The sequence below is a fragment of the Medicago truncatula genome, chromosome 8 (genome assembly GCF_003473485.1).
Source record: "Medicago truncatula cultivar Jemalong A17 chromosome 8, MtrunA17r5.0-ANR, whole genome shotgun sequence".
In the NCBI taxonomy this organism is placed as follows: domain Eukaryota; kingdom Viridiplantae; phylum Streptophyta; class Magnoliopsida; order Fabales; family Fabaceae; genus Medicago; species Medicago truncatula.
In genome coordinates, this window is record NC_053049.1 from 3003176 (window position 1) to 3147354 (window position 144179).

The window sequence follows — 144179 nt, forward strand, 5'->3', positions numbered from 1 at the left end:
TTATTTGTTATTTTATATTATTTAGTAGCAACAAGGTTGGGTCTAACGAAAGGTATAAGACTTCCACAACTTATAAAATAAATATTTGAATATCAACCAGGAGTACCCTAAATTTATTGTCAAATACGCATAAAATGTGATTATAGACGGTGGAGGGATCCTATATGAAAAATAAAATAAGTGAATTTGTCTTAGATATTTATACATCCATATCTATACTTATAAAATATGATTATTGTAAGAAGACATTAACAAACTAAGAAATTGTAAGCAAACTGTGACACTCTTCATTTTGGCTTATTTTACGTCCTCATGTTTGCTCAAGCTTCTTGTTCTTCCTTGTCATCTCCACCTTCTTCTACTTTTGCATCTTCATATTTTATATCCACTTTCTTTTAAAGTGCCATACATTTTCCCTAATCTTGAAAATCTGTTGGGTAAAAATACTTTTTTTTTTTATTTGGCCTAAATAATCTTGAAACCATTAATATGGCTCTTCACGGTTCCTTTAATTAGCGATGTTGATAAAATGCTTGGTCCGTCATTATAAGTTTGTTTTATAAGATATCAATATATTGTGAGAAACCATCACAACATCTTCATTGCCTACCACCTCTATCATAATCTTATAATTGTTAGTATTTTATTAGGTATAAACATATACATATATTATTACATTTCTCTTATTATTTATGTATATATTCTTGTATGAAAGAAAAATATAAAAGTTTCAGTTGGAGAAGTGGTAAAGCAAATTTTCTCTTTTTTTAAGAGGAGTGTTAATTATATGTGAAGAGTGAAAAGCAAAGAATTAATGATATAACTTTTCATATTATACCATAGTTTCGATCTTTCACTTTTTTACTCAACTGTATGGTTTGATTTGGCTTGTAATTTTTTTTAACAGCCGAACTAAACCAAACCAAACCGTAATATAAGAAAAACATTAATTAAATCTATGCCACCTAGACCAATACTAATATAAATTCAATGAAACTTTTTCTCTTGTTAAGTTTCTTCTTTGCATTTTATTTCAAAAATGTATTTATGTGCTACTTGAACTTTTAGAGAAAGAAATTTTGATTTTGATGAAATTTAAAACATTGTCGGAAACATTGCTGAAAATATGTTATGTTTTAGATTTTTAACTCGATTTTAATGTTGAAAACAAAAAATTGCATTGTCTAAAAAAAATGCACCAACCAATCCAACCCAAACCGGATCCAACTCAAACCACATTTCTTTTTTATCTTGCAGTTCATATGATTGTTAAGCTCAATATAGAGAAGTGGAGAATTGAAAGTTCGAATCATCATCGTAACATATAAAAATTCGGCTACCAACTTACTTGTACTTACGGGATACACAAATTTATATCATATTAAAAAAAAATTAACCCACAATCTAAAAAAATTATGAAAATAAAATTAAGAGAACTTTTTAACAATCAATTTTAAGTTGGATTTTTTTTTTAGGAAGCTAAATTAGCCCACTTAAATTGACACTAGAGAGAATCGAACACACGACCTTAATTTTTAGTTGGATATTTTACTATCCTTGACATCATAACTTCTCATAAATTTTAATTTAAAAGCATATACGATATAACATTTAGGGTCTGTTTGGATTAGCTTATTTTAGAGCTTATATAAAATAGCTTATGCAAATACATCAGTTTTTATGTATTATTATTTATAAGTTTTTAAGGTAGTTTATGAAAAAAAATTGTTATGAAGATACAATTTTCGTTAGATAGATCTAATAAAAGCTTATTTATTTTATTTATACAAGCTATTTTTCATAAGCTCAATCCAAATGGGAATTTAGATAACATGGACATTTTAAAACAAAAAGAAGAAAATTCAATGAAAATACAATAGAATATATACACACAACGAAACACAATAAAAAAGAAAATAAACAAACATGTTAATGCTCAACTTTTTACTAGTTAAAATAATAATACTCTCTTCATCTCTTATTATTGGAAACTCTAACAAAATTTCCTGAGTATTAAGAAAGTTGTTGAAACAATAAATTATAAATCAATGAAACAAAAATAAAACAAAAAAACTTTGATAAAAAAAACATGTTATGCTAAAAATAAAAACACACACACACATACAAAGAGATGAAAGTTGTTTGAGGTTTATTGAAGTTGAAGACGATTCATGGTTTTCTTTCGCTTGAGGGAAGAATGGTTTGTGGGGTTGTGATAGTACAGAAAAAGTGGGAAGATAAATGAGAAATGGTTGTGTGAAGGATATGGTTATGGGGATTCCTCTTTTTTACTCTCTAATACAAACCACATCAGTTTATTTTATTTTATAATTCCATGTACACTGACAAGGAACCTAGAGTTTATATAGGAAGGACCTTCCAATAATCTAAGTGTCTACATACTAAGTTATATTCCTCTAAAGTTCGTTGTTTGCTCGGAATTTCAATAATTTAGTATTGTTTGAGGTCGAAACATGAATACTCAATCGAAATTTAAAGCTGAAATCAATTTGAACAAGAAAGAACTTCAGAAGACTTGTATTAATTTAATTTCAATCATAAGTTTCCCTATGTACAATTATACATTGCGCATACATGTAACCAATTGATATGCTTATGTTACAGAATCTCAGGGTCATGTTTTCTTCTTGCCATAAAGATTGGAATGGCAATATATAGCCTCAGAGAACAACTTGAATCTTAGCCAAAATACAATTAGTTGTTGGCCTTGTCATAGCTTCTTGGAAAAGGAATAACATCCCTAACATTGCTTAGTCCAGTTGTAAAAAGGACCATAAGGTCAAACCTTAGAGTGAACCCAGATCGTTTAACCGTTCCATTTCGGCAAAGATCTAAGTACCATTCATACTTCTCTCGCGGCAAACCCAACTCAGTAATTCTGCCATACAGTACATAAAAAAAAAATCAGATTTATTCGTATTTTACCATGGAAACAAATTGATACATATAACAAGAAATACAGTTTTAATCATGAGTTTGCTTTTAAAGGTTCATCAATTATTTGGTTATAGAAATCAGAGGGTTTCAAGTGCCATAAGAAGACAATAATGAACTAATGGATAGTAAACAAGCAGTACCTCGAGTTTATCACGGTAAGCCGCTCCTCGTTTTGGCTGCCAGAAATTATAGTTCCAACCTGAAAAGATTATAAGAAATATTAATCGATTCTCACACATACCCCTGCAATGGAAGTCACTTTTGGCCATACCTTTGGGACAACAAAATCAAACGCAGCTACAGTTTTATCATCATTAACACGAACATAGAACGGTTTAGCTTCTTTTGGATAACTGTGAATTATAACTGGTTTTTTGTAGATGGCATCAACTAGATAGCTGCAACGACACAGACATAACAATAAGTAATAAAAGTGGTGAAGGCAATACTTCTACTGTGTTGAAAATCAACAAATCCAGAACATGAGGATAATATCGACATACCTTAGGTGATCGGAAGTGAGTTTAAGACCTGAATCAAACTTCGTTTTAGATTTCTCATCTTCAGCCTATGAGGAGAACCAGTAACGCAAACAAACAAACATATTTGTTATCTTTGAGATAAAAAGTAAATCAGGTGGCAAAAATCAAAACGGATATATTCAACAACATTTGGTGATAAATATACATACCTTTATAAAAACATCTAAAGCTTCATCATAGGAAATCATTTCAGGGGAACCTGATATAATCTGCCGAAGACGATCAATGCAGGTATGGTCAATTCTTTTGGCAACAAACTTCATATCTTCAGAGCAATTTTCCAAAACCCGCTCACAGAGGTACTTGAACAAATCATTAGCACAGTTCATGGAGTCCTGTAAGTATCGCAATGTACATACAACATGTAGTTAACTGATAGAAAAACCATCCAAACCGAATAGAAGAAAGAATTCGTCACAAAACTGAAACAAATGTTACAAGTCTTGACTAAATAGAGATAGTTGTTATGTGATGATAGTTTGAGTAACTTATGTAAAGTAACTTTGCAAAAGAAGTGATACCTTTAATTCAGCAAAAGCCATTTCAGCCTCAACCATCCACATTTCTGCAGCATGTTTAGCAGAATCTGTTTTATCTGCATGAAATCTAGGTCCAAACGAATACACATTTCCAAGAGCACATGCATAACTCTCCAGATGTAAGCGACCAGAGACAGTCAAATAAGTTTGGGAAGAGAAAAAATCTTTGGAGGTGTCTAATTTTTCATCCTTTAATGAAGTTCCTAATTTTTTCTTTTCTCTCACTTCCAATTGTGACGCCAGTTCATTAGTTTTCTTCAGATCTTGAATTGCTGCAGCTAGCGCTTCCCTATTGCTTTCGCTTCTTTTTAAAGTTTCAACTAGTTTGCTTTTCTCTTTGGCAGCTTCCTTCACAATTTCAAGGCTAACACCTTCAGTCTCATAAATGGTACTCAGCTTCTCCTTGACAGCTTTCTGATTCACGGTAGTTGTAACCTGGAACATGTTGCCAAATCCTTCGCAGTCGGTGGTTGTTATAGTGGGTACTTGCACGTCGAAAAATGCATGTTCCTTGAAAAATGAGTGGGTTGCAAAAGATAGAGCACTGCGAACTCGCATGACAGTTGCCACCTAATATATGAGCCAAGCATCACTTAATAAAAATAATAACATATCAAGGCTAAAATTTTCTAATTTCATCACAAAAAACCTGTCAAAAAAATCGATGACAAACATGCTATTGGATCATGGGGAAGCCGTATTATTGAGAAATATGATAGGAAAATAAATAGGACCTATTTCAACCCTTACTCTAGAATTTAAAGCAGTGGTATGCAAGGAACCTGTATCAACTTGTATGTTTATACATGAGGAACAAGCTGCTATGTTACTGCATTTACTCCAAACTTTACCGATTATCAGAATCATTTTTAGGCATTGAAATTTTTAGATGACATATTCAAATCCTCTAGAATGCTAAAAATATGGGGGTAAGGTTTAAGGTCAAGAAGAACAGAAACACGAAAAAGTGGTGTATCAGAAAATCTAATGTGTAATGTAAACTATGAAAATATTCAGGTTCTGGCTACAGCAAAAGATAATAAGATATAGCGAATGAGAAAATATCAAATTGATATATAATTTCACCGTAGTTGTTCGAGGCCGAAAATGGGAGAAATCTCTTAACGCATCCAGTGGAACTCGTTTCTTTGATAATGGATACTTGCCAATATCTACTGTCCCAATGTGAAGAACTTTGTCAGCCTTTAACTGAATAGCGTGTTTCCCCTCAGTTGCTGGTCGTTCTAGCAGACCTTCAACTAAGATACAGGTTCCAGTAGGCAAAAGAAGGCTAGGTGTAGTTATTGAAGAATCCACCACAACCTACAAAATATCATATTACATTTAAAAAAAATAATCATAAACTAAAAAATTTCTTCAAGAAATATCATATCACACATTTAAATTCATGGTTGCAATATATCACATCATTTATAAATTCTAGTCATTTTAAGAAAACAAATGATAATTTAACAAAGTTAATAATCATTACAGGTTTTTCTAATCTGATATATGATATGTCTAATCTAATATATCTCTTCATCTTATAAATATTCAAATTTACAAAAACTAAAATATAAAATTACTTGATGGCCAAGATACTAATTTTTTAAGAATGTTTGGCAAAGATTATGAAAGCAACCCATGACATGGTAATAAACAATTTTCAGCTTATTTCCATAAGCTTGTCAAAATAACTTATGGACCTATCTAGATTGACTTATTTGAGAGTTTGTCTTCTATCATAAACATTTGCAAGACTGTTTGGTAGAGCTTATGAAAAAGAGTTAAGACATGTTCATAACTAGTTTCTAGCTTATTTCTATAAGCTCTCCAGAATATATTTTGAAAACAACTTATAACTTATACGAAAACAACAATTTAACATAAGCAAAGTAAAGAAAACACGAACCTGAAGCGTGGCAACAGATGAACCATCAGTGAGAAGTAGATAAACGGTGGAAGATTTGGGAGGTAAAGTTCTAGGAATAGGAGAATCACGCAATTTCTTGCGAGACACGTAACTGCTTCCACCCAAAACTTCCATTATATTACGAATCAAAGGAATCCTAGACTGAAGAATCTCTACACATGACACGTCTTTCGCCGGTGTTATATCATCGTCGGCCGTCAATGCCGGCGGAGGTGGTGAAGATTTCTCGACTTCCTTTGATGACTTCACCCATCCGCCCACCACCACTCTTTGTCCTATAAACTCCGAACCGCCGTCGGTTCGGTCTAGAAAAAGTGTTTTTAATTGAACCCGGTTGGAGTATTTAAAAGGAGTTAAAAGACTCAAGTGTTGAGAATTGGGTTCAACTGAACCGGGTTCTTGGGTTTGAGTTTTGGTTTGGTTTTCTTTTGCCATGTTTTGAACCGAATATTATAATTAAAAGTGAGAGAGAGAAAAAAGTACTTTTGTGTTTGTGTTTGTTTTTGTGTTGGAAGAGAATTGAAGAGGAACATGTTTGTGTCCGTGTAATATATACAACAGTGGAAGAAGAGAAGAGAAAGATGCTTTGCTTGGAATGAGAAAATGAAGATTGGAGGAGAAGGTAAGGGATTGTTTGGGAGTTTCTTCTGGATTTTGATTTTTTTTTTTTGGATTAATAAAGAGAAGAGAAATAATGATAATTAAGAGGTATTATGTTGGGTTTGGTATTCTTTTGTTTTAGGTAATTATTACTTGCTTCTATTGTATTTGTGTTGGTTCATGTTGCACCAAAATGGGTCACCTACTAAGAAACCCAACCTTGTTGCTCTTATCAATTATCTTATGATGTTATAAGAATATGATGAAGGTAATGGATAAATTAATATTAATGAACTCCACGTTGGATAATCTTTTTAATTATCCAACAATGTTGATAGAAACCACTTTAATTGGCTTTTGGAATTTAGTGATTTGATGAAGTATCTTTACATTACAAAGCTTTCATAATTCAAATAAATTATGAAACTATTTTTTATTCAGATGTTTAGATTGCAGCTTAAGATTTTCCACAAAGGGTTCCTTTTTTTTTGTTGTTACAAAAAATAAACTTTATTTAAATTTTGGAATAACTAGAGAACAATCAAATTGACTATGAATTGGAATATTCAAAAGTTAAAAGTATATTAAGTCAAACTCTTAATTCTAACAACCAAACTAAATTCTTTCACATATGATAAATGATCAAAAATAAGGAAAGATCCTCCGTCTTTAATTAATCAAGTTGAATCACATCTTTTTTTTTTCTTCTTATAACTTGAATCACATCATTTGATAGCTATTAATTTGTATCTATCATCAGTGTATATATTCTATTTTTAAAAATATTTATGGGCAGGATTTACACATTTTAAATGTCAAAAATTGTGAAATTTAGAGTTTAAACTCCAATCCTCGCATAGTATTGCATTTGTAGCTATCAACGAAGCTACAATTACACTAAATCAGTGTATATATTCTATTAATGAATTATTTTGATTCTTTTGAATCATGTATTATTATTAAATAAAATTCTGAAAATTAATTTTAAATAAACCACTCCATCTGAAATTAAATATATCAAATATTCTTTTACAGATTTGAATATGGGTGTTAACTTTGGAAAAAATTAAACCGTCAGTATATTTTAATATGCCGCCATAATTTAAAACAAAAGTAACAAGTAACAAAAAAGTGCAAGATGAAGAATATAGAATAACAGAACTTTTGTATTATTCAAGTGTCCTTTACAATGTAAGATGAATCCCATCTATATGACACGAAATTTGTAAGTTAAAAGTAATGAATAATACCGAAGAGTGCTTAAATAAGATGTTACAAGTCTATTACTTAAAGTAAAAAAAGATTGTATTCCATTACTCAGTTTACACAAAAAAGAACAAGTGAATAATCACATTAACATTGGAGTTAAACTCACTAGCAATTAGTAAGACCATCCCCTGAATGATAAATTGATAATTCTAGATCACAATGATTAAAGGAATGTGGAAAATTAAGGAAAAACTATCTATTATCTACATAGTCCAGTAGTATTAGACTTAGTTTAGTTTTGTAACCTTAAGATATAAAGTTCAAAATCTCTCAAAGACGTTGTAAAATAGTCATTAGTGTCAGTTTTTCTATTTACATCCCATATTTTTTAGGTTACACCCAAATTTTCTTAAAAGTTTTTTATAATATCAAAATTGCCCTTTTATATAAATTTTCTTAAAACCCTAATTTTATTCATTGTCACTGAGTTTCACCCTCTTTCACCCCACAAGCGATCATGAGCAAACAATTTGATGTTCAATATCAATCTCCATGAAAATTAAAGAGTGAATCAAAATATTTTTCATCCATACTCAATTGGATATAAGTAATTGAATTTCTTCTTCTATTTGCAAGTTTCAATTTTTTTCCTTCAACTGCACTGATGCACTGTACGATTACGGTTTTAATTTACATTGATAAGGTTAACTTAAATTCAGTTTAAGTAGGTTCATGTAAACTTAGTTTACATGAACCTACTTAAACTGAGTTTACATGAACCTACTTAAATTAAGTTTACATGAACCTACTTAAACTGAATTTACATGAACCTACTTAAACTAAGTTTACATGAACCTACTTAAACTAAGTTTACATGAACCTACTTAAACTGAGTTTACAGAACAAGGAAAACACAATCGATTGAAGAACAAGACTTGCTAACCTGATTTGCTTCGAATTTTCTTTGAAATCATGAATGGACGTGAGAAAGTATGGTTTTGAAAATCTTCGCAGAACACAATCGATTGATTGGAGAATTATGGTTTTCGAAGAGGGGTTTTGGGGTGTAACCAAGAAAGAAGGAATATGCTTTTTGAAAATCAAATTTTATGAAAGGGTAATCTTGTCATTTTGGGGTGCAACCATGATTAACTACGGTGCAAGTAGAAAAACTCTTTAATTAATAAAAAATTTCCAATTTCCCTATTATTTTTTTTAAAATCTCTATTATTTAATGGAGAATGCTAACCAGTGCCCTAAGAACATTGGTTAGGCATCCAAAACAAATAAGTTTATATGAAAAAGTTGTGTAATAATTACTTGATCAAAAGTAACATCTTACATTTTCAAGACAAAATTTCTATTTCTGAATTTCTTAACCATTGCCCTGAGGGCACTGGTTAGCAAGACCCTTTTATTTATTTATAATAATCTTGAAAAAAAAAAAAAAAATCTAACACACTTCCAAACAAATAGTATTGCGGGTCTATTGGAATCAATGGCAAATAGCAAGAATTGGAATCACCAAAAATTGCAATCAGGAGGCTCACACACTCAAAAATTGCAATCAATGTCATGTGGAAATCAGCCACGTGAATTAAGCTTGACAGGTGTTTGATTGATTCTTGTTTTGTAGTTTCATACCCATTAATGGATCGAACACGCCATCGTCCGTCTCAACGTCGCCGTTCCATCTCCCGCCGCTGAAGTTTCCGTCGTCGAGGAAAAGATTGAAATCGACGTTGTGGTTGAAGAAGTTCCCAGTATCACGAGAATTGCGGCGATTACCATTGAAGTTTCAGGTGACAAAGTTACCATTGTTTAGGGTTTCATTTTTCCCAATTTGAATTTTGCAATTTCATAGCAATGTTGTTTCAATTTCTATTTAATTTTGTTATTATGGTGTTGTTGTAGTGAAGTAAATTGAGTTATTAGTTATGGTTTTTGCTACTATAAACCTAAATTAATTTATGATTTCTGCTTTTGATTGTTCTCTCTCGATTGTTCAGGAAGATGAATGATGGTGTAGATTCTGTTGGTGCAGATGATGAGGAATTTTGTTGTAGCTGAAACATACAAATGGATGATTTTTTGGGAGATGAATTATGTTGAGGAAGCATAAAAATATTCAGCACTTGATTATGTTTAGGAAGATGACTTTTTTTAATGGCTTTTTTCCCTTTGATCAGAAGCGACGCCATGGGAACCTTCTTCCCTAGAGCTTAGGCTTTCTTTATTTTTCTGTCTGTTTCTTTTTTCTCTTTGAAATTGTGTTGTGGAAGATTCGTTATGATTGAGAAAATGTTTTATGGGTTTTGAAATTGATTATTTGTGATTTTTGGAGAAGAATAAGTTGTAGAAAAAAATTATAAGTTTTAATTTATTTTTCTGGGTATGTTTGAAAATTTGTATGAATTTATGAAGATGAGGATAAGAAGAGGAAAATGAAAATGGAAGAAGATGAAAAAGGGTGAAAAATCTGGGTTTATTTGATGGAAGTATATGAAGATTATGATGAACATCATGAACAATGGAGGGTAGAAGATGAAGAAAAGGAAAAAAAATTATGTGTTGATGGTTCACTGTAACATACGATATACCTATATGATCTAGCTGTCCTCTTTTTGAAAAAAAATATCAAATGGATGAAATTAAAAAATTAATAAGGTCGACGGTGGACCACCAATGGTGTTGGTCTACCTAATATATTTGGGGTTAAAGTTAACTGACTTGGATCAAATTGACTAACGGAGCATATTTAAAGGACTAAAAAGGAAAAATTTAGAGTTATGAGACCAAAATGAAAACAACAAATAAGTTGAGGGACCAAAGGTTCAATTAAGAGGGGAGGGTAGTGTAATTCAAGCATCTTTGAGATGAAGGGAGTGTAATTTACTCTTTATTTATCTCCCAAAATGTAGTATATTACTTTCTTTTTGACAGATTGTAATGTATTTTACTTAAAATTCTTATCAAAAGGAATAACTTCAAAAATTTACTAATCAATCTTTTATTACATACAATTCAACAAGATCCAAGTAATTCATCCATCTCTCAAGCCAAATCCAACTTCAATTCTGTCATACAGTATAGAACCAGAAAAAAGTTTATTCCATATTTTACCAAGGAAATGTGCACCATTATTTAACAGTATTATGATAGAAATTGATACCATAAAGAACTAAAATTTATCTAAATAGATAAAAAAGAAACTGAAATACTGAAATGTGGGGTCCAATAAAACACTTTCATCACACAGGTATGTACTAATCCATCCACTCAATTCATAATCGTAGCAGTCACTTTTGGCAACACCTTTTGGGAAAACAAGATGAATTGCAGCTACATTTCCATCAATATTCATAACTGGCTTCTTGCAGATGTCATCAGCTATACATAGTTACCATGACACAAACAGAACAGTAAGTAACTAAAAGTGGTGAAGCCAAGAATTTTGCTCTAGTTAACAATAAGCATATTTAGCCAAAGAGAATCATATGCAAAGTAACAACTTATGGATCAAAAACAAAAAAGTCTTGTTATATTTTGCATATTCTAGAATAAATGCAATAACAAATTAAGACCAAAGACATTTAGAGTATGAAACAAAACAAACAGTAAAAAGGTAGTTTATGAGGTTACAAAGAAATCAATCTACAAATAATGAAATTCATCTACTTTTGAAAATCCAGAAAATGAAATAACATAAACCAAATAAAGTTATCATTGGTTCTAACAAGATGTAATGTGGGTACCTTCATCACCATTTTAAGATTATGTTTGGGATGTGAGCAATTTTTGCCCATGTTGCACTTGTTTGTGTCTCACATTCTTCAATTAAATCAGGACAATCAGCAATTTGTAGGGTCTGTAATTTGGCAAGGCGAGGCATTCCTTCGGGCAGCGAAGCCAAACATTCACAGTCCAAAAGATTGATACGATGAAGTGATGAGAGGTTGCAAATCCAATCTGGCAATGCCTCTAGATCCTTACAATCCAAAAATGTAATACTTTCCAAGAAAGGAAGACGGTTGGTGCCGTTCCTAAACCAAATTCCAATTTCTTGAAATTTTTTATTTAGAACCTTACGAAAACCAAGATGCTTGAGAGAAGTCAGAATTTGCAACCAATCCTCTGGGAGTTTTTTCACATTCAGATCATATCCACCAATGTGCAAGTATTTTAGCATAGAAAGAGGAGGGAATTCAATCGGACACATTGAACCTACCATGTTTAATGTCGTCTCCAATGCCTCCACTTTAGAAAATTCTAAACTCAATTCCTCAAGTTTTGGAAAAGTAGGCATTTGAGTCAACTCATCACATCCACAAATATATAACTCAGAAAGACGAGGAAAGGATAGATGATATAACTGTGAAGAGTTATTATCATCATCGACACCATCTCTCATTTTCCTCCATCCTGTCAGCTTTCCACATCCGACAAACTTGAGTTTCTTCAAAGATGGGAAAAATGATTCAGATGAAAGAGGCTCTTCATAATATATGACTTCCAATTCTTTAAGATGAAATACACTAAGTGACTTAAGAAACAGGAGACATTCCATTGGTGGGAGATACTGCAAACCTGGACAATAATTGAGAGAGATTTGAACAATATTTGAGAGTGAAGACCAATTTGAAACAATGACACTCTTATACTGTCCTCTCAGACCCAATTTTCCAAATCTAGATGTTCTCTTCTTCTGTTCAGATGTTTTAAATATTCTATATCAAAATATCTCAAACTAATTAATTTTGAGATATCTATTGTAGAAAATTCAACTTTACATCTGTGCAATAATAGTGTTTGTAAACAAACAAGATTGCTTATGGATGTCGAAAGACTTCCGACTACTTCACACTCTTGTAAGTTAAGATATCTCAAATGGTTCAACTTTTCAATTGAATCACACAAATTACTTAGAGAACAACGCATAAGCTTCAAGACGCGTAAGTATTTGAATTTTGAAATGACTAATAATTCCTTTTCATTCAACTTTTCTGAAAAATCAGTCAACAAAATCAAAGTTCGCATCTTGTTTGAACTCAATGACTCCAAGAAACCAATAGCATCCCTTTTCAACATTATATGCATGGGACTTCCTACCAGTCTTTTTGTCTCACTGTCCAAGTAACAACAATCATTACCGGCTACTTTCATTGAAAGGTCATGCATTTTGAAACTACGTATATCTCCATGATAAATTTCAGCATCTTGGAAAAAAGACTTCATCAATAAAATCGTCACAAATTGGTTACCGATGTCTTCCATGCGCTGCTTTTCATCAGAACATTCGAGATAACCTTGTGCCATCCATAGTTGAATCAACTCATCCTTCTCTATTTTCCAATCTTTAGTATATAAAGAGCAGTAGGCAAAACATTGCCGTAGTTGAGGAGACAAGTTTTGGTAACTCAGTTTCAACACCGGCATGATGCTTTCTTCGTCTTCACATAATTTCCAAAAGTCACCTTGTAAAACATCAATCCATTCTCTTTCTTCATTTTTGCCCTGCAATAGGCCTCCTAGTGTTCTGATTGCAAGTGGAACACCACTGCACTTTTCTGCAATCTTCTTGCCAATTGTTTCAAGAGTTTGGTTTACTGCTTTCGTCTCATCCCCATATGTAATAATGTTCGTCAACAAACTCCAAGATTTTTCTAGAGTCAAACCATTCAAATTATAGGAGACGCTTACACCCATTCTTTCTGCAACAATTTTAGAACGAGTTGTCACTACAACCTTACTGCCTTTAGCACCATACATCAAATAAGTCCTCAATTGAGCCCATTTTCCAAAACTCTCGTTCCAAATGTCATCTAGGACTAACAAGTATTTTTTACCAGTTAGATTTTCTCGAAGCATGTTTTGCAAGTTTTCTAATGATAATGTATCATTAATTGGTTCCTTTGTTAATGACTCCAACATGTTCTTCACAATAGTTTTGACATCAAAGTTATCAGAGACACAAACCCACATACACTTTTCAAAATAATTTGTTACTTCACCATCATTGTATACCAATTGAGAAAGAGCTGTCTTTCCCAAACCACCAATCCCAACAATAGCAACCACAGAGACACGTTGATTTTCATGTGATTGCCTCAACATGCTTACAATGTCATTTTTATCATCATCTCTTCCAATGATATCTGACTCTAACACAAAAGAACTTTTTTCTCTCCTAACACTATTAGTTTGCTGAACCACCACAACATTCGGGTTTAGATTCAACACAGACATATCTTTCACCACATCATTAAACTTCTTTTGTATCTTTTCAACCTCATAAGCCATTTTACGGCTAAAAGCAATTCTATTCGGAGATAAAGAATGAAGCACCTGTGTTACTTTGTTCTTACGAGCTTCATCCCGTTTTTGTCTCATGTCTTCGATAGCAAATTCATCTAGCAAGTCATCAGCAGGATGAAGTACATCATCTTTGAGTCTTCTTATCCAGATTTGTACAGCATGACTTTTCTCTTGTTTGTCTTCAGCATCAAGGAGCACAGCTTTGATGGATTCAACTGTGTTTTTAAGCCTTTCCAGTTCATCCATCACACCATAAATCCGTCCAAATTCACGAAAGGCCGCTGAAGCCAACCTGACAAAAGAAAATTTCCAGCATATATATCAACTAACTGTAATTATAACATATATTGTGAATGAAACAATTCAAGGGAAAAAATAGAGAAAAGGTTGGAAAATGAAGTAAGTAACCTGTTAACGAGGCTTGCAGCAACAGCATAAGGAATTTGTTCAGCCATCCTTCAAAAAGAAAATACTACAAATTAAACAAATTGAAGATTGAAAAAAGTTTGAGAGTGGCAATGAATAACAGGAAGGGAGGAATAATGAAAATAATGATAATATTTGATGGCTATTTTTTTTCTTCTTACAGTAATATTAGTATGAAGTTTCTTTCTACCACCTTTTAGCTTATGATCTTTCTTTAAAGTCCAAGTGGACCAACCCATTGTTGACAAGGACTAATAATGTTTTTTTTTTAAGGGAACGGCTAATAATGTTTTGTTATTCTCAACAAAAAAAAGTAAAAATGTATATTAGGTTATTAGTAACAAAAAAATAAAAAAGATAGGAGATTTTGGGATGCTAGATAATTATTACTATTTTACCGAGTAAATAAGCAATTTTACTCCTGAAATTGTAAGTTTTGTCTATTACCCTCTGAAATTAACAAAACTTCAATTACCCCCATGAAATTGCATAACGTTAATCAATTTACCCCTCCGTCAAATTTTTCTGTTAGTGACATTTTTGTCCTGCATTGTCAATCGCTGTTAGGACCATGAAGATCGGAGAAAAAGTCATTTTAACTGTTAAGCCACAATTTAAGTAGTCTAGAAATTAACTAAACAAGTTTTGCAAAACAAGCATCACTACTCTTTGAGAACGGAACATAACTAGAAATCCTCGTATTCTGTTATAGATGGATTTGGTGACAAGGGCAGGCCAGCTCACCATGATGAAGCTTCAGTTCCACCTAACGCAACATTGCAGATCACTCTCAGGTTAGTTTCTTGGTACAAAGCAACTTTTCATAAGCAGCTTCTCAAGGAAGGAGAAGGAGCTGATGTACCGTCCAAATGAGGGAGCTCTTGTGAAATGTAAATCATCATTCATCATTGATTGATTGCTAATATATTATGATATGATGGCTCTTTTTTTTAATGGATTTAGTGCATCGGTTCTGATGTGTTATCTCCTCATTTTGCATTTTTGTAGTAAAACTAATTGGTAAGCTGCAAGATGGCACTGTATTTTTGAACAAGGGATATAATGATGGTGATGATGATGAAGCGGATCTGTTTGAATTTAAAACAGACGAGGGTAATTTTAATTTTCCCAATGTTTCACCCTCTCACCATCATTTGTTTTTAAATCAAATAAAGTGAATGCTTTTTGTATTGAGCAGAGCAAGTGATTGATGGGCTTGATAAAGCTGTACTGACCATGAAGAAAGGTGAGGTAGCTTTGTTGACTATTACGCCTGAATATGCTTTTGGTTCATCAGAGTCTCAGCAGGAATTGGCAGTGGTTCCTCCTAATTCAACCGTGTATTATGAGGTTGAGCTAGTATCGTTCGTAAAGGTAAATAAATAACTTGATGATAATTAGCAATTGTGCATTGTGACATATTTCATTGCTGTTTTTTAAAATTCTATTATTGAAAAGGAACACTAGCAGCCGGTGTTTAACAAAGCAGAGATCTGCCTTTTAGTTTTATTCTACTTACTTCAATTGCCAAGTCTGGTATTTTTTTCTTGTCATTTTTGTACCGTTTTTCATTTCTTTGTTCATTATTTATAATCAGTATCTATTGTCAAACCTAAATTGAATTTCTTGACATAAATATGATTGTTGTTTGGTTGCCATCATCCTGGTCTAGCAAGAATGTCCAAATTGCTAGGCTGGACGCCGTGACCGGGGTTTGAACTCCGGCCCCAAAAAAAAAAAAAAAAGGCAAATGCTTAACTGTGTTTACGGGGCTCTTATGGTTAAGGTTCCTTAGAAATAATGTAGCATTGGTTAGCAGTGTTACACTTTACACTTTTCAATAAATAAATAAAAGTGTTTTTTCCTTGAGTTCTGTCTCTCAAATAATTATTGGTTGGATACCATTGCAACTTTCTTTATGCATTTATACCTTGGTTCATTGTTTGCTTTAGGCTAAGGAGGTATCGGACATGAACACTGAAGAGAAGATAGAAGCTGCTCGTGAGAAGCGACAAGAAGGCCTAGCATTAGTTTATGCTGCTGAATATGCAAGAGCTTCTAAAAGATTTCAGAAGGTAACCAGGTTACATTAATATATTTCACCATCTACAATGTGATAGGGCACTTAAGCCTATGGTCCATTGGTGAGCTAAGCATTAGGACAAATCTGCATAAGCCCAACATCTAGGAGTGCATGAGGGGAAGGAAGGTAGGGCTAGTGAGATAATAAGTTAGTTAGCGACTCCGACACGGACATCTGACACAGCACCGACACTGACACGTTGACACCACTAATGTAAAAAAAACATAGGACACCGACACTACTACTTGTATACTAATTTATTTATGAAAGATCTAAATTGAGAATCACGCATGTATCTTACTTGAGCAATTTATTTCATTAAAAAAAGGTCTATAACAAGATACAATAGTATTTGGCCTTTATTTATCCATCTACTATCGAAAAATTTAAAAACGTTGTATTCAACTTTATAGCCCTTCGTTGATCAACATTTTCCGCACGTCTTTAACTCTTGAATATTGTTAGAGTTGGTTACTAGAGTTTCTCTAGTTAGGAGCATAGTGCTCTCTTTAGGAGTCTTTGACTCTGGTTTATCTATTTCATTCTGTTATTCCACCCTTGTAGAGCCTCTACACTCATATTTATCATTTGATAGTAATATACAAAATTACCTTGTTCATTCTGCGGGTTCTATCAGGTATCTTTTCTGAAACTGAAACCGTAATGCAGGCTCTGAAGTTTATAAAGTATGAAACTTCCTTTCCCGATGAGGATAGGGAAATTGTTAGCTTGAGGTTTTCTTGTAATCTGGGCAATGCATGCTGCTTGATGGAATTGAAAGATTATGAACGGGCAAATAAATATTTTAAGGTATGGCTGCTGTCTCCCATCTTATAGAAAATCACATCTCTTGTTTAATAGAAGTAATAATCAGTAACTTGTTTTACACAACGAACAAGCAGGATCTCAACTTAAAGCGCATAGACACTAAAACGTTGGCTGCGAACCGGAAACTTTCATGCAGGAGGAAACCGTCCAAGAATTGTCCTGGCATTTGCATATGATGTCAAGTTGAAGTCAAAAAAATGGATGGTTTATTTAAAGGGTCTCGTTAACGAGTGCCCTCGGGTCACTCTTAAGCATCCCATATTTAGTAATTATTCTTTTAAAAAGTTAACTATTACAATTTCCAATGCATTCATTCAATGCACACCGTTTCATTAAAAACTTACTATTTAAAGTGCTTAAAGAGTGTCCGGGGGCACTCTTAACATTTCATTATTTAAATTGTCTCCGCATCTAATCTTGTACATTTATTGAGCATGGAGAAATTCGGGCCAAAGATGGTACATATGATGTGAATTGTGTGTTGATGTTTGTTTTTTTCTTGACGCAAATGTGTTGATGTTTCTAGAGTAACTTGGACTTGTGAGTTTATAGTATTTTCTAAAGGACTTGTAATATTCTATCAAGTGTTTAATTTCTATGTATTGACGATGTAAATCACTTATTTACATAGGCTGACTCGTGGAACACCAATAATGGGTGTCCCAATAATGTTGTTAGAAATATTTATAAGAAGAAAAAAAAATATTGACGATGAAAAAAAATCAATTTTCAATTTGGTCACCTCGTTTATAAAATTTAGACATTACTTCACACACTCTTCCATTATCAAATTTTGAAAAGAAGGGCATCAAAAGTTAACAATTATGAAAATATGGGGACCAAAATTGCATTTAAGCCAAAAATATCTTACATGTAAGATGTAACCCAAGAGGAATGCATGATTTTACAGTAGGGTAAAATGATACTCTTCTTGTTTTGCATTCTAAAGAAGCTCACGAAAAATACGATATCTAGCATTTGTAGAAAATGACTAATTAAATCAGAAATGCAATATATTTGAACAAAACATTAGTAAAAGACTAAGGGGCAGGAACAGAATAAATATAAGGATTGGACAACTAATATTTAATTCTCATTCAAATTCGAAAGGGTTTTTTATACCTATTCTTACGATTTATTTTCATATATTGGGCTATAGCCTTTAATGCAGAACAAGTTCTTAAACTTGTTACAAAGTTTAATTCAAAGCTAAAGTACTTAAATCTTGCTTTAAGGAACGTAGTATCTTATTGGTTTAATTGATCCTTTAGTCCTCTAACTTATCGGGCTCGCTAAACAGAGGGAGAGGATGATAAAGACGGATCTCAAGAATTCTGCGCCATGTGCCATCAATTAGCAGCTCTTTCACCTATAAAGTAGGCATAGTTAGGGCATAGTTAGCCCAACAGATTGAGTTAGAATAAAAGGAAATACTTCTGAAGGGCTTTCCTTCAACCATTTCAACTTTGTTATCAACAATTCCACCAATTGAAGGATTTCATTTTCGGTGAGAGACATAAAAATCATGGGTCCATGCCTTTGTAATCTATGAGCCAGATCCTCCCTGACAACATAAAAAACATGTAGCAAATTATTACTATTGAATTATTCCTTCAACAAGTAGCTACATAATGATCATAAAAAATATTGCATAGCGAAAGGGATAGTTATGAAGAAAAGAACTACAAAACTAGCAAACCTGCTTCTTGATCGGGAAATAAGACGTGATCCTCTAGATGAGAAAACAAAAGTTTCCACATCATCCCCAAAAGAATCAGTAGAAAATAACTCACGCATTTCTGAATGATCGGCAACCCTCTGCTTCTTCTTCTTAACGGTAGATGTTGTTGATGGGATCAAACGTACACAAAAATTATCATCTCCTATATACAAGAGTTGCACTTGTGGTATAGATGCTATCACTTGGGAAAACCTTTTTGTATCACCAGAGATACCCAATCTCATCTTAAGTTCTCCGACGGGGATTCCATTAGGGTACGAACTCAATACCTCCCTAACCGGCCTATACTGTACCCTTTGACCTTCACAAGAAAACGAGGAAGGTATATGGATCTCTGCATTTTGTGAAGATGTGGGCTCCTCAGCAGCTAAGAAGGGATTTTTAGGACGCACCTTCCAGTTTCTATACCACTCTGGAGGATATTCAAGAGGCACCCGCGCCTTAACATACCACTCAGGAGGATAACAGAAATATTTTCCAGTAAGATATTTCCCCTTGAGCACTGAAGACCACCGCCATACTATAAATGCTCTTCTGCTGACACAATCTTCAGCCTTTCCTGGACATGCAAGCAAGAGGTTCTCGTTCCTCCTATGATAGTTCCTCCTATGATAGTTTCGAACCAATATGCAGGAGAAGTTTATGTCTTTATCACCAGATATCAAAAAGAGGTGCATGGGCGAGGAGGGATTTTGAGAAAACCAATCCACAAAGCATTTGCTCTTGTTCTTTCCACCTGTAACAGAGTAGTTAAAGGTCATTATTATTTTAAAAGATAAAGTAGATAAGATTGAATGATACATTTCAGCAAGTCGTCGTATGGACAAGATTCTAAAACTGATTTGTTAGCTGCACATCCATCTCAAACCATAAGAACCAAGCTCCATAACAAACAAGGACACTACATTCAAAATACAAAAGAGTCGTCTATCTAATTGTGATAACTAAAGAGCAATGTTCAACATTTCAAAAATTGATTCTTGATATGGGTGTATTAGAATGGAGTTTTAAAAAACTTTTTTGGACAAAATAATCTTGCGGTATTTAATCAGGACTTTTATATAATATAAAAAATCTTATGGTATTCAATTTGGATTTTCAAGATTTTTTAAAGAGAGTTTCACAAAACTCAATTGTATTCGAGACTTTTTACAACTTAAAATAGAATCCGTCGGTATTAGAAAGAAAGAAAGAAAAAAAACACAGATTTTGAGGAATTACTTTACTAAATAGATTTTGTATAAGACTTTTTAGTACCGTTAATATTTAATTAAATAGTAAACAATTGTATTTACATTGTAAATATATTCTAGCTTACTTTAGGATAAAATATTACGTAGAATATTCCTTTTGTAATCTCCTATATAATAGACCCGTAGTGTTATTCAGACATAGTTTTTAGCATATGTCTCTCTTTTTTCTCTTATTCAACAAGTACAATCTATAAACACTACACCCAGCAAACAATCCCACCTAAACTCATGGGACTTTTAAACTCTATCATTCCCTGCTTGTAGACCTCTTCAAGTGAGTATTTCTATCTCTCTCTTCCTTTTTATACTCAAAGTTTATCCATCATTATAACTCCTATCCTATGTATTGCAAAAAATGTGATCAGCAACTGCTCTTTTACAACTCTTGACTCTGCTCTCAATTTCTTAATCTCGCTATCAGCAAACTTTGTTAGGTGCTCTCATTATTTTTACCCTTGGTATTGTAATCATATAGAGATAATGATCAATGATAACAAAAACTGAAAAACAAAAAGTATAAGGAGATCACATAAAAAATATAAAAATAAAAAAATAAAAAAAAAGAAGTAAAATCCTATTGCAATAATAATCTTGATAAGTTTTCTCTTAATTTTTTTTGATGAAGTTTCTTTTGATGTAATTGGGTTATGCCATAATAATCTTTTTACGCCTGTAAAATCGAAACAAAAATGTTTTGAAAGCTCGGCGGAATCATTAAACTCGGGAAATTTCTCCAAAGTCTTTTAAAATCTATTGGACTTTTTTCCTAATAAAACAGTCCTATAAAATCCAAAACCAATACACCCCTTAATTTCTGGTAAAGAAAGAAAAACAATAGAACTGAAAATGAAGATGGTAATAGTTTTAGATATAAGGTAAGAAAAAAGAACCTGGAATGTGGTGGAGAACAATGCCAGATTGGAAAAATGCTTCTTGTTTGATCTGTGAAAGTTGAGAAACATCGCCATAAGCGTCAATATGAATTGGGCCCTTAATCCCGTTGGCTCTAAGAACTCCCATAATTGAAGGTGCTACATTCAAAAAGCTAATGCCGGAGGGGACGCCACAGCTATCAAAGTCCCACCATACTGCAACCCTAAATTTAAAGTTATCCCAATGAGGTTGCAGAGGATGACTAAGATCCTGTTGCAGTTCTGATGACTTGGGCTCTTCAAAATGACTAGCACTATGGTCTATTTCGGACTTAGCATTGCTTTTCCAAAATGTCCACCAACTACTAATCCAACTACAGAAAGTTGAAGTAAATGGGCTACGACAAACTTCATCAACCTCCTTTCTAGTTGGAATCTCATGGTTGTTTTCCAATATGGTGCAATCATTAGAAGTAGACGGATTCTGTGAAGGGATTATTTTTTCAAGAATTTCAGGATTTCCATCATCAGACTTAACAACGTCATTGTCAGATTTTTTGGAAATATTGTTGTCATCTGGAAGAAGTTGAATCTGCGGCAATGGTGCACGGGCCACATCCAACTCTAAAGATTTTTTCTGCAACTCATTTGGAGGCTGATGCACAATACTGTCCATGAACAAAGGAGTTGATGATTTACCATCAGCGTATTCCCCGAGAGGTTTTCCTTGTGAAGGGATAGATTGGAATGATTTTAAATCATCACCCTCACTGTTAACACACGATGAGGATATTTTGGGAACCCCGTCTGCACTTCTATCCATATTTTTACCGTCATTGGGCAACTTTTGAGTTGCGGCACCATCGTTCTGGTTATTCTTAACAGCAGATGTCGTTGATGGGACCAAACAAACCCAAAAATTATTTCCTCCTAAATACTGGAGTTGTACATATGACATAGATATTAGGAAGTTGGAAAACTTTTTATTTCCATAGAAACGTTTAACCAAAGGCATATCACAGTTTGTCAACTCTGCACGAAGATCTCCTATGGAGATCCCATTTGGATGCGAACACAATATTTTCATAACCTGGCTAGAAAATGATTTTGAAGCTTGACTTAACTTTTTGTCCAAGGTAGGTTTGTATATCTCCTCCTCCGAATTTTGTGAAGATGTGTGCAACTCAACAACTGAGAAGGGGTTTTCAAGAGGCACATTTGAGTTTTCATACCATGAATAAGTGGGACCATCAGGAGGATAGTTGAAATGTTTTCCTGTAAGGTCATCCCCCTTGAGCATGGAAGACCACTCCCACATTATAGTTGCTGCATGGCAGAGAGCAGCAACATGAGCCCTTCCGGGACATGCAAGCAAGATATTGTAGTTGCACATTCTTAACCGGTGCAATATGCCACTGCTAGAAAAGTCTCTATTACCAAATATCAAAAACAGGTGTAGTGGTGGAGGATTTGTGGAAACCCAATCATTGAGATCCATAAGAAAATGCTTATAGGTATTATTCTTTGTATCTGCAACAATATAGTTGTTATTTATTATTTGAAAGAGTTGTGTTATCTATATGACAACTAAAATTTTACAAAGAAAATGAAGTATTAACACAAAAATCAAAACGAGAGAGAGAGAGAGAGGAACGAACCCTTATATCTTTTGTCAAGGTCAAAAGGGTAATCATCGGAAAAGGAGTGTAGAGTAATGTTGGTTGAATTAAAAGCCTCTTTGTCGACATCACCATAAGCGTGAATATGAATTGCACCCATAATTCCGTTAGCTCTAACGGCTGCCGTAATTGAAGGTGCTACCTTGGAAAAGCTAAACCCAGAGGGCACGGGACAGCTGTCAAGGTGCCACCATACTGAAACCTCGGGAGGAGAAGAAGATGATGAGAACCCACGCCCTTTAAACCTAATAAAAACCTTGCGAGAAAGACGAGAAGGTAGAAAAAGAGGAAACATTGTTAGTCTTGTTCGGATTGGGCGGCGGTTTCAGATTCGATGACAGCTTGTCGGATTCAAGCGGCCATGGGCAAAGGGGAGATGAAATTGCAGTGAGGGGGAAGAAGGCGTTTGCGTTTCTGTTTGTTGACTATTCCGCCACAATATGCTTTTGGTTCCTCCTAATTCAACCTTGTGTAAAGGTAAATAAATAACTTATTCAATGTTGATTATTAAAATTATATTATTTTGTTTCTGTTTATCTTTTTTTTCAGCTTTTTTTATTTACATGGTTTTTCGTGTTTAAAAAAAAAAATCTGTTTTAAACTTTTAATCCCTTTATTTAAAAAAATCGGCCTTTAAATTTGTCCTTGAATTTAAAAAAATTGGCCAAATTTGTCCCTGAGTTTTTCAAAATAGCTATTTAGTCCCTTAATTTACAAAATGTCAATCAAATTAGTCCCTCTGTTAAGTTGGTATGTTAATAGATGTGACATGTAATGTTAACCTCTTACAAGGTTTACCACGTCAGATGTCACGCAAGCAGGGACCAAATTGATTGATTTACAGAAAATTGCCAATGACTAAATTGATTGATTTTCAGAAAATTATCAAGGACCAAATTGATTGATTTTCAGAAAATTGCAAAATTCCCAACGACTCTTTCTCATTAACGGCTATTTCTTCCCAAAATATATAAATTTGGAACCTTGATGTTATAATTTGTCACCTAGAGTTCAAAATCCCCAAAATTTCTTCCATGAATTGATGCCAAAGTTCTTCCCCAATTCAAAAAACTTAAAATCTTAATTTTTTTGATTCAATTCGAAATTCAAAAATCAGTGGAAGATGTTGATAGTGTTAGAGAAGAGGCTTGGAGAAGCCAAAGGATAGTGTTAGAGAAGAGGCTTGGAGGGCAAGGTTGATGGATAAAGTTGATTGTATAGGAAGTGAGCTTAGGTTGATTAAAATATTGATAGGAGTAATTTGTTTGATTAAGTCGTTTAAAATGTTATTTTATTGTGTCAAGTGTGTGTAATGTTGTAATGTTATAATGAAAAGAAGTTGTCAATGAATGAATTCAACCCTTCTGTCAAAAAAATTCAATCAAATTGGTTCTTCTATTGTATGTCTATCCATCACATTCATCCCCAAATTAGTGAAATTACCATCAAATCAGTTCTTGAATTTTCACAACATAAATCAATGTGATCCTTGGTGCATACATCTACTGAACAAAGTAAAAAGTAAAAGACGGACCCTCTATATGTATTTTTATATAGTTGTTAGCAAAAAATCAGCTCAAAATTCAATTTCTAAGTTGACGTTTTGATGTTTTAGTTTCTTGAGTTTTTGGTGCATTAAAAATTCATATTTAATCCATCCGTTTTCGAAAAATTCTAATTTTTTTTGTGGGAAGTATTTTTTTTAATGTCCTTAATATGTGTGCAAAAAGTAATAAAAAATTCAACTTCTATAACTTTTCCAGAGGTAGAAAAATATTGCGGTTTTACAGGTTTCGGTAAAAAATTCAAAATATATTGAGGCTTAATCGAAATACTATGTAAATTTGCAGATCTCTATATGTACTTTTTATAGAGATGTATGTAAAAAAATAAGAGAGAAAGTAATATAAGATAGGCACAAAGTCACTGTGACTTCTAAGGGTGTGTTTGGTTAAAAAAAAGCTATAAGCTAGCTGATAACTGAAAATTTAGCTGATTAAAATTAAGTGTTTGGTAAAATTAGTTGTGGAAGTGACTATAAATATAAAAAGACATAAAAGACATGATTGTTTAATTTTTTTAATATCATATATATAATTTTTATTACTTAACGCATTTATTTTTAAATATTTAAATATATTTCAAATTATTTTCATCTCCAAAATAATAAATGTATTTATGAATTCAATCGAATTTTTTTAATTAACAATTTTTATTTTATTTTTATAAATTTTATTTAACTAAACTTGCTTCACTATTATAAATTTTATATAAAATTATATATTATATAAATTATGAGCAAAGTAAAAAAAAAAACAAAAAGTGGACAATAAAAATTTAAAAAGCCATACATGGTAAACATGATTAGTTTAAGGTCATACATGGTAAAAATAAGTTATAAGCTAGCTGATGGCTGATGACTGATAACTGATAGCTTTAGCTGAAAAGCTTGCTTATTAAAAATAATGTGTTTGGTAAAATTAGCTGTTGAAGTGGCTGATAAGTATAAAATAACATAAAAGGACATTTTTTTAATATATATATATATAGACACACATTTTTTTGTAATGTATTTATTTTTTAATATTTTTAATTATAGTTAAATATGTTTTTGGTCCCTATAAATATTCAAACTTTTGGTCTTAGTCTCCATAAAAAAATTCTTCGAGTGTATTTTTAATATTTTTAATTATAGTTAAATATGTATTTTTAATTCTCCATACACTTTTGGTCTTGGGGTTTGCTAGAACACACCCACTAGTTTTTATGTGGGAGTGTTTTAGCAAAACTACACCTTAAGGTGTATTTAACCACTTTTTAGTTATTCACTTGCTAAAATGCCTATAAGATTTGCTAGAACACACCCACTTGCTTTTTCTAGAAGGTGTGTTATAGCAACATACACCTTAAGGTGTATTTATTAACTTTTTAGTTATAACTTGCTAAAACACTCCCACATAAAAATTAGTGGGTGTGTTCTAGCAAATCCCTTATATATATATATGGGAGCCCCTAATATGGACCTCTTTCTTTAAGGTTCATTCATGGTCCTTGCTAAATGACATGTAATAGTGAGTAGACACTTACTTTTCGGGTGCAAAATCACTTGTTAATTTTCTAACCCCCATTTCATACTGTACACCCTACTCCTGGTATATGAATATTTTGTTGTAACTTTTGGGTTTTATTTTATTTCAAAAGTTAATGTAATTAACTATTTTTATTTAAGCACATTTACTTGTTTCCTGAGTCAAAGGCAGTTATATTTTTATTCCAACGTGCACAATTGAATAGCTATTATTAAGGCTTTATTTTGCATAACAAAGAATTCTTTTTACTTTCTTAGAAAAAGTCTTTTTACGGAAACAAATAGGTGTGAAGCTTTTTCTTAAATAGCCTTTCATCAGTAGCAAGAAAAAAAATCATCTCCCAAAACCATAAACAAAAAATAGTTTTCTCTCCTCTCAAAAATATTGACTTTTTTAGGGTTACATCTCCTCTGCTATCTTTGAGATAGATTCAAGTTGTACTAAAAAAACAATTAAACCTAAAACTAACGCCCTGATTGGCTGCCTATTCCTTCAGGCTATCTGAAACATGGTGGTCGGATGCATTTCATCCTACATCCTCCTCAAAAGATCCCAGAAGTATTCCACAAAGTCACCATCATACAGCCCCTCCTCCGTCATGCCGTAGACGATGTGTATGATAGCCAGTGTGCTAGGATGATCTCTCGCATGATCCTCCTAAATAACGATCTCCTTATTAGACGGCCGAGAAGGTGGTACCTGAACAACCTCTGCTGGTGGGATCACCTACGGATGAGACACTCTGTAGGACCATGTAATGTACCTCGGTATGTGCTGCCACAAATCCGCTACCACCGGACCCTGCATAATCAATGGTATGACGTGAATCACGAAGTTTTGAAATGACTACATTATCTGGACTAAGCGAAGGGGAGGCACATATGACGTAATTCGGGGAATGTCCTAGACATGACCATGCTGTCACTTTCACCTAGGCCAACAAGTGTCGGTACTTCATCCCTTTATAGTTAATTGTCGTTGTTATATTTAACGAGCAACAATTAACTGTCGTTGGAGATAAACTTTGTTGTTATATTGAACGGACATCAGTTAACTTGGGGGTGTTCAAAACGAACCAATTCAATAGAAAAACCGTAAACCGAACAAATCCAAAGCAAAACCTCAAAAAACCGCATTTCGTTCGAATGTATTTGAATCATATTTTTACTCAAGCGCATGGTTTGGTTTGCGTTTCTTATTTATAAACCAAACCAAACCGCAACATAAAAAAAACACTAATTAAATATATATAACATAGATAAATACTCATAGAAACTCAATGAAAACTTTTATAAAATAACATTTCTTTTGACAAAACTTTAGGCTCAAAACCGAACCAAACTGCACCGCGAACACTCTAAGTTAATTATCGTCGGAGATTTTGATAATTTCCTGGCGAGCAATATTTGAAGTTAAAAAAACAAGAGAAATGATATTTGTACAACCACTTTTTAACAACTTTTGGAACAATATGTTTTTAATCTCTCTATTCTCCTTTCTCTCTCTATTCTTTTTATCCAATAAGAAGTGAGGAAAAATGGTTGTCAATAAAGTTGTCTAAAATGGGTTTGTACATATGTCACTTCTAAAAAACAATTTGCAAGTTACTTTTGAGCGATGTCCTAATAAAGTCCCGTATTAGTCATTTTAGTAGTGTTTTATCCCCTCTAATATAGGTCATTTCCGGTTTTACCCCCTTTAAAATATTTATTTTGGATTTCGACCTTGTAATTTAAAGATTTTTGGTTTTGGACCTTGATAAATCTTGAACGTACAAAATCGAAGATATGGTAAGGGGTAAACAGAAATTTGCTCAAATTAAGAGAGGTTAAACCAAAATTTGCTCAAATTACGAGGAATGAAATTTTTCATTAAGATTCCAAAACCAAAAAATCTTAAAATTACAGATGGAATAAAAAAAATAAAAATTACATGAGGTAACCGGAAATGACTATGTTACCGGAAATGACTATTTTACGGGGTAAAAAAGAAACCTATATTTTAAGAATTCCCCTCTTTCTCTCCTTCTTCAACTCCTCTTTCTCTCGGCTCTTTTTAGTAAGAAGAAAAAGAGGAAATTGTGAAATCAAGGGATTTGAAACCTATAGTCAAATACTTGGGTTTTCTCATATTCTTCTTCTTCTTCAATATCAAGTAAGTTCTTTAAATTTGAACTGGGTATTAGGGTTTAAATGAATATGAGTATTAAATGAATGACATGTCACTTATTTGGAATGTAGATAAATTTCAAACCTCCTAATGATTTATGAATATTTAGGGTTTCATCATATCAATAATCTTGATTCCCTGTATAAAGTGTAGAATTGGTTTTAGTGATATACAATATTAGACCCTTGGCTGGCTTTTAAATGCACTCAGAATGGATAATTGCAGCCCTTAAAATTAGTTTATAATCAAAGAAGTTGTCGAATTTAGACTGTTTTCGAATTTTGGTAATTGCAGGAAATTTGTTGTGCAATGCAGAGCATTCTTGTTCTGATCCGTATGTGAGGCGTAAGTGATCTACACATTTATTATTTTCATATCATATCACTTGAATACATATTGATTCATTGTGTTAGTGAAGACTCTTAGAAATGGTGATTGAGCCTAACACAACCCCACAAAACATCTTGTGAGGTGAGGATTGCCCCCCACTTATAAACACATTGTTGGGCCATCATCTATCCGATGTGAGACTCTTAACACACCCCCTCACGACCAGCACTATTGGGCTTGGTTCGTGGACATAAATGGTGGGTGTCCCGATAGCGGAAACCTGATAGCAGGTGGTCCAATGCAGAGCATTCTTGTTCTGATCCGTACGTGAGGCGTAAGCGATATACACATTTATTATTTTCATATCATATCACTTGAATACATTTGATTCATTGTATTAGTGAAGACTCTTAGAAATGGTGGTTGGGCCTAACACAACCCCACAAAACAGCTTGTGAGGTGAGGATTGCCCCCCACTTATAAACACATTGTCAGGCCACCTATCCCATGTGAGACTCTTAACACACCCACTCACGACCAGCACTATTGGGCTTGGTTCGTGGACATAAATGGTGGGTGTCCCGATAGCGAAAACCTGATAGCAGGTGGTCCAATGGATTTTGGAGAGGCTCTGATATCATCTTATAAATGGTGGTTGAGCCTAACACAACCCCACAAAACTGGCTTGTGAGGTGAGGATTGCCCCCCACTTATAAATACATTGCCAGGCCATCACCTATCCGATGTGGGACTCTTAACAAAGACTACAATGTAGTTAGTCATGAATTAGACTGTTTTGGGTTTTAGTAAGAAATTTACTGAGATGTAATTTTATCCGAATAGTAAGGAAGAAGAAGAAGAAAGGAAATCAAAGTTTTTAATTTAAAGTTTTGCTAAGTCGTGTTTTTGAATTTCATCCCTCTGTAAGTTTTTGTTTTTGGATTAGTCCCTATAACCTTGCCATGGACATCTGGAATAACACATAAGCCTCACTTGCCACGTCACACATCGCCATGTCAGCTGTCGTCAGACACAAAAGCGTTTGTGTAACAGATGCTGACGGCAGGGACCGAAAGCAAAATGTTTATAACTTACAGGGTCTGTTTTAGAACAAAAAAAGATACAGGGACGAAAACCAAAAACACGCGAACTTACAGGGACGATTTACATATTTAAGCCTATTTTAAATTGATTTAAATCATTCCATTTATTGAATTTCTAGGGACCCACATCACACAATGGGATTTGATTCAATACAAGAAGAAAGCTGCTGCTCCTACTGCTGATGAATATGATGGTAATACTATTCTCAAATACAATTAATTAGATGAAGGTTTTTATTTTCTTGTGCCATTCAATTTATTGAATTGATTGATATTGTTACCATTCATTTGGCCAGCTAGATATATCATTCCACTCAGCAAATACAAGAAGAAAGTTAAATATACTAATCCGGAGGATATTTGTAAGGATGGAGGTTTGGTAAAGAAGATACTCAAGCCCGGGGATGACAAATATCAACATGTTGATGATTATGATTATGTTTTAGGTATAAATACATTCATGATCGTATTTCATTTTTTATTTTCTCATTTTCTGGATCTTAATTGGTGTTATTGCTCTGCAGTTAAGTACGAAGCACTTCTTGATGATGGAACTCTTGTTAGAAAATCTGATGATGATGGAGTTCAAACTCAACAATGAACAGAGCAAGTGATTGATGTGCTTAATATAGCTGTAATGACCATGAAGAAGGGTGAGGTAGCTTTGTTGACTATTGCGCCACAATATGCTTTTGGTTCATCAGAGTCTCGGCAGGAATTGGCAGTGGTTCCTCCTAATTCAACCTTGTATTATCAGGTTGAGCTAGTATCGTTTGTAAAGGTTACTAAATAACTTGGTGATAATTTGCCATTTTGCATTGAGATATATTCCGATGTTGCTTATTAAAATTCCATTATTGAAAAGGAACACTAGCAGTTGTTGTTTAACAAAGCAGGGAACTGCCTTTTATGTTTTATACTACTTCTTCCTGCTATTTCCATGTTTCGTACTTTTGTTTTCATTCTTCTACCATTTTAAATTTCTATGTTCATAATTTATTATCAGTATCGATTGTCAAACCTAAATTGAATTTCTTGACATAAATATGATTGTTGTTGGTTGCCATCTTCCTGGTTTAGCAAGGAAGTGTTGTTATAGTTAATTTGCAAAGCTGTTTTTCTTGGCACAATAAAGAAGCAAATGCTTAACTGTGTTTTCAGGGCTCTTGTGGTTAAAGGGTTCCTTAGAAATAATGTAGCATTGGTTAGCAGTGTTAAACTTTACACTTTTCAATAAATAAATAGAAGTGTTTTTAGGACAACGGTTAGCAGGATTTAAGTAAAGAACGATGTATTTTTTTTCCTTGACTTCTGTCTCTCAAATAATTATTGGTTGGATACCATTGCAACTTTCTTTATGCATTTATACCTTGGTTCATTGTTTGCTTTAGGCTAAGGAGGTATCGGACATGAACACTGAAGAGAAGATAGAAGCTGCTCTTGAGAAGCGACAAGAAGGCATAGCATTAGTTTATGCTGCTGAATATGCAAGAGCTTCCAAGAGATTTCAGAAGGTAACCAGGTAACATTAATATATTTCACCATCATCCACTACAATGTGATAGGGCACTTAAGCCTATGGTCCACGTGGTGAGCTAAGCATTAGGACAAATCTGCATAAGCCCAACATCTAGGAGTGCATGAGGGGAAGGAAGGTGGGGCTAGTGAGATGATAAGTTAGTTAGCAACTCCGACACGAACATCTGACACAACACCGACACTGACACTGACACGTTAACACCGCTAATGTAAAAAACATAGGACACCGACACTGCTACCTGTATACTAATTTATTTATGAAAGATCTAAATTGAGAATCAAATATGTATCTAACTTGAGCAATTTATTTCATTAAAAAAAGGTCTATAACAAGTTACAATAGTATTTGGCCTTTATTTATCCATCTAATATCGAAAAATTTAAACACGTTGTAATCAACTTTATAGCCCTTCGTTGATCAACATTTTCCGCACGTCTTTAACTCTTGAATATACTATGTGTGTAAGCATAGAAAAAAATCAGACATTTGTTTGAGTTGTCTGACATGCCTCATGGAGTATAAGTTTTATATAGGTGTTGGGCACCAGTCCAAGGAGTGTCAAAATAAAGGAGAAAAACATTTATTTAGTACACTTGTCGGACACTGCGACATGCGTAATCCTAGAGGTGTCCGTGCTTCATAGGTTAGTGACTTGTGCACCAATCTCATGTGAGTACGGAGATAAAAGAGAGGGGATGGGTAGTGGAGAAGGCATTCTGAAGTATTATTGGAGTTGGTTACTAGAGTTTCTCTCTAGTTAGGAGCATAGTGCTCTCTTTAGGAGTCTTTGACTCTGGTTTATCTCTTTCATTCTGTTATTCCACCCTTGTAGAGCCTCTACACTCATATTTATCATTTGATAGTAATATACAAAATTACCTTGTTCATTCTGCAGGTTCTATCAGGTATCTTTTCTGAAACTGAAACCGTAATACAGGCTCTGAAGTTTATAAAGTATGATACTTCCTTTCCCGATGAGGATAAGGAAATTGTTGGGTTGAGGTCTTCTTGTAATCTGAGCAATGCATCGTGCTTGATAAAATTGAAAGATTATGAACAGGCAAATAAATATTTTAAGGCATGGCTGCTGTCTCCCATCTTATAGAAAATCACATCTTTTGTTTAATAATAATAATAATAATCAGTAACTTTGTTTTACACGACGAACAAGCAGGATCTCAACTTAAAGCGCATAGACACTAAAACGTTGGCTGCGAACCGGAAACTTGCATGCAGGAGGAAACTCTCCAAGAATTGTCCTGGCATTTGCATATGATGTCAAGTTGAAGTCAAAAAATGGATGGTTTATTTAGATTGTCTCCATATCTAATCTTGTACATTTATTGAGCATGCAGAAATTCGGGCCAAAGATGGTACATATGCTGTGAATTGTGTGTTGATGTTTCTAGAGTAACTTAGACTTGTGAGTTTATAGTATTTTCTAATTGACATGTAATATTCAAGTGTTCAATTTAATTTCTAGATATTACTCTTGAAAACTTATGTATCGACAATGTAAAAAACTTACATAAATTTATGCTCGTTTAATTAGATATTACTCTCTTCTTCCCTAATCGTGATAAACTTACGAGGAGGGTAGTGCGATCAAATATAATGTATGTATGCGCACAAGTTGGCAGGGAGTGTTGATAGTCTTTGATTTCCCTTACAATTAGCAATAGAATCATATTATAATTATGAATATTGATCCTTAAAACTCAGGTATTTGGGTTCTAAAATGTTAATAAGTTAGCATTATAAATTTGCTGAGAGGGTTTCTCTCAATCGATAATTCTTTGATTTAGTTAGTTAGACTACGCAATGTATCTAGGCCATTATTTATTTACATGATATTGATCTCAACACAACATCCTGCATTCAAATGTTTGGAAACAAATGTAAGAAAATGCGACATGTGTTAGAGCCATGAGTGCAAGCACAGAACATAAAAGGTGTTTCTCGAGATCCCTAATTATCAAGCGTGACTTGATTGATATTCCGCTGTTTGGATTGAGCATAAACACTCGTGAGACTGTTTTCGAAAACTTATGAAAATAACTTATGACATGTTCATAAAATGTTTTCAGCTTATTTTTATAAGCCATTGAAGATAATATATATTTATAAGCTAAATTAAAACTTAGCTCTAGAATCCAATAATGAATGGATTAACATTCTGGTTCTCAATAATGAAGGATTGAACAATTTAAGGGAAAAAATAGAGAAAAGGTTGGAAAATGAAGTAAGTAACCTGTTAACGAGGCTTGCAGCAACAGCATAAGGAATTTGTTCAGCCATCCTTCAAAAAGAAAATACTACAAATTAAACAAATTGAAGATTGAAAAAAGTTTGAGAGTGGCAATGAATAACAGGAAGGGAGGAATAGTGAGCAAATCAGAAGCCTTAAGTCGTCCCTTTATCTGCACGTTGCTGCACTCTCGTCCATATATATGACCATATAATACCAAGTAACAAATAATAATAATAATAATAAAATATTGTTTTATACAGGTAAGAAAAATGTTGTTTTAATAAGAGAGCATCCCTAATTGAGTATGATGATTTTTCAACAATAAAATATTATTTTAGTGTGAAACATGTGATTTTGAATTCAAAAAGTTTATTCAAAATTGTATATTTAAGAAACTTCCAAAATATCTCTCGAAAAAAAAAAAAACTTCCAAAATAAGTTAATTCTTCCTGATCTTTCTTTATATACATAGTTTTCTAAAAAGACGGAGGCATCATTTTCCATTTTCCTAGTGATTTCCTTTAAGATTTATCATAATATATCTCATTGTCTCTAAAATAATTGTAATTAATAAGATACTACTAATATCCTCTTACTCATTGTATTTTAACACAACTAGTTGATTTTCCATGATCTTTCAAAAAAGGCTGAGGCATCATTTTCCATTTTCCACGGTGTTGATTTTCCTAGTGACTGACTTCCTTTAAGATTTATCATCTGCAATATCTCATTGTCTCTAAAATAATTGTAACTACAAGATATTAATAAGATAATATATTACTTATCTTTTTCTACTAATATCCTCTTACCTTACTCGTTCTATTTTAACACAACTAGTTATTCCACTAACTATTAATAAAAATATTTTTTAATGAACTTTATTTTATAATCACAATCAACATAACTAATCAATTTTTTAAGAACAACACACAACTCAAATATAAAACTTTTTATGAGATGGAAGCAGTAAATTAATGAGAAACTATATGTTTCAAATGTGACAAAATTTAAATTTTCCTTGGATCATTTTTAGGGGTAACAATAAACCCAATCAACTCGAACGCAGTATAAAACTCGACAGTTAATTCTTTGAAATTGCTACATAAACTAAAATGAGTGATTATATGTTGCCAACCGCGATACAGAACATGCACTGTCCACTATTCGAGTTTTTGTTTCTTTTTCTAGTGATTTACTTTGAAGTCTAATTAACTAAGAACAACCTCATGGATTTACCACAATAAATGAGTGATTATATGTTGCCAACATGATATAATTTTAATTTTCCTTTGATCCTTTCACGTATTTCTTTAACTTGTAATCTAAAGAACATCCACTGGGATTAAATAATATGCAAGAAACCACTGGACTTCAATTCTCAGATTTGTACTTATTGGTTAAAGGGTTTATTTGCATTTACTTACTTATGATGCGAGCATTTACTGGTTGAGAATATTTCAAAGGTTATATGTATTCCTTAGTCTGTTTAACAATTCAAAGATGCAAAGGAAACTAATCCTCTTATTTGAAACTGTAAAATGTACACTCTTCTTTCAGTAATGAGATACAAAAAAAAAAAGTGGCTGTTTTTCCATTTGTGATCAACAAAATACATGGCAAAGTAGTTATATTGAATTGTTTTTGAACAATTTGAATCACACAAGAATAAACCAATACAATTTTAAAATGTAAGGCCATAGATAACAATGTTCAACAACTTATAAACTGTGAAGCTGAAGATTCTTCAAGGACATAAGGGAAATGTTAAGATAAGACGGAGTACTCTGATATTGTTGAACGACACTTTTTATGTGGATACCAGAGAAGTAATAGATTCAGGGTGATTAATAGATGATTACAACTTTGACATGAGCCGCAGTATAAGAAGCATGAGTAAGGCATAGAAGAAAGAATTATTTCTAAAGGCGTAATTAGGAGAGAAGAACTTGATATGAGAAATTATCCGACGAACAATGGAATTCATAAAATCTCAGTGGATGTAGAGTATCTGAGAAGTGAAGGACTTGAATGCCCGGAACGAGCCGGATTTTGATGTTTGAGTTGTTAAGTGAACTAATTAAGGAATAAGTAAATTATTTTGGAGCTGTCAAGGAAACCCCCTTAATGTGAGCATTGAATGGACAATGTAAATCATATAATCTGTGTCAGATTAGTCGTATCTTCCGAATCTTAAGTGCCAGATTTATGAATAAGGAAGTGAAGATGCCATGCAGCCTAAAAGTTAAGAAGAATGAATGATCATAGCAGTAGAAAGATCTTTTATGGATCAAAATATGTTTCAGATGTATTCTTATTGGCAAAGAGTTGCAGAGAAGTTAAGTAAACATGAGTTGTTCCCTAAGAAAATTGAACATGACCCCTACTGTATCTATCATGAGTTAATATGAGTTACGTTGTTGGATTAATAAGCACTAGTTTAGCGGTGGATGGAAAAGCGATCCCAGTAATAGTCGGATATGAGACATAATTTTTCGATCGAAATGGAAAATAAAGATTGAATGCATGAATATAATGGACGAATGGATGAATGATGTCAACCTCTCTCACAAGACAAGAATGTTTAATGTATGAATATAATGGGTTCTGTCATATGGAAGGTTACCGCTAGTGTGGAAAAGTTAAGAACAAAGTAAAGTATTAAGAAGCTAAATATTTTCCATTTGATGATTTTTCTTACGCAATTGTCCTAAAAAACCAAGAGAATGATTTTGTTGACGAGAATGAATTTTGGGAGTCGAATCTATCTCATAAGAGGTTGTGAGTGTAATTGCCACTATGACAAGAATGGAAATAAGTTTCAAATTGTCAAGTATATTTTAATATGTGAAAGATGTGAATGTGGGAATCGTTCAAATAACACATTGCGAGAACAAACAATATATGCATAAAACCACATTGCGATTGAACTACCTAATTACTTATATGCATAAAACCAACCATGATTCATGATTCACTACCTAATATTTTTAATTTATTCATAAACTCAATTCCCACACCTTTAATTTCATTTTTGTTTCGATTTCATAAATTAAACTTTGCATACATTTTATGTTTGGATTTGCTATCCATATAAGTAATTAACAAAGAGGAATGAAGATTGAAGATCGAGAACGAATTCCCACACCTTTAATTTATTCACGACTGGATCTAGTGGAAAGAAAACAAAGCTTTTCTAATGGAGTTTTAGTAAATCTGTTAAAAAAAAATCCAGTGTGTTTGGTTAAAATAGCTAGCCACGGAACTCATTTGGAGAACTATTAATAGCCTTTGATTGATAAAAATAGAGGGCTTAGATTTGGTGTCAACGAATCCGTTGACACCTGATGTCAACGGATCCTGACTCATATATATATATATATATGTTTAAGGAAAGGTACAATATTTGGAACTAGTCCGCTAATGATAAAAGTCAGTGCTCAAAGCAGCAAGAAGTGTAAAGTAACTTCTCAGTCCATGACATGTACACTTCGATGGGTGACTTAGGAAATTGAATAAGATGTAGTAATGAGATTAAGAAAATTATACAGTATGATTGGACCAATGCACCTAACTAAAATAAGTTGATAAATCAGAGTAGCGCAGCGGGAAAATTAATCCGTAAAGAAGTGACAGAATACACAACAATTTAAGACTTTGAAATGAGTTATTCATGGGAAATTTTAAGAGACGAACTAAGAATTTTCCAAACCACAAAATTCAGAGATATTAAAAGTTCAAGTAGTCGAAGATAACGTAGTAAGAGTATGCCAGGCATGTTTCCACCGTGTTAAAATTAAAGAAGTTGGAATCGTCTCTAGTATGGTAACTTGGTTAAATGGTTCGGAAATTCCAGAGTATTAATCGGAAGTATCAGTTTAGTCAAAAGGGGTTGTGTATGACGCGACAAGTAGGAATAATGTTCCAGAGGATTTTACATTAGACTCGAAGTACCATTCCACAAATATCAAGTATAGTAACAAGTGTGAAAACTTTGTTTGCTACAACGAAGAGATAATGTAGCTTATGAGGTACGTCTCATAGTAACAAGTGCAAAAACTCTGTTTGCTACAACGAAGAGATAATGTAGCTTATGAGGTACGTCTCATAGTAACAATTGCAAAAACTCTGTTTGCTACACGAAGAGATAATGCAGCCTATGAGGTACGACTCATAGTAACAAGTGCGAAAATTCCATTTGCTACAACGAAGAGATAATGTAGCCTATGAGGTACGACTCATAGTAACAAGTGTGAAAACACCGCTTGCTACAACGAAGAGATAATGTAGCCTATAAGGTACGGCTCATAGTAACAAAAGGAAAAAAGGAAAAAAAAACAGTGTTTATACAACAAAGAGATAATGCGGTTTATATGTCATAGTGAAATGTATAATTAATGACATATAGTGAAATGTATAATTAATGACATGAATTTTAAGTCAAGGATTATGATTATGATTATGATTATGATTATGAGTATGTGTATGAATAAGAATATGACATTATGATAAAATCATGATAGTATTCTAGGTAGCGATCCTAGTTATCCCCGATCGCTCAGTTGTGTATGATAAAGACTGTATAAACCTAAAATGGGTTGAGTTTAGAAAAGGTGGCGATCCTAGGTTCCCTGAGATTGCCTACAACCTAGGATAGATGGAACTCATCGAGACATCATGTCTCACCCCAATCACTTTTATTTATTTCAGTTATTCAGGTTACTAGACGACATAATGGTTCGTGATGAAGAAGCAGAAGTCGCTGCACCATTTAAAGTTCACTGCAGTGGTATTATTTCAAAGGTATAAGACGAAAATTTCTATATCTTATTTAGAGGAAATATTTATTATTGAAATTTTAATGTACTCAGTGCCAAATGCTAGATATATTAGGTAATTTCTAGTAAGGGGTGTTTCATTATAACTAACAACAATAAAATTTGAACAAAATTCCAATGCATAAACTATTTGGAGATACAGCACAGATACTATCACAAAAACTATTGAGATACAACACCAACAAATTGCCATAAGTGCATGTGTGTTACAACAACTTACTAGCATGTGTGTTCAAAATTCCAATCCTTTTTTCCCGATTCCATTACAACAGCTTACTAGCATCTCCATAAACTAGTTGAAGAGACACTTTTATTTGAGGCAAACATTGGAGTGCAAAGACATCACATGACGACTTTGACATCCCAACTATGTTTGCGTGCCAAAACTACCAAATATAATTTGAAGCATCCTAAAAAAACTTAAAATAAAAGAAAATTATGAAACAAGTATTTGGGGGGACTGCGGAAAACCCCAATATAACAATCAAAATATTATACAACAGCTGCCTGGAAAACCTCGTGCGATAAAACCATGATGAAGGTAAAATGAGTGCAGCACAAAACAAGAAAAGCAACAAATCCTATGACGATCCTAACAAAATCTAAACTCAGATAGGCCGACCTTATTCCTAATAGAGATATCTCTGATACTAGAAGGAATAGAATTCTACCATTGCATCTCCTCAATCTGAAAAGCAGGTTCTGTTATTCAGCTCAGCCAAACCCATGTATCAGTCCATCCACACACAGAACTAAGACTAGCAGTCACTTTTCCGCCACACTATTGCGGTTACATTTCCATCATAACTAGCTTCTTGTAGTTGGCATCAGCTAGATAATTTCCACATGACACAAACAGAACAGTAAGTAACTAAATGTGGCAAAGCCAAAATTTTTGTTCAAGTTAACAGTTAGCATAACCAAAGAGGATTGTTACAGGTGATGTAAATTTGTTTAACAACAAACTTTGAAATACAAAGCAATTTTTCAAAATCCATTCACAGAGGTACTTCAATATGTCATTACAACTTAAAAGTTTGACAAGAAGATTGTAAGCTACAACTTATGGATAAAAAATAAAAAGCCTTATTTTTGGCCAAGAGCCTTATTCTATTTTACATGTTATAGAATATAATAAAATCAGTGAGTTTTAATTTATTTTATTAGTCAAGAAAATAAAAGCAATAACACACAAAGGCTCAATAAGTTTATAGTACGAACAAAATCAGAGAGTCATAATGCATTTTTTGTGTTTAGAAAGAAAATCATTCTTGAAACTAGCCATTTACAGATAATGGAATCCATTTACTTTTGAAAATCCAAAAAATCAAACAACAGAAATCAAATAAAATTGATGGTAGTTTAAGAGGATGGCACGTGCATACCTTTAATAATTAGTCTAAGATTATGTTTGGGATGTGAGAAATTTTGGACCATGTTGCACTTGTTTGTGTCACACATTCTTCAACTAAGAGGGGACATCCAAAGATTTCCAGGGTATGTAATTTGGAAAGACGGGGCATTCCTTCGGGCAGCGAAGCCAAATTACGACATCTCTGAATGCTGATATGCTGAAGTGAGGAGAGATTGCAAATCCAATCTGGCAATACCTTTAGATCTGAACAATTGCAAAATTCAAAATTTTGAATGGAAGACAGAAAGTTGTGGTCTTCCTTAAAAAAAGGAAGGATTTTCAGATCCAAGTCTTCTCCGCCAAGGCGCAAGTATTTTAGCTTGGAAAGAGGAGGGAATTCGATCGCAAGTTCTGAACCTACCATGTTTAATGTTGCTTCTAATGTCTCCACACTAGTGCTTACTAAATGCAGTGTCTTATCAAGGTTTGGAAAAGTAGGAATGCAAGTCAACATTGGACAACTGAAGATGCTTAATAGAGAAAGATGAGAAGAAAAGGGAGGGAAGGAAAGATGATGAAATTGTGAAGAGTTTTCAACATTATTGACATCATCCCTCAACCTCCACCATCCCCTCAGCTTGAAACAGTCCGTGATAATGAGCTTCTTCAAAGATGGGAAGAATGACTCAGGCAAAATAGGCTCTTCAAAATATATGTACTCCAAATCATCAAGACAAAATAAATTAAGTCGTTTAAGAAACGGGAGACGTTCCATTGGTGGAAGATACTTCAAAGTATAAAACTTTTTGATAGAAATCTCTACAAGATTTGTGAGTGAAGAATGCCAATCAGAAAAAACTAGCCTCTTGTAAAGCCCCCCCACCCCACACAATTTTCCAAATCTACATACTGTGTTCTTCTTCTCATAGGACATTACGATATCAAGATCAAGTTGTCTCAAATTGATTAAATTGTAGACATCTTTTATAGAAATTGGAACATTCTTCTGCCCCACCAGTTTTAGTGTTTGTAAGCAAACCATATTAGTTATGGATTTAAAAACACTTCCCACTCCTCTGCAGTACCATAAGTCAAGATATCTTAAATGCTTCAATTTTACAATTGAATCACACAACTTACATAAAGAACAATGTGATAGCTTCAAGACGCGTAAATATTTGAATTTTGAAATAATAGACATGTCTTCCTCATTCCTAAACGTCTTAAGGTTGGGCATCAAAATCAAAGTACGCAGCCTGCTTGCATCCACCGACTCTAACAAACCAATATCATCCATTTTCATCATTATATGCATGGGACTTTCTACAAGATTTTTTGTCTCACTATCCAGGTAACAACAATCATTACCGGCTACTTCCATTGCAAGATCATGTATTAAATCATGCATTTTGAAACTGTGTATATCACCACAACTATCAGTTTCGACATCTTGCAAAAATGACTTCATCAAGAAAATATTTACGAATTGGTTACCAATATCTTCCATCAGCTTTTTTTTAGCCGAACATTCAAGATAACCTTGTGCCATCCACAAATGAATTAACTCATGCTTATGTATTTTCCAATCCTTAGGATATATAGCACAGTATGCAAAACATTGTCTAAGTTGGGGTGACAAGTTATGGTAACTCAGTTTCAACACTGGCATGATGCTTTCTTCTTCTTCACATAACTTCCAAAAGTCATCTTGTAAAACACCAACCCATTCAGTTTCATCACTTTTACCTTGTAAAAGGCCTCCTAGTGTTCTGATTGCTAGTGGAACACCACTGCACTTTACAGCTATCTTCTTACCAATAGTTTCAAGAGTTTGGTTCAAAACTCCTTTTGTCTCATCCCCGTATGTAACGATGTTCTTCAACAAACTCCAAGATTTCTCTGGAGTCAAACCATTCAAAGTATAGGGGACACTTACACCCATTGTTTGTGCTACAACTTTACTACGAGTTGTCACTACAACCTTACTACCTTGAGCACCACACATCAAATAAGTCTTCAATTGAGCCCATTTTTCAAAACTGTCGTTCCAAATATCATCTAGAACTAACAGGTATCTCATAGCAGTTAAGGTGTCACGTAGCATGCTTTGTAAGTTTTCCAATGATAACTTATCATCAATTTTCTTATTGGTTAATGACTCCAACATTTTCTTCAGAATAGTTTTGACATCAAAGTTATCAGAGACACATACCCACATCCTCTTTTCAAAAGACTTTGTTACTTGAGCATCATTGTATACCAATTGAGCAAGAGCTGTCTTTCCCAAACCACCAATACCAACAATAGCAACCAAGGAGACATTCTGATTTTCATGTGATTGCCTCAACAAGCTTATGATCTTCTTTTTATCATCTTCTCTTCCAATGATCTCTGATTCTAACACAAAAGAACTTGTTTCCCTCCTTACAATGTCACTTTGCTCAACCACCACAACATTTGAGTTTAGATTCAACCCAGGCATATCTTTCACCACGTCATTAAATTTGGTTTGTAATTTTTCAATCTCATGAGCCATTTTACGGCTAAAAGCAATTCTATTTGGAGATAAGCGATGAAGTACCTGTTTCACTTTGTAGCAGATGATGGTATACGTTTTTGGGTTTGAAGTCTAGTTATGAATTTACACACTGCTCCAACTCCCAACACAATTCATGTGATACTTTCATTATAGTATAAAAACAACATTCAATAGTACTTTATAAAAACTAGTACATACATAGGTCGCACCGTCACGTGACCTTGCATTATACCAAGTAAAATATGCTCAAAAGCAAGGTGTAGCATAATGTTTAAGTTTAATTGCAATTTTGGTCATCTATTTTTACCATTTTGTAGATTTGGTTCTACTAGTTTAAAAATCTAACAATTTTGATCATTTCGTCATATTTTTTAACTAACTAAAAAATTGGTCATGTGATGTATTTTAAATGACGTTTATATGATATGATGATGGGAAAATATCAACATCAACGAAATTGTAAAAAATTCTCTTCAAATAAGTGACATAGAATTTATACCCAATACAAACATTCCCCGTGAACGCACCCACCACTAAATTATACAAGTAATACTAAACAAAGAATTTACTACAACTTGAGCAAGGTAACAACATCATAGCATCCTTCAAATAAGTGACATAGTATTTTAAGTCTTGAAACCACCTCAAACATTGTCACTTCAGTTATTCTTCCATGACTTTATTAGAAAATTCATCACTATTTTACATTTCCTCAACAATTACCATCCTTCAACAATTCTGTTAAGACACAACATTTCAATCCATACACAACACTAGCAGTCACTTTTGTCCAGGACAACCAGATCAATTGCAGCAACATTTTCATCAGGATTCATGCAAAAGCAGAATTCGCTAGGCTTCTTGTAGATGCTATCAACTGCATAGTTACCATGGCATGAACAGACAGTAAGTAACCAAAAGTACACCAAGCAACATGCAAACTTTGACAGTGTTTTTAAGAGAATATTGGTGCCTTAAATTTAAGAATACCTTTTTAAGATTATGTTTGGAATGTGAGCAATTTTGGGCCACGTTGCACTTGTTTGTGTCTCACATTCTTCAAGTAAAAGAGGACAATCAATGACTTCTAGGGTCTGTAATTTGGCAAGATGGGGCATTCTTCCGGGCAGCGAAGCCAAATTTTCACAGTACTCGATGGTGATATGCTGAAGTGACGAGAGGTTGCAAATCCAGTCTGGCAATGCCTTTAGATACGAACAATTGCAAAATTTAATATTTCGCAAGGAAGGAAGATAGTTGAGATCGTCCTGAAATGAAATTTGGATTTCCTGAAATGTTTGACTTGGAAGATGACCAAAAACTAGATGCTTCAGAGAAGTCAGATTTTGCATCCAATTCTTTGGGAATTTTTTCACATCGAGATCAACATCCACAAGTTTCAACTCTTTTATCAATGAAAGAGGAAGGACTTCAATCGAAGAATTTGAATCTACCATGTTTAAAGTTGCTTCCAGTGCCTTCACACTACTAGAATGAGTTAAACTCAATGTTTTGTCAAGTTTTGGAAATGTAGGTATGTGACTCAACCTCGGACAAAAATTGATTTGTAAATGAGAAAGACGGGAAGAAAACGGAGGGAAGAAGAGATAATTTGATGGTGAAGAGGAATCATCATCATTGACATCATCCCTCATCCTCACCCATCCCCTCAACTTTTTACATGAAATAAATGTGAGGTTCTCCAATGAAGGGAAGAATGTGTCAGGAAGAAGAGGCTCTTCATAATATAGGTACTCCAATTCAGGCAGGTAATGTATATAAAGTGACTTAAGGAACGGGAGACGTTCCATTGGTGGGAGATGCTCAAAATCATGACAAATATAGAGAGAGATTTCAACAATATATGTGAGTGAAGAAAACCAATTTGAAAAAACGACACCCTTGTGCCGCTCCTTCATTCCTAATTTTCCAAATCCAAATGTTATTTTCTTCTCTTTGGAGGCAGTTAAATTTTGAATAATTAGTTGTCTCAAATTGATTAAATTTGAGACATCTTTTGTAGAAAATTCAACGTCTTCACACCCTTCCAATATTAGTGTTTGTAGGCAAACGATATTACTTGCAGATTTCAAAAGACTTCTCCCTCCTTCGCAGTACCATAAATTAAGATATCTTAAATGCCTCAATTTTCCAATTGAATCACAGAACGACTTACTTAAAGAACAAGACAACTTCAAGACGCGTAAGTATTTGAATTTTGAAATAAAAGACAATTCCTTTTCATTCCAAGTCTCCCAATTATTGGAAAACAAAATCAAAGTTCGCATCCTGATTGCATCCACCGACTTTAACAAACCAATATCATCACTTTTCAACATTACACGCATTGGACTACCTACAATTGTTTTTTTCTCACTATCCACATAACAACAATCATTGCCAGCAACGTGCATTGCAAGATCGTGTATTAAATCGTGCATTTTGAAACTAGAAATGTCGCCACAATCATCAATTTCAGCATCTTGGAAAAATGACTTCATCAAGAAAATATTTACAAATTGTTACCAATATCTTCCATAAACTTTCCACCTGAAAATTCAAAGTAACCTTGTGCCACCCACAGTTGAATCAACTCATGCTTCTCTATTCTCCAATCCTTGGGATATAAAGAGCAGTAAGCAAAACATTGTCTTAGTTGAGGTGACAAGTTTAGGTAACTCAGTTTCAACACTGGCATGATGCTTTCTTCGTCTTCACATAATTTCCACAGGCCACATTGTAAGACATCAGTCCATTCCTTTGCTTCAGTTTTACCCTGTAATAGGCCTCCTAGTGTTCTGATTGCTAGTGGAACACCAATGCACTTCTCTTCTATCTTTTTACCAATTGATTCCAGAGTTTGGTTCACACTTCTGGTTTCATCCCCATATGAAATGATGTTCTTCAACAAACTCCAAGAACTCTCTGGATTCAAACCATTCAAAGTATAAGGGACACTTACACCCATTGTTTGTGCTACAATTTTATTACGAGTTGTCACTATAACCTTACTGTCTTGAGCACCACACATCAAATGAGTCCTCAATTGAGTCCATTTTACGTAACTCTCGTTCCAAATGTCATCTAGGACTAATAAGTATTTTTTACCACTTAAATGGTTGTGAAGCATATTTTGCAAGTTTTCCAATGATAACTTATCATCAATTTTGATATTGGTCAATGACTCCGAAATTTTCGTAACAACTGTTTTGACATCAAAGTTATCAGAGACACAAACCCACATCGTCATTTCGAAAAGATTTTGCACTTCTCCATCATTGTATACCAATTGAGCAAGAGCTGTCTTCCCCAAACCACCAATTCCAACTATTGCAACCAGGGAGATGTTTTCATTTTGAGTTTTGACACTACCTTTTTTTTTGTCATTTGATATGTGTAAGACAAAAAAAAGAATGATTCTGTATCCCTGACACTTCCCTTTTAGTAATAAAGAGATAGCATGACAATTTTTATGGAAGCAATATTAGAAAAAGAGTTGAAAACAAATTCACCTGTTAATGAGACTTGCAGCAACAGCATATGGAATTTGCTCAGCCATTCTTCAAAAATAGTAGTACTAGCAAAGAAGAATCAGATCGATCAAGTTGAAATTCGAAAAGTTGTTGAGTTTGAGTATGGCAATGAACTCTATGAAAGCAATTTTTTCATTTAATTATAATGATATTATGTTTGTTATCATGTACGCATCAAACACATGATAGGATTAATGTTTATCATGTCCTTATCATATCCTATATCTATCCAGCTTTATATCAAATTCTGTCTCTATCCTGACCATCAAACGGACTCTTAAAGTGTTCGAATTTTTAATCATTTGTCGATAGCTTTCTTAATTATGCAAAGGGTCTTGCTAACCATTGCCCTCATGGCAACAGTTAAGGAAGCCAAAAGTAGCATGTTTGTATTGGTTTCAACAACATTTATTTTGACTTTTAAAAAGTCAAATTTATAATTTTTCACCATTTTCCAATATAATATTTCTATTTTTATCCCCTCATCCAACGCCCTAGACAATGGTTAGCATTCTCCTTTTGCAAAAAAAAACCAAAAATATGAATTGTATAAGTAAATTAATGGTGTCCTTCAAAAAAATCTAAATTAATGGTGAAAAGTCTAAATTTACACAAATCTTAAAGGATAAAAAATTAGTTACTAATAGTAGTAAAAAAAAATTGAATAAGCTAAACTAAACCACCCAAATTAGCACCAGAGAGAATCGAACCAACCAAATTGACACCAGAGAGAATCGAACCTGAGACCTTGAGGATGAGCAAACTAAAAGGTGAAAACATTTTTTTTTTTACCAAAAAAGTGAAAACATTTTTAATAGTACTTATTGATTTTAGGGTAGGTAAATATAATTTATGATAGAAGGTGGAGGTGGCTCCAAGCAGGAATCGTGACCGCCATGAGCCTATGATGATGAGTTTAACTTATGTATGAGAAATTCTTCTGCTCTTCTCCTATAAGAAATATTTCTTTTTATTTTTCTTCTTCTATAAGAAATAATTCTTTTTATTTTTCAAATAGCCTAATAAAAATCTCACAATTGAAAAGTTGAGAATTGGAGGTTGGAATTCCCAACATAACATATCAAATGTCTTACCGTCTTTGATCGTTTAAACTGTACTTACAAGACGGAATAAATATGTATTTAATCTATTTTAATATAATCAAAATTATTAATATAATTGGAGGGAGACTTTTATTTTATAAAATTTATTAGGCTCAGCCTAACACAATTTCATTTTAAATCATCCTCTTTTTAAATATAATTTTATTCAGGCATAAAACTCGAGGATTTACAAAAATAAATTAATAAATGAGTAGCTATATGTTGCTAAAGTGCATACATTAATCTTTTTTTTTACATATTTCTTCTACCTGCAATCGAAAATCCTAGTAACAAAAACTTTACTAAATAAATAAAACTCGACAGAAATAATCCAACTCCTATTAGGAAAGCACCTGGCTGGGTAATAAATTATAAGAGGAATTCAGTCCTCAGGGATTCCTCAGCCCTGATGCTGCCCCCATTACAATTGCCAGAACAAGGCCAAGACCAGCCCCAACAGATGCACCCACAGCAGCAGAATTCAATGAAATTGCCTTAGCTTTACCATTTTTACTCGCATTAGTTGATATTCCTTGTTCTCTGGCCAACTCCATCATCAGTCTATCTCTGGCTAGTTCCTGTCAATAAAAGTGTATAAAATTTATTAGTTTGCATTATTATAGCAAATACACTTGAAATTGTGCAATGAAGAACATGAACAAATATTGAGCATATTGATATAGTAACAAAGTTTCACTTGAAAAAAAATCTAGAATAAAATAAACAACTGAGCTTCAAACTCAATAGCTTTACAGGTATTAAGAGAGACACATTGGATGAGATAAAGCCACACAATGTTTACACACGGAGGCAGTGTTCAACTTACAAGATGGTTTTGTAAGATTGTGTTAGGAAGATAGTATCCCTATTTACTAACTGATAAAAAAGTGTAGCATTACTAGTATATCTCACAAGGTAGGAAGATAGTATCCCTATTTTCTAAGCAGAGAGGCAATTATTACTGAGAATGCTACTAACACTCACGGTAACTCAATTTTCGCTGAAATTCATGTAGGTCTCACTAAACTAATGATTCCTATTTTCAAAGTGGTGCAACCAAGATGAATTTCACCCTATCATAGAGTCAGTATTGGACCAAGATTGTTGAATTTCGCCCTATCATAGTGAGAGTTGGACGGAGAGTGTTGAACAGTGTTGCTAGCACTTCTCGTTACACTAATTAAAATTCCCTACTGATGCTACCATTTTGGAATCAATCAAATTAAGGAAAATACGATGTATGCAAAACCATAAAAATAAGTTTTTGTTCCACCTGAAACGAAGACTCCTCATGACTGCGAAGTGCACGATGGATTTTCTCACATAGTGCGGTGACACCTTCAACTTGAAGAACAATCTCCCTTTTCAGGAAAGGCCTCCTAACAAAATTGATAGGAGCGAATAAAAGGTTTTGAGGACCCACCCTTTTACTGGATTCTGCATTAGTTGCAGCATCCCACGACAAAGAAGCCCCAGCAAAACCAGGCATAACATATGGGCAGGCGTTTATAATTTCAACCGAGCTAGGAGAGACTTGGTAAGCTTTCAAAGCAGCATCAATCGCTGACTTTTGATGGTGCGCACTAACTGCAAATTTGTTTGTTATTGCAAGAACCCAAGGAATTCCAAGACATTTAGCTTCATCCAAGAAAAGTGACAGAACTGGCTTCTGTTGAGTACCATTTGAATCATTATATCGAGGTATACTATGGGATAGGTTATGAACAAGAACAATCAAATCAGTTTTTCTATTTAGATCTCGAATTCCAGCCCACAGTTCATCCTTGAAGCGAGAGGTTTCTGAACTTAGCTCCTGAAAAACAATTAAATGAAAAGGCAAATGAACATCACTATATATTTTAAATAATTCAATTTGTACTATTTATTTTCAACCTAGCACCCTACTAACAGAAAGTTACTCTTCCCCTAAGCCAAGATTTCAAGCCAAGCATAAACACATGAAATATTTGCTTAACTTTTGTATTTGATACCATCTGATAATAAGAATATGTTCCTTCGGCGTTGAATTAATAAGTATCGAGATGCAGCACAAATAAGAGCGCTAATAACTGAGTTTTGGCATCATATCAACTCTTTTGACGAAAATGGTAAACAATATTAAAAAAAAAAAAAGTAACATAAATAATGGATGATAATCACTATTTTTACAGAAAATATAATGTATCTAAAGAGATTTATAACACCATAACCCTCCTGTAAAAAAATGTATTAGGAGTGTTTTGAGGTTTAAGCGCCCATAAATATAGGGAGTAGGGACCAGAGCATGGTAATACTAGAAATACAAAGTGAAATGTAGAGAATGGATCAATCATGGCCAAACATCAACAACATAAAATAACATTAGTAGATGTCTCCTACTGGTTGGGGTCAGACGGTGAGCTACATAGATTATATAACACAATTCTGTCCTACTGTGAATTGTGTCTTCAGGTACTAGCAAATTTTTAGTTGAAAACAGTACTAGATTCTACAGGTTAATACTAGGTTTCGCTAAAGGAAAATGAAACTTGAGAATAAGAATATCCTCTACTTTCTTCCATGAATACTAATAAATTGTAGGTTAATACTAGGTTTCGCTAAAGGTTAATACTAGTCAATTTCCCCCCTGAAATTGTAGGTTTCGTCAATTACCCCCCTGAAATTAACAAAACTTCAATTACCCCCCTGAAATTGCATAACGTTAATCAATTTACCCCCTCCGTCAAATTTTTCTGTTTACTGTTTACGGTTATGATCAAATACCCCCTGAAATTTTGCACTTATGTGCAAAATGCCCCCTAAACTTGAAAATTTATATTTTTTTTATCCTTGACTCAAAAGATATTAAAGGCAAACAAATTAACAATTATTGATCATACAAATATGTATGGAATGTATGTTTATGCATCTATTGGTCATATAAATCTTTATGGAAGGTATGTTACTCTCATGTGTTTTAAATATATACATATATAGAAGACTTTTTTTTACACAAGTTGGTAATTATGTTAGAGTATGCAGTCATAAAGTACAGAAGTCTTTGATAATTGTGTGTCCATATGTTAATATCTGCAGAAGGAAGAAGAAACAAGGCTTGTTGATAAATATGAAATATGAATGAAAATGCTGCACATGACAAAACCATGATTTCTTTGGCATATATTCATTCATTTTCTTGTGAATAGAATTTTTATGACAATAGGTATAATATAATACTTGAAGAACTAAATGTATGATTTTTTGTAAGAAAAAAAATCTAAATTTTTAAGTTTAAGGGGCATTTTGCAGATAAGTGCAAAATTTCAGGGGGGGTATTTGATCATAACCGTAAACAGTTAACAGAAAAATTTGACGGAGGGGTAAATTGATTAACGTTATGCAATTTCAGGGGGGTAATTGAAGTTTTGTTAATTTTGGGGGGTAATTGACGAAACTTACAATTTCAGGAGGGAAATTGACTATTTACTCAATAAAATTTTGAAAATAACCAAATATTTAAAGCACAGGCCACTTTGCAGGGAAAAGCAAACAAAAAAAGGATGAAAAAAAAAAAAACCTGCATATTTATTCCGACAGAGTCACAATAGCACAAACCATCGGCAATAACTTCATTCATGTCAATATCTGAAACTGCATCATCATAAGCTGCAGTACTTGGTTTACTTTTATTCAAAATTGCCTTTAAAAGAGTAGTTTTACCAGATCCCTGCACATAAGCCAACTCATGAAAGTCAGAAGATGAATAGTAAAAGAAATAACACACTTTGACTCCAGAGAAAAATTTGTATATACCTCCAGCCCAACTAATCGTACTCTACGAGTTCTCAAATGAACCTCTGTGGAAACAGTTGTAAAATCACTGGTGCAAAATATTAGTAAGTTATTTAAACTTGCAGGACGGACGGACTTATCATTGTCAACTGGGGCTGAACTACCAGCAGTCATTGAATCAACAGAAGTAAACACAGGCATCAAAGAGTCTAACACAGTTTGATGTTTTGGAGGCGTTTTTTGCGGAGCACCTACTAATACTCTCATCTTCTGTAACTCAGGCTGAATTTCTTGATTCGAAGAATAGTTTGGTGCAGAAGGAAAGGATTCAACTGTAGTTGAACACCTAAAGAAGATATAAATACACATCACATACCTCATAGATTCGAACGAATCTATTTTATAAGCAATATATATAAAATGAGAAACACAAAAAACCCATTTGAATGTACTCCTTTGTCTATCTGACAGATCTATTTGTGACAAGTGAAACACATTAATATTTTCTACTCCTTGGGCCTGCCCCCCACTTCTTCCCCACAAATCTCAACATAATTAATTAAAAAGGCAACCTAGTGATACACAGTGCTTGTGATGGCATGGTCGAGGGAAGGGTTGGATCATTTTGGGTCTATTGTAGACAACTTTACTTTGCATTTGCAAGAGACTGATCCCACAACTTGAACCCATAACCTTTGAGAAAGAGTTGGATAAACAACTTAATTAAGTGCTTACTTGATATCAATTCTTATATAAGAGCTCATATGCTGTTTCTACAATTAGAGAGAAAATGGGAGTAAACTCTTTAAAAAAAATCTCAATTAACTGTATATAGCACTGCAATAAATTTTGCCTTTCCCAATAAAAAATTTACACCTTGAGGGCTGATATTAACTGACCCAATTAATTAATTAATTAAAAGGAAACTACATCTATAAATGATTTTTATTGGGTAATGACAATACCAGTCACCATTCACTTGAGCATGAACAAGTGTACAGAGATGCAACCCAAAACCAGTAATATCAACTTTCAGAGGTTCTCCATTTTTCGCTCCAGGCACACCATTCCATCCTAGAGGAACAATAGAAGTTGCAGTACGAATAGTAGGAGATTCTACTATATGCCCAAGCTCAACAGTGTCTGCAGCTGCAAGCCCGAGCCATTGCTGTAGATGAGAAGCCTGTTGCCATTGCTCAATCCCTAAGAAAGACGATGCATCATCGTTCATACATAAGTCAAAGATTCTGCAACAAAAAAAGAGGAAAAGCAAAGGGATTATTTCTATTCAGAACATAATCAAGTAGTGATGTTGAGAGATGCCATCATGCTTCAATAACCAATAATTATCCCACTGAGCCTGGATTCAAGGAGCTCGGCAACACAAATTAGTTTGGATATGATCTGGTCTAGGGAAAATGTAATTCAGTATGCTTATTTAAGTGTGTAATTATTTTTGAAACTATAAACACAACAAGAAAGACAATTACCTCTGAAACCGAGATCGATATGATTTCATTGAATGTGATTGAAATCTTTCCCTCAATTCAGCAAATACTGATTTGACCTGAAAATGTCTTTGCCAGAAGAAAGCAAGCAAAATGAGAGAACTTACACGGTTGCACTCAAAATATGACAAGGTTGGGTAGTAAATTCTAAGACCAAAATGGAGAGTGGAACTTTCTCAAGTATTGATAAGCAATGAAAACAGATTCATACCGATGTCAACTTCGAGTACTCTGCACCTGATAATGACTCTACAGAGGAATTCCCCAACAAATAAAGCTGTCTTGCACAAAACAGGTTGTGATTAGGTGTGCATGAAAAGGATTAAACACTACGATAAATCACATGAGAAAAAACCCAAATAATACTGACACAAGGTAATTATAACATGCAAAGCAAATCACAAACAAACTGTGAGAAAATTTAAATAAATAAATAAAATAAAATAAACTTTTGACATCTTTGGTGACAACAACAGAAACTATTACGAATCAGATGTCGATAATATCTACCTGTCCAAATGGTACATATGATGGTAAATAAGGTACTTTGTGCCATTTTCCTTCATCACCATTTATGGCATTGGTCTTTGCATTTGTTTTCCCATTTGTTGACACTTCCAATGAATGTTTATTGGTTTCAGGAAAAGGCTTGAGCGATATGCCATCAGAACTCTCTTGTATTTCAAGTGACCGTGGTTGAACCGCTTCCTCCTCAATCAAGGAATTAGCAAGAGAATCAGGCAATGAGTTTGTTTCAACAGAATTTATTTGTCTTTCTTGGTGTTTACTAAACTGTCTTCGCAATCCTTCTAAAGGGACTAGTCTTGAGAGTCTCCAGAAGGATCTCTGCACGGGACCTACTCCCAAAACCAACTGTTCTCCATCATTGCCTTTTCGCTTTGCTACCCCTTCCTCCTGTTCTCTTGATAATAAGCTGTTACTTTCATTTTCAGAAGGCACTGGGACAGACTGAGCATTATAATGGCTAAAATATGCTGGAGATAAAATACGAGGAACCAAATCCTCTGGGATGCAATAACTCTTGAAATAATGCTGCCAACCTTTTCTATTAATGTAGCTGGAAAAAAAAAAAAATTAACTAGTAAATATCCAGGTTTTTCATGTTTTAAAAAAGTATCAGCAGCTAACTACAAGGAAAACCTACTCCTTCAAAGCAGCATTTCCAACAGGAGGTTGAGAAAATGTAATACATTTGACTGAGACATTCCCATTTTCCTTTGATGAAGATGAAGCAGCAATTACTCTCAAAATGGCAAGAGTGGCTAATGCAGCTACCTGTGTAGAATATTTGGAACTTTATAATATGCAAATTGTTCAAATACATTAAAAGCAATGTTTTGAAACCCAGATGGATGAATCAAACTCACAGCTCCTCCAAGTGAATGACCACACAAAACAAGTTTGCGTTTCTTCTTTTGAGCAAGTCTGTACAATTCTAATGCAGGTATTCCTTTAGCACGGGCCATGAAACCCTGACAAATAATGAGGGAAATTATTTGAGCCAGAAGACACAAAATTTACATAAATGGCATGGATATATTACAAAGTATCCAGTACAAAAAACATCAAAAGCCTCTTATGAATACGTGATATTAGCTATACGGATCAAATAGCACCATAACATCACGTCATATTGTAAGTCATGCCTAATAACACTAGTTGAATTTTAATCCTACTTCATGATTTTCCCTAGTTTTGCTAGATCTTCCTCTACCTCTAATTATAAGACTACCCAATATCAAATAAACTCCCTGTAAATATTGAATTTCGCAGGTCTTCACCACATATGACGAGATCATCTAAGACAATACTTTCAACAAAAAGTGCTGCCCCAACTTTCTCTCTTAAGCATTCCTTTGTAGATCTCAACTTGTGTGTCTACTCACCCATCACAATATTTTCATGTTTGCAACATTTGAGTTTATTTTCTTGCTGGTCTTTATCACACTGCAAGACCAATAGCCAAACGGTGACATTTTCCTTTAAGCTTGAATAATTCTTCTATATCACATGTAACACCTGAACAAGTCCTCCATTTAATCCACCCAACTTAAATAAATTAGATTCGGGGAAATGAGAGAAAATGTAAGTTTCTGATTGTTAGATTATCGCATTCTGTAAGTTTCTGATTGTTAGATTATCGCATTCTGAATCTCTGAACATAGAGATTCAAATTTATGATACACACATGGGAAGTGGAGTCTCACATTGGATAATAACATGGTGTGAATATCAGTGGTAGGCATCCCTCACCAAGGCGTTTTTGTGGAGTTAAATTACCTAGCCCAAATTCTATGATGGTATCAGAACATATCCTAGATTTGTTAGGCCACTTCTGTCGAGGTCCATATGTTCACTCTTGGGCATGAGGAGCATGTCCATGATCCATCACAAAACTTAGTGAAACTATTGGGTCCCAAAAACAATTTTTTTAACTATAGAGCTTATTTGAAATTTTCCAAACAGTATAAGACTCTAGGAATTAATACAATCAGAAAAATATAAGATGGAACACAATTTTATTTACCCTATGGGCAGCAGGTTTATATTTACTCTTCATTTGTTTAGACCTGGATTCTAGAGGATTCCACATATATTCTTTTCCACTTTGGTTTTCACCCTTGTCAGATTCAGTTGCTACATGTCCGTCGGATTCCTCAGCAGCATCCTCGTGAAAGATTGCACCTTGAAGTATATTCGCATCAGCAATCACATCCCTTTCAGTAAAATTAAAAGGTAAAGATTCCAGAAGTTGTAATGATTTTAAATGATAACACAAAGATATATATGAAAAACTAACTTGTATTGCTTTGTTCCTATAAAGGAAGCAAATAAAGTATCCCCTGTCTCTGCCAATAAATACCTGTGACAACATAATTAATCAAATAAGTATGACAGTTCAAAACATTCAAACCCTACACTGTATAATCTTGACAGAGTTTTAAGAAACAACAAAGGCAAAAAACTGGAATGAACAATTCTACTTTGACAGAAAACCTAAAAAATCTAACTGGTTAAAGATTAAAATTCCAATTGTTTAATAATTTCTTAGCAATGTGAGCTGCTGAGGAACTCACATGCTAGATTGTCAAAGAAACAAAACAAACAGAATCCAGTGTTATCAGTCCCTAATCACGGATAGTGCAATGGAGCGCCAATCATTTAAAGACTAACGGGATAGCCCTCTGGAATTAAAGATCAGTGCTTTTCTGGCATTTCAGCATGCACTCATGGGGCAGTGAATTAGTTCTGTGATAGGGGATGCTGTTATGATCAGCCTTCATTCTCCACCGCTATTGTGTGCTGCTGATACTAAAGGCGGAACTTCCAACACATCCCCTCATGCTTCAGCTCTGTCCAATGGGCTTGAAGCGTGAACAATGCAGGAAGCCCAACAATAGATCTACGATAGGCTCTGATACCATGTTGAAATTTGGGGCCTAACTCATCGTTACAAAACCGGCTTGTAAGGTGAGGATTGCCTCCTCTTTATAAACTCTTCTCAAGAGTCCTATCTATCCGATGTATCCACCCCCTCAAAGCCAACACAATGAAGGTGTTGGAGGCTGCAATGAAGGCAAACCAAAGGCCGCAATTTAGGCGACTAGGGGCGGACCGCAATAAAGGCGGAATTTACAACAAAAACGTTCAAGAAATAAGGAGTCAACTTTAAAATGCGGATCAAAGGCTATAGATGTCAAAAGATGCAGTGCTGCTTGTGTAACTAATACAAGATAAGAACGGTTGAATTGGATGAAGAATGAATGACAAACCTATGAGGAACATGATCTGATGAAGGTTGCACCCGCTCCAAAGCAACAATTTGTCCTCCAAAATCGGCCTTAAATCTATTTACAGCTCGAATCATCTCAGTAGCAGGCCTCTGTAATATAAGGAAGTCATAAATAAATGCAAGTTTATGTTGATTGAAGTCAACGTATATTCAAGCAAATGATGTAGACATAAAAACTCAAAGTCACTATGTTTTTGTAAGTGAAGTCGACATCTATGTTGATTGAAGTCAATATATATTCAAGCAAGTGCTTGTATGAATCTTGAAGGACATATAATATTGAGGTAATTCCCAATTCATTGTTTACCAACATATTTTCTAATGATAGCTGCATATTTTCTTCCCTAGACTCTACCATGGCAGGTGCTTTGAAGCACCAGGTTGCCCTTTTTTTTAATTGCATTCACTTGAATAACTTGGAATGAATTTTCTATATTAAATAATAAAACTTAAAGTGTGAGTGTGTGTGTGTGTGTGTGGCTCCGTCTAATACTCGAGAGACTTTGCAGCAAATGACAATCACTTATCACTACCAAACTCACAGGAAAAGTACTCCATATGCAGAATTTCCATGAACTCCAAAAGGCCACATTTATAGTTCTCCCATCTTTTTATTGGTGTGCCAGCGCTACACATATTTTCTTTTTGGACGTGTTAAGCACCAACACACCAATGAAAAAAATGAGCGTGCATTAGTGTCCTCCTTCTCTCCCAAATATAAAAAAATACAACGTCATTTCCATATCAAAGCCCTGTTGCTAACTCCAACCTCATTCTCACAAAAACTGAAAATCTTCTAGTATCACATGATTCCACTATGAAAACTAAACCTTTCCCATATAAAATTTAAACACTCCACCATTTCCTCAACTTGCTCTCCCATATTAAAAGAAAGGGTGTAAACAATCATTTTTGTCCTTGAATGGGTGAGATGCTTCCACTATAGCCCCTAAATGTATCAAAATTGCAAACACATCCTCAAATGTCTTTTGTTAGTTTTATTGACTAAATTGACCCACGAAAAGAACACATTTGAGAACTAAAATAACTAACAAAAGACACATTAAATGACCAAAATGACTAACTAAAATGACACTTGGAGATGTCTAAACAATTTCAATACAATCAGAGACTATAATGACAGCGTCTAACACATTTAGGAACCAAAACAGTTGGTTACCTGAAAAGAAAATATGATTTCCCTTACGCCACTCCTCTGCAAGTTACAACCACAATACAACTCTCCAAACATCAATTATCAGAAAAGTTGGTTTAATCCAAAAAAACTAATTCACAAACTTCTACTAAAAAAGGCCAAATCACCACTTTGGTCAATAGAAGTGTAACTCGCTGTCACATTGGTCCTTGAATGTATCAAATCAAAATTACAAACACATCCACAAGTGTCTCTTTCATTAGTCATTTCAGTTCTCGAATATGTTTTTAGGTAGTCGTTTTGTCCTCGAATGTGTTTTTCGTTTGTCAATTTAGTCCATAAAATTTCTAACAGAAGAGGCCCTAGGGAAGTATTTACAATTTTAATACATTTGGGAACTATAGTAACAATGTCTCACACATTCAGGGAAAAAATGGTAGTCAATTTCATATCAAAGCCTGTGGCTATCTCCAACCTCATTGTCAGTAAAAGCTACTATACTTTATAGCTTTTGCAAAATTAAGGTGCCTCAAAGTTATTCTGCCAAACTCACCGTGAACCCAAACATCCGAACATGCACAAAAACTAGACCTTTCCCATATAAAATTCAAACACTCCGCCATTTCCTCAACTCACTCTCCCGTAATATAAGTATACGTGATTTCCCTTACGCCACTCCTCTTCAAGTTGCAACCACAATACAACTCTCCATATATCAATTATTAGAAAAATCGTTTTAATCCAAATAACTAATTCTATGACATATTGACACAGACACTCTAACACTTCCATGTAATTTTAGAAAATGGAAAAATTGAATGTAATTGCATGTGGCTGTGTCGTGTCGAACACTGGGACATGTCAGACACAAGACATGCCTTGGATTAGACATGTTGATGCTACAGAGACTAAGAACTCGTTTGGCAAGTCACATTTTTTAGCTCATAGCTTATGAGCTCATACGACTAAAAAAGACCCATTTTACAACCGTCGTTTTCTCACTAGCTGAAAGCTTATTTTCACTAGTTTATAGCTTATTTTCACTAGCTTATAGCGTAATTTCATAAACTAATTCATGTAGCTTATATAACTCATCATTTTTTTTCCTATCAATTTTACCCCATGTAATATTAATTTAAAAAAGTTAAATATTAATTAAATATTTTTTTGTTATTTCATATTTATTTATAAGTTAGTTTAATCGTTGATTTAACCACTGCAAATTCAATCACTTAACTTCTCTACTATCAACTAAAAACAACTTATCACTTATTCGCTGTTTTTTTGGCAAACAAAGGCTAATTCACAAACTTCTACTTAAAAATTGAAACAGAATACGTAAACTAAAAATTCTACTGCATGAATTGAATATAAACAAAAACAACGAAATTGAAGTGAAATTGAAAAGAAAAGAAACCTTGTAAACGCATTCAGAGAGAACCATGCAACAAAGAAGATCCTGCAAATCGGAGAGAGAATCAGTCTTAAGAGCGAGACAGAGATCATTGAGCTGTTTACGACGCCGTTGGTACTCTTCCTTGATCCGTTTCTTCTGCTCACGGTGGTTAGTCCATGGCCATCTCATCCGCCATTGGAGTGGGACCCACGATACCTTCATCAACCGAGCTCCTTGTTCTCTCATCCATGGCTCCACTCGGCTCTGGATAAACTCCATCGCCGAGAGATTTGGATTTACTTAATTTGAGTTATTGTTTTGGATTCAGAAATTGAAATGAAAAGTTCAAAGCAATGTAATGAGAAGAAAATGAATTGTGTAGGATTACGGTTAGATTTGGTTTTGAAGAAACGGTTGAGTTGTTTTCGAAGTGATGAAGAAGAATTCTGGAGTATTCTTTTTTTATTTTTTATGAAAAAATCTCAAGTATTATTAAAAATTTCAATTTTTAGTTTTTTAATTGATCATTAAAATATTATTTATTTTTTTTTCCAGTGGATAGAGCTCACACAATTAAATGTGGAGGAGTGGAGTGTCCGAAGTTCGAACTCCAATCTCTGCATAAATTATGCAATGTCTGCCAACTAAGTTAAGCTCACGGGACAGATCATTAAAATATTTTGTTGTATTTCTAAAATGAAATTTTGATTCTGAAAAAATCAACAATTCATGTATTTGATGCGGATACGTGGTGGATAAAGGAGGGAATATCCAATTGCTATTCTATTATCATTTTTTTGGAATGTTCCTTGTGCTATTTTTATTATTTTATTTGATTTTATTTGATAAGGATGGAAATGGATTACATGACCAAATGAGACACATGAACCCCACAATGCATGGATAAACTAAGAAGAAAGATTCATATACATTTCTTTGAACATTTTCAATGTTATAACCTTATTGCATAGATAGATTTCATCAAAAAAAAAACTTTATTGTATAGATGTTTATTTTTTTTTTTAGAATGCAAGTGAGCAATAAGCTGCACCGTTAGACCTTTTTGGATGGCAAAACCAATTCTCGTAAACACAACATTCATGGACCTAGGAGACATAACATTGCTATGCATAACCCTTTGACTCTATGTAGAAGGTTAACAACCTCTGATGCTAGGAAGCCGAAAGTTTCAAAAGCAAATGGTATAAAAGCATGTTGATTGTCAGAACACGCTTCCTCATGTTTTGCCACTTTGCTTGATGCAACTTTTAGAGGCTTCCTGTCCTACCGTAAAAGCCCCGACCCTAAACCCACAAGTGGTGAAACCCCACACAAGGCCACACATGCATGTTTTCCTCCAATCCATCCGTACACCATAACATCCGAAAAATAGAGAATATCTCATAAGTTAAGGAGATATGTCAATTTGTATCTGCAATTGGAGTCATCATTGTAACATCCCGGATTATTTTTTTTTAAAACGATTTACAAAATAATTCCAAATTTCCTATGTTAATGTAATTCAAATAACTAATTTATTAATAGTAAAAATGGAGAAAAATGCATCAGCTTCGAAAGAACAAAAGTGAAACTTGTTTAAAGTTTCTAGCAGAAGATAACATGTCTCCACATTTCTAAACATACTAAATAGTTCAAAGCAACAATTAAAGAACCAAAAAGAAAATCCTTATTTCAAAATAGATGACGAAAACCCAAAGTGATTTTCCCCATTAGCGAACAAGCATCAACCATAAATCTTACACATCTTCTTGTGTACCTAAAATGTTGGTGTAAGGGGTCAGCTTCCAACCACAACAAAACAAAACTAAACAAGAACTAAAAATCAGAAAATAATCATATACTATCCTTCTGCCAAAAATTATATTGGATAGGATCAGTTGCCAAATTTTCATAAAACATTAGAGGATAAAAGGAATAACATATCAGTTACAAGATAATTTTACCTTACATTATTTATATGGCCTTAAGCAAGAACATATATCAAAAGGTAGCAAACCCACTTATTTTAAATCCCCAAAGTCATGCATCAGAATTGTCATAATAAGACATTACTCACCACACTAAACTCTTACCTTGCTTCTATATCTCTATGCACAGTGGTGTACATAAACATATATCTATATAGGTATATAATGATTAAGTCTTCATTTTCTTTCTTTTTGTTTTGCATGTGCACTTGAACAGAAAAGAAATGACTCAATCTTCCTAAGCAAATTTTAATAAACCTTTATGAAACACATGTATATGCATGCTCCTAAAACTAAATGATCCGGATATAACCCGCCACACAAGCACCACACAAATGCATATGTCATGCATGATCATGAAAATGAATGCAATATGATATTAATCCGCCACCGAGGCACCACACAGAATATAATTGCAACCCGCCACTAAGGCACCACCAAGAATTATAAGTTTAATTACCCGCCACTAAGGCACACCAAAAATGCATATGTCATGAGAATCAAATAGATGCAATCCCCGCCACTTAGGCAACCACACAGAAAGTAATACTACATCATGCACGTGACAAAAGAAAACTCTCATAAAACTCTTGTTGTTCTTATTATTTCAGTTCCATACACTCTCAAATTTATGTTCAACAGTCAGAAACATACTCCCACACTTAGAAGAATCTAACTTCCACCTGAGTTTATCTATTAAGTCTTTCCACACTTATAAATTCATGAATAATTGATAACCTCGTTTATTGTCCATATCACTAACTCTTTTTTTTTTTTTTTTTCATAACAGTACATGAATTAAGGGACTATATAGTTTCCGTGCTCTAAATAATAACCGGTAAACATACTAAATTCACTACACACTAATTGATTCAGAACAATAGGTTTTGAGCAATTAATATGGTGTGTCAACCAACTAGCAGGTGTTTGTTTTCTAATTTCATGTTGCTGTTACGGTTCCACAAGAAGTCAAGTGTCACAAAAGAAAATTAGCCAGTTAAGTCTTCAATATGCCTCAATTTTATTTTATTTTTACAATTACCATATACTGTATATTAAATTAATCTTCTACTACTTTTTTTTTTTTTTTTTTCAAGTAGCCTAGTGGCTAGAGCTCACACAATTTAATTGTGGAGTGTCCGGGGTTCGAACCCCGACCTGCATATAATATGCAATATCCCTACCAACTGAGCTATGCACACGGGGATTAATCTTCTACTACTTTAATTAATTCAATCACTAAGTTTCATTATTTCTAAAAGTTAATATATTTTTTTTCCTTTTTCTTTAAGCATATAAATACTTGACAGACTTTTGATCCAATGCCTAGTTTTGAGTTGTATGGGGAAGTGCCCTTACCTTAAGTGCTCTCCTTCTTAGTGCTTAAAAAATCTACCCAATTGCCGGAACAAGACTTCAAGAATTATCCTCCACCGAAGAGTACTAATGGGAGAACAAAAGATGACTTTATTTAGAATGAAATTAAAAGAATTGAAGAACAGACAGTGGAATGAGCCTTACCTCGAGACTGGAATATAATGGGTTTATATACTAGATGAGAGAGTTCAATTGAGAAAACGGTAGCTTGTAGTTTCAATTGTTGACGGGGAAATGATTTCCGATTTGTGAGTTAAGAAAATTTGGCTGAGTATTCTACGTGGGGTGCATCTCTGTACTGGAAATTGGAAATATAAAGTGCTGGTAGTTGAGAGGAATTAGGAACATGTGACAAAAAGTTGAGACTTGAGAGGAATGGGAAGTTGTTTGACCAAGTACATACGCAGAGGAGTTACAAGATTTAACCCTAGACCAAGTCTAGCACACGTACAACCCCTCCACTTCCCTAGTTCCTATTATCATTACTAGAACGTCCCGACCCGTGCGCCGTCCGGCGAGCTGAAATCTTTTGATACTCAGTAAAATATAATATTTTGAAATGAAACTTAAAGAACAATTATCAGAGTCACAAAATTTATCCTTTGGTGAAATATCATATTGCCTACCAAGTATGTTACAACAAAATACATAATAGGGGTATTACACATTTTGAAATACTTCATCATACGCGACATTAGACGGGGTGCACAGGAAACTTTAGCACTAATTAAATTCAAAATAAAATATTTTATACTAAAATTTGTGTTATGAAATTTAAGATAAGATTGGTTATATTATATACTTGAAATATCAAACACATCACATCAAAATAAGATAATTTTTAAGCTTCATGATGCTTCTAAAATAAATTTAAAAATATGTAGCAAAAGATGTGTAAATAATAGGAACGATAATAATAATTGTGCTCTATTGATATTGGTGTTAAAAGTTGAAAATACCTATTGCATATAAATTGGAAGGGAGAAAGAATGATCCAAAAGCACAACAGAGAAAATCAAATACATGTACTTGTTATTTACATTAGAAGTTATGATACAAACTGGAGAACTGGAAACTCAAATATATTCTTCAAGCAGATCAAAACATTTTTTTTCGGTCCTATAAATGTGAACTTTATAGTAACCTTTGCAGAAAATAACACTGAAATTACTCCTGCAACAAAACAATAATTTTTCATTACAATTTCTATGTTCATAGCCCTGAAAAATGTGACTAATCAAAACCAAAAGTTAGTATTCTGTCCAAAAAAAAAAAGTAGTTAATATATATGAAAAAGGCAAAATCATAAAAAGTTTACCTATATACAAAGAGATATTAGCTCTATTGCATGCATTCTTATGAGATGCAAAACTCTTAAAATTTGTATAAGAATGGAAAGAAATAAATGTGGTACACAAAATGTCTCATAACATCAACTACAAAAGTGATGAGAAGAAAGGTAAGTAAGAGAGAAAACTTATCGATTCCTTTATCAGTTTCTAAACCTCATAACTTGAACACAAATGCTTTCAGTTTTAATATAAATGTGCATAAGAACATTTTGGATTCCATCAATTGTGGCTCATTCATGACAACTAATTGAGAATTGAGTTCACCCCATTTTGGCCTTTTGTTTATTAGCAGCATTCATTTTAGCACAGTATTCAAATAAGTCACCATCACAACACCTTCTGACAACTTTAGACACAAAACCATCTTCATCCCTGCCAATAACATATAAAACTCCCCATTCCAATTTACTCGGACCCTGCCAACATTCATTTCATATATGTCAGTGATTCAATTAGACCATAATTGGACTAATTAACAAACTATACAACAATGTGATCACTTGAGAACTGAACAGAAATTCACCAGCCAAATGGATCAAATGCATTTCGGTTTCCTTCATCAAGCAAGCAAGCATCAACAGGGCCCTGTAATCATTCAAAATCCATTTGTTGGCTAGTCTGCAACTGTAAAACATACACTACATTAGCTAAATAGTTTCAATCTCATTACATTACCAATTTATTAATTAGCCTTTGTTCTTTAAGTTATTGCTATGTCAATTCAACATAAAATACAACAAAAGAAAGAAAGGTCTTCTCTTAATATAAAAAACTAAAACATCCCTAGAAATTCAGTGTGAGAATATTTACCTTGAGATGAACCACTATGCTGCCAATACACATCCTTTTAATCCAACTTTGAACCTGCACACAGAAATAAAAACAACCCTAATTATAAATTTCAAAAACATGAATTGATTCAAGGTTGTGTTTGTAACAAAAAGAAGTCGTAGAAAAGAAAATTAAGAGAGAACATAAGAGATTCATAAAAGGGAATGGCAGAAGAAATTGTTCATGGCGCGTTATGCATAAACGATTTCAGTTGCAGATGAATTTTATTTCCTTCTCGAGAATGATTTGAGATCGAATTTGAAGAAAAATTTGAGAGGATTGGATATTGAAGATGATCTCTGCAGAAAAGAGGAAATCCCAAATTGGAAAACCCCATTACAGTGCAAAAGAGAAAACTTGAAAATCTTCTCAAAATAAAGGGCATGAGAGAGATAAAGAAATGGAGCATAAGAAGATCCTTTCAAAGAAGAAGAAGAATGCATAAGTTCATTGAAAGAGATGTTACCCGAATATTAGGACTGAGTATTTAGAGAAGATGGAAGATAAGACATCGGCATCAGTTGATTTTTTTGGTGGAAAATTGAAAAGATTTGTGGAAAAGTGAGTAAGTTAACTTCTTAACCTTGAAAATGAACAAATGTGAATTGGGTGGAGCTGCTGAAGTGCCTTGTGCTCAGTAATGTTATTAGTGGAGCCATGAAGTAAATGCAATTAACGATGGTTGAGATTCAAATTCAAAATTGGTACATCACACTTCTATGTATGCTTGAAAGAAAATTAAAAATTGAAATTAGCTTGCTGAGTAGGAAAAGCACTCATGAAAATTAAATGTTTGGGAATGGAGGGAAAATATTAGGTTAAAATTAAGATGAATAATTACTTGACCAGACAAGCTTTAGTAAGAAAGATTTTTATTTACATTCATTTGTTTGATCTCCATATGGCTTTCTTTCATCCCCAACTTCCCTTACGTGACATCATTATCACATAGAATCCTACACAATTCTTAATGTAACCGGTTCTCCTAACTAATGCTAAATAATTTATCTATTAGACATGGTAAATAAAATAAATTGTATTCAATAATTAAAATAACTTACTAAATCAAAGGCATCAACATAAATTAGTAGAAGGTTATCCTATTAATTCACACCAAAATCAATGCAGATAACAAAATAAATAATTAGAATAGATTAAACTAGTTGCTCTAATTTATTTAAAATATATAAAATAAAATAGAGGGTGTTACAGTCATGAGGACTATTGTCCAATTTACGGTTTCAGGGTGGGAATTATTTTCTCGATAGCGATTGTCTCCACTGTTCGCATGAACTTGCATCCTTAAACATTTTACTAAAACAATTTTATATATGTGTATTAAGACATTTTATGTTATATCTATTTATCTTTTCAGCCCATGTGTATAACTTTCTTTTAGTTTTGGTATATAAATTTTTTTGTTTTTTTTTTTTGGTTACATATAAATTTTTTGTTTGTTTTGTAATTAGATTTTAAAATATTTTATTACTGATTTGACTAATAAAAGAAATTGATTATTTTTTGTTGCGAGTATTTTCCAACATGGTGTCTAAATGAATATTGGAGGTCGATCTAGCTTTGACGAAGACTACAACACATTTTGAATCCATATTAAAAAAATTTCACTTAGAGGAAATAGAATTCTGCTTTTCCATCTACACTTTTTGCTCGTGTCCTATAACCATCCCAAAAATGTCTTTATATTACTTAACTAATGCAGCGTGGCTTAAGTCACGCACCTGTAAAAACGGTTTTTCACGCATATGTGAGTGAACTCACGCATACGTAACTCACGCTGGTTTTCGTTTGCAGAATAAGCTTTCTGCTTGAATTCTACATGTATCTGTGCAATCAAAAGCAGGAGCAGCAAGCAATATTTGCGTTATATATTATGTCATTGCAATCAGCTAATTATGTCATTGCTTCAACACGTAGCAAGGAGCATAATATCTTTATGTCTTCTACAATTTGGCACGTGGCAAGATTCCAAGAGCATGATTATTAACTATCTATGCATGTGAATGTGATTCTTGAATATAAGCAAATTGTTGGAATGATAATAATAGTTTAATGTATCCAGGTTGTGTATGTATAACTATGCATGTGATTCATCTTTCACGTTTGAAAATTGGAAACTAGCGTGAGTTAATTCACGCTACAAGTGTAAAAAATGGTTTTTACACGTGTGTGACTTAAGTCACGTTGCGTTAGTTAAGTAATGCATAATTTTATACTTGCGTTAGTTAACTAACGTAAGGGTATTTTTGAGATGGTTGTAGAGCGCGAGCAAAAAGTGCAGGGGAAAGAGCAGAATTCATAGAAAGAACAAGCTTAGTACGAGTCCAAATCCAAATTGCATTGAACGATCTTAATTTATTATGAAAAGAATCATTTAACAAGACACGATTTGAGTTTCAGAATTGCATGCATTACAATGTTGTGTACTTAAAGCATCCACAATAGAGAATTCCATTTTAAGTATTTAAATGGATCTCGCGTGTACACATCACTCATTTATAATTTTTAATAGTACGTAATAAGCATTTAATCTCTCCAACCCAACACTTCACATAAATTTCCGAAACAAAATTCACTATCATTTATCATAACTCTATATCATTACATTTTATTTTTTTAATATTAAAAGTATGTGTGACCCGCAAGCAAATGGGAGGCTTATTTGAGACCCCAAGTTTAATAGGTACTAAAAAAATTTCCTAATGGTACTTAATAGATACCAAATCTTATAGAGTAAGATCTTATCGGTGAATGATCGATCTTACTATATTTGTTATGTTATTTTAAATTGTCTTTTTATAAACGGATTGGTACATTAACATGACGTTTTAGGACACACATGTCACAAGTTTTCATGGACTAAGATCACTTTCATGCTCAATACTAAAACAAAACATCAAAATAAAAAATATATCAAGGATATATACTAGAGGAATCAAAATTAAACAACAATATATTAGTCAAAGTGATAAGAAATTTTAAGTCTTTAAGCAAGTGGTTTGGAGTTTAATATCTCACTCTTGAAAATTCTATTGAAAGGTGCAAACTCATTTATATATCTAATATGTTTTTCGATGAACATTAGTCACAACTAACTGCTAAACAAAAGTAGAAACATCATATTTGAAGAAAATTAGGTTGAAAGGAAAAAACTCATTTGTATATATCTAACATGTTTTTTGACGAAGACTGGTCACGACTAATTGTTAAACAAAAGTAGAAACGTCGCATCTTTATCGTTGTAAAAAAAACTTAGCAAAAATCACATTATAGAGACTATTTTAATTTAAACTTTATGTAACCAAAATTAGGTATCATTATCATTATAATACCTAATTTTAGGAAAGTTATATAGAAGCACTTTAAACCTCGTCACTTTTGTGTAACTCCATTTTAACTTTGATTTCATCCTAATCAGTCCTTAAACTCCAATTATATCATGATAATGGACAAAAGTTAATTAGATATAGAACCATAACTGAAAATATCGTGCACAACCTTTTATTGCTTTTACCAAACAATTGCTACCTATTGAAAAAACATTGACAATATCTAATTCACTTATTCTCTGTCTAAGAAAATTCTTCCTTGGTAGCCATGCTCCCTTCTAATTATCTATACTCCTTTAGCAATAGTTTCCTTATTTTGTTTTTAAAATGTTTCAAATTGTTGAAATTTTAACTTGTTATCATTAATAGCAAATTTCTTCCATGATCCTTTTGCAATTTCTTCAACATTTTAAGTGCAACCTGCCCCAAATCAATTGTCCAATACTATAGCAAATAGATATTGTGTTACTCTTGACATTTTGAATGTAGAATATCATTATGATTTATGACCATTTCATTAGTATCTGAGTACTTTATTCTCATCAAAGGATTGAATTGATAAAAGGTGTTTAAGAAAATGAGATGCGAAATTTGTAACAATTGTTTAATATACTTGAAGACTAAGGTTTCCAGTTTCCACTGGTTTGACAAATTCTAGCCTTAGAGCAACACAAAGAAACAGTTCCTGTCACATGTAATCAGCACATTATATTAAGGACTCTTGCAATTTAACGAAATTTATATAAACACTATTATAACATTTTAATATCACATTTCCACCCCTAGCGCAAGAAGTGAAACAAACAATGAAAAGCAAACATATGTATCTTAACAAACATTCACCTGGCTTTGTAGGTCATTTTTCTCCCATGTGGTCGAGGGACTTGTTTAACCGCTCACCCTAGAAGCCAGCCACCCTAAATTTACTTACCTAGTAGCGCAAGAAGTGAAACAAACAATGAAAAGCAAACATATGTATCTTAACAAACATTCACCTGGCTTTGTAGGTCATTTTTCTCCCATGTGGTCGAGGGACTTGTTTAACCGCTCACCCTAGAAGCCAGCCACCCTAAATTTACTTACCTAGTAGCGCAAGAAGTGAAACAAACAATGAAAAGCAAACATATGTATCTTAACAAAGTATAAAATATTTATATGCAACAAAAATAAAATCATATACAGCATTTAGTTTAATTACCAAGTATTTTTAACAATAAAAAGCAGTTTGTATTAAAAGCAGTTTGTATTAGATGAAAACTAGACAGAAAATTCTCAGTCCTTTGCTTCAATAATTCTAAGTAAAAGTTCCTTCATAGGTCACTTTAGGCAACTTTTGTTACCTTCACCAACATCTTGAAATCCATCTTTGATCAAGGATCCCACTTGAGCACCTTTAATGTATTCTGAAACAAAAAATAATTCTTAAACAATTAACTTTAAAACCATAGTAAATGAACAAACACAAATTTAAAGCAATTATAATTTTTTGAAAAATAGTTTTGCATTTATAGCACTTGCCATTTATACTCGAGGAGAAGACAACTAGGATTAGCTAGAGAAGGCAACTCTGCTGCTGAAGAGTCAGGGCTACTGCTAGCTTCCTGCTTACAACTTTTAGATTTGGCGGAAGTTGATGACTTGCTTGCTTTTAGCAGCTTCATAGGGGAAACTGATTTCTTCTTATTGGGGGCGGCTTGAGATTTCTTCTTACTAGGGGCCACCTCAGATTTCACCTTACTTGGGGCAGCTTCAGATTTCTTCTTTCTAGGCGCAGCTTCAGATTTCTTCTTACTAGGGGCCGTCCCAGATTTCACCTTACTCGGGGAAACTTCAGATTTCTTCTTTCTAGGCGCAGCTTGAGATTTCTTCTTACTAGGGGCCGCCTCAGATTTCACCTTACTTGGGAAAGCTTCAGATTTCTTCTTTCTAGGCGCAGCTTCAGATTTCTTCTTACTAGGGGCCGCCTCAGATTTCACCTTACTCGGGGCAGATTGAGATTTCTTCTTACTAGGTGCGGCTTCAGATTTCATCTTACTAGGAGCAGCTTTAGATTTCTTCTTACTATGAGCAGCTTGAATTAATAATAGAGGAGAAGACAACTCTGTTCCATAAGAGTGACCAATAATACCCATTGTAATTTGTAAATTAGAGTTACTGGCCTTAGGAGTAGCTTGTTTCTTAGGGACAGCTGGTTTCTTAGGGGCAGCTTGTTCCTTCATACTAGGAGTAGGAGCACCTTGAGAAGTTAATTTAAAAGAAGACAACAATGTTGCAGAAGAGTGATCAAAATTATCAATTTGATTTGCAAATTAGAATTACGCATTATGGATTCTTGGATTTTAGAGTTACCGGAATCAAATGACCAAGAAGGCTTAGATGAGGTTGTCGTATGACTATTGTTAGAGCCATTGCCTGCTGCCTTTTTACCACTTACAGTTTTTCTGGCAGCCGGTGGCTTGGATGTGCGTACCAACCTCTTAGGGGCATCTGCTTTCTTCTTAAAAGAGATAGATTGAGAAAATAATGAACTACCCATGATAGGAGCACCTGGAGAAGATAATTAAAAAGAAGACAGCAATGTTTCATAAGACTGATAGAAATTATCAAATTTGATTTGCAAATTAAAACTGCACATTATAGATTCTTGGATCTTAGAATTACCGGAATCTAATAACAGCGAAGGCTTAGAGGAGCTCGTCGCATGGCTTCTTTTAGAGCCACTACCCACTACCTTCTTACCAGTTGCAGTTTTGGCGGCAGCTGGTTGCTTGGACGCATGTATGGAATCTGATTTCTTCTTGAAAGAAACAGATTGAGAAAATAATGAACTGCTCATAAGAGTACCTGAAGAAGACAATTTAAAAGAACACAACAATGTTTCAGAACAGTAATCAAAATTATCAAATTTGATTTGAAAAGTAGAACTACCTATTATTGATTCTCGGATTTTAAAGCTACCTGAATCTAACGACAGAGAAGGCTTAGAGGAGCTTGTCCTAGGGATATTTTTAGAGCCACTACCTGCCGCCTTCTTACCACTTACAGTTTTGGTTGAAGCTGGTGGCTTGGATGCATGCATGGTATCTGCTTTCTTCTTAAAAGAGATGGATTGAGAAAATAACGAACTGCCCATAAGAGCACCTGGCGAAGATAAGTTAGAAGAAGACAACAATATTTCAGAAGAGTGATCAAAATTATCAAATTTGATTTGCAAACTAGAACTACACATTATAGAAACTTGGATTTCAGGGTTTCCGGAATCTAATGACTGAGAAGGCTTAGAGGAGCTCGTCGCATGACTAATTTTGGAGCCACTACCCGCTGCCTTCTTACCACTTACAGTTTTGGTGGCAGCTGGTGGCTTCGTTGCATCTGTAAACCTCATAGAGGCATCTGCTTTCTTCTTACAAGAGACAGATTGTGTTGCAGCTGATTTATTCTTACAAAGTGTAGCTCTAGAATATAATTGAGAAGCCGAAAACTTTATACCAAAGGACTGACCAACATTATCCATTTCAATTTGCAAATTAGAACTACCCATAGTAGATCCTTGGATTTTGGAGTTAACAGGCTCTGATAACCGAGAAGGCCGAGAGAAGACCTTCAAATGACTATTTGTAGCTTCTGATTGTGTGGCAGACCAAGGACTACTTTCAAATGTACTCTCCCTTGAACCTAGATTAGATTCTGGAAGAAAAGTAAAAGGTTCCTCAATTCCACGAGATATACCAACATTATCAAAGCGTGCCTGTAATAAAACATAATTATCACATCAGTTAAAATAATCTTCTGGGGAAAAAAATGTTAATGTAGTGACTAGAGCATGGAGTTTGAACTCTAAATTATAGCTACCTTCTTAGCACTTTTAAGATTTGTGGAAGTTGGTTCTGTTCTTGCAGTTGATTTCCTCTTATTGAGGGTAGATGTATCAACTTTTTCCAAGCATGCCTGTAATATAACATAATTATCACATGGGTAAATCTTCTGGAGAAAAAATGTCAATGTAGTCAGTAGAGCATGGAGGTTGAACTGGAAATTATAGCTACCTTCTTCGCACTTTCAAAATTAGCGGAAGTTGGTGGTGTTGGGGAAGTTAGTTTCCTCTTATTAGGAGTAGCTTGATAAAATAATGGAGAAGATAATTGTATTCCCGTAGAGTGATATCGATTATCGATTTTATTTTGCAAACTAGAACTACCCATAGAAGATGATCCTTGATATTTAGAGTTTCCTTGCTCTAATGACTGAGAAGGCTGAGAAGAGGCCTTCAAATGACTATTTGTAGCATCTGATTGTGTATCGTACCAAGTACTACTTTCAAATGTACTACTTTTCAAACCTATGCCAGATTCACGAAACAAGGAAAAAGGTACCTCAGTTCTACTTGGTATATTGATATTATCTGAGTGTGCCTGTAATAAATTGGATTTATCACATTAGTATAATTTTCAGAAAAACTATCAATGTAGTACGAAGAGCAATGAATGACCATAATAATTGATTATAAACTTATAAAAACTTAAAAATTTACCTGATTTATGGAAGATGAATTGCAAAAGTTAGCTGCCTTTGTATCCCTTTCGAAAATAGTGGAAGTTGGTGGCTTGCTATTTGTATCTTCTGATTGTGCACCATACACAGTGCTACTTTCAAATGTACTACTTGAACCTATGCCAGATTCACGAAACGGGGTAAAAGGTGACTCGGTTCTACTTGAGATATTGATATTATCCAAGTGTGCCTGTAATAAGGTGAACTTATTACATTAGTATAATCTTCCAAAAACTATTAATGTAGTCGTAAGTGCAATGAATGACCATTAACCATTGATTATAAATGTATCAAAACATAAAAGTACCTGATTCATGAAAGCTGAATTAAAAACGTTGGCAACCTTTGTAGCACTTTCGAAAATAGTGGAAGTTGATGGCTTGTGTGGATTGCTATTTGTAGCTTCTGATTGAGCACCATACACTTTACTACTTTCAGATGTACTCCTTCTCGAACCTATGTCAGATTCACGGAACGGTGTAAAAGGTGCCTCATTTCTACTTAGTATATTGATATTATCCAAGTGTGCCTGTAATAAAGTGTACTTACCACGTTAGTTTAATCTTCCGGAAAAAAAAAAAAATCAATGTAGCCATAAGTGAAATGAATGACCATTAGGCATTGATTCTAAACAAATCAAAATCTAAAAATTCACCTGATTCATGGAAGATGAATTGAAAAAGCTTTCTGCCTTTGTAGCACTTTCAAAGTTAGTAGAATTTGGTGGCTTGCGTGGATTGCTATTTGTAGCTTCTGATTGTGCACCGTACACTTTACTACTTTCAAATGTACTCCTTCTCGAGCCTATGCCAGATTCACGAAACAGTGTAAAAGGTGCCTCGGTTCTACTTCGTATATTGATATTATCTAAGTGTGTCTGTAATGAAGTGTACTTATCACGTTAGTTTAATCTGCAGAAAACAATCAAAGTAGTCATCAGAGAAATCGATGACCGTAACCTTCGATTATAAAGGTTTCAAAACATAAAAATTTACCTGATTCATGGAAAATGACTTGCAATCGCTAGCTGCCTTCGTAGCACTTTCAAAATTAGTGGACATTGGTGGCTTGCATGGTTTGCTCTTTGTAGCAGGTTCACGAAACAAGCTAAAAGGTGCCTCAGTCCTACTTGTTATATCGTAATTATCCAAGTTTTCCTGTAATGAAGTGTACTTATCACATTACATCATTAATTAAATTATGTGATACCAAAATGGTAACCAACACTGGGCAGACATTCAGACACATCCTACAATAGGATTCCGAGCAAAATGAAATCATTTAAGAAATTAGAAAATATGATATCAATATGCTTCAGTAATCAGTAAATGACAAATAACATTTTATACAAACCACAACTTCAGGAATGGTTTGATTTGTCTTCCCCCTGTTACTTTTACTCACATCTTCACCAACTATCATTAAATCATTAGAGTCGTCATCATCGTCAATGTCAATCGCATCGTACAGAACCTACAAAAGTAGGTTACAATTAATATATGCAAGAAAAATAATAGACAGACTATGTGACACATTCATACGACATAATATAGAAAATAAAAGAGCACTAAATTATATTAACCAAAACAACAGTTCTTATGCATTTTAACACTAAACAAAAATAGAAAACTATGGTAAGATCGTCTTTCCTCCGTTTTATTTTTAGCTAATTATACAAGCGATAATTCCAATACTCTTTTTTTTGCAAGGGTTCCAAGACCACTTAACACTTAGTGGTCAAACAAGAGGTATAAGAAATGCACTAAAAATGCAGTGGTGATAACAAAACCCTATATACATCCATATAGAAGTTCATATGAAGAATGACCAAGATTTTACATTTCAAATTATGTGATACCAAAGAGTAACAATTAAAAGAATCAATCCCACTTACTGGTCCAAAACTTTTCACGGCAGGCTGGGAAAAAGTATAATCGGACACTTCCTGATGAATGGCTTCAATTGACTTCCCTTGGTTGCTTTTACTAACTTCTTCGCCAATCATCATTAAATCATCATAGTCGTCACCATCCTCAGATGATAGATAAGAGTCCTGACATTCAACATTGATCAAATTAGAGGACTCAATCCCACTTGATGGTCCAAAATATTCCATGCTAGGCTGACAAAAGTATAATCAAACACTTACTAAAAAGGATGTTGGGCAAAATATTAGAATCATTTATAGGTCAAAAATTAGAATGTCAATCTGCTGCAAGAAACGACAAATAATAACTAATACAAACAACAATTTGATAATGATTTCAATTGTCTTTACCATGTTACTTTCACTAACTTCATCATCAAGTATCTCTAAATCCTCAGAGTCATCGCGGTCGTCAAATGATAGATAAGAGTCGTGACCATCAACACGGATTGAATTATTTGAAACCACAGGGGAGCCATTAGAATATTCATTTGCAGTTATCTGTCCAGAATTTCCACGTCAAGTTGACAAACAGTATTATCAGATGCATTCTGGAAAAGGATTTCAACTAAAATTTTAGAATTATTTATATTTTCGGTCAAAAATTACAATGTCATTCTGCTGCACAAAATGGCAAATAAATACTAATACAAACCACAATTTGATGAATGGCTTCAATGTCTTTACCGATTAGCGATAAGTAATGAAATTTGTTGATTGATATTCTCCTTATTAGGCGGGAGAAGAGAGTTTGCACAGAGTAGTTGCTTGTGCCGCGTTTTGTTCATTCAAATTGAGATTAATTATTTGGAAAAGGAAAAGATATAATGTGGCATTGATTTGTAATCAAATTTGAATCTGTTGGGACCAGCAAGCAAATCAGGAGCATTGATATTTGATTCCATACAAAATTCCATGGGATTACAAATTGCCAAATCCGTTCACTTCTTCTCATAGTTTTAAAAACCGGATCGGACCGGCCGGTTGGACCATTGACTATTCGACCGTTAACCCAATGACTCAGTACCCTGCCGAGTCGATCACTGAGCCGAGTTTTAAAATTATGCTCCTTCTAATACGGGATGTACTCCCTCCGTTTCAAAATGAGTTTAGCCAAAAAAAATTGTTTCAAAATAAATGTCACTTTACATTTTCAATGCAACTTTATATGTGATAAGCCAAATGTCACGACTCATTTAATAGTTTTATGGTGTGTTTTTCAACAAAGATAAACTTGAGAAAAAATATTAAATATACTAAAACATCAAATATTTTAAAATATAGTTGAAGTCCGATAAAACATCAGAATAAGAAGAAAAAATGGACGGAGTATGTGTAACGATAAAAAATGTCCTTCATTAACGAAAAAATTATTCTTCAAAAGATTTATATTATGGGAAATGAAATTACTATAATTCAAAAAAATAGAGTAATAAATAATTAGTTCTATTATAGTAAATTAAGACTTAATCTTTACTGGAAAATTAAGACTTTGTTAATATTACAAAAGGATATATGAAAAAAGACAGTTTTTTTTAAGTACAAAAATAAGAAAATTTTATTTATGCTGTTGTATTAAAAATGCCAGCAATACGCTCTTTAGCGTATACTTTTCAATACATTCATTATGATTGGTTAAATTTACAATATCGTTAAAATTGTCTCTACAAAAATTCTCCCTTATTGATACATATTGACATCTCTATTTGTGGCTTTCTGAATGACAAAATTATAAATTTATAACTTTTAACTTCTTTGATTTGTTAAAGAAATGAAATTGAATCTAACATGAAATGCCTTTTTGTTTGCCAATTTTTTAAACAATAAAGGTTAAAAATACCACATCAAATCTTACATATAAGATTCTTTAAAAAATTCTTATATATAAGAGAAAGTACAATAACATTCAGACCAAATTCATAAACTTTTGCTAATTTAACTTTTTTTTATGCATAAGACCGGGGGAGTTCAAGACAATAAACACAACAGTAAAAAAAAAAAAGTTATTACATATTCTTTTTCAACAAAAAAAAAAAACTTATATGGGTTTGGGTAAGACCTTCAAAACTTCTTTTTCAACAACCAATCATTTGAAGTTTAAAGTTAGAAGAAGAAAAAAATTAGACTTTAAAGAGATTTGAGGAGTGCAGATTTGGAAGATCAGAAAAGGGGTGGGTTCAATATAGAGCACATTGTATGATTGTAAATAAAAGATGTTAAAATTGGTGGTCCAAGATAAGCCAATCTCTTTAGAGTTCCCTTTTACCCTACAAATTGATATAGTATATCGATACAATATAAATTCAAATTCACTAAAAACAAAAATGATGAATCTTTGAACAAACTCACATCATCCATGTTAATAACATAAAACGGCAAAGTAACTATGCCACAAATATAACTAACATGACTATATTCATGTCTTCGGAATACTCATGTCTTCGGATCTGCAACGTTGACCACGCCAAAGTCATTGTGATTTATCGGATATGCACTTGCTCAAAGTTAATCTTTCAACTTGAATCAAATAAACACTGCACTAAGACGAGAAATCAAAACAAACAGAGTCGTTCAGAGACGACGAAATCACATAAACAAACGAAAGAAAACAGAAAATATGTGAAATCACTCATTAAATTAGAATAGATGGAAAAACAATTCGGAGGGTAATTTTTGGGTCAAAATTGACTCTAAATCATCTAACTGAAAAGAAGAATAAGAAGAAAGAGATGACGGCTAGAATTTGAGAAAGAGAGAGAAGAGAGAGAGGAGGAAAGGGGAAGAGAGAGGAAGTTTTACCCTTTTTATATGGAATCCTTATTCTAATATTTTTTAGACTTAAATGGTTTGGGATCCTGAATTTAATTTAAACATAAAATCATGTTGGCTATGGACTTTCGATACAACATTAATATTTTATGCAACTTCAATTTTTGGGAGAAATTTATGAAACTGGAAACTATCAAATTACAAAGAGAAGAAGATATTTTCCCTCAACAAAAAAAAAAGAAGAAGAAGATATTTACTCAAAAAAAAAAAAAGAGAGAAGAAGATATTAAAAGATCAAAATCTCTAAAAAAATTAGGGATAATATTGCAACGGATCAAAAGTGGATTATCTTTTTTTTTCTTTTCGATATTTGGATTATCTTTTATTTGTTTTCTTACTAAATTGAATATTTCCCCAAATTATCTTTTATGTAAACAAAAAAAGAAGGAATTTGTAAAAGTTGAATTTCTAAATTGGATGGATAATTGCAAATCGTCTTAACCAAATTGAGATTAGAAAATTTCAAGACTCAATAGAAGAGTAAGGAAAGAAAAAACTACTGAAACAATAAACAAACCAAAAGGAAAGAAAGGAGAGAGATGATGATGATAAAGAAATTCTAAATATCCTATAAAATTTGAGTTGGTTTCACATAGTGGGTGGTTTTAACTTCTAGTATTGATCTGTCTTTTGAAGATCGAGAAAGAATATAGATGTGCTTGTTGTACCGTTGTGGTGGAGGTTGATCCTTCACGATGTATGAGAATTGTACCTGCAAGCACGTTAGCACGCTCAAGTTAGTATGAGAACGAGATGGATATGTGCGAAATAAGGTAAAAGTGAAACGTACTTTAGGGGTGACGTCATGTCACCCTCATATAGACGTGTAGGAGAATAATCGTCTCTGTAAAATGCGGCGCCTCTTCAAGAGGCGGTTAGAAGTGGCTTTAATGGCTCAGATGGACTGAGGCGCGCTTGTCGGGTCTTTCTAGCCATTATGGAACAAGTATATTTTGGGTTTCAATTTCATAGAGGCCAAAATTATTTTAGAATGATATATTTAATTTTGATTTGATTTAGTCTGAATTGATTATATTTGAAGTTTTGAATTGGAGTTTTTTATTATAAAATTGATCTTTACACTTAAATTTATTGTTTAATTTATTTTTATATAAATGTATTCAAACAAAATTCATTTTATCTTAAACTATTTTTACGTAAAATCAATTTTACAAAATAAATTAGCTTAAAATCAATTTTATCAACACAAAATCAAACATGTTGGGAATATTTGTTATGAATTCATAGACAACTAATTCCTCTAATTACTATTATAAAGAAATAATATCTTGTCATGTTCATTTACTAATTAATGTATTTGAGTAATGATATTTGAACAACCATTTGATGATAATTTTTGTGACAACATACTTTTTCTCTCTTTTAATTGGTCAAAAACAATATATATATATATATATATATATATATATATATAGGGTAGGGATATTTTGACTCCAAGAGTAAGTGTAATATCTTACTCCAAATCTTGACCTTTAATTCTAATATTGGTTAATGGCTTAGATTAATTGATATGATAGGCTTTAATTCCATTTTCTATTGTAGTCAACACTTACCACCACAAAATAACAAAACAATAAATGTCTTTTAATTGCATGATTTTTTTTCTTCTTCCATTGTTTTTTTTTTTGTTTCATGCAAATATATTTTTTGAGAGTTAAATTAAAATCCTTTCCTTGAAATAAAAATTTCAAGATTCACTCATTCTATTTCAAAAAAATTGCATAAGGAAAAAAAAATTTGCATATATTTTTTTACGCTAAAAGAATTTTTTTCTTCTTTTTCCTTCTCCCTTTACTTTTTTTACGCTAAAATAATTGCATATATTTTTTTTTTAAAGAAAACAATTGTTAAATTCAAAGATTTGCAAATTTATTCTTTCTTCCGTTACTATTTTTTATACGACATATTTTTTTTTTTTATTTCTTCATTATAATCCTGATCTTTTCTTATGTTTTTTTTTAAACACATATTTTTGTACTAATCTGTCACGAAAAAAAAAAAAAGACGATAGAGGAAGTAACCCTAGTCTTTTCTTATGTTGAATTTTTATTTCCAAGGAAAGGATTTTAATTTAACCCTCAAAAAATATTTTTGCGTGAAACAAAAAAAAACAATGGAAAAAGAAAAAAAATCATGCAATTAAAAGACATTTATTGTTTTGTTATTTTGTAGTGATAAGTGTTAACTACAATAGAAAATGAAATTAAAGTCTATCATATCAATTAATCCAAGCCATTAACCAATATTAAAATTAAAGGTCAAAATTTGGAGTAAGATATTACACTTACTCTTGGAATCAAAATATCTCCACCCATATATATATATATATAGAGAGAGAGAGAGAGGAAGAAAGAGAATAAGAACATAATATGAATATGAGAGAAGGTTGTACAAAAGGTGTCATAAAATGGATGTACAAATATCATTTCTTTAAAATATAATATTTCCTTTGGTCACATTTATAAACAACTATTGTGTTTTCAGATTCTTTACATAATTGATATATCTAGACAATATTATAATATAAATACATCTCTATTCAATAAATCTGGATTTGTTTATAGACTTAATTGTAGTTTTGGTCCTCATATTTTCATCATTTTACAAAATTGGTCTCTCTATTTTAAAATTCGACAATTTTAGTCCCTCTATCAAATATTTTGTCTAAAATATTGTGATATGATATGTTTTAAATGAAGTTTTCAATGAAATTTTGTTACAATTTCATCGATGTTGATATTTTTTCATCTTTCCACAACATTTAAAATTTATCACATCACATTTTTATAGTTTAAGAATATGATGGAGTGACCAAAACTATCGAATTTTAAAATAGGGGGACCAATTCTGCAAAATAGTGAAAATAGGGGGACAAAAAGTGCAATTAAGCGTTGTTATAAATGTAATTGGATGGGGTATTTGATTATAAAAGGCTAAAGTGCATTTTTCACCTCTTAAGTTTTAAAAAGTTGTGATTTTGGCCTCTATGAAAAAGTGACAAAAGTGAACCTCTATGTTTAGGGAAATATGTTCTTTTGACCCCTAACATAAGGGAAATATGATATTTTGACCCCTTATCTTCTTAAAAAGTTGCGATTATGACCCATTTTTTGGGACACGTGGCGTCTTCTCAGTAATTTTGGGACGAAAGAGCCAAAATTGTTATTTTTTTAAATAGGAGGCTAAAATCGCAACTTTTTAAAACTTAGGGGTCGAAAAGTGCAGTTTAGTCATAAAATAAACTGAGGGAGTAGTATTTTTTTATTTTTTTCCGTAAAAAGATACAGCACTTTCTCATTTGTTTTTTCAACGGGACGATGTTTTTTTACGCTAGAAGGCACGTAGACGGCGTTGTTCAACGGATTTACATTATTTTAGCAATTTTAGCACATTACATGTTTCTCAAGCAATAAATGATGCCGAAATTTGATGCCTAACAATAAATAATGCCACCGAATTTTTAGATTTTAGGAGGACTTTACTTTTAGCAAATGCTAACAATAATTTTACATTGCCAATATACAATAATAATTAAAATCTAAAAAAGAATTCTATAAAATAAATAACTTGGTCTTTTGTTTTGATTTTTTATTTCTTAAAACAAGTTCTTAGAACATTTATTAACAAAAAACCATGATTGCTAACAGAAATTTGATGCAAGATTGAGTAAATTATGCAACCTCAACTAAATTTAGAAGAATAAGGTGGAAATTGACAGTGCAATATTTTGAACTACACAATTGTGACACTTATTAAACTTAGAAGTCAGTGCATTTAAGTGTTACGTCTAGTTGACCATATTGCTCAAAAGAAATGAAGTGGACTTCCATTTTGTCAGAAAAAAGAATGAGATAAACAAAATAGAAGGAATCTATCTATAATATGCTAAAAAAAAGGGATCTGTAATAAAAGCTGAATTGCTAAATTGGATACAAAATTACAAATCATCATCTAACGAATCAGATCTCAATCAGAAAAGATCAAATATACTAAAAAGTAATAAAAACCACAAACAAACCAAAAAAGAGAAAGATAATGATATTGATAATACAACTAATAAATATAAATAAGAAAAATTATTGTTTGAGAAAGAGAGTGTAAAAGAATCACTTCAGAATCATTCTCTTCTCACATGGTAGTAATTAAACTCAAGAAAAGCAAAACAAACCCAAAGTAATATCCCATAACCAAACCAACCCCACCACTCTTTTCATCACCTTTAGGACCAGGTGCACCACCAGTGCTATTTGCACCTCCCACTGTGGTGGATCCCACCACCGACAACGCCGTGAAAGCATTAAGATTCTCCTTCTCAAACAAATGTTTCCCTGGCTTTCCTGCGACAACCGGCCCCACTTGCCATACCTGAGTAACATTGTCCGACTTTTCCGGCAACTTAACTCCCGCAAATATCGTTATAACACCGTTAGATTCTTCAGCAGACAACCCCCATGTTTCAACGGAGAGGCTTTTTACTTCGTTAATTCCACCGAAGGAAGTTAGGTTATATGTGTAGACACCAACGTTACCGTTGGTTTTGTATGCTATGAGTGCTTGTGCTCCAACCATTTTACCTCCGGTAGGGTTAATACCCCATGAAACCCAATCATCTTTATTCTTCGGTGTTGCGGAGAAGGCGATGGCGATGGAGTGGTTGGTGGTGTTGTAGGAAAAGTGGAGTGTGGCTGAAAGAGATGGAAGATCTGTGCAGTTTGTGTAAGAACGGTTTGATGGAAGCTTTTGAGAAGCACATTTGAGAGCTGAGTGTGAAGGTGTTATGAGAGAAATGAAGATGCAAGTGGAAATGGTGAGAGCTAAGATAAGAGAAGAAGATGAAGCCATTGTTGAAGAAAGAGAGAAGAGTTTAAAGCAAATAGGTTTTCAGCTTTGGGGTTAGGAAGTGGGATATATAGTAGAAATGGAACGTGTGGAGAGGAAAATGTTTTAAAATAAGAAGGATAGTGCAAGTGGAGTTTCTTTTTTTTAGTATAAAATAAAATTTGAGTTTTGTGATATTTTTGAAAGGGATGGAATTTTTTGTTTGTAGAAAATGAGTTTTTATAATAATATAGAGATTTTGCTAAGAAAATATTTATAGAGATATTTTATATGTGAACATATTGATAGATATATTTGTATATAGACAAAAAGATATTAAGTATCATGATGTACTGTTCTGTATATACTTTTTTTCTCTAAAAATTAAACATATTATGGTAAGTAATAAAATATGAATCAAGGTTTGTGTAAAATTGATTTGTACAATATTAAGGTATATAGATTGAATTTATTACTAATATTGTGAAAGATATTAATGATATTTTTCTGTTTTATAAAAAATAATGCTGTTTTTTTAAAAATATGTCTTTACTATGGCATGATAAGTAGATATAAATGGATGTGTGTAAAGTTTATTTCCATAGTTAAGTGGGTTGTGTATTTACATATCATATATTTTATAATTTTTAATAATCTCTTCAACCTATCATAATAATCTCTTCAACCTATCACTTCAAAAAATCTTACTAAATGGATCCCACTAATAACTCAATACCATTGTATATCAACAAAATTTATACGATCTAATAATAAGCATGATCCGCAAAAATGGAAGAGAGGGAATGTGATTCCGTAGCTACCATTCTCTATAAGCACCCAACATTTTATCTCAACAATAAAGGTGTCTATTTAATCTGATAATAAATAGGTGAAACATCCACCATTATGGATGGTCTAATGTAAATAAGTTACATTTACAAAATGTTTATATATATATATATATATATGGTTTTGCTAGAAGCCACCCATGAAGGTGTCTTTTAGCAACCCACACCTCAAGGTGTTATTTCCACTTTTTAATTATAACTTTGCTAAAAGACACCTTCATAAAAGGTGTCTTCTAGCAAAACTCATATATATATATATATATATATATATATATATATATATATATATATATATATATATATTGTAAAAAAACGAGACACTTCTGGTGGTGTCAAACCATCATAATTTTGATAAAGTTATTGTGTGTATTAGACCCTTAGCAACACTTGTTTGATCACATAACTAAAAAATATAAAGATTTGAATACATGTATTAAAATGTAATTTTTTTATTATTTTAAAAACATATATTATTCAATGGTTTTTTTTTCTAAATTACCTTTGAAAAATGGTGGGTAATTTACCCACCAACCAATGAATATGAGCAATTTATTGGTGGGGTTAAGATAGTTCATGAATATGTGCTTATGTGGCTAATGTGTATTCGTTGGAGTAAATTACCCACCATTCTTCCATGGGTACCATAGTTGTCACCTTATTCAATTCATTCTTTATTTTGGCTCATGACCAAGCAAATATTTCTCCTTAGACGATATTAGTATGAAGAAAGTCTTGCATGGTCATAATTACTTGATTGTATTTTGGCCACACATATTCATCATAAGATAAAACGAGAAAAAGAATTAAATGTTATACATTTTTAATATAATGAAATGATCATATGTGTTTTTGTGTGTTTTAAAATAATTGTGATCACCCAAGTGTTTCCCAGTAATATATAAAATTAAAAATCAATATCTAATGATTTATATGATAAGGCCTTATATTTTCTTAAATAGCAATTTTTTTCATCTACGATTAAACAATTAGTTGGTGTAAATGGTAAGAGATTTGATCAAGTTAAGAATATGATTGATGGTTTAATCTTTATCTCTTTTTTTTTTTTTTTTGACAATTTAATCTGTCTCTTGTGTACCGAAAAAATTTAATCAGAAGGAGATAATCCACATTGTATGTCTGCCAATTTTTTTTTATGGATATTAGTCATCATTAAGTAGCTTTGAAAACTTTATATTTTCTATTCAAAATTAACTAGGCATATATAATTCAAAAAATAAACAAAAAAAATAAACGAATTCAACAATGACCACTGTTTGCCAATTTTTTAAACAAAAAAGATATTGGGGAAATAAAGCAAAATGATATAACTTCTTCTTTAAAGAGATAATAATATATGCACTTTTAAATTGCATGACATGTGCATGTTTTCATAAAGAAAAACACGACCTTTACAAATATTAGTAATATATTTTTCAATTCACTTTTAAGTTTTAACGATTATTGATTTAATTATTCTCTAAAAGTAAACTCATTTTTCTTAATTGTTTATTTATAGAATAATTGAAATGACTTTTTTTTTTTATCACTAAAGTACTGACCCATAATTATTAGAATATTTGGTTTTTAGTGGGCATCTAAGATATCTCCACCAGATCATTTGAACCTGCTATAAACGACTGCAAGAATCGAACTCCGGTCCTACAAAATAAAACTAAGATGTTTTTTTCGCAAGAAACATTTGAACTCTTTTATGTTCAAGTTGTATAGTGTGGTTAGATTAATACACTATAAGTATGAAATTCAAGGTTCAAACTCCAAACACTCTTTGAGGTTTGTTGGATGGAGAGTTGGAGACTCTTGATCAATCATCAACTGTATAATTAGGTCATCAAACCATAATTCAAGGTACACTACGTCTATCTTTTCAATATCTCTCACTCTTACTCTCTTAATAATTTGAGTGTCACATCTCGACATTTTTGCTGCTCGACAAAGTCTATCATTCTAATTAATGTCTCCAAATCACTTATGCTCAAAATTTAAAATTAATATATTTTTTTGTAAAAAGAAAAAACAATATTATATTTCAAGTGAAATACTTGGTTGGACGCTAATTCCAAATATATATTTTTAGACACTAATAGAATACACCTCATTTAGTCCCCGTGAACATAATTTAGTTGGCATGAACATTGATTGTTATATACAGGATCAGGGTTCGAACCACGGACACCCACTTATTCACTTTTAAAAATGTGAATTATAGTCACTAGTCTGCTTGACAAAAAATAAAATAAAATACACCCTATTTAATGATTTTAAAAATATACATTAGTTAATTCTTTTTTGGGCATATACCCATTTTTTTTTTAAACAAGGCATATACCCATTTTAAAAGTTAAAAAAAAAAGTATCAACTAAATTCTTTCAAAAAAAAATATCAACTAAATTAGTCATGCTAACGTCATCCATCACTCTATCAAAACAGATTTTTCGTGTCAAGATCAGGCAGGTACCACGAATACGACTTCCTTTGTCATCCTTATATATGGCCGAACAATGTGGACAATTACTTGTTTTCTTTACGTGTCCTTCAATTATTGGCTAATTAGAGTTACTTTTACTGCACACACATGAACAAATTGGTTGGTTGACCATGGAAGTTGAAGAGATATTTGAGATTGAATTTTTTATTGTGGAAGGTCACAAGCACGAACAAGAACTTTGAACTGAAACAAGACCAGATTTGTTTTTACTATTTTTAAATACTCTTAAAAATAATATTTAATAATTTGGATGGATTAGCACGTGATAGAGAGGAAAATACGTGAAGACAATGGTATAGCATGTGGATGGATGGTGATATTTTTGGAAGAATTTTAGTGATATTGCCAAATACATACTTTTGGCAATTGTGGGTAAGCCATAAGCAATGGGAATTAAAAAAGCAAAGGGAATTTTCTTTGGCTTTTTTAAAATATCACTAATGTATGTGCATCCTTTTCTTTTTTCCTTTTTTCTTTTAAAAAGACGTTTTCAAAAAGAAGAATATAAAGTGGTTAGGTAAAGTTACTTCAATTATACTAGTGGTCATTAAAGTGAGTTAGATTGGTGAGTCAATTTTGTTATTTCATCAAAATAGTAACTTTGGCAATTTGCAAATTAACTCAAGCAATCCTTAAAGTGCACTTGATCATCAATAAATTTAACTAATAAAAGAACACTTGTAATCGAGAGTTCTTTTCTAAAGAAGACTATTTTTTGGGTAACATAATAATAGAAGACTATGTTAATAATAGAGAGAAAAACAGAATCATCACAATCAAGAGGACTCGTAGAATGTGGTAATTTGAAATTTTTATTCTTTTGACATGTGCTTCTTTCTAATAAAATTCAATGATTGATATCTAAAATTTATTGATCTGTAGTGGAATTTGATCAACGATATGAGAAATAGATGAATGAGTAGTCGAGGATGGCGATTGCTCTATAAAGGAGTGGTTTACCTACAAACACTATGAGAACCAAGTCAACGATGAGTTGGGAAGTGAGCATATGAAGTGTAGGGAATGTGTATGTATTTTGAATTGGGTCTTGAGTTAGCATTTATAAGAGGATAATTTGGATCTTTCGAATATAAACTCTAATTGAACAACTATCATTCGAGGCAATTGCTTATAAATCATGATGTGATTATCATCATACGGTCCTGATTCCGTCTCAAGACTTGCTTACATGTGCCTCTAGAGCGTGTCCATAATATAGTCGGTAGATCATTGCCTTTTGTTCAGACCCGCTTTCTTGTTGGATTGGATTTGATTAGTTTGTATTAGAGCAAAAGAAGTATTAGGCTTAGTTAGATCCATTAAGATACAGTTGTAACTAACTAACACATGTCACTATTGTAACCTGCTATAGCAGGTAAGGATCTCAGTGCTATATAAGCAAGAGACCTTCATCAATTGTAATTCAATACATAGAAATATAATTCAGTTGCATCTTTTACATTCTCTCTCTAGTTAGTTACAAAATTCTTTATGGTATCACAGAGCTAGGTTGAAGATCCATGGCGGTTTCTACTCCTCCACCCTCTCCTCCGCCACACATGGCGACTCCGGCGCAATCTACAATGCTGCATTCTGTCGCTTCTTCTTCTATTTCATCTTCGCTTCAGTTCTCTCTCAAAATCAATGAAAATCTTGATGAAAACAACTCCCATCTCTGGCGACAACAGATCAAACCTTATATCAATGCTCACAATCTCACTAATCTTGTGGTTTGTCCTTCGATTCAAGTGGAATTTCTGAGCAACGTCGATCGTCGTTCCAGTACCGTTAATCCAGAGAACGAGTGGTGGCATCTACGCGATCAAATGCTTCTTTTGTGGCTTCAATCTACGCTTTCGAAGGAGATCCTTGCTCGCGTTCTTGGTGCGAGATTTTCCTATGAACTTTGGGATAAACTGTTTGCATATTTTCAGAAGCAGACACGCGCGAAAGCTCGTCATCTTCGTGTGGAGCTTCGTTCGTGTTCGCTCGAAAACTCTACAATCAAAGAGTATCTTCTTTGAATTCGTACTATTGCAGATTCGTTAGCATGAATTGGAGATCATGTCCCTACGAATCAACATGTTGATGTCATCCTTGAAGGTTTGCCCTCCGATTACGCTCCTGTTGTTTATGTTGTTGAGAGTCGATTTGATCTCATGGACATTGATGAAGTTGAAGTGTAACACCCCGTTTTCCCAATATACAACTTTCTTAAATCATTTATCAGAGTAAGCATCATAAACAACGGGATATCACATATAACATAATCCAAAACAGTTAAATAATAATTTAACCAAATATCTTAATCATTGCAGCGGAAATTATATCATAGTCATAAAACGTTTTGGCACGCAGGCCCCATCAAAATAATCTCAAAAGAGTTAGTTCAATAACATAATAGCATATTATTCACGTAATAGAACGAAGCATGCATAACATATAGCCCCATCCCGTTACGTATCAGAGCGACCTAGACGACACAGTGAAGGCAAGGCCACTCACGACGGAAACTGCACACTAAACACGATCACCTGCAAGTTACCCATACGAAGGACAACATTTTCAAGCAGAAGGGGTGAGATTTCATAACAAAATAATGTTAATCAAAGTAATTCGAATCATAATTAACATTAACATCATAATCAATCTTAAGTAACTTTGCATATTTGATAAACAATTATCACGTAATCACATCATCAATCATAGACAACTTTGCATATTCAATAAACAAGTATCACGAATTCACATATTCAATCGTCATCAACAACATAGCATTATAGACATGACAATGTGACAATGCTCTTAGACTCCTTATATGCATGTGGTACCAATCGTCATCATAAGTATTAATATACTTTAAAACGTGCGGAGGACAAAGCTCCTAATAAGTCGTGCGGAGGACAAAGCTCCTAATAAATCGTGGTGAGGACTAAGCTCAATGAATGCTAATGCATGGACTCTTATGAACAAATCACTGTAATCAACATATCAACATGCATCCAATAATTTGGAGCTAAACGTCATCATTTCATCATATATAGACATTATGCACTTAGTTAAATAACAGCAGCAGCATAGTCAAGTCACATAACAGGATGATATCATTATATCAATAGCAAATCAATTGCATCATAATTAAACTTTCATATCTTACATAATTGTACAATACTTTAATCATGCTCAATTAATATCAATATATCTTAAACAGCTTTACAGACTGTCTTAAACGTCATCATTGGTCTCAATTACCATAAGGGGGTTCTCTCTTGATCCAAACGTGCGACACAGATCGCACAAACACTCAAGACACTCCAACCTGGAAGTGCTCGCGAGACGAGAATTCTTACTCGCCATGGCGAGTACAAGACAAGTTCCAAACTAATGCTGTTCTGGATTTAATCTTGTCCTACATTCATCCCTATTCATTACTAGGTATGTTCAGGCACTCAAAGGCACTCAAGGTCCAACTAAAAAGTCGAAATTACAAAATCCAACATGCTCTCTGCCTTAGCTCGCTATGGCGAGTAAGGTTGCTCGCTATGGCGAGCAATACCAAAAGAACTCGCGAGGCGAAGGGAAAGGCTCGCGTGGCGATGAATGTCGCTACGGCCAGGCTTCCTATTTTCACAAAAATCCGACGATTCATATGGTTCTAAGCCTAGTATTGATTCCAAAGTTTGTCCTAAACATTATCTAAGGTCCAGGAACACTTTCTACACCAATTTAATCAATTCCTACAGTTTAATCATCAATTTTAGGGATTTGACCTAGTTTTCGTTTTCTCCAATTCAATCCTAATTCTTGCTAACTAATCATCAGAATTACATTCAATTAACAATACAGAGTTATTAGTCTCACCCTTACCTTAATTTGCAGAAAATCGCAGCTCTCCCTCTTGGTTTCTCTTCTCTTGGCTTTTTCTCCAAAAACGTACGTACAACAATGTTTTTCTAAAACTAGGTCTAACTCTTTTATATCTCCTCTTATTTACTTATCTTATCTCACTTTCTCCCCCAAAACTATCTAAAATATCAAAATAGCCCTCAACTAAATACTTTATATTATTTTCAAATCTTTATTTTATTTTATTTAACAATAAAATAAATCCCTTAATCTTATCAAATCTTCCAAAACTCATAACTTATCACAATATCAACCAAACCATCAATATAGTCGTAAATCATTCAAATCATACCAAAATCATGCATATATTATATAAATATAATATAATCGCCTAAACTCAATTAAATAAACAATTAACAAAAGTGGGCGTTACATGAAGCGCTTTTGCTTGCTCATCAGTTGAGACTTGACAAGTTTAAGAAGAAAATAGTCTCTGATGCTGCCTTTGTGAACCTCACACATGCTTCTACACCTACTCCTAATGGTGAATCTGATTCCTCATCACCACGGTCAGAACCTCCTGCTCCTAATCCTCCTTCCACCTACTTTCACCTTTTACCAACTTTTTAAAAGATTTAGGCATAATTCACAGACTTATTTGTCCCCATACTCACCACCAGAATGGTGTTGTGGAAAGGAAACACAGACATGTAGTGGAACTTGGTCTCACTTTATTAAGTCAAGCTTCCCTACCTCTCTCTTACTGGGACTATGTTTCCTCATTGCTGTCTATCTTATTAAGAGACACCCTACATCAGCTTTACACTTTCAGGTTCCCTACAATGTGTTGTTTAAGCAAAGTCCATATTATAAGTTTCTCAAGGTCTTTGGTTGCGCATGTTTTCCTTTACTCGGACCTTACAATGCTCACAAACTAGACTATAGGTCTCAAGAGTGTCTGTTTCTTGGTTATTCTCTGTTTCATAAGGGTTATAGATGTCTCTCTCCATCTAGCAGACTTTACATTTCTAAGGATGTCTTATTCCATTTGACCCAATTTCCTTATGATACACTTTTTTCCAAATCCTCTAGTGAAGCTCAGTCCTTCAACACTAATTCACACATCAGTCTTCCTCCCCTTCCCAATTTCATGCCTACTCCATCTCTTTCTTTAGTTGTCAGTCCCTCTCCTCATTTATCTGGTTTTGTTGCTACACCACAACCCTCTTTTGATCATGACATTTAACCTATCTCAGGCTCTTCTGCCTCTTTATCTTCTCCTTCTACTCCTGAGGAGTCTACCTCATCTATTTCTCCCTCCTCCATTCCTAAACATGTCGTTCCTCTTTCACACAAGGTTGTTAATAATCACTCTATGAAAACACGTGCTAAATCAGGTTTTGTGCAACCTAGACATTATCCTTCTTTATTACTGACTCATTGTGAACCTAAGAATGTAAAGCATGCATTGTCAGACTCTAACTGGCATGCTGCCATGAGGGATGAATTTGACGCACTTCAGAAGAATCACACTTGGGATTTAGTCCCTCTTCCTCCTAATAGAAATGCTATTGGTTGTAAGTGGGTCTTCCGAGTTAAGGAAAATGCAAATGGGACTCTGAACAGATTCAAAGCTCCTTTGGTTGCTAAGGGCTTTCACAAATTACAAGGTTTTGATTTCAATGAAACGTTTTCACTTGTCATTAAACCTGTTACTATAAGAATTATTCTTTCTTTGGCTATTACATATAAATAGACTATTCAGCAACTAGATGTTAATAATGCTTTCTTAAATGGCACCCTTGGTGAAGAAGTATACATGCAACAACCACAAGGCTTTGAGTCCTCTTATCCATCTCTTGTTTGCAAACTCAACAAGACTTTATATGGCCTCAAACAGGCTCCTAGGCAATGGTTTGAACGTCTCAAAGCTACACTTCTTACCTTGGGATTCATAGACAGCAAGTGTGATCCCTCACTGTTTACCTATTGTTATACCCTGATTTTGGACCTAAAAATACTCGTTCAAATTTCTTTTCTAACACTGATACTTGTCGGTTCGCTGTTATTTTTCTCTGAATCTTTACTCTCTTTTTAAAACATATTTTACTGCCTCTGTCTGTCTTTTCTTGCATTACAAGTCATTTAAGAACTCTCTGAAACGTCGTATTACTTTTCTCACATTTTATTTCAAAAATCATACAAAAGGGTATTTTGGTCATTTCCTGCAGTGGAACCTATTTTAGTCCCTGTGTTTGCCTCTGAGCCTTTTCAATCTGTCTGTACAAATCATTGTTGAGTCTTTGTTTAAAAAAATCATTTCAAAAATTGCATCTGAGTCAGTCTGAGTCAGTTTAGTCCCTAGGGGCATTTTGGTCTTTTCTTGTCAAAATTTCGGCAGAGAGGTATTTTAAAATACCTAATTTTTGTAGCTGGTTCATTTTAGTCCTTTTGTTGATTTTATTTTTGGTTTCACTTTACGTTTTTTTCAAATTACCAATTTTAGTCCAATTTTATTTTTAAATTGCATTTCAGTCCCAAACAGTTTATAAATTTCATTTCAGTCCATTTTTTTTATTATTGCAGTTTAGTCCTTTTAGTTTTCTTTTTTGCAGGAAGGTCCTTGAATCAAATACAGTGCAAGTCCAGGTGTCGTCACCCCATTGGGTCTCAAGTACACATGTCAGCTATAAAAACAGCACAGTGTCAGATTTTCAAGGGGATCCATTCATTCCACGCCACATCACCACGCCACATCATTACAAAGCCTCTTTCAAGCTCCAAGTTCTTATATCTCAGGCCCAAGCTCAATGTGACTGCTTCCCTCTCATCCAAACAGCCACCATGAGCTTGTGGGGGGAATATTAGAGTATAAGAACTATTAGGCTTAGTTAGATCTATTAAGATACAACTGTAATTAACTAACACATGTCACTATTGCAACCTGCTATAGCAGGTAAGGATCTCAGTGAAGGTGAAAAACACAAGAAGGGGGGGGGGTTGAATTGTGTTTTCTTTTTCTCTTAAAAAATACTTCTTCTGATAAAACTTCAGAAGCAGTTTGAGTGCTTCTGATGAAATGATCAGAGTCAGATTGCAGCGGAAAAGAATAGAGCAGAGAAAAGAAAGACAAAGACACAAGCAGTTATCCTGGTTCCTTCCACAACACGGAAGTAGTCCAGTCCCCCTTGCACTTCCAAGGAGATTTCACTATAATCACAAAGATTACAACTGCTCAATACTTTCTAAGTATGAGACTTCACAAAAATGCTCAAGCACACACGCAAGAGTCTTCCAATGCTCAAGCACTAAGCAAGAGACTTCTAATGCTCAAACACGCAGGCAAGAGACTTCTGATCAAACAAAAATACAGAGAATTGAGTTTGACTTGAACACTTGATATACAATCAGTGGTGTTCACAATACAATACAATAAAGACTCTAGACTTTGAATTTCTAAGATGTATCAAATCAGTGCAGAAATTCAGTGTGCTTTGTAGAATCAATTTGACAGAGTTTTGGCGCTTTTGAACTTATATATCTCTATCTTTTATCTTCAAGTCTTCACTCCTTTATATAGAGGCGTGAAAGAGACGTTGAGATAATCAGCACGTCTAAAGAGTCGTTTGAAATCCTTTGATCATCCACCAGTAATCCTTTGCCTGATTTGGGTGTAGTCCTTTGAAGAATAAGCTTCAAATTCATTCCCATCTTGAAGGTACAAATTCTGCAGGCATGGCTGTTGTCTTGTCTTGTAGCGAAGACAGAAAACAGAGTAGTGGAGGTAGTGGTTGTACACTTGTACTTTGTCAACTCTATTAACGAGAGACAAGTGCTCAGTGCTATCCATATATCCGTTGATACTTCCCTTTCAATTCTTCGTTCTTCTTGAATAAGACTGAATTGAGAATCAGCTACTTTGAATCTTCAGTTTGATTAAAGGATCAAACGTAGCTTCTGGTGAAGATATTGCTTCTGATGAAAACTTTTGCTTCTGATGACCTTCTGCTTCTGATGACGTCATTACTTCAGAAGCACTTCAGCTTCAGGAGCAGTTTTCTTCAGATGCTCAGAATTTCTTTTTCTTTCCATTGTTCTTCCAAGACCTATTGAAATAACTTTGAGTAGCCTTTGGTCCTGTACACTTGAACAATTATTAGTAATAACCAATTGACAATTTTTAATACCTTGTTATCATCAAAACTCAATAAGGTTCATTGTGAAACACATTTTGTTCCAACACTCAGTGCTATATAAGCAAGAGACCTTCATCAATTGTAATTCAATACATAGAAATATAATTAAGTTGCATCTTTTACATTCTCTCTCTAGTTACTTACATAATTCTTTAGTTTGAAACACTCGTCATTTGAATTGGATTTGATCAGTTTAAAACGCTCGTCATTTCTCTAGCTAATTTTTTTTATCTTATCGTATATAACAGAGCACTACAATTTAAGAGTTGAAAAGTTTATGATGCATCATGAATTGAAATAATAAAATTAGAATAGCATGAATGGGGAAAATTATACCAAAAATTTGATTTAATTATGACAAATGTAAGGGATATGCAATGTCCGTCCATCTAAGGATTAGGTTACTAAAGCTTTAACTTCCAAGTTCACCAACACAATTTTATTTTTCATTAGTTTTGATCAACGAATTATAGACTACATATTCAAACAAAAAGGATCCATGTTTTAAAATTTCCTTTAAATTCCACCAACCATTGAAAATTATTGAACCGGGTCCGGGTAAAAGTTTTAACATAATTGTTGCTGCATGGAAGCTAATATATCTCACTAGTAGGAACCAAATTACTACATCATTATGCGTCTTTGGCTTTTTAATTACGATGTAGCAAACAACTTACAAACATATGGAAACCGAATGATGATTTTCTGGCTGGAATTTTATATTTAATTTGTATCTTTAGACTTCATTTGCTTGGCAGTTTTCATGGGATATGATGCATGTGATTGAGAAGTCAAACATAATATAATTTTATTTGTCCCCATCCATATGGAATTTAAGTTTTTGATTGAAAGTTCTCATGTTAAGTTGGGGTGTGTGCCCTTCGAAACCATATAAATTTGAAACTTCAATTATGGATTTTGAATTGTGTGGCATGGAGCTTTTGTCACACTAGTTTCAAATGTATACGTGGCGGATTTTGAATTATGTTTACTAAAGTTTAATATAAAGGAAATATAACTTTCTACGAACATTTAAAATAGTATCAAATTCTCACTTCTATATGATCAAGCTCTAGTTCCACCGTCACTTGAGTAAAACCTAAATTCATAAGCCACTAAAGCCTTGTCTTAGACTCGTGCTTGTTGAGGTGTTTGTTGAGTAGTACTCACTATCTTTTCCCTTGGCCCATGATTTTTTCATTTTATTATTTTCCTTTTTTTATTTATTTATTTTTGTTGAACATCATTAAAATAAAAAACAATACCAAAAGTAAAATAATCCTTATACAATAGATGAATTAAAAATCATTCATTCAAAATAAACTCATTCTTATTCATTGACTGATTTCGTTCAGAATCATACATAAATCAATCGTTCAAAATCTTAAATAATTGATTCATTCATGCTTGAAGTGAAGTCATGCACTCACGAGACGAATTCAATCCAAAGACGAACGGTGACGTGACGGCTGGGAAGGGGAACATCACCGTTAGACTCAAGAAGCTCAAGGTAGCTTCAATCTGAAAACACCAAAAAGAATCCTTAGAATAAAAAACATATACCAAAAATAAATTGATCCTTATAAAAAATATATACCAACAGTAAAATAATCCTTATATGACAGATGTATTAAAAACCATTCATTCAAAATCAACTCATTCTACATTCATTCATTCAAAATTTAAAAACTGATTCATTCATACCTAAAGTAAAGTAATGCACTAACGAGACGAAACGAATCCAATGACGAATGGTGGATGGTAAGGGGAACAACATTGGTAGATATTTGCATTTTACTTCTATGTTTTGAGCTCTCACTTCTCAATTTTGTGTTTAGGCTGGCTGGAGTAGAGGTGTAAAAATGAAATGATGTTGGGTTGTAAAAAAAAAATTCATAAATGTTTGGGCCCTCTTGATACTTCTTTTTATGTATATATATAACCCCCTATAAAACAAACTTGCTATATACACCTTCAATAAAAACATTTTTGGACCCTATAGTCATGAGCTCTAGGCTGTTACACTTTGATCTATGCCCAATGTTTAACGTAATAAAAAGATCGGACAAACGAGTACGATAATGCTCGTCCAAATGTTAGTGTATACTCTCTCAGTTTCAAATTGTAACGCCCTAGTTGTTGTATTTAATTATTTTGATTAATGTGGAGTATATATATATTTATATATGATGTTTGGTGATTTATGCGGAGTATATATATATATATATATGTGTGTGTGTGTGTGTGTGTTTTTTGGGTGATTTACGTGGTGTACTATTTTATTATATGGTTTATTTAATAATAATTAGAAATAAGTGTGAAATAATAATTATTTTGGTGTTTGGGGAGTTAATAGAAATTATTAAAATTAAAGGGGTTTAAATGAAATGAAGGGAGTTAAGTAAGTGGGAAGTTAGAAAATAGAAGTTAGAAAGTATTGTACGTGAGAACTGTTTTATGTGAAACCAAGCCAAGGGAGAGGAAACCAGGAACAAGGGAGAAGAACCAGAGGAACCCTTTTTGCTGTGCATTTTTCATTATGAATTAAGGTAAGGGTGAGGTTTACTTCAATAGTGTAGATTTTAGATTCTGATTTTGAGTTTAACAGGTTATGGTGAAAATTGGGGATTTTGGGTTTTATGTTGAATTGTTGATTTTTGGAGCTGTGGGTGTGAATTTGATGTTAGAAATAGGTTCTAAGTACATACAGAAAGTTAATTTATGTCTGTAAACTGATTTGGGGAGTGATTGGAAGAAAAATGAGATTTTGGGGAAAAACCAGTTTTCTGCCCGTACTGATGTTCATCGCTCGCCTCGCGAGCATTCATGTCTCGCCTCGCGATTGAACAACATCAACACTCGCCTCGCGAGCAGACCAACTCGCCATGGCGAGTAGCCAGATCAAAACTTGATTTTTGAAAAGTTGTTATAAGATGTTTTGGGGATGGTTTAAGGTACCTAGATGATATTAATGAAGACTGGAACAATTTTCAGGATAAAAAGATGATTAGGGAGCTTAGTATAGAAGTTGGAGTGAGAAAATGTCATTTTTTCCGAGAGCACCTATTTTTCACTCGCCTCGAGTTCGCATTGAACTCGCCATGGCGAGCAAGTAGTTTTGTGAACTCGCCATAGCGAGTAGATGTGCTCGCGAGGCGAGTTGCACAGTTCCTGAGTGCTGTTTGTTTGTATGGATGGTAGTGTTTGATGTTGTAGTTTTTGAGCATGGTTATATGTAATTATGTATTATTTGGGATGATTGGATTGCTGGATTGATGATTACTGTTGATGACTGAAATGTATGCTATTTATTGAATCATACATGTTGTTCAAGTGGTGTCACATGGAGTTTGCATTGCATGGTCAGTTGTATGTAGATATACACAAGTAGGTCCATTGCATATGCATAAAACAGCGGAGAGGACTCATGTCCTGGAGTACTAGTTGCTCAACAGCGGTGAGGGCTTCGGTCCTGATGAATGCTTTAACTATTCAAAAGCGATGAGGACTTCGGTCCTGTTTGGTACCACATGTATATTTGCATATTTGAGAAGTCTAAGGTGTTGTCTTAGCAGTGTTGTCATGTCATTTGCATGAGTCGTAGTTGTGGATTGTAGTTGTTACTTGATGATGATGATGTTGTTTGGTAAATATGTACACTGTATACATACTTGATGAGTGGATTCTGATGATGTTGTTGTTGCTTGTGAATTAATTATGTATATTTGCAAGTTGATGTATTTGATGTTATAGGGTGTTAGATTCAATTGAAGATTTAATATATATATTTATTGTTGTGAATCTCACCCCTTCTGCTTGAAAATGTTGCCCTTCCTATGGGTAACTTGCAGGTGATCCTGAGTAGTTGGTGGTGGCTCAATGTCGTGTCTAGGGCTCTGATACATTCGAGATGTGTTTTATTGGTTGTATTTCATTCCTTATGTATCTCATTTTGAATCTTGTTGTTATGGCCCTATGATGGTTGAAATTGTTGTTAGGCTTATGCCAAGATGATGTTTTGGAGGATTTAACTGTTTTTGATGATGTTGAATAACATTCCGCTGCTGTTTAAATGATGTTTGAACGTTGTTTAATTAAATAGTTTCATATGCTATTTAAGAATTTTGAAATTGCAATGTAGCATACTTGTTTGGCGAAATACTCTGATAATTATTTGTTATTTAATTACTTTTGGGTAACAGGGTGTTACACAAATTATAAGAAAAAAAAATCAAATCACAATTATTATGAAAACTAAAACATAATAATCTGGAGTATAAGTACTTTTTATGTTTTCCTTGAAATAAGTTTCATGAGAATATGTAAAAATAATTTGCATTCATTATGGAGAAAATGAGAGAGAGAGAGAGACAATTAAATGCATTTAATTTGATGAGAATAAGTACTACATCTCCTTCTCTCTTTTTAATAGTCACTTGTATTTTTCGTATCTCAAAATAATTATAGCTTTACAATATCAATGCAAAATTTATTATTACACTTTCTGGTCATTATTATAAGTAAAAAATCTACATTTTAAATTTATTCAATTAATGATGTATATGATCTTTATTATAGACCACATACATCATTTAATGAATGAACCAAAAATATTGATTTTTGCTTATAATAATGATTGGATGGTGTATTTTCTTTATATAACTTTATTTATTGAATTTCATTCCGCTTAACTAATTTACTATTAATACAAATATTTTAGTTAATCGACACTTCTAATTTTACCATTTAAATCAACCAAATCAATTATTTCCTTGATAACCATGCACAATCCTGAAAGACAATTATAATGAAATACTGGGAGTAAAAGTTTTTCTTGTAAAAATGATTTTTTTAAACAACATGATTAAATATGATAAGAGTTTTTTTTTTTTTTTAGGTCAGATATTATAGTGGCTAAAATTCATCTTATTAGATGAATAAGTGAGATGTCTGGGATTCAAATCTTAGCCCATACATATAATAATGCACCGTCCTATCAATTTAGTCTTTTAATTTGATGCAAAGAATGTGAATTCTTTAATCTTATAACGTGAGTATAATAATATAACAACCGTGACGATGAAACACTTTTGCCTCATACATAGATCTCGTGTTGCAAACTTTTGACCACGACGATTCATTAAATATACATCTATCACGGAACCCTTAATCTCCTACACATTTATATCGGACTTTTTGACAAAGTAAACATGTTATAGGAATTAAAGAGAGAAAATTTCATCCAAAGACATTTTCACATATAGTTGGATATTTAACTTCCACTAATTTATTTTTTTATCAAGTAGTCTAATGATCAAAGCCAGTGACATATCTTAAGGTTATTCTTTTGAAATGTCAAAAGTTTATGGAATATATATTAAATTGTTTCAAAGAATATCAGAAATATTAACTGATCTAATGGTTTAGTTTTGCTCGAATCAAGTACACTGATGACGGCTTGATTCCCCCACAATCACGTCTTTTAAATAAAATATTAAAAATATAATAGAAAAATAAAAAAGGGTTGAACTAGGATACAAACAAGCGACATCCTGAAGAATCACACACCCCCTATCCACTGCAACACAGGAAAACTTATAAAACTTTCATGCCAGATATATTATATATATAGAAAAACCAGGGGATGCCATGGCACCGGTGGGTCTTAGAGAAGATCCGTCACTGACTAGAGCTCACACAATTAAATGTGGAGAAATAGAGTGTTGTGGTTCGAACCCTAACCCCTGCATATAATATGCAATATCCTACCAACTGAACTAATCTCACGGGGATACTTCCACTGATTTATTTACATAAGATTTGACTTTCTCCTAATCTATATATATATATAATTTTTGTATAGTCCAAATATAAATTTGTATTTATGATAAAAAAAAATAGAGAGACAATTTCCTTGCATCCGTGACATGTGATTTTAAAATTAATAATTTTCAATTGTGGAACTTAGCTCAGTTGGTAGAGATATTAGATATTTTATGCAGGGACTGAGGTTCGAACCCCGAACATCCCACTTCTCCACAATTAAATTGTGTGAGCTCTAGCCACTAGACAATTTCCTTGCGTCCCTGATATGTGATGTTAAAATTAATAATTTTCAATTGTGAATTATCGGTCAAAAAAATTGTGCTAGGTCTCATATGATTAATACAATAAAATAACAAAGAAGTTTATAGATCTTGGCAATATGATCTATAGTATATAACAATTTTTTGACTCAAAATTATCTAACAGTTAGATGCCTAAAAATACTATATATAATATCTACAAAATAAAATAGCTATCAAAGAATATAAATCATATCAAAAAATAAAAAAATCCTCATTCTCATTGAGACTACTACTCAATTTATCAACCCACACTTTTTTATCCTTCTTTTCCTCCATTTTATTCTTCTTTTTCTCTTCATCATCATCATCACTTTCAGGAAAAAATACCTCATGAACAAATACCTCCACATAATTTCTACTATACCCCTTATTATTCTCATTCTCAACTTCAATTAGTGGAGGAATATAAGGTGGTCTTGCCAATTCCAAAACCGTGTCCCACTTTACTCCTTTAAAGAAATCATGACCCTTGATTTCATCCACCTTAATCCTACGGTCAGGATCCTTTTCCAACAATCTCCTAATCAAATCCCTTAACGCTGTTTTCTCTCCCGTTAACTCAGGTTCCTTTGACAAAATCCTGTAAAACGTTTCTTTCCTATTAGTCCCATTAAACGGCGTCGTTCCATACAACATTTCGTATAAAACAACACCTAACGACCACCAATCAACTTCAAAACCATGACCTTTTCCGTTTACAATTTCAGGTGCCACGTACTCTTCCGTTCCAACAAATGACTTTGATTTCTCAACAGATTCCGGCTCGTTGCGTTTGAATGAGCCGGAATCTGTTGGAAGGAAATCGGAGTCACACGGTGAGATCCCTGAGTTACAACGGTAGAACCGCGAGAACAATCGATTCTTCGTGTGCTTTTCCTTAGAAGGTTTGGATCTCTCTGAAGACGAGTTGTGACTCAGTGATTGAGGTGGTGTTATAGGTTTCAGCTTTGTAGAGAGATCGAAATCTACGAGCATTATGTGACCATTTTCTTGAATCATCACATTATCTGGCTTCAAATCTCTGTAAACTATTCCTAAATCGTGTAGATACTCCAATGCCAGAACCATTTCAGCAGCATAAAACCTTCACCAAAATTCAAAACAAAAAATCAAAATCAAGATCTACATAACAAAACTGTTTAGACGAATGGAAATGACAAGAGCTGAATCTCATGAAAAAAGTACCTGATGGCATCATCGGAGAACATTTTCTCAGACTGTTTCTTTCTGAGAGAATGGAGGTTACCACCATTGCAATAATCAATGGCGAATCCAACAATCTTCTCAGTTTCGAAAACACCTCGCAACCGCGGCAAAAGAGGATGATCAAAACTACGTAGCACTTCTTGTTCAAACGAGGCTCTCTTATACTCACCACAACCTTTAGGATTTTTTGATTTCTTCTGATCTATGAGAGCTTTTGACATTACTTTCAGTGCCAGATATTCTTCTGACGACCGGTTACCGGTTCTCGCCAGGAACACGACGCCTTTGGCGCCGCGTCCTACAGCTGAGATAACTTTTAGGGTTTTGAAATCTAGTGATTTTACTCTGTCGTTTTGGTTGGTGTTGCTGTCGTTCATGGTGATTTTTTTAACTTTGAAGTGTAGTTTTGTTATGTTGAATTGTTTATAGGTTTTTATAAGACTTGTATAAGCGTGTTTGGTGGGTTATTGCTGCTTCCTTTCTTGTTGGGCAAGAATTCAACGTTCATCATGTGAGTGTATTGAACTTGATTGTTGTTTTCTTTTATATAGGGTTTGAACCGTGTATATTTGTGACACGTGTTAGAAAAAATAGGTAAAAATTTGACTGTAATAAATGTATAAAGTGGTATATAGTTGTATGGAAATAGCGTTGGGAGGTAGAAAGTATAGAAAGTGTATGAACGTGATACCCAAGAGAGACAGCAAATGGTGGGTTGTGGGGCTGAGAAGAATTACGTGTTTCTAGAATCCGTTCCACACGGGTGAAGAAGAAGATGGAATATTTGAAAGAAAAAAGAAAATTATATTCAAAGATGGTGGTGGGGTTATATAATAATTTACACAAGAGAGAAAAAAGCCTTCTTAATATAGTTCTCATTTTTTTAAAGTTTAAACGGCTGAAATTGAAAATATATATAGGTTAGTGGAAGTACAATGTATCTAGTGATAGGAAGAAGAATCACAACTAGTCTAACAATATGAAAGTACACTACATACAAAAAGGTATGAAATTTGGTTATTGACTAAAATATGCTTCCTATGGGGCTAAGGTAATATTTTCTACATTTTCTTCCATTTATTATTGTATGGAAATGGTCTTTAGCTTTGTTGTTAAGTTAGACAACAGTCGTCCATGTTTAAAATATATTAAGACAACAGTTCATTACAAAATAAAAGTTAGACAACAAATACTTTTATTAAGTTAAAACATTTTATTGTAAATAATTTTTTTAATGTAGTCAAGTGGAGCGTGAAAGTCTTCAAAGACATTTGGAAATAACATAAGAGATTGACACTCTTATTAAAACATGAGCACTACCAATAATTTGTCACAAAAAATAGTTATAAGGTATCAATAGAAGTTAGGTTCATACCTCCTTCTGTTTTGCAATTTAATTTTTTCTCGCCTTGATAAAAAAAAGATTAAAGAAGTGAAGAAGTTAAAAAAATCCTTACAAGAGAGAAAATACTAACATAACCAATACCATATTAACATTTTCATTAAAAAGAAATTAATCAAAAAGTTATTATCATTAACTAAGATGATTCTTTGCACCCTTCTGCGAAGGAGAGCCATTCTCTCTTATATTAAATTTTACCTCAAAGGCATCATCAACTACTTATTTACAATCTAATTTAAAAAATAGTTTTTTAAAGATTAGAAGATATAATCCACTAAATTGATTGTAGGTGTGATTTTAGGAAAGTGTGATTAAATTCATTTTTTTTTTAATAATCTAACAAGTTTCATACGGATTGATTGACGATGTAAAAAATCATTCTAATATATTTACTTGCACAAGGATTTATTATATAAGTGCCACCTAAATAAGAAAGTATCTCACAAAATTTGCTTTCACAGGAAGTGGATGAATAGCACTTGTCCATTAACGTGAACAAAGACTAACTATCACTATTGGGTTGGGTGAACATTATATTATGATAAACTTTAGGTTAACATTTGTCTTTTTTGTTAAGATTTTTATATTGACACTGTAAATGACAGCCTACTAAGTTATTAAAATTACATTAGTCCCCTCTTTTGAAAACGGTTGTAAAATGAAAATTTATATCACTTTACCTAATAAAAGTTTCTTCCTTCCCAACTTTTTATTAAGTAAAAATAAAAATAGACACTACATTAAATGATATCCTATATTAATATTTTGCCGTAGACAGCTGTGGTAACATCATGAAATATTCATCTTAGGTGACTTTTAATAAAGTTGCACTAGCCAGTAAAATCATATTATTAATGTATATGATCTGTTGTGTGAAAACATATTTCGGCACATAGCTGGGTGTAGTTCCAGCTAATTTTTAGAAAATAGATAAAATGCTGTCAAAATATGATTAATACACCCAGCTGGGATAACATGAAATCATATTGCATAATGTATAGTGTGACATTATTTGTTGCAAATGCTTAATCATGATTGTAATATGCAGTATGTGATGATAATACAAAGAAGTTCATGATGTTTTGATAGAACACGAAATTAATATTAAGTATTTTCATGATGTGCATTTATACGCCAAAGACTCCACACTCCACCAATTTGCCTCTGCAAAAAAATTCAACAACCTGAACACTTGTGTAACATATCAATTTGCGAAATATTGTTCATCACAACTACTATAAATATGTTTTGTCAAAAAAAAAAAAAAAAACTACAACGAATTTTTAACATGAATTTGACGTAAATAAACCTTGGAATAGGAGATCTTCAATATAAACTTTTTTTTTTGATAAAATTTAAATTCCTTTGGAAAATTGTGGCTTTGTTACCCACAACCAATTAAAACCAGCCATGTGTACCTTACCAATAGTTTTTTAGATACTGTTATTGTTTCATTTTAAGAAAAAAGCAAATACCAAACATCTTTCCCTTTTTTTTAATTGCCATGTTTTCCTTAATGTACATTTTATATTTTGAGTAGTATATCTTATTTTTGGAGTTTTTCCTTCCCAAATTTATTTTGTTGTGTTTCTTACAAAATTACAACTATAACCTTTTTTTAGGGAATTATTGTTGTGAATTCGGACTCTAATCTCACACCAATAAACTTGGATGTGTGGAGTAAAATGAAAGTAGTAACTAATATCAAAGTAACCTCAAACAAACCAACAACAACAATAACAAATCTAGATATAATCTTGGAATCAAGTGTAAAACACAAAAAACCATAAGCAAAAGATAAAGAGAAACAAACACATCAAGAAATGTTTAACCATTTCGACCCATCAATAAGTTCTTTACAAAGAGATACAAAATGGTTAAAAAAAATTAGCTTCAACAAGCTCACGAAGAACAAAGCCTAATTTCTACATTTTTCTCAATCTCTTCCTAAGAACAAGAGACTCAATGAATTCACCCACCCAAGGTGTTTACTAATGTTTCCCAACTCAAGAGAACCTCTCAAAAGAACTTCACCAAAGACACTATTAACTCTAAACTTACCATCTTTGATTTCCCAAGTTTCTTTCTCTTAATGCTCTACTCAAAACATGAAGAATGAAGCCTTATATAGTGTCCTTAAAAAAAATGTCCTATATCAAAAGCGTGCCAGGATTTGCACAAATCGTGCAACGATTTCATGCAGTACTTAATATTATTCAAAATCGCACAACGATTTCAACCCTCCGGACCATGATTTTTGCCGTGACAAAACCTCCAAAACCTTCTCCAAATCGTGTTACGGTTTTTTTTCAAACTTCAATCATCAATTTTCAAACAATTCTCAACAATTACAACTAGAACTTCTTTATTGAAAATATGCATCTACATTTAAACCTTTTTTTAAAGGAAATCTACATTAAAAACTTGAAACATACATTTTATATGAAACTGATAATTGTTTTGCTATGATGGAACTCAAACTTTTAACAAACTAAAAGTGTTAAATATGAATTGAATTATGGACGTTTCTTAAAACTTGCAAACATCAGTTCAATTAATCTTGGTTTTTTTTAATTATTAGAGTTTTAAAAAAACCGTTTCATTCAAATATTAATTACCTTTAAACAATAAATATAGATCACTTGATTACTAACAAGCTACCAACAAATTATTTGAGCTATCCTTAATGTTGCATCTCTAAAAAAATCAACCCATGGCAACATTCAACACCTTTAGTTTATTACCAATAGTAATAGCTTATTGTGCTTTGTTAGTTCAAACCGGAATTTCATCTCATGTTCAACTATCAAATGATCCCCCTCCTCATGCACCAACCCAGTCATCATGGTTTGAAAAACACTTAAAAAATTGTGCAACAAAGTTATACCAACCATGTGGTGATGAAATATTCTTTAGTATATTTTTCGGTAATCAAACAGCTGGTAATGAATGTTGTTTTAACCTTGTGAATGAGGTGGGAAAACAATGTCATGACGACATGACAAAATATATTTTTGCATCAGAAAATTTCAAGAAGAAAAAAACTTCAATTTTGGAAAGGAGTTGGAAAGTTTGGGATTCTTGTGTCTCTTCTTTACTAAATATCCCTCCTGTAGCAGATCCTTATGTATTTAACTCAATAGATCCTAATGTATTTAACTTTAACCCATTCGATCATATTTAACTTTAATTAGGTATCTCGTGCAAATTTAAAAGATTGTACAACTTGATATCTAATAAATTGTTTTTTTTATGCTGCAAGTGTTGGAATTATGTTTGGAATATCAACATATACTAAAACTTTGTATAAATAGTTGTTTTGGTTTTCACCTATGATCATTGTGTTTAACACTTAATATTTTCCTATGACAAATGTTATTACGTCAATTGTTCTGTTAATATTTTCTTCATGTAAATCGAACCTTAAAAATGTAACTCTTTGACTCCTTTAATCTCTAGCTCAACCAAGTGAGCTATCCATCCCTTAATATTAATTGATAGCATAATAAGCCAATATGCATATATAATATGGTTTGTTGTTTCTTTTCGATACTAAACATCGTTACTTTTGAGGAGAATTCGTCTCTATAAAGAAGGACTCTTTTTTTTACTTTCTTCATTGCATTTTTTTTTTCTCTTTCGTTCCAGTCTTTCTTGTGTGTTTAAACTTCTTTTCTTATGACATTTTTTTTCTTCAGATTTATTTGAAATTTCTAATGGGTAACGTAAAATCCCTCTTCCAAGAGGTGGTCATAGGCCATCGTTGTAACACCCTAAATCTCAACAAATATTTTTTTTTTTAAATTTAAAATACAAATAATAATTCAACACACAAGGGTGTCACACATTTCCATCATTCAAATATCGTCTTAAAAAAGTGCAGTGAACAAAACATTGACACGTTATCTTAACAAATAAGCTAAATTCAAATATAAATTCCAAAACATAATCATAAAATAAAAGGAAAACCCCAATTCCCTAGTGTTACAGGATCAGAGCATTGACCCAAAATAAACTCCTAATGAAAAGAAGGATTGACGAGAAAGATTCTTCGTCGTACTCTAAGCTCGCATTGTCTAAAGTTCTTTGTCCTGAATATATGTATCAAACAATGGTACAAACGCCCAATCCGCAATCGGGGTGAGTATTTCTCCAAACTAAGAAAATTGCATAAACATAATTAATAGGCTCAAAGATTAAATACATAAAACATCATCAATTATATATATATATATATATATATATATATATATATATATATATATATATATATCTTTCACATCATTAAATAATCATCATTTCACATCATTTAAAAAATCACAGATGAACTTGCATCACTTACACAAAAGCAATTATCGTTTATGAAATTCACATCTTATCGAAGGATATTGGTAGAGATCGTGTTCCTCTATGGTGGCCACACACATGGGATGTCCTCTATAGTCCTCGAGAAAGCAAGGATTAGGGTTATTAGATTGATGTATGTTGGGCCAACGATATGGGCCTAGGCTCAATCCGAAACAATTTCATATGAAAAGCCAATAAGCAATTCCAAACAACCTTTGAAAAAAGAAAAGAAAATACCAAACATCTTTTCCTTTTTGTAAGGGTAATGCTAACTAGTGCCCCCGAAAACTAGTTAAGGAAGTCAAAAGAGGAAACTTTAAGCCAAATGAAGAAGCCTTTAATTCATTGATTACACAATTTTGAATGCAAATATTACCCTTTTTGAATCATTATTAAAGCGTTTAATGCAAATATTATTATATTTGACTTCTTAACCTGTGCCCGAGGGGCACCTGTTAGCAATAGCATGACCCTTTTTTTAATAGATGATTAAGTTATCACATTTTTTTTTTTTTTGAATTTTTTCTTCCCGTTATTTATTTATTTTATTTTTTTTTTGCGTTTTTTACAAAATGACAAGAACTTCTTTATTGAAAATATGCATCTACATTTAAAACTCTTTTTTTAAGACATCTACATTTAAAACTCGTAACATTCATTTTTTATGAAACTGATAATCATTTTGCAACAATGGAACCCAAAATTTTAACTAACTAAAAGTGTTACATATGTAAATTTAATTATGGACGTTTTTAAACCTTGCAAACATCAGTTCAATTTATTTTTTTTATTACAAAGAGAGCTTAAGCCTGAATTAATTTTGGTTTTAATTACTAGAGTTTTCAAAAACTAACTCAAGCAAATATTAATTACTATTAAACTATAAATATAGCTCACATGACTACTAACAAGCCACCATTTATCCTATATCTAAAAAATAAAATTAGCCATGGCTACATTCAATACTTTTAGTTTATTACCAATAGTATTAACTTATTTTGCTTTGTTAGTTGAAACTGGAATTTCATCTCATGCTCAAGTATCAAATGAACCCCCTCTTGATGCATCAACCCAGCCATCATTGTTTGAAAAGCATTTAAAAAATTGTGCTACAAAGGTATACCAACCATGTGGTGATGAGATTTTCTTTAGTATAAATTTTGGGAATCAAACAGTTGGTAAGGAATGTTGTTTTAACCTTGTGAATGAAGTGGGAAAACAATGTCATGATGACATGACAAAAGCTATTTTGACATCAGAAGATTTTAGGAAGAGCAAAACTTCAATATTGAAAAGGAGTGCAAAAGTTTGGGATTCTTGTGTCTCTTCTTTACTAAATAATAACCCTCAGTCAGCAGATCCTAATGTATTTAACTATAACTCAATAGATCCTAATGTATTTAACTTTTATTAAGTATATCTCGTACAAACTTAAAAATCTGTACAACTTGATATCTAAAAAATTGTTTTTTGAGGTTGCAAGTGTTGGAATAATGTTTGAAATATCAATTATACTAAAGCATAATCATCCATTGGATGTATACGTATAAATGTGTAATGTGTGTGTATATATAATGCATAAATAAAAAAGGTTATAAACATCTCATGGAATTAAAGGGTGTTTTTTCAATAAAAAATATTAATATGTTAATTGTTATGTTAGATTTTCTCCTTGTCAAAACTTGCAACCTCAATAAATAACATGGTGTAGCACAACTTACCTCCTTCACCGCCTTAAGAGACATCTCACTTCAGGGCGATACTTGACATAAGATAATATACCTCATTTTCCGTCTCAAGAACCACCTCATTCCTCGCATAATGAATGAATAGAGCGCCAACATAATCCACCACCTTAAACATCAACAAACAATTAGAATCAGATAGGCGGCACACTTATCTTGGACTATAAACAGACCAAGTCATATATGTAATGGATTCAACCAAATTACAGCAGCAAAAATATTACTCCCTCCGATCTTATTTATGAAAAAATTGACTTTTTAAATTCATTGAATAATTGATGTATCTAGTTTAAAATTTAGACCAAATACATCATTTATACAATGAATTAAAAAAGTCAAATATTTCTTATAAATATGACCGGAGGGAGTAACAACAATGAGAGCATCGTCGAATACTTACAATAAACAAGGGCTCTCAACCCCATAAACGAACAAACATATTGTTAACTCACTGTATTCTTACTCACTTTGCAATCTACTAGCACTCATATTTACTTGGACGTTCAAGTGTCTTTTGCATCCTCCCCACTTTGCAATCTACTATCTATTATCTATTTCTTCAAAGCAACTTTTTCTAATGGCTTCTATATTGTTGATATATATCTGATCCTTTTATATGACAATGTAGATTTTAAATTTCTTGTAAAATATCTATGATTTAGTCCTTAAAAATACCACTCTCTAATCAATTTGATCTCTAAACTATTAAAATCAACTAGAAGATCCCTAAACTATTCTCCCATCCAACTATTTATCGTCTCGGTTAACAAAATTTGTTGTTTTTCATGATAGTTTTGGGATTAAATGGATATATTTTTCTTTTGATTACTTCAATTTACTATATATTCATAATATTCCGATCACTATCTCTTTCATAATTTATAGACCTTTTATTTTATTTTATTTTAATAGTATAGGGACTCTACATTGATGAGAGAGTGATGGTTTATGGACGAAATTGACTATATATTCATACAAAAATCTATGCTTAGCGAATTGTTATGGCCTATTTACTTTGCAAAATTTTTTATTTTTTATTTTGATTGAAAAAATATGTGTTCATTTTAAGTTTTTAATTAACTTACTGATAAGAAGGTGTGAGAGTTATTGTTCAAAAAAAAGAAGGTGTGAGAGTTGAGTGAGACTCTTGAAGGGAACCATTGTGACGAAGAAAAAATAAAATACTAACTAGATGTGGTGCATTTTTTAAATTATTTTGGCAGTTTCATCATGTTTTCGAAAGAACGCGGACAATTGTTTATTTCAAGAGTCTCTTATCTTCTTGCTATCAAGTAAAATTAAGGTTTAATACATGTTTTTGGTCCCTTAACTTATTTTTGGATTTCATTTGGTCCCCTAACTTTAAACTGTCTCAATTTGGTCCCATAAATATTCTGCCGTTTACAATTTTGATCATTTCCGTTAGTATTTTGCAAAATCTGTTAACTCATTTCCACGTGTCAGTTAAGATTGGTGATCAACAGTTGGATTTAAAAAGCACACATGACAAACAGGGGACTCACAACATATGATAAAATCTATTGTCATCTTCCCAAAACAAAAGATAATAATCCAGCAACAACTAAGTTTAAAGTTAGGGGACTAAAATGAAATCCAAAAATAAGTTAAGGGACCAAATGATGTATTAAGCCTAAAATTAACACAAACAAAAAAAAAAACATTTTCACAAAGTAAACAACCCTAATATTGTTGAGAATTTTTTTGAGTTGCCAAATGGCTGTTGCATGCATGTATTATTGAAGGTGAGTAAATCCATTCTTAAACCAGTGTGATTATTGTACTTCCATTTTTTCTTAGTAATTCAGGATTTGTATAGCATGATTATATAGTAATTTAATTAAGTTAATTGATTAAATTTTATTGCAATTGTATAATTACTTGTTTAATTTTTTTTAGTGTTTGTCATAAATTTCTAAACTTTTCTTTTTAAAACAATATTGGAGGTTCTTTTTGAAAATAGTGTCTATAATTCTTTCGAAACAGGTATGTTGTCATTTGAATGTGATATACACACGCTATCTGTTTGTTATTAGATGTGTATCAAACATAGAATAATAATCATAATATAACATATTTGATGTTGTCTATCAATCCCCGATCGCGGAAAATAGCAGCTCATTCAAATTTCGATTTGCAACAGGTCTATAGTGTCGCTATTGCCGCTGTATTTTGTACTAATTAACATATTGCAGAACAATAGCGATTAGTTCAAATTCGCTATCTATAGTACCGCTGCAGCCGCTATTTAATAAATTCTTCCACCTAAAATGATTATCTCTAGTCGCCAATCTTCAAAGTTATAAAAAGAATTATAGACACAAATGCTCGATCAACCTGTACTTTAGGTAATGCACAGGTTGGTGAGTGTCACAGGTCACAGCTCGATCGAAACTGTGCTGTATATGTATACGGTAACCCTTCATTTTGAGAAATGGCGAGTGTCACAGCTCGATCAACCTGTAATTGATTGAGAATTACCGTATACATATATAGCACAGTTTCTTCTTAAAGATCAGTACATGATCAAGTTGTTACATCAGGAAATTGAAAGCTTAACCGATAATGTAATGATCTTCATACTTTGTAAGTTAATATGATTCTTTCTCAATAGTGTTGGAGTTGAAGCTGTAAGATTTATGAGATGGAGAATCATCACTGAAACAGTAAAGCAATTGAGAAGAAATCCCCAGGGACGATTGAGCAATTCACATGGACGATTAATAACTTCTCCAAATGTGATTCTAAGACGTACTCAGAAAGTTTCTTCCTCAAAGGCTATTCATGCTCTGAGTAAATTCCAATTTACTACATACACATATCATCATTGTCATGTGCTCAATTTTTGTATGTTTTCGATATTTTTTTCAGGCGGATTGTTATGAATCCAAAAGGGAGCAAGAACAACCCAGGTTACTTGTCATTGTCAATTTATTTGAATGTTGACAATTTTAATTTTCCTAAAGGGTGGAGAAGATATGTATGTAAATCTTGAGTTGGCTCTTACAAATCAATTCAGTGCCTTGCTAACAATTGCAAAAGGTATGTTTCATAATAACAATTAGTTTTACATTTTTGGTATAAAACACCATATGGGTTTTGTATCATCCACAAATCTTATCTAAGTAAATACACATCCTATATCGAGGAAGTATGTTCATGGTATCAATCACTTGTTGACGACCAGAGGAAGAGAAAGCGTACTCGTAGATTTACAGAATGGGTGTTCACAGCATTAGGCCGAGTTCTATATTTTCTAAACACTAAAAAGGTGAAAGATATGAATGAAGATGCTTGTAACTGTCTCCAAATTTAATGGGAAGAACTTGAGACAGTTGGTTTTGATTTATCCTGGTTGAAAGCCTTCTTATTTATCTGCGATGAGGACGAAAAATTATGTCCAGAGAGAAGCAAATGTGAAAAAGCTGAGGAAGAATGTAGAACTTATAGAGAGGGATCTTGCAACAGCAAGAAAAGAGTTGATTGAAGCAGAAAAAGGATTCGTGGAGAGGGATTTGGATGCTAAACTAGGATATGGAGCACCCTAGACTTTTGTTATTTTTCTATTGCATGAACATGCACTATTTTGTTATCTTACTATGTGTATTAAAATATTTATGCATGTATGTGTTGAATTCTATTGTTATGCATATGCGTTAGATCTTGATGGTCATTGTTACTCATTTATTACATATGTTTATCCACAAATTCTAGCTTCCATTTATAAAAGTAATGATGTATATGTATATTTAAATTAAAACTCGCGCTTCGAAATTTTAGTTGGACAAAAGTTTAAGCTGATCAATTTTATTAGGCCAGTAATTTTATTTTATTATGGCTTATTCAAATCTACACTAGCATGAATAAGCCATAATAAACTGCTTACTAGTAACCAAAAAAAAAAACTGCTTACTACAAAAATCACTAACATATTTTATTTTATTTTTTGGTCAAGAAAAAAATCACTAACATACAACAACTGAAAAAATGCATTTGCATTTAAAATTTGAACGTAAGCAATCAACACAGCTCTCTACAATTCTTTACCAAGAATTTTTCTCTAAGTTTTCTTTCTCTTCCGGTCGTTGAGGAGGGGTGATTTTAGGTCATTTTTTTTATCTAGAATCACCCATCTGCATCTTTTTTTTCATTTCCTTTCAATCTAAATAAGTGATTTCCACATATATCAAGTGTTTTCTTTTGTGTTTTTTCGTGATTTCGTCGTCTGTGTACATCATTGTGTTGTTCGTCGTCTTGTACGACGTTGTTTGATTTCGCGTGTTGTTGTGGTGTTTGTTTGGTTAATATTGAAAGATCGGCTTCAGTCAATCACATATTCAATCGATGATTTGGACGCCAATGTTGCAGATCCAGAAGTATGGGTATTCTGGTGATTTAGAATTATCATTTTTTTTTTGTAGCATTTTGCCGTTATATGCTATTAACTTGGATGTTGTGAGTTTATTCGCAGATTCATCCTTTACGTTTTTTTAGCGATGTTGATTCTAATGTATTCTATCAATTTGAATGAATGAACATCGTTTTGTTTTTGTCAAAAAAAATAAAAATAAAATTTGAACGTGTATTTGTATAAAATTGATAAAGTTTATTGTAACAAAATAGAAAAGATAATTTTATGTACCAAAAAAAGAAAAGAGATAATTTTAACGACTCAAAAGTGTAACTTGTGATATAGTAAAAAAAAACGTAGCATGTGAATTGAATTATGTGTTTATATTTATAAAAACTTGCAAAAATCAATTCAATAGGTTTTTTGGAATATAGCTCTTTGCAAAAAAACTATTGAATTATGTGTTTGTATTTATGTGTTTATATTTATAAATGTGTTTATATTTATAAAAACGTAGCATATGAATTGAATTAAATGTTTTATAAAAGTTTTTAAAAACTGATTTATGCTTTATTTTTGTTTTATTTTAAACTATAAATATGGCATACTTTATCACTAACATGCAACCAGAACATAATTTTAACCATCCTTAATCATAGATATCTATAAAGAAGTTGAGTCATGGCAACATTCCACACCTTAAGTATATTATATGTTGCAATTATTTGTTTTTCTATGTTAGTTAAAAGTGAGATTTCATCTCCCATTTCACCATCATCAAATGAATCATTGTCACCATATCAAAAGTATTTGACCACTTGTATAGAGAAATTAACCCAACCATGTGATGATGAGATTTTTTATACTGTATATATTGGTAATCAAACGGTTAGTTATGAATGTTGTTCTCAGCTTGTCAATGACATGGGACAACGTTGCCATGATGAGATTACAAGATTTATTGTGGAAAGTCCAAAGTTCAAAGCAAACAAAATTTCAATATTGCAAAGGAGTAAGAAAGTATGGAATGAATGTTCAAATGCTTTTGATGTTGATTCCCCATTAGGATCAATTGTTCCTGATATTTAATAATTTGAACGTTTTTTAAAATGATACACCTATCAAAAAAAATGACAGAAGTGATTTTTTTTTTTATAAAAAAAAACTCAAATAATTGAGGCCTATAAATGTTTTTATTTAATAAAATGATTTTTTTTAAAAATCTGAAACAAACACAAAAAAAAAAAAAAAAAAAAAAAAGTCCCTTATTTCATCCAAATACTATGGGATAGTGAGACCTATTTTAATAAATCAACTCTTAAGTTCCTCTAATATATTCTTAAAAAAAAAAAAAATACTATTGAACGTTAAATTGTTGGTAGTTAAATAGATGATAACAACAAATGAAAAGTACTTGAAAAGGTGGTAGACTTTTGGAGTTGCACACATGCACTACTTATATCTTATATAATATATATGTGTTTTCCTTCACATTCTCACAACATCCATTCTTTCCGTTCTAAAGGGTATCTCTTGAACACATGTTTATGCATTGTTTTCCTTCTATTTCCTCTTCAATTTCTAATTTCATTTTAATTTGTTTTCTTGCAGCAATTCTTTTTCGAAGAATTGCCATAGCCTTAGGTACTATCTTCTATATTGTTGATGTATATATCCAACTGTTTTTTATGGCAATTTTGATTTTATAATATCTGATACGAAAACATATGTTTTGCTAATGGCTATGGTGTTGATAATTTTTTAAGTTGGTAAAACTATTTTTCGTCACCGATGTTTGAATATGAACTTTAGGTTTAAAGTTTGAAAATTCATATGCAAGCGGATCAAAATGACCTAAAAAGAGATAAATGATCAAATCCTTATCCGAAATTAAGTTAAGTCCACTATAGTAGTTTTGCATGCGTATATTATTCGGCATGAATCATTTGAAAATTGGTGTGATTTTCATATTTGTTTTCTTACTAATTCAGCCTTTGTGTAGAATGGCAATATATATAGGTAATTTAGTGAAGTTGATGAATTTTGTTTAATTTTTAGGATTTTTCTTAAATTTCTAAAATAAAATAAAAAATTGTTGGAGGTTCTTTTGAAAAATTATCTCTTATTTTTCAGGAGTTATTTTGTCTCTTGAATGTGCAATTTGGATCAATTGTAGAAATTGTTGTTGTAATCACGGTGAGCCACTGTAATTTTGACAAAGGCTATACTTAAGAGTATTAACTAAATCACATTGTCATCCAAACATACATCAGTCAATCTCGATTACCAAGTCATCTTGGCTTAGCTTGATTTGTATAAATAAATTGGTTCATCAACTCTTTGTTGTTGAGATACTATGTTGATACATTAAAGGATTGTTCTTAGTACTTTATAAATTAATATAATTCTTTCTCAATGGTGTTAGAGTTGAAGCTGTTAGGCTGCTGAGATGGAGAACATATCCCCATGGTCCCCATGGACGATTGAGCAATTCACATGGACGATTAAGAACTTCTCTAAGTGTGATTCTCAGATGTACTCAGACAGCTTTTTCTTGAATGGCTATCCATGGTTGGTGATCGATTGAATTCCAGTTTCCTATGTAATCATCATTGTCATGTTTTTTACACTTTTTTTTTTTTATGTTTTCGATGTTGTTTTTCAGGCGGATTGTTATGAATCCAAAAGGGAACGAGAACAACTCTGGTTACTTGTCATTATCAATTCTTTCGGTTGTTGCTGATATTACTGATTTTTCTAAAGACTGGAAAAGATATGTAAATCTTGAGTTGGCTCTTACTAATCAAGCCAATGCCTTGCTCACAATTGTCAAAGGTATGTTTCATATTAACAATTGCTTTTACATTTTTTGGTACAAGGCACCATGACATCTGTTAATTATATCAATAGTTGTTTTGTGATGAACTTTCCTTTATTTTGTGGTTGAGCATGTGAATGAATTCATATGCGATACATTCATTTTTTTCCCCTTTATACAAGTTGTTTTTAACCGAACACGACAATCAGAAACTGAACAGGAGCTCAATGCAAGTAATTATTGCTGGAGTGTCGACAAGTTCATACATTTGGATGAACTCCACAACCCATGGAATGCGTTTATTGTGAATGATACTTGTATTATTAAAGCTCGGATTATTTCTGTCAGTGAACACGAGTATGAAAGACTAATTAATCAAGAAGTTAGCAAGATGGATTCACCAGCGCAACCAATTTCTGTCAAGGAAATCTCTTTGGTGCCCTCGTGTGTCAATTTGTGTGTCAATTTGGTCGATTTCAGGGGCTTAGGCAAAGTAGACAAAAAATTTGTTCCACTGCTAGAGGAAGCATGTTCATGGCATCCCTCACTCTTAGGCAAAGTAGACAATAAATTTGTTCCACTGATAGAGGAAGCATGTTCATGGCATCGCTCACGTGTTGAAAACCAGAGGAAGAGAAAGCATACTCTTAGGTTTACAGAATGGGCATTCACAGCATTAGGTCGAGTTCTACATTTTCTAAACACCAAAAGGGTGAAAGATATGAATGAAGAAGCTTGTAATCATCTCCAAATTTTATGGGAAGAACTTGAGACAGTAGGTTTTGATTTATCCTGGTTGAAGCCATATTTTGAATCTGCAATTGATAAGAAAAGTTATGCTCAGAGATATGCAAGTGTGAATAGGCTGAGGAAGACTATAGAGGCTCTAGAGAGTGATCATGCTAAAGCAAGAGAAGAGTTGATTGAAGCAGAAAAAGAATTTGTAGAGAGGGATTTGGATGCTAAACTAGGCTATGGAGCAGCTTAGACTTATGTTATTTTGCATGAACATGCACTTTTTTTTGTTATCTTACTATGTGCTTATGAAACATGCACTTCTGGATGATTTACTTTGAGTTATAATAAATATCCATGCGGGTATCCGTTGAATTCCATTGTTACTCTATTTTTCTATCAGTGGATTGAACACAGTACCTTGGAATTTACAACACTCGCACACACATCAACCATATGTGATTGATCTTAGGCACATGAAATTTATTCTCAAATTAATAATATTATCAAATTAATAATGTATATATTTCAACTAAACTTCTATATTGAAATTTTAGTTTTTTTCTGTTACTGTATTAAAATTTTCGTTAGACAAAAGTTTAAGTTGATCAATTTTATGCAATCCATGATCGTGAATCTTTGAACTTCAACTCTCTTTCGAAATAGTTTATGGATTTAAATTTTAAAACATACATGTAAACATCATATATGGATAACAACAATAAAGGATTTTCCTCTCAAAAATAAATAAATAAAGGATTTAAACAGAGTTAATGGTAACAAATTTTGCCTACACAATATTATTTTTACTCATGTCTAGAAGATAGTGCTTAGGAGTTTCAATTTTAAAAAAAAATGCATTTCCATAAAAATTTGAACATGTAATTTGTATAAAAATGATAATTTTAATTGTAACAAAATTTTTTTGAGAATTTTTAATGACTCAAAAGTGTAACATGTGCAGTGAGTTATGAGTGTTTTCAAAAACTTGCAAAAGTCTGTTGTTAATCCCTCCACATCAAGTGATAATGTCATTACTCTTATTCAGGATGGAATCAACAGAGAGAAGAGTTACAAGGGGAACATTCTAAGTCAGATAGTTGAAGCATCAGACACATAGGAGGATAGCCCTGAGGTGATACCAGATATCTCTGTCTGATAATGCTATACTTAGACACATTGTCCTTGACACACGATCAATAGCAATTGCTCCCGAAAAACATGATGTCTATTACACCTATGATGTTCTGTTCTTGCTTCAATGGACAATTGTTATATAGGACTGAAAAACATGTGGCACATACAATAGGTCTTGATTCCCGTTTATCAATATTCGAAAGAGTTTTGTTGACAACTTATGAGACAACTATAGATTTACAAAGAAACAACAAATGTGCAGTTCTTGATTGTAATTTTTGGTCATATTTAGACTTGATAATATTGTTCAAGTCACTCTTACATAATTTACTTAAACAAATCAATTTTATAGAATCAATTCATTCAAAACTAATTTTTTTCGCAGCAAAACCAAATAGACACTTATGCATAAAGCTCTTGCCTGGGTGGCTTTGGCATTGAGTTAACCCTGCCGATTAAGCTATTTACCACCTCTTTCCTCAATTTGAATCATCTACTTATATGGTAGAGATATAATCGTAACTTGCAATAAAAATGTGAGGTAAAGGAGATAAGATGAGAGATCGAGGTAGGATCTTCATCCCTCTCTTCCACAATTCATTTAGGAAGGAACCACAGCAAATTGGTCAAATAAACTAGTTTGATAGTCATTTCTAAGCATATGAAATGTTAAGTTTCACCAGGCACTTAAATGTATACACAAATTCGAGTAGACTATTTACACAATATCAGTCAAAACCATATGTACACTTCATATGTTTAAAGTCACAACATTAAGGACAGACACAATTAGCAGATGAATTGACCAATCTTGCACAACACATCATCAGCATTCTGCTGCATTATGTGAACAAACAAACCTCTCACAAACTGCTAATTTCCAGCTTAATATTCTGTTAATCTATCTTGTAAGCCCACCCATGTGTGTCCAAATATTCATGGACTGCTTCCCTAATGGCCAAGTTTGATACTAGTTGGGATGGATCAAGTGGTTCCCTCGTGATCGGATCAAATTCACCAACCTAAGAAAGGAGTAGTTAAATGAGTGCATTCTGCCTCGATGGATATCGAAAAACATGTGATCCAGAATATGAAACATGACAATCACATTACCTTCTGAAGATGGTCAAGAATCACTGCTCTCTCATATGTATGTCCACTAGGAGTAATGACAGGATCATGAAAAATATCAAGAGTTATTCTGCAGCATAGATGATCAGGGACCTGTAAATTCAACAAGCCAATTTGGGTGAATAATAAATAACCTTACTTGTTTCTCGAATCTATAATCTAAAAAAACAAGACACATACAGACCTCAGTTGGTATGTCATCATCTGCAGCTTTATTGAAGACTCTTTCTACAGCCTCCAACTGTTTCAAATGGGAAGTAGTAGCATCATCTACAAATCCTTCCATTTCAGAGCCAAGAAAATGTTTTTCCTTTAGAGCAGACTTACAAGCTTCTCTGAGACACAAATACATATTGCGATAATAATACTTTACATTATAACACAAAATATTCACTAAACCAACATAAAAATAGTTGAGATGTGGCTGGAAAAAAAATTGTATAGTTAATAATAAATACAATGGAGACAACTGATCATCAATAAAAATGCTCAGATAATAAATCTGACAATCAGAAAAAACATACTTCAAGTTCTGCAATTCCCATGATCGTTGGGACGATGAACGTTCCCACTCCTTGTATTTTGCCTTTGCAAACTCTTGCCATATTTCTTCAACCATATAGCCCTTTGGATTGGCACCTCTCCCAAGATCCAAAGCCTTAATCATGACCAAAAACAAAAGAATCATTATTCATTTGAAAAATGAGGGTAAGGCATTGTTATTATCTTATAAAAATGCACCACACTGAAAATCAGCAGGAATGTTGTATTCAATCAGACGTGACATTAAAATTTAAATAATGGAAGAGCCATGTCCTGTTGACAGCTCAATAGCAAGCCAAAATTCTCAAACAAACTTTTTTACTTCGCAGCAAAATTTTAAATGAAGTGAAAAAATATAAAATTGAGAAATAAAAATGAAAAAGAAAGCAAATGCACAGTGAACAGAACCCAAGCAATCAATTAAGAATTAACTAAAAACGAGTTCCAAATCATTCCTCACGTAATATACATGGATGCATCCTTAGCTTTTGTTCATCAAATATCAACATAACAAGACTGAATTAGAGAGATAAAGAGATGGAAAAGCGTCCACACACCCTAAGGCAAAGCTTTTGGCTTAAAATTGGTTTGAAATTTCATTTCGTGTAGAAGAATAAAGGGGATTAGGGGTGTGTATGAATTATTGGGCTAGGGCTTGTACTGGTAATAATACACTAGTACTTCACCTATTTAGAATTACAAAATAGGACTTACTCAGTTGGTATTATGTATAACATCTCCATTCACCACACCATATCAATCCAATATTACTGGGATGTCCCTTTCTATCTTTTCTTCATTCCCTACCAATATCCTATAATTTTGCTAATATTGTAGAATTAATTTAGATGTAGCAAATGATGCAACAGGTAAATTAGTCATTTGTTTTGCTGTTTCTACCTATAAATAGTATTTCATTACTTGAGTCATGACTTGCGGTGCACATTATGAACCTTACAATGTACATATATATTCTTCACAATTTAATTTATGATGGTGTCTTAACTTGTCACTTGTCTCCGTCAAACCCAATGACAGTTTTAATATATCATGTATGACTGTCCTAGATCAGAAACAGTGTAAATTGCAGAATAATAAACCACATCCAATCCCAGGGGAAGGAAGCATAAAATGTGGGAACATGATTATGTATGTTATATTTTAATATTGTCTTTCTAGTTGTCCTGCAACATTTATCAATTGCACAAAGTTGTAAAATACTGAAGGTCACAAACAGAAAAGGGAAATAGTTTTTTTAACCAGTTAACACTTAAAACAAGTAAAGACGTAATCAAACTAAGAAGCACTAAATAATTTATTGCAACAGATATAACAAAATTAATTGATGTCCATGAAACACACAACAAGGGTGTTTGATGACAAATTGACGACAAACCTTTTGCAATTCTCGGATTCCTTTCGTATGTTCTTGTTTCTGTAGCAATGCAAGACCCAACATATAGTGTGCCTGAAATATGTGCAAAAGAAGATTCAGCTGGAAACAAGATAATCAAAACAAAGCACAAAGATGCAAACATTTACAAAATAATCAAATATAAGATGTAATGAGAAAAATATTCACACAGCCAGTGGTTTCACCAAACTCAGGAAGTCACTTCAACAAACAATTGATATATCAATCTATTAAAGTTCATATTTTGATATTGAAACACCTTCCAAAACTAACACAAAACAAGGCATACATATCTTGGTAGTTAATGTACTAGATCCCCCAAAGTTGTGTTTGGTTTAGACACAAAACTTAGCATCAATGAGTCAATAATATTAATATAATAACAAAGTTAAAAAAGATAATAATATTAAGTCGAGGTTTCCACGGAGATTGTTTGGACACCTGTACATCATCTGAGAGGTTTATAGCAAACATATGCATCTTACATAGCTCATCAAAATCATAAAACAATCTAAAATTTAGAAAACCCCCTTTAACGCAGCCCAGGAACCAACTAAATTTTAAGTAAAGAAAACATGGAAATAGGTTGAGTAGTTATTTGATAATTGAGTTGCAAGGATTTGTGTAACACGAATCCAACTCCTCAGAGATATGCAATGATCAGAGTTCTTAAAATTGTGGCCAAGAGAACTACTTAACGTTTCAAGAATCTATTAACATCGAGGAATTTGTATCCCCACGCATAAATAAATTTAAGAAAATGCAGAACATCACGAAAAGTTATGATAGGCTATTTAGCATCAATACCCAATCTGTTTTACGCCTAATCAGAATGTAAAGTCACGTGGATTGTTTTAAACCCAAAATGTGCATCGCGCGTGCATTTTCACGAATAAAGGGTCCGTGATATATAGCATTGCTCATACAACTAAATGTGCAAACAAATTCATTCAAAAGCAAAAGCAATATTCGTAACAGATGAATGAAGCCATTAAATCAACCACGAGCGAGACAAAAGGAGTAATTACAAAATAACAAACAGATCAATCATTATAACCTTAACAGAATGACTGTCCAGCTGAATTGCTCTTCTAGAATCTTCCTCAACCCTCTCCCATTCACTACAAATAAACCAAACACATTGTGGACACAATTGTAATCAATAAAACCTCCAAAATATCAATATTCCAACCACAATTTCAATTGCATACAGAAATCAAAACCCTAAAAATCCCACAACCCAAATTTCAAATCAAAATTAAAAACCCTAAACAATCAAAAACACCCAAAAAATCATAATCATAAAATTGATAAAAATACATACTTTCGTTTGAGATGACACAAAGCACGATTGGTGAAATAAACGGGAACATTAGGGCAAAGCGTAATTGCCTACAAAACAAAAAACCCATGTCAGAAACGAAACAAAGTTTTAATTTTTGCAATTGAAAAGAAAAGGGTTAGTAAAAACTGAAAATTTGGATGAAACCTCAGTGTAAGCATCGATGGCGGCATTAAAACGGTTTTTCTTGAAGTAATTGTTACCGTCGTTTCGCAAAAGTTCGGCTTGTCTCATCGCCGAAGCGTTTGGCCTCATTTCACTATATCTAATGTTTATATCTATAGGTGTAGATTATTATGTGAATGAATGAATTGATGTTTATAATGTGAATGAATTGAATGTGAATTGTAGAAATTTGGAGAAGAAGAAACGGAGAGTACCGATGAAGAAAGGTAACAACGAGTTTTTGGAAATATGATGTGAGTATTGAGTTGTACGCCTCGCAGTTTCTGTCATAAATCACGCTATGTATTAAATTAAATTAAATTTGTCAATATCCAGTCAAAATAAATTGTCATAAAATCTAAAAAATTTCTATCAACTAAATAAACAAACTGTGGAATATATTGTTTTTATATATCTTTCAAAAAAAAATATATCTGTTTTTTTGTATGTAATAATTTTTTTTACATATGTTGAAGGTTGTGTCTATTTTTTTTCTCTTTTTTTTTTTTGGTCTAATATCAATTACGTTTAAAAATAAAAAATAATTTGGATCTTCTCATGTTGTCCATCCTATTTTAATATCCGTCATTCAAAAACAATTTTATGTTTCTTCTTATTACTATTATTTTTTTTAAGAAACTTAATTTTTAGTAAAAAGTAAGTTTTATAATCATGAAAAGGGAGAACAAAAATATAATATAAATAGTAGAGTCTTCTTTTATATTAGATCGAGTTTATATTGTCCTCGTGAGCATAATTCAGTTGGTTCGAACCCCAGCCACCACAAAAAAAAAAAAAAAAGTTTATATTAGACAATTCCATATACGTAAATTTAACACAATTCATTTTTTTTTTAAAGAATAACACAATTCGTTTTTATAAGATCTATCTCAATTAATATTATCGCATTAATCCGGCCATTTTAATTTAAATTCGAACTTGAAATTTGGTGTGTAAGTTTAAATAGTGTTTTTCACTTCCTTCTTCTAGATGCTGAAAAAATATAACAAATTTTGGTTTCAAAAAATTTATACTAAATAATTTAGTGGTTATAGTTTCATCCATAAAGTGAATAAGTGAATAATTCATGATTCGAATATCAGTCTCTACATATTGCATCGTATTGTTCCTATCAATTAAATGTAGAGGCCGAGATATGAAGGAATCAAACCAATCGTGAAGGAGAGAAGAAAAAAAAAGAGCAGGCTCACCAAAGTTAAAATGCATTATGCACTTAATATTTTTCATTCTTAGGAGATCGAGACTATTAGTTATAGGATGCATATCATGAGTCAAGTCTTTTTTCTTCTTCTTTCTTCTAAGCTTAGATGCATTTTTGCGTCTTTAACTTTTAAAAATTGCAATTTTGACCCCTAAAAAGTAATAGCAATTTTTTACCTTAACTTTACAAAAAAATTGTAAGACAATCGAGAAGACGTCACATGTCAAAATATGGGACCAAAATTGCTATTTTTAAAAAACAATAGGTCAAAAGTACATATTTTTTAGGATAGAGGGCAAAAATTGATTTTTTTTTTGTTTGCGTTGTGCAATGTTTTATAAAGTTAATGGATCAAAATTGTAATTTTTTTGTTGGAGGGTCAAAATTACAACTTTTTAAAAATTAAGAGGAAAAAAAATACATTTAAACTTTTTTTTATTTCAATTATCAATGGTTTTGAAATATAATTGCAACAATATGATGATATTCGATAACTCCAATTATTTAATAATATACATTTAAAACTCTTCAAAGCTATAACTATGAAAAGAGAAAAAAAATATAGGGTGCGTTTGATTTGCTAAAAAATAAAGGATAAGACAGAACAACTCTAGTTGTCCAGTGTTTGATTTATAAAACTGTTTCAGGTACAGGACAAACTGGAGGCAAGCGACAGAACAAAAACTTATATTTTTGTCCCTCACCAAACCACATCACAACTTTTTATCCTACGTACAAGTTGTCTAAAATACCAAAATAACATTTTGTCCCTCAAAAATCGTATAAAACAAAAAATTACTCAATGCCATAAAAAATTTGTCCTATGCTGTTCTGCCTTGTGTTGTACTGTTCTATCTTATATTGTTCTGTCCGATACTTACTGTTTTGCAAACCAAACACACCCATAAAGAAAAAATAGCGAGAGGTTCTTACATGTATCCTTTACTTTTCTCTGTTTTTTTTTTAAGGAGATTCTGACCCATATTCGAACATTGTGTTTAATATAATTTTGTAAATAATCTTGATAATAATTTATTTGTTTCTATTTTTCTTAATTGGTTGTTAATTTTTATACTCAAAAGATCTTGTATTTAATTATGAATGAATTTTGAGGTCAAGATAGGATATTACCAAAACTTAGGGTCATGAAAGAATTTACAATAAATAAAATTTTATTGGATTAATAGGCCTTTACCCCTCTATAATATAGGGTACTTTCGGTTTTGCCCCCTGTAATTTTTTATTTAGATTCCGTCCTTATAAAATAAAGATTCTTCACGATTGCCCCCTAAGCCCATTGACTCAGTAGAATCTCTGATGTGACACTTTTTCTTTTCCATTTTTTTGTGCTTGTCACGCGTAAAAAATTGTTTACACGTCATTTATATTTAAAAAAACGAAAATCCTTTTTTAAATCGAAAAAAAAATTATTTTTTTTTCAAAAATTAAAAAAAATTTAGATTTTTTTTTTCCGAAATAGAAAATGTTCTTCTCTTTTTCAAAATTTAAAAAAAATTCAGATTATTTTCGAAATAAAAAAGTTTTTTAAATTTTTTTCTACAAAAAAAGAAAATTCTGAAAAATATTTTAATTTTTAAAAATCTGGATATAAATATTTTTAAATTCCAATTATATAATTTGAAAAAAATTTGATTTTATTTAAATTTTTAAAATCTTAACTTCAGATTTTTTTCGAAAATTTTAAATTTAGAAAAATTCAGATTTGTTTTTGAATTTTTTTATAAAATCATGAAATATTGTTCTAGAATTCAAATTTTATGAAATTTTGAATATAATTTTTTTTAATTGAAATCAAAATCTTAATTTCAGTTGTTTTTTCAAAAAAAATTAAATTTAGAAAAGATTTCAAATTTTTTCGAGAGTTTTATTCCTGAAATTTTATGAAATCTTTTTCGAAATTAAAAAAAATCAATTTTTTTTCGAAATTACAAATATTTAAAAAAAAATCTGAAACTTAATTCTCAAAATATTTTTTTTAGATAATATTATAATTTTCGAAGTTTTTTTAATTTATATTTGGATATTTTAGAATCTTTTTCGTAATTATTTTATAATTTTTTGAAAAATTCGAAATATATTAAATTTTAGATTTTCTTATAATTTTTTTCCTAATTAATTTGTTTATTTTATAATTTTTGAAAATTAATTTTGATATTTTTAAAATTTTTTATTTATTAATGACGTGTAATTTTTTTTTTACGCGTGACATTTAAAAAATAAATAAAAAAAGAAAAAGCCACGTAGTTGCCACGTCAATAAGATATTTTGATGACTCGAAGGGCTCGGGTGGCAAACCTAAAAAATCTTTAATTTACGAGGACGAATCTAAATTTTATTTTTCAAAGAAAAACTAAAAATGCCATATATATATTATTGAGGATAAAGACTTATTAATCCAATTTTATTTTATTTTAGTTTTTGAGAGAAATAAAGTGGTAGCTTTTATTTTTTATTTTTTTAAGGGAAAGTGGTAGCTTTATAAACGCTGCGTTTAACGTTGTCTAAAATCCAAAACGAGTGTTACTTTCTTCCCAGGTGAACGACACAAAGCCCTCAACTTCTCTCACCGTTTTGATTCTGGTTAGTTCGTTACACCGTTTCTTCTTCTTCTACTTCTTCTTCCCAATCACATCATTATCTTTTTGATTTGATTTGTACTAATTTCATTACTGATTCTGTGCTGACCTAATTGAATTCAGCAGAAGAAGGAGTGAATCATGTCTGGTGAAGAGGAAGAAAACGCCGCTGAACTCAAAATCGGAGACGGTAATTACTCATTCTCGGTTTTCTCCACTAATTTGCTTCTTTACTTGCGTTCTGTTTTGCTTGAATTACGTAGTGTTTCATTATTAGTAATTTTTTAAATCCCTAATTTGAAAATTTTACCTTCGTACATAGTAATTCTTCGTTCAGTGTTTCTTTGAGATCAGTACTTCATCTTCGTATGGTTTCAAAGATGTTTGAGCTATGATGTTTATATATCTTTTTTTTTTTTTTTTTTTTAAGGATGATGTTTATATATCTGAACATTTAACAAGTTAATGAATTATAATTATGTGTTTTATATATAAATTCGTATTTGAGTTAATGAACTAATGCTATTTTTTACCATAGTTGATACGCTAGCTTATGACGGATGAACTTATTTATAGAGGATAACCGATAAGCTAGCTCACAGCGGATAATCTAGTTGAATGAATTTGTACGAGCACTTGAGCAGAAAGCTGTTTTATAAGCTATCCTATAGAGTGTATAGAAATAAGCTGAAAACAGCTTATGAACATGTCATAAGCTGTTTTCTTAAGTTCTTCTCACAAGTGCTTATGCCAGTAGATAAGCTCAAGTAAACCAATCCAATTCCCTTATTCTTTTAGCATGTGCTACGTTGAATAATACCTAAACTCATATTCTGAAGTGATATACTATAATACTATCTATATTTTTAGGTGATTAGTTAGTATATGAGGGTAATAAGTAATGGGTGTTGCTTTGATTAGTTGCGGCGTATCACCATACTCCTTTCAGATAGCTATTTTATTACACCATTCAAAATCTGATTGGTTCATTGATAGACAACGATCTTATGTTTTGTCATGTTGGATTGATTGAACATGTTTCAAGTTTGGTATAATTGTTGTGACTTTTTGTTTTTTCGCTAAAGAAGTAGTTTTTTTTTTTTTCTTCCAGAGTTTTTGAAAGCAAAGTGCTTGATGAACTGTGAGGTTTCATTAATTCTGGAACACAAATATGAGCAGCTTCAGCAGTCGTCTGATGATGCCATGAATCAAGTTTCTCAGTGAGTTCTAATCCTGTATCAATGTTCATGTGTTATTCAGACGTAAAGTTCATGCATGCCATTTTTACGCCCCTAGCTAAATTACTTTTTATTCCGGGAATATGACATGCATTTGTTATGCTTAATGACTCCAAGATCTTTTATTTTGATACTATTGCTGGAAGAAGAGAGTTATGCTTTGATGTCTGCCGCTGTAATAATACCTAAATTAAATAACATGTCCTTGAACTTGCCAAACCCAATTTACATATTTTCAATGATGAATTTGACAACGATGTTGATATAGAAGCGGAGTAATGTTGTAGTTAGCACCTTAGAGTAATGTGTTTTTCCTTCTATTTTTTTCAGGGTATTTGAAAAGTCATTGCAGTATGTGAAGCGTTTCAGCCGCTACAAAAATCCTGATGCTGTTAGACAAGTTCGAGAGTATCCTCCAAAACTGAGCTGATGAACCCATTTTCTTTTTCTCATGATTCATATATTTACTTAAATGAAAATTGTGACGGTGTCCATCTCATTTCTTTCATAATAATGAATAATCTCGTTTTCTTTTATTTCTTGATTGACTTTTCTCTTGTCTTTCTGGATCCTGTGTTTCCTTTTAGGGTCCATTTGGTTGAGAGTGGTTGAAGGGGAGGGGATATTTTAAATCATTTATGTTTGGTTCAATTTTTAAGAGAGGGGGATGGGAGGGAATCAAAACCCCTCCTAGACCACTTTTTGCTTCCCCTCAAATTGGGGGGATTTGGAAGTGAGGTGACTAAAAACACTTCTAAACCATTTAAAATTCCTCCCCTCATTTTAAACCAAACATGCTTTTAATTAAAAACTCTCCCCTTTGTTGAACCAAATAGACCCCTACGTAATATCTCTTTCTATCATTTAATAAGAAATTTGAAATTGCAAAGCCCTGTATCAGATTGTGATCTTAACTGGCTTAAGAATTCTTGCGAGATATCAGTTGGCTGAATTTGAGGTAATATGACTATTCCTTTCACAAATTCGGTTTAGGAAGCAAGTTTTCACATTTTATTATGAGGATAAAGAAAAAGAGTTATAATTTCACACAATACAATTAACTGTTTCAATGAATTTATTGCAGCTGTGTGTCCTAGGCAATCTTTGCCCGGAAACTGTAGAGGAAGCTATTGCTATGGTTCCATCTATCAAGGTAGAAATAATTTGCCTCTCCTTCTTTCTGTAAACTTTTCCTGTTGGGCGGGGATGAGAAGGGTTTGTTTTTGGGAAGGAGTGGTGATGTTAGGTCAATTTTAAATGATTTGAATTCTCCCTTTCATGCTTGTTAAAATGAAGAAGGGGAGATAAATAAAGGCATGAATTGAATCAAATATGATGTTCTATAAATTTATCTCTTTGAATAAATTTCTATTAAAATTTTATCGAGTTGGTAGGAGTTGGTAGGACGGTAGTATTGTTTGATTGATGTGGTCAATACTATCTAGCAGGGAATAACTTATTTTTGGTGTAAAATTCTGTTTTGTTAATGAGCAAAATCAGAAATATCTACAAGTTTGGCAATTAAATTTACAAAAATTCCCAATATTGGAGAATTCATAAGTAAAAGCTGGAGGATTTTATTGGGTTACTATTTATCTCCGTAATGGCATCTCAGTTTTTATTAATATGTTTCATTTATTTTTCCCGCGAGCCTTCTGTTACATTGTTCTTTTACCATTTGCCCTCACCATAATATATTCCAGATTCATCATGGTTCAAAATGTTTTTTCTGACAGATAGAATTAATGAAAAAACTTCATTTTCTGGGTGTACGTGTGTTGTCCAATTTTAAACTTTACTTACCTCTATATGGTTGTAACCTTATAATAATTGATAGGGTGATTGACATTTGAAGTATTCTTGCACCCTTGTGGATCGTGGTTTTAAAATTATAGTACTGTTAAACATGGTCACACTAAATTTGTGTAACAACTAATACATCTTTTTTGTCATGTGTCATTTTTTAACATGCAGACAAGAGGACGGGCTCAGGATGATGAAGCAATTGAGAAGATGTTAAATGACTTATCACTGATTAAGAAATTTGAATAAGAGTTTCTTACAGTTCTTGTAAATCATGGTCAGTTCTGTGATGTACGGTAAGTGGTACTGTATAACATACCACTTGACAGCAAACAATGTGTTTTGTAGTTATTGCAGAACTCATGCTGGTAATATAGCTACCTTACTGTGACTTTTATTGAGGAGGATTTGAAAAAGATGGTATGTGGTGCATTGAGACTGTGTGTGGTAGGTTATGAACTTATGATGAAAGAACACTGATTATTGTCTTGCCTGTATTCTCCTATATGCAACAAAAGGGGAGCTATTATTTTTTTGCTTGTGACATGATTAGAGAACACATTACACACACCGGTTCCTATTTCCTACAAATGTGTGATAATTGTCTAGAAACTAAAGAGATACACTTAATGCAAATTACCGAACCCTATCTTCTAGGATATTAGATGCAGACACATGAGCTCACATTATTATTTAGATATGAAAATTTTCCTAAAATGAAAATGGATTGTGTTTTTTGATCCTTCTTCAAACTACAAACAACATTTTGTAGAAACTATACTTTGTGTGGCATTTCATTTCAATTTCATGTCGTATTTCATTATAGCAATTTCGCAAGAAGCAAGGATGCTCAGATATAACTGGATGGTATTATTCAATCTTTTTTGTAGAGGTCGTGTTAAAATAAGTAAAAAAAAAAAAAAAAAAAAAAAAGGCATCTCTCGTTCCCGAAAGAGCATTATGCATTCCAATGATTTCATGAATGCTTAGTGTGGATATTTTTTACAGCTTTTGGTGTATCATAAATTCCATGCAACCATGTCGATAAAAATAATCTGGATAACTCTGAACCTCATCAACGGAGGGGGAATTCCATATTTAGGCTGACTAAAAAATTCAGGCTTATGTTGAAATATTCTCAGTCTCATATTATGTCTCATATTAAGTGTCCTTTAAGGCTGGCTATTCACATTTTATAAATTTGAATAGCTAAGTGAGTTGAGTCGCATAAAATAGTCGCACAGCAAATTAATATTACATGATTCATTATTATTGCCAAAAAATATGATTAATTATTATTGTTTTTTTTTGTTGAAAGAACAACATAATGATTGTTCACATAATACTCAAACAACATTTATTTCATTTTTAAAGTCATTTTATAGTGTTCTTAATTTAAAAAAGAAAAATAAGTTATCTCCTCTGCTCCACAACCCAATTCGCAAACAAAACCTTAATGAACAACAAGAGACCGAGATAGAGGGAAAGAACTTCTGATATGCTTTTGTTGAGAGTAATGAGAATTGAAGAGTCCTTGGTATGGACCATTTTATGATCTTTTGAACAAAACTGAAACATATATAACTTCCAGGTCTTTTCACTTAATGCACATTGCAAAAAGATAGAACTGCAATTTCGTTTATAAAAAAGTTCATCTGCAGTTAAAATTTGAACTATAATTTGAATCTCTTTATCAGATTGTTTCAGCTTATAATTTATATTAATGAACCGAAAGTGTTACATACCAACATGAGAATTGTATGGTGGAGGTTTTCGAAAAACTTGCAACATCCTTACGATTATTTTTGGTATTATTAGAGTTATCAAAAACCAATTAATGCAAATATTAATTATTATTAAACAATATATATAGCTTATTTTATCACTAACAAGTCATCAACAAGTTATTTGAGTTTTCCTTAACCATACATCTTCTAGTTTTGTTAATCAAAACTGGGATTTCAACCAATGTCGAAGACTCAAATGGTTCTCCTTCCACGATTAATTATGCACCGAGACCATTGTCATCGCCGTATGAAAAGTATTTGAACAACTGTGCGTCCAAGTTATATCCATTATGTGGTGATGAGATTTTCTATACTGTGTTTTCTGGTAATCAAACAACTGGTACTGAATGTTGTTATAACCTTATTAATGAGGTAGGAGAACGTTGCCATCAAGACTTAACAAGATATATTTTGTCATTGGAAGATTACAAGCACAACAAAAGTTCATTTTGGCAAAGAAGTAAGAAAGTCTGGGATGATTGTGCTTCTATTTTATTAAACATTTCTCCAGTAGAATCAGTATATCCCACTGTATTTAACTTTGACTAAATATCCTTCAAAAGTTATGAGCTTGTACAACTTGATAGTAAATAATCCATTTGTTTGGACTGCAAATGTTGAAATAGTGTTTAAAATATCTATTACACATTGAAATATTGACTTGACTAAAATTCTGGTTTGGCTTGTAAGTGGATAGGATTCTCTTTTACCTTTCCTCATTCTTTCTGTTGCTAAGACTAAAGGATGAATGCCACCAATGACATGTAAAAGAAACAAAAGGGAAACAAAATTAACGTGCTTAAGTCGATATTTCAACATGGCTTTATAATCTCATTAATTGAATCAAATAGCAAGTACATGAATTCCCCTTTGTATGCATGTAAAACATAGGGCTATCCCTCTTCCCTCCATAAAAATATTGAGAAGCATGAAACGGAATCAAATGTTGTTCAAACCTTTATCTCTATGCTGGTTCAAGCATAAACATGCACCCATTTTTTTTTGCAAATCTTGTAAAGATACTTCTATTGGACTTTGGTGGTGGCTCCATTTCCATGATAGGTAATGACTGCATCTTCACTTCCTGTGACAAATCGGTTTTAACATTAGTTGATGCCTCCACTTTCACTTCGGGTGACTGCTGCATCTCCATTTCAGGTAACGACTGTACGTTCACTTCGGCTAATGGCTCCATTTCCATGTTAGTTGATGGCTCAACTTCCATAGTAATTGATGCTTCCACGTCCACTTCAGGTGACAGCTGCTCGTTTACTTCCTCCGATGGCTTCATTTCCATGTTAGTTGACGTCTCAACTTCCATAGTAATTGAATGTTTAATTTCCATTGTAATTGAGTGGCCATATATTAGATAAACAGCTGTCTGCTTAACAATCAATCCATGGCCAAAAGCTACAAAAATCTCTACATCGTCACCAGGACCTAGATTTGATATTACATTCTTCCAATCTTCATCATTAAAGAACATTATCGTGTCTCGCTTGTATATCTGGATATTGCACTTTGTGTGATTAACAACAATGAAGACACTAGTTAGACATTCAGCTCCCATGATTTCAGATGTTGATGAATAAACAACACATAAGATTATTCCCTTAATATGACAATCAACATCCTCAGGAACTTGAAATTGTGCTGAAGGTCCTTCACCTGTATAGGCTAACCAAGAAGGATGATTGCCACTTGGAATTCCAAAAGGTGAATATGTTACAGAAAATGACAGTGTGCTGCATGGAGAAAAAATATTAACTAGGAAGCTAGTTGACACAAAACAGCTAATGGTTCAGCAATGCTAGAAAAGACTTCTGCTTCAATAATAGCTGGGAAAGACTTATTAAGAGAAAAAGTTGCAGAACTGATATGCCATTCACGTTTTTCAACTTGTAATGGGCCGGCTAATGGCCATTTTCTCATTTCAGTCCACTCACATTTAAAATGCTCATTATAATCCCCACTCTGAGGCATCAATAACAAAAATATCATTTGATTTTATACAAGGTTTTGTAATCTAAGAAACAAAATAGGGATAGGTTGGACGCAGCTTATCTAGCATAACGACAAGGGATTAAGATTCCCTGCAGTTTAGAGAAAACAAATGAACAGATTGGACAATTCTAACGATAGGGGAGGTTGTTGATATATGAAAAAATAGAAGGGGCATCTATTGTATTTACATTAATCTCAGGGGAGGTTAGTGTAATTTTCCCTTTGCTTTTGTTGTTGTGTCCTTCCTTTCCTACTGATTCTACCACGCAGCCATATGCTTCATTTGCTGCATGTGCATCTCTATACATTTGGCCTGTTTGGCTTAGTTATCCAAACTCAACCATCATCCATCTATTGCATTCTCAAACTAAAATGTTGGCAGGATAAATTATTGAGAAGTAAAATATTGATATGTAAATGCTACATGTGGCAATTTATATTTAACATTTTATAATAGGGTTAATAGTGTTTTTCACCCCTGTAATATAGATCATTTCTGGTTTTCGCCCTTATAAAATTTTCGGTTTGATTTGCATCCTTGTAAAACTTTTTTTTTTCGGAAAACACCCCTCCCCCATATGACTGTACATATTTGCTGATGTGGTACATTGTGTGGCATGCTGACTGTACATATATGCTTATGTGGCGTGCTGACTGTATAATTAATTTTTTTTTTCTAAGGCTACATGTGGCATTCGTGACTATTTTTTTTTAAAAAAATTATAATATAAATACATTTATACTAATTTAGAAATAAAATTAATTTTAAAAATAAAATTCAGGATTTTTTTTTTATTATGAAAAATATTTTCCAAATTTTTTATTTTTTGTTTAAATTAGAAAATAATTTTTTTCTAAAATTTTAATTTCAAAAATGATTTAATAAAAATCTGGAATAAAATTTCCGAAAAAAAAAATCTGAATTTCTTCTAAATTTTTTAAAAAATTTGTATCCAGATTTTTAAAAAATGTGACTTTTTTCTTAAAATTACGAATTTGTTTTTTCTAATTTAACTTTTTACTTTATTTTGAAAATTAAACTCCAGAAACTTTAAAAAAAATTCGAAAAAAAATCTGAATTTCTTCTAAATTTTTTAAAAAATTGTATCCAGATTTTTAAAAATAAAACATTTTCCAGATTTTTTTTTTGTAGAAAAAAATTTAAGACTGTGTTTTTTTTCGGGAAAAAAATGACTTTTTTTTTTTAAAAAATTTCGAATTTGTTTTTTCTAATTTAACTTTTTTTTTATTTTGAAAATTAAACTCTAGAATCTTTAAAAAAAATACTGAATTTCTTCTAAATTTTTTAAAAAACTGTATCCAGATTTTTTAAAAATAAAACATTTTCCAGATTTTTTTTTGTTGAAAAAATTTTAAAACTGTTTTTTTTTGGAAAAATATATGAATTTTTTTTAAAACCTCGAATTTGTTTTTTCTAATTTTTTGTGATTTTTTAATATTTGAATTTAAAAAAAAAACCGATATTTCAAAAAAATCTTATCATTTTTTCAGATTTTTTTAATATTTGAAAAAAAAAACTTTTTTTTTTCGATTTTTAAATTTTATGGAAAAAAATCTGAATATTTATCTGATTTTTTTTTTTTGAAAATTAATTTTCAAATATTTTTAAAAATAAAATCTGATGTAGACAATTAATAATAAATAAAAATTAAAAAAAAAAGCCAAGTCAGCGCCACATATGCGCATTTGATGAGTTGGATGGAGGAGGGGTGTTTTCCGGAATTTTTTTTTTTACAAGGATGCAAATCAAACCGAAAATTTTATAAGGGCGAAAACCGGAAATAACCTATATTACAGGGATGAAAAACACTATTAACCTTTATAATATAATAAAGGGTAAAAAAGCCAAGAGGATAGAGAAGGAACCTGTGATATGCTCTTTCCAAGAGTTTTGATGACTACGTGGCAACTTCCTATTCTAATCAATAGCGATCTCGAGGAAAGATTTGAGACTTGTGATGCATGTGATGACTCCAATTCAGTAAAATTTACATCACATTGATCATCAAGAATTCTTCGTAATTCTCGAGTTAGTTGAATCTTTGAGCGGCATTGTAACCAAACAGCTCTGAGCTGTGAAAGGCTCCTAACCATTGTCGATAGAAAGCCCAAATTATTATTCTGTACATTTATGGAAGCTAGAGATAAAGTCATATTTCCAAATGGGGAAATACGGGGTAGAGAATTCATGGTTGGTGACATCCAAGACCAAATGATAGAGGGAAAAACATCACGTGAAAATCCTCATATCCACATAGGGATATATATCCAATGCTTTTTGATCTTACTATTGAATAGGGCACCTCTTTCACACCTGTATCCTTTGCAATCAGTGTTGTCAAGGATTCCATCTGCACTATGTCTTCTTCCAATTTGTCAATCTTTGAGCAACCAGAAAGTATGAGAGTTTTCAAAGATTTCAATTGGTATATATTCTTTGGGAGATTTTGAAGACTTCTACAGTCCTTCAAATTTATCATATGAAGACGATTGAGATCTCCAATGGACTGGTGTACCTTAGACAAGCATGGACAATTCTTCATGATGAGCTTTTCTAGATTCGGTGATTTTGAAAAGTCTGGAGTGGTTTTTAAATACTTGGAATAACTCAGATTTAGAATTTTCAGATTCCATAGCAACTGCAAGAAGATAAATGTTAAAATTCTACCTTGGTTTCATTCCAAACTTGTTTGATATTGCTATGTTTTAAGTCAATAACAACGAGATTTCCAAGATAGAGGTCATCAGGTATATATCTGAAGGCACTTTTCTGCCAATGGACCCATCTCAGTTCTTTAGAAAGATACCCATAATCTCCAGTCAGGTCCACATTATCAAGTTGTAGAAGTCTCAGATTCTTCATTTCCTTGAAAGAATCAGCACTGAAGCAAACTCTGCTGGTTCTTTCAAACCTCAAAATCAATCCCTCTACAGTTTCTGTTCCCTACATGCATGTGAAGAAAAAAATTGGAAAAAAAGTAAGGAGAAACCTGTTTTTCATTTTTTCTTTCAAGATGCAAAATTATTTCTCAAGATGAAAAAAGTAAGGAATGACAAGGCAAATAAATACACTCCAACTATGAATACTACAATGTTAAGGAAGTATTTCAGAAGAGCAAAACAGTTCAGAAACAAACAAGGAGGCTTATGATCTTGATAAGATTATGGATGGAGATTAAAGTTCTTACAGAATTTTTGGTCAAAATATCATGTGCATCCTGGTGAAACCATAGTCGACTAAGCTTTCCAGGCTCTTTTGTTGAACTTTCACAAACAATTTCTCTTCCCATGTCTCTTATTAAATCATGCATTCCAATTTTGTTATTCTTTTCCATTTTTACAAGGCTCCGTTCTATGAGGATCGCTATTCCAATAACAGCATGAAGTCCACAGCCATTAAGTATCTCTGTTACGTAAGCTCTGTCTTTGCCGATAAAGAAACAACATATGTCAAGAAATATATCCTTTTCCATACCATCCTTTAAACCATCGTAACTTATTCTCAGCTTCTCTTGCACTTGATCATTGGGAATTCTCTCTAATTTTGAGAGTATACTTTCCCATTCTTCTTTTGTCCTCTCATACAACTAAGAACCTAGGACTTCCAGAGCCAGTGGTAATCCTCTGCAATAAGCAACTACGTTTCTTGAGAGTTCACTGAAGTCTTTTATTGGAATAGGTCGTCTGAAAGCATGCCAACTGAAAAGCTCAAGGGACTCCCTTTCGTTCATTTCCTTCATTGTAAAGACACGGTCAACTTCAAGTAACTTAAGTATGCGCACATCCCTGGTTGTAACAATTAAAACACTTCCTGAGCCAAAAAAAAGTAAGATTTCGAAATAGTGCATGTAACTGTTTAATTGTGGTCACATCATCAAGCACAACAAGCGCCCTTTTCCCTTGAAGTCTTCTCTCTATCGTAGAGGTCCCCGATGCAATGCTATGTATAATCTCCTTTGAATTCAAGATATCTGAAAGAAGTTGCTGTTGTAAATGAATAATCCCAGTACTATATTTTTCATAAACTTCTCTAATATTTTCGATGAAACTTTTATCCTCAAATTTGCGATGGATTTGGTTGTAGACGGCTTTGGCTGTGGTTGTTTTACCCAACCCACCCATTCCCCATATTCCCATCATACAAACTTTGCTCGGCTGAGTTACAATAAACTCAATCACAAGATAGTACTCAAAGTGAGCATAATTTGCTGCATTAGTTTTTCCAAAACGTCCGCCACAATTTAGTTTTTCCAATCCGGTAATGGGCAAGAATGCACTATCTAGTTTTTCCAAAACGTCCGCCACAATTTGCTGCATTAGTTCACCTTCATTCCTTGGGTGATAATAAGTATACACTCAAAGTGAGCATAAGTTATGAAATATCACAAGATAAAAAAATATTATTACATTATGGAAAGAAAAGTAAAAAGTGTTGATTTAACTACCTGCAATTGTTGACGTCCCAACCAGCCAAATTAGCAGCTTCGGTGAGTGCACTCGTCCACCTAGACAGAACATATTCCAGCCTTTCCTCTCCCGAGTGAAAGTATATTTTTTTTGCTGTTGATAGCAAAGCTTTCCCGAAATCGCCCTTCTGGTAGCGCACAACAGATGGATCAACATCGTAAAATACTGGGACAACCACATGGCCATGAGTTCTGTAGCATTCCATGATCTTTTTCAATTCGTTAAGACACCAACAAGATTCGGTATATCTTTTGGAGAAAACAACAATGGATATATGAGACCATTCTATTCCTTGGGACAATTCTGGTCCTAGCTCCACTCCCTTGTGAAGTTGGCTGTCTGTGTAAGTGTTGATTCCAGCATTTGTGAGGGCAGCATATAGATGAGAAACGAACGTCTTACGAGTATCTTCTCCTCTAAAACTAATGAACACGTCGTGTATCCATCGAGGATTGGAGGACGATGAAGAAGAATCCATTAATTTGATTCCACAGGAAAGCCAGGAATTGAAGTCAACGCTAAGAAGAGAAGGAAAAAATGCACAACAAAGAGTGACAACTTCGTTTTTGTTATAACATAGAACGTGATATGGCTTCAATCATTCATTATTATTTAATTTTGAGCATCTCCAATCTAACAACCTCAGTTGTTTAAAAGTGTTCCCTGTTTTATAAAAAATAGTGAAAGCTTGGACTAACTTCTTCATAAACCGCATCCACTCATATGTGGCCAAACATATATTTATTGTCCATAAATATATTTTCAGCACAAAATATATTTGAAACAAATCTTTTATATTTTTAGCAACAATATTCTCCATCCATCAAATTTTGAGTCATACTACAACATAAACAACCATGAAAATTAATTTATCAGAAGATTTTTTATTTTTTATATATTTGTTTGACAGTATTAACTTCGAACATATCTTATTTTAATTTATAAGTTCTGCAGTTGAAAATTTATTTTTCTTTAATAAGTTACACTAATTAACTTTGGTCGCTCCTAAATTGAATTCCCTCCGTCCTTGCTTTTATATATCGGTAATGATACATAAGCCGGAAAAAATTCATGATTGATTTCAAGAATGATGTGAAATGTTAGTGTCCCTTAGATTTCAATTTATTTTCACTATCACTTCATTAAACAAAAATATGTAAGACCAGCATACCATGATTTCCGGCCAGGCAAAATTTTGATTAGGCAATTATGTTTTTCGGGACGCGATCGTGGTAAAATTATTCGGGACGGGATCGTGATAAAATTATATAAAACATAGGGCCGTCTTTTGTTCAAAATAATCATAGTGTCACCAAAATAAAAAATAAAAAATAAACATAGAGCTCAGGCATGTCCAATCAAAAATTGTTCAAGCAGAAAAATGCACCCATTTTGTTCGGAATACTCGCAAATATACTTTTATTGGGCTTTGATAATTGCTTCATTTTCATGATAGGTGATGACTGCACATTCGCTTCATGGGACGGCTGCACATTCACTTCCTCCGATGGCTCCATTTCCATGTTAGCTTCATCCACTTCCATAATAATCGACTGGCCAGATATTAGATAAACTGTTGTTTTCTTAACAATCAATCCATGCTCAAAAGCTACATAAATCTTCACATCATCACCAGGTCCTAGATTTGATGTTACATTCTTCCAATCTTCATCATTAAAGGACACTACAGTGTCTCGCTTGTAAATTTGGATGGTGCACTTTGTGTAATTAATAATCAAGACACTAGTGAGACATTCACCTGCCATGTTTTCAGATGTTGATGAATAAACAACGCATAAGACTATTCCCTCCATGTAACAATCAATATCCTTAGGAACTTGAAATGGTGTTGAAGGTCCTTCACTTGTATAGACTAAGCAAGAAGGATAATTGCCGCTCGGAAGGAAAAAATTGCCCGAATCGTTGATTGTTAATCCCTGTATCATAAGCATACGCTTAGTTATTCATGTAATTATGCTATTCAAACGAGGAAGCTAGTTGAAACGAAACAGTCAAGAAGATAGAGAAGGAACCTGTGACATGCTGTTGCCAAGAGTATACACGACTGTGCGACAACTTCCCATTCCAATTAACTGCGATCTCGAGGAAGTATTTGGGATTTGCAATGCTTCGGATTCAGTACAATTAATATAATATTGATCATCAAAAATTATTTTTAATTCTTGAGTTAGTTGATTCTTTGAGTGGCATTGTATCCAAACAGTTCTGAGTTGTGCAAGGCTCTTAACTATTGGTTTTAGAAAGTCCAGGTTATTATGGGGCAAATTATTCATTGTTGGTGACATCCAAGACTGAATAATAGAATGAAAAACATCTTCTGATAATCCTTCATATCCACATAGAGATATATATCCGATGCTTTTCAATCTTACCACTGAATACGGCACCTCTTTCACACCTGTATCTTTTATGACCAGTGTTGTTAAGGATTCCATCTGCACTATGCCTTCTTCTAACTTGTCAATCTTTGAACAACCAGAAATGATGAGAGTTGTCAAAGACTTCAATTGATTTATCTTCTTTGGGAGATTGCTAAGACTTGTACAATCTTTCAAATTTATCAGAAGAAGATTCCTCAGACCCCCAATTGACTGGTGTACCTCAGACAAGCTTGGACAGTCCTTCATAATGAGCTTTTCTAGATTCGGTAATTTTGAAAAGTCAGGAGTGCTTGTCAAGTACTTGGAATGACTGAGATTGAGAATTTTCAGGTTCTTCATCAACTGCAAAATGATAAATGTTTCAAATAAATAAGAAATTAATGGCGGCAACAATAACTATATCAAATTATAGTTTCAAAATAAAATATTTATATCACACCTTGGTTTCATTCCAAACTTGTTTAATATTGCTGTGTTTCAACTCAAAAACAACTAGATTTCCCAAAAAAAAGTCATCAGGTATATATTCATGAGTAAATCCCTGCCAATGGAGCCATCTCAATTCTTTAGAAAGAAACCCAAAAGCTCCAGTAAGATCAACATGATGAAGTTTTAAAAGTCTCAAATTCTTCATCTCCTTGAAGGTATTAGTCTCGATGCAAACATCGTTGGTGTTTTGCGACATCAAAACCAATCCTTCCACAGTTTCTGTTCCATGTATGTGAAGAAAAAATAGAGATTGGAAGGGGAATTATTTTTTGTTTGCTTCTTAGAAAGTACTAGAAAAAGCTATAGAGCCTCTATAATAGAGGAGCATCCCAAACGTGATTGTAATGAGCAATTGAACATGACAATGCAAACACACTCATATCACGCATCCAACAATTTGCAGCTAATATCCACCATGGCGCTGCGTGGCTGATATTTGACAACATTAATTACAAATAAACAAAAAATCTTGGCAAGAAGATGGAGAATGATCAAAAGTTTCATATTTTATACAAAGAAAGTTCTTACCGTCTTTTCTGTCAATACTTTATGTGCATCCTTGTGAAACCACAATCGACTACGCTTCCCAGGCTCTTTTATTGATCTTTTACGAACAATCTCTCTTCCCATGTCTCTTAGCAAACTATGCATTCCAAGTTTGTTACTCTTTTCAATTTTTAGGAGGCTTCTCTCTATGAGGACAGTTATTCCAATACCAGCATAAAAGTCACAACCATCTATAATCTCTGAAACATATGCTCTGTCCTTACCAATAAAGAAACAACATATGTCAAGAAATATATCCTTTTCTGTATCATTCTTTAAACCATCATAGCTTATTCTTAGTTTCTCATGCACTTTATCATCGGGTATTCTCTCTAACTTTGATAATACACTTATCCATTCTTGTATTGTCCTGTCACGCAAGTAAGATCCAATGACTTCAAGAGCCAGTGGTAATCCTCTACAGTAAACAACTATTCTTCTTGAGAGTTCACTGAAGTCTCCTTTCGGACTTGGTTCTCTAAAAGCATGCCAACAGAAAAGCTCAAGGGACTTGTTTTCATCCATTTCCTTTATGTTATAGATACGGTCAACTTTAAGTAACTTAAGTATGCGTACATCCCTAGATGTAACAATCAATACACTTCCCGCACCAAAACATTTACAATTTATACATAGGGCTTCTACTTGCTCTAATGTGCTCACGTCATCGAGTACAATGAGTGTCTTTTTCCTCATAAATCTCTTCTCAATTGTTTTCAAGACATTAGAAAGAAGTTGTTCTTGTAAATGAGTAATCCCTCTATTTTCCTTTTCATAAACTTCTCTAATATTTTCAATGAAACTGTGATCTACAAATTTGCGATGAATTTTGTTGTAGATATCTCTGGCTGTTGTTGTTTTACCTGATCCACCCATACCCCAGATCCCTATCATGCAAACTTTGCTTGATTGTTTTTCAATAAACTGAATCACTTGTTGCACACGTGTGTGCAATCCAACTGGAAATTCAGTAATAGACATTAATCTGCTGTTTAATTTTCTCCTGACGTCCTCAATAATCAGAGGCATTAGTTCACCTTCGTTGCTTCAATAAAACACACGGAGCAAATATAAATGAATTATTTGAAAGATTATAATTAACTGGAAAAAAAATATACTCCATTCTGGAATAAAAGAAAAGGAATCAGGAAACTAGAAAGCGTTGATACTACAGATATGTAAATTTAGTAAGTAATTATGTTAGCTGATAGATTCTGCATAGATAGTTACCAACTTACTCTCAATGTTCATTTTGATCTAAACAATTTATTTTTCAGCGCGCTTATGAATACACATTGTGTACAATTTCTATAACACAAGATAAAATAAAGTCGAATTGATTTTGTATAATCTATAAGTTGTTTTCAATTTTTCATAAGCCATCATGAAGAGCTTTAACCAACATGTCATAAGTTGTTTTCATAATATGTCATAATTGTTTATGTTGGTCCATAAACTCAAATAAATAAATCAAAATGGTAATAATAGTTGATTTACCTGGATTTGTTGATATCCCAACCAGATATATTTGCAGCTTCGGTTAGTGCAATCTTCCAATTGGACAAAGCATATTTCCTCCTTTCGCCTCCAGAGGGTCTTCTTTTTGCAGTTGCTTGCAAAGCTTTTCCATAACCATCTTTCTGATGACGCAAAGCCGATGGGTCAACGTGGTAAAATATGGGCATAACCACCTGTCCATAATTTTTGCGGCATTTCATAATTTGTTCAAGCTCTTTAAGACACCAACTAGATGTGATATAGCTTTTGGAGAAAACAATGATAGAAATACGAGAAACTTCTATTGCTCGCAACAGTTCTGGTCCCAGCTCCTCTCCCTTTTCAAGCTTTTTGTCGTCAAGAAAAGTGTTGATTCCAGCATTTGAGAGTGCTGCATGGAGATGAGAAACGAAACTGGAACGAGTGTCTTCCCCCCTGAAGTTGAGGAACACGTCGTATACCCATTGAGGAGTGGAGGAGGATGAAGAAGACATTGACTCGCTGTGTTCGCGCGACGTCAACTCTTAGAAGACAGTAAGATATTAAGGAGAATTGGAAAGTTTCGCTGATATATTAAATGGGTGGTAGAGAGATGCAATGGATCAAACCTCTATTGGTCCAGTTATCAACAAAGCTAGTGAAATGAAAATTCCTCTTCTCACTTTCAAAATTGCCCAGAGTTTAAATTTTCTAAGGACTTATAATATCTATTTTTTAAATATAATTAATTACTCCCTTCGTTTTTAAATATAAGTAAAATTGACTTTTTAGGTTCATTTATTTAATGATGTACGTGGTTCATTGACTTTTTAGAATCATTCATTTCATGATGTATGTGGTCCATATTATGAACCACATATATCATTAAATGAGTGAACCTAAAAAGTCAATTTTGCTTATATTAAAAGACGGAGGGAGTACATTTTTTAGAGTAATGTTATTTGAACATCAACTTGGTTGACAACTAAATTGACAACCATAATTTTATAAACAAAAGTATGGATTGGCACAAAAATCAAAGCAAGAGAGAGAAAACAAAAATATAATGTGAATATTAGAGAGAAAGTTGTCACAAAAGTTGTAAGGAAATGATTGTACAAATATTATTTCTCCATTTTTTAATATGGATGTAATACTTAAAAACGTCATGTAATTTGAGACAAATGGACTAAAATTGAAGAGTTTCTATTCCCTTTTTTTCTCTTTTCGGGCAATGATACATGTACCACCTCACGAAGCCACCACTCTTAGTTGGCACAATTTATAATAAAAAATTCCACTTATATATGTGGTATTTATTTTATTTTTTATTTATTGGCTTAATACATGCTTTGGTCCCTTAACTTATTTTTGAATTTCATTTTGGTCCCTTAACTTTAAATCGTCTCAATTTGGTCCCATAACTTTACCTCCGTTTACCTAAGTGGTCCCTTCTATTAAAAAAACTAACAGAAGGGACCACTTAGGTGAACGGGGGTAAAGTTATCGGACCAAATTGAGACGGTTTAAAGTTAAGAGACCAAAATGAAATTCAAAAATAAATGTTAATAAATGTTATAATTTTGAACTTAATTCTGGTTTTCTTTTTAATGTGATAATTAATTAGCTTTGAAATTTTAATATACTTATGATAAGAATAAGTAATTAGAGATAAAGAAAATCCTTTGATCCCTTTGAAATTTTAATATACTTCTAAGGTAGGTTATATCCACGTCGATAAAATTGAAGATTTTGATCCCTTTGAAAATCCTTTAGACAAATTTCACACACGAATCTGTTTGTTGCCATCAATGGTTTTGGTGATAAAGATATCACTTTTGCTTCAGGATCTGCATGTGCATATAATATAATCTATGAAACACTAACATAGACACAAAATATTGATGCGGACACATATCAACACGATTAATAACTCTAGAAAAAAATTAATTTATTGAATAAAAACATATGTTTTGATTTGTTGGAAAGTGGACGACATTTCAATCTGAAATGTTATATGTTACATAATATATAACAAATCATTTGCTTCTTAATTATTATATATATAAAAAAAAGGCTTAATACATGATTTGGTCCCTTAACTTATTTTTGAATTTCATTTTGATCCCTTAATTTTAAACCGTCTCAATTTGGTCCCATAACTTTGCCTCCGTTTACCTAAGTGATCCCTTCTCTTAAAAAAAACTAACAGAAGGGACCACTTAGGTAAACGGAGGCAAAGTTATGGGACAAAATTGAGACGGTTTAAAGTTAAGGGACCAAAATGAAATTCAAAAATAAGTTAAGGGACCTAAACATGTATTAAGCCTTATTTATTTTACTAATCAACTAAAGATAACACAACAACGTTCTCTTCTCTAAAAAGAACGACAACAATATTATCTCTTCCACCATATCCAATGGCTCGCCGGCCACCAACACCGACCACCAGCCACCGCCTTTTGTTCGTCTCCACATACCAGTGTCATTTTCACTCTCATAGCCGCCGGTTTATCCACCGACCACCATATCCCCCTCTCCACTGGACTCACAAACCAGCGACGACGACGGTGACGGCGCCGGAATAAAAAAAACCCAGATCTGCATCAACAGTTCCACCTTATGTCACCACCATCACCAAAAACCGGTGACCACGCAAGAAACACAACCACCTTGTGTTTTGGATCGTTTTTTTTTACAGATCTGTGTTTTAAGATTTACCGTGCGAGAGGTTGTTG

The 144179-nt window shown here is 32.8% G+C and overlaps 15 protein-coding genes, 3 long non-coding RNA genes and 2 pseudogenes across 22 annotated transcripts; 5 read left to right on the forward strand and 15 right to left on the reverse strand.

The window, feature by feature from the left end:
- Positions 1–2509: 2509 nt before the first annotated feature.
- Positions 2510–6502, reverse strand: LOC11424955 (asparagine--tRNA ligase, cytoplasmic 2). The gene is made up of 8 exons (XM_003626830.4): positions 5952–6502; positions 5126–5362; positions 4022–4609; positions 3650–3835; positions 3462–3526; positions 3230–3356; positions 3099–3157; positions 2510–2899 (listed from the first exon to the last, which is right to left on the reverse strand). Exons 1-8 carry the CDS (start codon positions 6405–6407, stop codon positions 2716–2718), a joined length of 1902 nt encoding a protein of 633 aa, XP_003626878.2. The 5' UTR covers positions 6408–6502; the 3' UTR covers positions 2510–2715.
- A 2755-nt stretch (positions 6503–9257) lies between these two features.
- On the forward strand, positions 9258–10186 carry LOC112417547 (uncharacterized). Its single transcript, XR_003008125.2, has 2 exons — positions 9258–9583; positions 9791–10186. It is a non-coding gene; the product is annotated as an uncharacterized lncRNA (long non-coding RNA).
- A 764-nt stretch (positions 10187–10950) lies between these two features.
- Positions 10951–12238, reverse strand: LOC112417188 (uncharacterized). The gene is made up of 2 exons (XR_005643704.1): positions 11537–12238; positions 10951–11171 (listed from the first exon to the last, which is right to left on the reverse strand). It is a non-coding gene; the product is annotated as an uncharacterized lncRNA (long non-coding RNA).
- A 58-nt stretch (positions 12239–12296) lies between these two features.
- LOC11425505 (putative disease resistance protein RGA1) lies at positions 12297–14641 on the reverse strand. The gene is made up of 2 exons (XM_024771667.2): positions 14505–14641; positions 12297–14388 (listed from the first exon to the last, which is right to left on the reverse strand). The coding sequence occupies exons 1-2, from the start codon at positions 14549–14551 to the stop codon at positions 12450–12452; spliced, it is 1986 nt and encodes a 661-aa protein (XP_024627435.1). The 5' UTR covers positions 14552–14641; the 3' UTR covers positions 12297–12449.
- Positions 14642–15063: 422 nt separating this feature from the next.
- LOC11431117 (peptidyl-prolyl cis-trans isomerase FKBP62-like) lies at positions 15064–17609 on the forward strand (annotated as a pseudogene).
- Positions 17610–18510: 901 nt separating this feature from the next.
- LOC11431118 (uncharacterized) lies at positions 18511–22822 on the reverse strand. The gene is made up of 3 exons (XM_003626834.3): positions 21318–22822; positions 19133–19910; positions 18511–18997 (listed from the first exon to the last, which is right to left on the reverse strand). Exons 1-3 carry the CDS (start codon positions 22795–22797, stop codon positions 18820–18822), a joined length of 2436 nt encoding a protein of 811 aa, XP_003626882.3. The 5' UTR covers positions 22798–22822; the 3' UTR covers positions 18511–18819.
- A 7148-nt stretch (positions 22823–29970) lies between these two features.
- LOC120577714 (peptidyl-prolyl cis-trans isomerase FKBP65) lies at positions 29971–31436 on the forward strand. The gene is made up of 3 exons (XM_039829525.1): positions 29971–30115; positions 30194–30450; positions 31061–31436. Exons 2-3 carry the CDS (start codon positions 30307–30309, stop codon positions 31193–31195), a joined length of 279 nt encoding a protein of 92 aa, XP_039685459.1. The 5' UTR covers positions 29971–30115; positions 30194–30306; the 3' UTR covers positions 31196–31436.
- An 8253-nt stretch (positions 31437–39689) lies between these two features.
- LOC11430406 (disease resistance protein RGA2) lies at positions 39690–42185 on the reverse strand. The gene has a single exon (XM_003626836.1). The coding sequence runs from the start codon at positions 42183–42185 to the stop codon at positions 39690–39692; it is 2496 nt and encodes an 831-aa protein (XP_003626884.1).
- A 2515-nt stretch (positions 42186–44700) lies between these two features.
- Positions 44701–45438, reverse strand: LOC11424956 (putative disease resistance protein RGA1). The gene has a single exon (XM_024772397.1). It carries the CDS (start codon positions 45436–45438, stop codon positions 44701–44703), a length of 738 nt encoding a protein of 245 aa, XP_024628165.1.
- Positions 45439–47010: 1572 nt separating this feature from the next.
- Positions 47011–58943, reverse strand: LOC11420688 (uncharacterized). Of its 2 annotated transcripts, XM_003626838.4 has the most exons (14): positions 58491–58943; positions 55898–56007; positions 54925–54987; positions 54652–54841; positions 53492–53596; positions 53269–53399; positions 52614–53181; positions 52315–52380; positions 52086–52162; positions 51561–51842; positions 50617–50941; positions 50381–50530; positions 48098–48637; positions 47011–47402 (listed from the first exon to the last, which is right to left on the reverse strand). In XM_003626838.4, the coding sequence occupies exons 1-14, from the start codon at positions 58746–58748 to the stop codon at positions 47214–47216; spliced, it is 3054 nt and encodes a 1017-aa protein (XP_003626886.2). In that variant the 5' UTR covers positions 58749–58943; the 3' UTR covers positions 47011–47213. The 2 variants fall into 2 exon arrangements, with proteins under 2 accessions (XP_003626886.2, XP_024628471.1); XM_024772703.2 differs by lacking the exon at positions 58491–58943 and having other exon boundaries at positions 54652–54809; positions 55898–55977.
- A 4163-nt stretch (positions 58944–63106) lies between these two features.
- Positions 63107–64759, reverse strand: LOC25500263 (uncharacterized). The gene is made up of 3 exons (XR_005643647.1): positions 63997–64759; positions 63710–63810; positions 63107–63602 (listed from the first exon to the last, which is right to left on the reverse strand). It is a non-coding gene; the product is annotated as an uncharacterized lncRNA (long non-coding RNA).
- A 3051-nt stretch (positions 64760–67810) lies between these two features.
- LOC112417191 (opioid growth factor receptor-like) lies at positions 67811–70452 on the reverse strand. Of its 3 annotated transcripts, XR_005643369.1 has the most exons (7): positions 70323–70452; positions 70026–70208; positions 69714–69911; positions 68883–69600; positions 68705–68767; positions 68208–68447; positions 67811–68049 (listed from the first exon to the last, which is right to left on the reverse strand). XR_005643369.1 is itself a non-coding variant. In XM_039828431.1 (5 exons), coding segments are annotated over exons 1-5 (1221 nt in total). In that variant the 5' UTR covers positions 70444–70452; the 3' UTR covers positions 68569–68766. The 3 variants fall into 3 exon arrangements, 1 of the variants encoding a protein (XP_039684365.1); XR_005643368.1 differs by lacking the exon at positions 67811–68049 and having other exon boundaries at positions 68053–68447; XM_039828431.1 differs by lacking the exons at positions 67811–68049; positions 68208–68447 and having other exon boundaries at positions 68569–68767.
- A 10141-nt stretch (positions 70453–80593) lies between these two features.
- LOC11435006 (auxin-induced in root cultures protein 12) lies at positions 80594–81624 on the reverse strand. Its single transcript, XM_003626842.4, has one exon. It carries the CDS (start codon positions 81532–81534, stop codon positions 80821–80823), a length of 714 nt encoding a protein of 237 aa, XP_003626890.1. The 5' UTR covers positions 81535–81624; the 3' UTR covers positions 80594–80820.
- A 17409-nt stretch (positions 81625–99033) lies between these two features.
- LOC11428596 (serine/threonine-protein kinase OXI1) lies at positions 99034–100849 on the reverse strand. The gene is made up of 2 exons (XM_003626852.4): positions 100221–100849; positions 99034–100119 (listed from the first exon to the last, which is right to left on the reverse strand). The coding sequence occupies exons 1-2, from the start codon at positions 100616–100618 to the stop codon at positions 99228–99230; spliced, it is 1290 nt and encodes a 429-aa protein (XP_003626900.1). The 5' UTR covers positions 100619–100849; the 3' UTR covers positions 99034–99227.
- A 13581-nt stretch (positions 100850–114430) lies between these two features.
- Positions 114431–116038, forward strand: LOC11424957 (ubiquitin carboxyl-terminal hydrolase 12). The gene is made up of 4 exons (XM_039829422.1): positions 114431–114675; positions 114770–114939; positions 115132–115465; positions 115762–116038. The coding sequence occupies exons 1-4, from the start codon at positions 114554–114556 to the stop codon at positions 115784–115786; spliced, it is 651 nt and encodes a 216-aa protein (XP_039685356.1). The 5' UTR covers positions 114431–114553; the 3' UTR covers positions 115787–116038.
- Positions 116039–117416: 1378 nt separating this feature from the next.
- Positions 117417–121671, reverse strand: LOC11421224 (E3 ubiquitin-protein ligase CHIP). Its single transcript, XM_003626845.4, has 8 exons — positions 121372–121671; positions 121207–121274; positions 120940–121003; positions 119865–119936; positions 118450–118583; positions 118110–118260; positions 117908–118018; positions 117417–117816 (listed from the first exon to the last, which is right to left on the reverse strand). Exons 1-8 carry the CDS (start codon positions 121477–121479, stop codon positions 117691–117693), a joined length of 834 nt encoding a protein of 277 aa, XP_003626893.1. The 5' UTR covers positions 121480–121671; the 3' UTR covers positions 117417–117690.
- Positions 121672–125100: 3429 nt separating this feature from the next.
- Positions 125101–128819, forward strand: LOC11418894 (DNA-directed RNA polymerase II subunit 4). Of its 2 annotated transcripts, none has more exons than XM_003626859.4 (7): positions 125101–125212; positions 125335–125398; positions 126320–126428; positions 126777–126854; positions 127371–127404; positions 127531–127599; positions 128421–128819. In XM_003626859.4, exons 2-7 carry the CDS (start codon positions 125350–125352, stop codon positions 128496–128498), a joined length of 417 nt encoding a protein of 138 aa, XP_003626907.1. In that variant the 5' UTR covers positions 125101–125212; positions 125335–125349; the 3' UTR covers positions 128499–128819. The 2 variants fall into 2 exon arrangements, with proteins under 2 accessions (XP_003626907.1, XP_024627438.1); XM_024771670.2 differs by having other exon boundaries at positions 125332–125398; positions 128421–128817.
- Positions 128820–130844: 2025 nt separating this feature from the next.
- LOC11419886 (uncharacterized) lies at positions 130845–132762 on the reverse strand. Its single transcript, XM_024773436.2, has one exon. It carries the CDS (start codon positions 131604–131606, stop codon positions 131001–131003), a length of 606 nt encoding a protein of 201 aa, XP_024629204.1. The 5' UTR covers positions 131607–132762; the 3' UTR covers positions 130845–131000.
- A 930-nt stretch (positions 132763–133692) lies between these two features.
- LOC11424959 (uncharacterized) lies at positions 133693–142225 on the reverse strand. The gene is made up of 11 exons (XM_039828726.1): positions 141463–142225; positions 139948–141010; positions 139370–139681; positions 138562–139272; positions 137894–138465; positions 136507–137046; positions 135932–136394; positions 135657–135795; positions 135250–135485; positions 134828–135005; positions 133693–134729 (listed from the first exon to the last, which is right to left on the reverse strand). The coding sequence occupies exons 1-11, from the start codon at positions 141954–141956 to the stop codon at positions 134248–134250; spliced, it is 5190 nt and encodes a 1729-aa protein (XP_039684660.1). The 5' UTR covers positions 141957–142225; the 3' UTR covers positions 133693–134247.
- Positions 134662–137115, reverse strand: LOC25500264 (disease resistance protein RUN1-like; annotated as a pseudogene).
- Positions 142226–144179: the final 1954 nt, after the last annotated feature.

Coding starts and splice junctions, on each gene's coding strand:
- LOC11424955 (XM_003626830.4), bottom strand. CDS start 6,407: ATGGCAAAAGAAAACCAAACCAAAACTCAAACCCAAGAACCCGGTTCA. Junction 3,527..3,649: donor CTTTAGATGTTTTTATAAAG/GTATGTATATTT, acceptor TTCTCCTCATAG/GCTGAAGATGAGAAATCTAA. Junction 2,900..3,098: donor CTTACCGTGATAAACTCGAG/GTACTGCTTGTT, acceptor ACTGTATGGCAG/AATTACTGAGTTGGGTTTGC.
- LOC11425505 (XM_024771667.2), bottom strand. CDS start 14,551: ATGGCTGAACAAATTCCTTATGCTGTTGCTGCAAGCCTCGTTAACAG. Junction 14,389..14,504: donor GCTGCAAGCCTCGTTAACAG/GTTACTTACTTC, acceptor TTCTTTTGTCAG/GTTGGCTTCAGCGGCCTTTC.
- LOC11431118 (XM_003626834.3), bottom strand. CDS start 22,797: ATGGATCTCAATGATTGGGTTTCCACAAATCCTCCACCACTACACCTG. Junction 19,911..21,317: donor TGTTCTCCACCACATTCCAG/GTTCTTTTTTCT, acceptor ACTCTGTTACAG/GTGGAAAGAACAAGAGCAAA. Junction 18,998..19,132: donor ATTTCCCGATCAAGAAGCAG/GTTTGCTAGTTT, acceptor TTATGTTGTCAG/GGAGGATCTGGCTCATAGAT.
- LOC120577714 (XM_039829525.1), top strand. CDS start 30,307: ATGACCATGAAGAAGGGTGAGGTAGCTTTGTTGACTATTGCGCCACAA. Junction 30,451..31,060: donor AGCTAGTATCGTTTGTAAAG/GTTACTAAATAA, acceptor TGTTTGCTTTAG/GCTAAGGAGGTATCGGACAT.
- LOC11430406 (XM_003626836.1), bottom strand. CDS start 42,185: ATGGCTCATGAGATTGAAAAATTACAAACCAAATTTAATGACGTGGTG.
- LOC11424956 (XM_024772397.1), bottom strand. CDS start 45,438: ATGACGATGTGGGTTTGTGTCTCTGATAACTTTGATGTCAAAACAGTT.
- LOC11420688 (XM_003626838.4), bottom strand. CDS start 58,748: ATGGAGTTTATCCAGAGCCGAGTGGAGCCATGGATGAGAGAACAAGGA. Junction 54,988..55,897: donor TCAGATCATGTTCCTCATAG/GTTTGTCATTCA, acceptor ATGTTGTCACAG/GTATTTATTGGCAGAGACAG. Junction 52,163..52,314: donor AGTACTCGAAGTTGACATCG/GTATGAATCTGT, acceptor AGACATTTTCAG/GTCAAATCAGTATTTGCTGA.
- LOC112417191 (XM_039828431.1), bottom strand. CDS start 70,443: ATGCATGCATCCAAGCCACCAGCTTCAACCAAAACTGTAAGTGGTAAG. Junction 70,209..70,322: donor TTCTCTGTCGTTAGATTCAG/GTAGCTTTAAAA, acceptor TGTCTTCTTCAG/GTACTCTTATGAGCAGTTCA. Junction 69,601..69,713: donor TTCTTGGTCATTTGATTCCG/GTAACTCTAAAA, acceptor TAACTTCTCAAG/GTGCTCCTACTCCTAGTATG.
- LOC11435006 (XM_003626842.4), bottom strand. CDS start 81,534: ATGGCTTCATCTTCTTCTCTTATCTTAGCTCTCACCATTTCCACTTGC.
- LOC11428596 (XM_003626852.4), bottom strand. CDS start 100,618: ATGAACGACAGCAACACCAACCAAAACGACAGAGTAAAATCACTAGAT. Junction 100,120..100,220: donor TTCTCCGATGATGCCATCAG/GTACTTTTTTCA, acceptor ATTTTGGTGAAG/GTTTTATGCTGCTGAAATGG.
- LOC11424957 (XM_039829422.1), top strand. CDS start 114,554: ATGGAGAACATATCCCCATGGTCCCCATGGACGATTGAGCAATTCACA. Junction 114,676..114,769: donor TTCTTGAATGGCTATCCATG/GTTGGTGATCGA, acceptor GTTGTTTTTCAG/GCGGATTGTTATGAATCCAA. Junction 114,940..115,131: donor CTTGCTCACAATTGTCAAAG/GTATGTTTCATA, acceptor CACGACAATCAG/AAACTGAACAGGAGCTCAAT.
- LOC11421224 (XM_003626845.4), bottom strand. CDS start 121,479: ATGAGGCCAAACGCTTCGGCGATGAGACAAGCCGAACTTTTGCGAAAC. Junction 121,275..121,371: donor CCATCGATGCTTACACTGAG/GTTTCATCCAAA, acceptor TTTGTTTTGTAG/GCAATTACGCTTTGCCCTAA. Junction 118,019..118,109: donor ATGATGACATACCAACTGAG/GTCTGTATGTGT, acceptor TTGAATTTACAG/GTCCCTGATCATCTATGCTG.
- LOC11418894 (XM_003626859.4), top strand. CDS start 125,350: ATGTCTGGTGAAGAGGAAGAAAACGCCGCTGAACTCAAAATCGGAGAC. Junction 127,405..127,530: donor ATCAGTTGGCTGAATTTGAG/GTAATATGACTA, acceptor AATTTATTGCAG/CTGTGTGTCCTAGGCAATCT. Junction 127,600..128,420: donor CTATGGTTCCATCTATCAAG/GTAGAAATAATT, acceptor TTTAACATGCAG/ACAAGAGGACGGGCTCAGGA.
- LOC11419886 (XM_024773436.2), bottom strand. CDS start 131,606: ATGGGAGCTGAATGTCTAACTAGTGTCTTCATTGTTGTTAATCACACA.
- LOC11424959 (XM_039828726.1), bottom strand. CDS start 141,956: ATGTCTTCTTCATCCTCCTCCACTCCTCAATGGGTATACGACGTGTTC. Junction 138,466..138,561: donor TTGGCAACAGCATGTCACAG/GTTCCTTCTCTA, acceptor CTTATGATACAG/GGATTAACAATCAACGATTC. Junction 137,047..137,893: donor GCATTTTTCTGCTTGAACAA/TTTTTGATTGGA, acceptor TTCTCTTCTTAG/CGTTGACTTCAATTCCTGGC.